This window comes from Stegostoma tigrinum, chromosome 19 (genome assembly GCF_030684315.1).
Source record: "Stegostoma tigrinum isolate sSteTig4 chromosome 19, sSteTig4.hap1, whole genome shotgun sequence".
NCBI classification, from domain to species: Eukaryota; Metazoa; Chordata; class Chondrichthyes; order Orectolobiformes; family Stegostomatidae; genus Stegostoma; species Stegostoma tigrinum.
Window position 1 is genome coordinate 6,475,176 of NC_081372.1, and position 144,179 is coordinate 6,619,354.

At 43.3% G+C, this 144,179-nt stretch overlaps 2 protein-coding genes and 1 pseudogene across 2 annotated transcripts; all 3 read right to left on the minus strand.

Moving 5' to 3' along the window:
* Nucleotides 1-4,036: 4,036 nt before the first annotated feature.
* On the minus strand, nucleotides 4,037-38,956 carry LOC125461234 (syntenin-1-like). Its single transcript, XM_048549753.2, has 9 exons — nucleotides 38,793-38,956; nucleotides 23,774-23,844; nucleotides 22,078-22,147; nucleotides 20,899-21,002; nucleotides 17,463-17,624; nucleotides 15,693-15,868; nucleotides 11,051-11,222; nucleotides 6,170-6,261; nucleotides 4,037-5,435 (listed from the first exon to the last, which is right to left on the minus strand). The coding sequence occupies exons 2-9, from the start codon at nucleotides 23,822-23,824 to the stop codon at nucleotides 5,384-5,386; spliced, it is 879 nt and encodes a 292-aa protein (XP_048405710.1). The 5' UTR covers nucleotides 23,825-23,844; nucleotides 38,793-38,956; the 3' UTR covers nucleotides 4,037-5,383.
* LOC132210766 (U6 spliceosomal RNA) lies at nucleotides 35,080-35,178 on the minus strand (annotated as a pseudogene).
* A 14,749-nt stretch (nucleotides 38,957-53,705) lies between the features above and the next one.
* Nucleotides 53,706-73,379, minus strand: LOC125461235 (peptidyl-prolyl cis-trans isomerase FKBP1A-like). The gene is made up of 5 exons (XM_048549754.2): nucleotides 73,247-73,379; nucleotides 73,026-73,073; nucleotides 58,447-58,559; nucleotides 55,196-55,336; nucleotides 53,706-55,087 (listed from the first exon to the last, which is right to left on the minus strand). The coding sequence occupies exons 1-4, from the start codon at nucleotides 73,281-73,283 to the stop codon at nucleotides 55,208-55,210; spliced, it is 327 nt and encodes a 108-aa protein (XP_048405711.1). The 5' UTR covers nucleotides 73,284-73,379; the 3' UTR covers nucleotides 53,706-55,087; nucleotides 55,196-55,207.
* Nucleotides 73,380-144,179: the final 70,800 nt, after the last annotated feature.

Sequence of the window (144,179 nt, forward strand, 5' to 3'; positions counted from 1 at the left end):
TCCCGAAAGGGCATTTGTGAACCAAATGAGTTTTCTAACAACTGTTAATGGTTTCACAGTCAGCAGTTGATTCTTAATTCCAGATTTTTTTTATTTTATTGACTTCAAATTCCATGATCTGCTGTGGTGGGATTTGAACCCAGGTTCCCTGGACATTCGCTGAGTTTCTGGATTAATAGGTCCAGTGACAATACTACCTGGCCATCACCTCCCCATTCTTTTAAGGAACTTAGTACAGTCAACATTCAGCAGATTACCTACCCTTCAAAATGGCACTAAGCTTAATTTCTTTAAAAAACCTCAAGAGGACAACTCTCCCAATATTCAGTGACCCCGTGTCTCCCACTGTCGTAGAGATCTACAGCACAGAACAATGTCCTTCAGCCCATTGTATCTGTGCTGGTCAAAAACAAACACTTAACTATGTAAAGATTAATAGAAAGAGACCCATCTTCAACCCTGTGCTAGCCTAACTGCTAAAGCAGTCACATTGTCACAAGTTTCTGGGGATAAGCAAGGAAAAGAATGAATCTATATCAGTGCTGCATGAGGTTTGAAGGATAGTTCACTCTCTGGGGTTTAGGAGGGAGGGAGTAGGTGTCATATGATCAGCTTATCTTCAACTAATTGAATGGCCCAAACTGGACCACAGTGCTGGAGAGATGTAGGGAAGGGGAGGCAGCACTGGGTCATCAGTCCTTTTATTAAAAATCTTAAATAGTAGACCATTTATTTTAAGCAAGAGAGCAAAATATCAAATCAGTCCAGAGAATGTGAATGAATTTGGGTTCATTTGGATGTGTTTAGGACCGACTATCTGTTCAGCCACAATAGACTATGTATTTTAATGCGAAAGTCATTCTGTACAAGTGAGTAGTGTTCATTGGGTGTAGAATGTTCTGAACCACTCCATTTAAATGTCAGAAGAGAGCTGTTCCTAAAAGTCAATTCATTGCTACTTCAGACAAGCAGAGAGAATGCTGGAGAAACTCAGCAGCATCTGTGGAGAAAGAAAGAGTTAATGGTTCAGGTCTAATAAAAATCTTCTTCAGAACCCTATCCAACCCCAATTCAGAATTCATGCGTTCTCAGGAAGAGTCACACTAGATTCAAAATGTTATCTCTGTTTTTGTTCACAGCTGCTGAGTTTCTTCGGAGTTCTGCATTGTTTCAGAATTCCAGCATCCACAGTATTTTGCTGTTATTTCTTTGCTATTTAAGGTAGGACAGGGGACATTTTTTATACATTTCATCTCTAGAATCTCTTAATTAATTTGTAATTCATGGGCATTGCTGTTAAAGTTAGCATTTACTGGTTATTTTCATATTACTTCACAAAGTAAAGTTTGGAGGCAGGATGCCATCTTGATGTGTTGGACATACTGATGATGATGGTGCTTGGAAATGTCACGTTGAATCCATTCATCATGAAGCAATTCTGGCACAGGCTGTATCTTGAAGGTGAGAGTGTTGTTGTTGATTTGGGATGGTTTCATTGTTCTATTTCCACACAAACCATGCCTCTCCCTCCCCTGGTGATCTGAAATTCATCATTTTCACTGGGTATCAAATCCAGGGAAGAATCATGCATTAGAGTTCAGCTGACTGACTAGAAACCTGTCAGCCCAATTACGTCTTGTGTGTGTGTTTGTGTGCGTGCGTGTGTGTGTGTATGTGTGGACACTTGCTAGGGATCACCCAAACTGCAACTGAACCCATTGGTATTTAGCAGATAATTAAAGCACTTCATTCTGTGTTCTGTTGATTTCTTGTACCACCGTTGCTGTAGCCATCAGGGTGAACTATACTTGAAATAAAACATTTAAACTCTGGGCACGTTGTGTAATCTCTGCAAGGAAAGTCGGGAACTCAAAATATTGATTGAAAATTACTAGCACTGCAAAATGTGTCTTCCAGCAAGTTAATGACTTCAGTCCCTGTCTAAACTCATACAACTACAGTAAAAATGCTGATAATTGGGCTGAGTTCTGGGCTCCACTCCCAGAATTTGCAGGTTATGATTGAACCAAACAAAGGGATTGAATTCCCAATTCTGCAGCCTCAAGGACTCAGGGTAGCCTTGGAGGCCACCATGCTGAGTGTGAAGAAACAAGAACTACACCTCACACAGGCAATTTGGACTAATTTATGGCATTACTCCCACACTAATGGGTGTGTTGGGGGAGGGGTTGATGTGGTCCTCAGCTGTGAACCCTTCATCCAAATGTAGGAAGTTGTGCCAAGCAGCTCAGACCACCAGGATGTTGTGGGCACTAATTAGCTGATGATCCCCTCAGCCTCTCCCTCCAGGAGAGCACTAAAATAAAAATGTCCTAAATGTCACATTCACATCCATGGAACGTTAGAGACCTTGCTTCCCAAATTAGGACCTCAGCCCCCAAGGTTCGTACTTTAGTCCCAGTTGGGGGGATGGGTAGAATGAGAGATATTTTTATTCCCTCCACTGTTTTGTGCTTGGGCCTTGGTATAAATTGGGTCTTGCCTCGTGAACCTCCCCACTACCTTTGGCCACGATGATGGCCATGTTTTCAGCCACCTAGACCCCAAACTTAGGAATGGCCACCCCTTAAACCTCCCACCTCACCTTCAAACCTGGTGTTTTAAGTGAAACATTGGCTCAGATCCCTGTTATTCTCTTATGTGGCTCTCTGTCGAATTTTGTTTGTGAACATTCCTGCGGCATCATTGTTGGCAAGTTTTATATTTAAAGTGCTATATAAATGCTGGTTGTTGTTGACTTCGGTTGACCACAGCTACAGTCAAAAGAAAAACTCACCTATGGTTTGTGCAGTGTGAAGCAATTTTAATGAAGGTGATTTTATCAAGTTGCATTTGAAGATCATAAGGTAATTAAAATAATGCTGAAAGATTAATGTAAATTGCAGAGAGTTAGTGTTAGAAACCCAGGACTGTGAACTTGGGGCTAAACTTGGTTTATTGCTGGAGCGAGTCACTATCAACAGAAAAAGTCATCAGAATGTAAATGAGCAATCGCTTTGCTATTGCTGCATCACTTTCCAGGTTTAATTTAACCCCACAGCTGCCTCAAATACACTCGCTCGTAACGCAGACCTGCCCGGACTCTGTTCCATTCTTCATTCCCATCATCTGTGTTCTGACAATGGCATTTCTGAGTGTTGTTTGCAGAGGTTTCCTCTTTGCCACCACCTGTCCCGAACCCCAAATTCTCTATGATTGACAGGACCCTCAACCTCTTCTGCCCTCACCCTGTGCTCTCCCTCCAGGAAGATGATAGGATTCTCCTCGTCCTCATTTTCCACTGCAATAGCCTCCATCTTCAGTGGACCATTGTCCACCATTTCTGCCACCTCCAGCAGGATGCCACCACTAAACAAATTGCCCTGTCCTCTCCCATGCTTGCACTCCAAAAGGAATTTTTTTATTTATTCATTCATGGGATAAGGGTGTCACTGACTGGGCCAAAGTTTATTGCCCAAGCCTAGTTGCCCAGACAGCAGTCAACCGTGTTACAGATAATCTGGAGTCACGTGTCGGCTAGACCAGGTAAGGAAGCCAGATTTCCTTCCCTGAAGGGCATTAGTGAACCAGATAGGTTTTTCCTTCTTGTTCCAGCAGAACCCCCACTCTTCCCCCAGTATAAAGCTCACCATATATCTCTCTCTTTAGTTCCAAAGAACAGAGTCATACTGGACTCAAAAGGTAAGTTGTTTTTCTTTCCACAGCCAGACCTGCTGAGTCTCTCCACTTTACTTTAGATCTGCAGCGTCAATACTTCACTTTTGTTCATTTTTCCCCATTGGTGTCTAGAATCTTTAGATATGATGAAACATTGGCCCCAATTCACTCATGTCTGCACTCATTTCTGCATCCTCATTTAGCCCCACAGACAGCACGTTCCTCAAGGCACAGAATAAAAACAAATAAAATTGGTTGAGCTATGTTGTGTTGCAAGAGTTACAAGTTATTCCCTCTAATTGCAGAACTGAGAGCAATGTAAAATCTAGGTGCTGTTTTTGGCGGGGGGGGGAAAGACGGCGGGGGGGGCGCGGAGATGGGATTTTACAAACTATAATCTTTGAAGAACACCTTAAACTTGCTGGAAGGATTCCATCAGAGGAAATTTAACCTATTCACACTCCCAAATGATTCTCCGATGAATTAATTCCAGCAGGGAGTGGTAGTTCACAGGAGTTCACATCTACGTATGCTTCCATCTGTCTGAATTAATGACACCAATGGAGTTTCACCTTTAACCCACGAGCATCTGCTTGATATTTACAATGGGCTGGGGGGGTATTTTAATGCTGGCATCTCCAGCTTTGTGGTGATTTGCTTCTAATTTCTCCACTTTATTCAGTTCATTCTCACTACAGAAGCCTATTTTTCCGGGACTGATCATGTTTGACATGGATCCTTACTACTAAATTTCCATTCTCATCCCCTCTCCCATTGGTCAAGAGCTGGGCTTCAGCTCATTTGACCCTGACCTATATCTGGGCTCTGGCCAATGACCCTAACCAATTGCTGGGCTCTGGCCAATGACCCTGACCAATTGCTGGGCTCTGGCCAGTGAACCTGACCAATCGCGGTACACTTGCCAGTGTGATGTGGCATGGACTGTGGATAAGATTGATGCCCAAACAGCCATAATTTATTTTACACTGAGTAGGATGCTAGGCCACTACTGTGGGTCTGGAGTTACATGTAAGCCAGACTGGGTAAGGATGGTAAATTGTTTTTCCTAAAGGAGATTAGTGAACCAAATGGGTTTTTAACCACAATTGGTATTAGTTTAATGGTCACGGTTACTGACACTAGCTTTCGACTCCAGAGTTACTCACTGAATTTAAATGCCACCAACTGCCGTGGTGGGATTTCAACCCATGTCCCTACAGCACAGCCGGGACTTCTAGATTACTAGCCTAGTGACATTAGCCATACTTGTAGCCAGCACATCATTGGTTGGAGTCTAATATGCATGCGCTTTTTGTTGCATAGAATTCCCAAAATTACTCAGAATCTTTTAAAGACTCTCAATCCATGACTTTATTCGCTAACCAGTGCCCATAGCAATGATACTATATGGAAGCGTAAAAGATTAATGATTTACAATTACATCCATCTATAGCACATTCATTAAGAGTTTAACCCAAGAATATTTTAACATGGAGCGGGAATGAGTGGGGTTATTGATAGGGACTGATATAATAAACAGAGAGTAGAATATGGAACAATGCAAACCCTGTGAGGAATTGCCAAATCAGCAAAACATACATGAGAAGAAAGCAGAGCTGGAACCCGTCTGCTTAAATGAGGCAAGATCCCAGCCTGGAGGATTCTACGTTGGATCGATATTGTAGATTATTTGGTGAATATCATCTTACACCTCTGGAGTGGAGTGATCCATCCGGGACACAAGGCCCGAAGACATCCTGCAGGAAGATCAAAGGTGGGATCAGGCCAGACCAACATTACAATAACTTACATTTATATAGCACCATCAAAAGGTAGTAAAATGTTTTGAGGTACTTCACAGGAGTGGAAATCAGACAAAAACTGACACCATGCCACAAGAGAAAAGAGATTAAGACAGATGACCAAGCAACAAAGTCAGGTTTTACTAGAGTAGAAGATAAGCGTAAGCTAATTTGAGTCAGGAATTCCAGAATTTAGGGTCCAGGCAGTTAAAGACAATTCTGGCCTCTCGTCAATCTTCACTTACTGCACCAGTGGTGGTGGAGGCAGGTACAGTTACAACATTTAAAAGGCATCTGGGTAGGTATATGAATAGAAAGCGTTTACAGGGATATGGGCCAAATTCTGGCAAATGGGACTAAGTCAGATTGGGATGTCTGGTCAGCATGGATGAGTTGGAATGAAGGGTCTGTTTCCATGCTCTGTGATTCTAGCATTTTTTAATTCCAAGTTTCTATTGAATTTAAATGTCACCATCTGCCATGGTGGGATTTGAATCCAGGTCCCCAGCACATTAGCCTGGAGTTCTGGTTTATTAGTCCAGTGACATTACCATTCCACCATCCTCCCCTGCAGCAGATTGAAGGCCAATGTAGGTCAGTTAGCACTGGTGATTGCCATCATTATAACTGTCTGAATGCTGCCACTACACCACATTTTTGCACCAGATGCTCCTTATTTGCTTACTAACCTCTTCACCATGTGCTCATAGATGATACTCGGCATGACAGTAACAGTGACTGCACTCCCAGCAGCGGCTAGGATATCTCCAACCTGCGAGTCCTGTAAATGGAGAAATAACTGTGACCACGAAGGCTCAGGTGTAATAAATATTCAAGGTACCTCTTCACTTTATAAAATTACAGGTACTGATAGGATACAGGTATAGAAATCAGAATGATTGTGGGGATGGAGCGATCATGAGGAACAATTGAATGAACATCTTCTCACTAAAAGAGAAGGTGGAGGTTAATAGGATTGCCGCATAATTCCGGGGATAGACCTTCAGACCTGGTCCAGAACTGTCGAACCAGAGAACACAACTTACATTTGAACAGGATAAATTCAAAACTAAGCTTTTGGAAATAGTACATCAGTGAGTAACTGGTCAATCTTTGTTGGGTTTGGCCTGAAAAGTGCTAACTGATGTTCATATCACACAAATGCTAGGCAATGGTCATCTGCAACAAAACAGAATCTAACCATTGTCCCTTGACATTCAATGGCATTGCCATCACTGAATCCCCCACTGCAGGTTTCCGTTGACCAGAAACTCAACTGAACTTATCATATAAATACTGTGGCTACAAAAGCTGGTCAGAGGCTAGAAATACACTGCAAATAACAAGCCTCTCACGATATTGAGGTGAAAATATATCGCTGTTTATTCTATTAAAATCCTGGAGCTCCCTCCTAAAATCAAGCTTACCATCCACCCAGCCATTTTGACACTGTCTGTCACTACCAAAGATTTGTTCACCTTTTCCATGTTAAATCATTACTTATGATCATTACTTCTCAGTTCAGATCACCATACCCAAGTAGTTATTAATTAACCAAGTAGTCCCTTCTATCAGTGTTGAAAAGGGACTTTAGTCATTTGTTTGGCTTAGATATTCAAACATGGACACCTTGAGTACAACTCCTGAATTCCACATGATCAGAGATAATGGGAACTGCAGATGCTGGAGAATCCGAGATAACAAAGTGTGGAGCTGGATGAACACAGCAGGCCAAGCAGCATCTTAGGAGCACAAAAGCTGACCATCGCCTGGACCATCTCCAACACATCCCTCACCATCCTGGGCCTCTCTGTCTCCATCTCAGGCAATCACCTACAAACCAATGTCCATTTCAAGCCCACAGCTACCTAGAATACACCTCCTCCCACCCACCTGACTGCAAAAATTCCATTCCCTATTCCCAATTCCTTCACCTCCGCCGCATCTGCTCCCAGGATGAGGCATTTCACTCCTGTACATCCCAGATGTCCTCGTTCTTCACGGACAGCAACATCCCCCCCAGAGTGGTTGAGAATGCCCTCGACCGCGTCTCCCACATTTCCTGCAACACATCCCTCACACCCCGCCCCCGCAATAACCGCCAAAAGAGAATCCCCCTCGTCCTCACGTACCACCCCACCAACCTCCGGATACAACACATCATTCTCCGACACTTCCGCCATCTACAGTCCGATCCCACCACCCAAGACATTTTTCCATCCCCACCCCCGTCTGCTTTGCGGAGAGACCACTCTCTCCGTGACTCCCTTGTTCGCTCCACACTCCCCTCCAACCCCACCACACCCGGCACCTTCCCCTGCAACCACAGGAAGTGCTACACTTGCCCCCACACCTCCTCCCTCACCCCCATCCCAGCCCCCAAGATGACTTTCCACATCAAGCAGATGTTCACCTGCACATCTGCCAATGGGGTATACTGTATCCACTGTACTCGGTGTGGCTTCCTCTACATTGGGGAAATCAAGCGGAGGCTTGGGGACCGCTTTGCAGAACACCTCCGCTCAGTTCGCAATAAACAACTGCACCTCCCAGTCATGAACCATTTTAAGTCCCCCTCCCATTCCTTGGATGACATGTCCATCCTGGGCCTCCTGCAGTGCCATAATGATGCCATCTGAAGGTTGCAGGAACAGCAACTCATATTCCGCTTGGGAACCCTGCAGCCCAAGGGTATCAATGTGGACTTCACCAGCTTCAAAATGTCCCCTCCCCCCACTGCATCCCAGAACCAGCCCAGCTCATCCCCACCTCCCTAACCTGTTCTTCCTCTCACATATCCCCTCCTCCCACCTCAAGTCGAACCTCCATTCCCTCCCTACTAACCTCATTCCCCCCCCCCCCCCCCCTTGACCTGTCCATCCTCCCTGGACTGACCTATCCCCTCCCTACCTCCCCACCTATACTCTCCTCTCCACCTATCTTCTCCTCTGTCCATCTTCGGTCCACCTCCCCCTCTCTCCTTACTTATTTCAGAATCCTCTCCCCCTCCCCTTTTTCTGATGAAGGGTCTAGGTCCAAAACATCAGCTTTTGTGCTCCTGAGATGCTGCTTGGCCTGCTGTGTTCATCCAGATCCACACTTTGTTAACCTGAATTCCACGTCATTGGCCCCTTCTATTTAAACCTGCATTGATCCTTTTAGAAATCATTCTCAGAACATGGCTCAGCAGTCCTTCCGGTGACATAGGAAATATTATTCAGTGACAAAACAGGATATATGAGTCATTGGTATATGTTGACTGAAAGATCCAGTCAGGCTACATGCTAGAGCAGAGTCAAAGGGGAAACAGCAGTCATGTTGGTGTATCACAGCACAACCTAGTGAAAGAAGCAGAAAGTACGAGTGAAACAGCAACAACAGTGACTCAAGGGCAGAGTTGCCAAATCAGTGAGTTGCAAACGGTAATACAAGTTTCCTATTACTGTTGTTGCAGGCAATGGTTTAGCCAAGGAAAACTGTGGTTATTTACAGGAACAGAATCATAATATTGAAGATACAGGAAATTTTAACTTAAAGATAAGGTTAAATAAAAACCAAAAGAACTACGGATGCTGTAAATCAGGAACAGGAACGGAGGTCCCTGGAAAAGCTCAACAGGTCTGGCGGCATCTGTGAAGAAAAGTCAGAGTTAATGTTTTAGTTCCGATGACCTTTCCTCAGTTCCTTAGCAACTTCTGTTTTTGTTAAAGATAGGGCTACTATGACAGTTAACAGACTCAAAGAAGTCATTCTGAGTTGGCAAGTTACACAAGCACTGTTTTACATCATCATCGCTTGTGTGTGACATGCTGTCATTTGTTAAATTTTATTTAATCTGTAATTACCGTAGAATTTGGCACTTTGTGCTGTGTATGACTGTTTCTGTGTAAGCTGTGGACTTGGGCATCTCAGCTGAGCTTAGAAGCTTAGAAAAATGCAGCTTGACAGAAACACAGAGTATAAAATGTGTCAGGCCAAGTAGCAATGAAAGTTGTAAATACAGGGATTTATCTCCATTGAGAAGCATTGAAAAATTGTCCACTGCTTATTGTTAAGATGGCAAAAGAGAACTCTTTGGTTTCTGGGGATGCACAATATTTTCAGAATTTTATTTGATAAGTCCAGCTTTTTGGTGTTTGACAAAATGCAACAAATCACAACACACACCAAAGGAAAGGAGAAAAATCTCTAACAGTAGATCATTTTGGAGGCAACAAAACAGAGTTGAGGGACAGAACTACCCCATACCATCACACTCTCCCTCAAATTCCTTAGCAACTACACCTAGAGCAGGGTGGGAGGGGCTTGCGGAAGAGAAGGCGAGAAGGAGACAGCATCTTTGATTCTGAGCAGTGGTCAGTAAAATGGAGCAAAATTATCCTCAACAATGAGCGAAAACCCTGTCAACATCTCATTGACTTCATCCCATTTCAGCCAGGAATGCGTTGACACAATCCAAGGTGAATTCTTAAAAGGAACAGAAATTCCAACTTGAAAACAATTATCAGTATCTGAAGGCAGACATGGCCACTTTAATTTTAATTATTCTTTTGTGGTTGTGAAAAAATCAGCTTTATTTTTTTTCTGTTGTTTTTCATCTGCATTTTGTGGATGTGCCTCGATTGGATGAGAATGACAAAATGATATTGTGGAATGGCCTAAAAAAAATAATAAAACTTACAAAAGGCATTATATTAGATAGCAATATTTGAAACTCAACTACTTTTGGAGATGACCAGAAGTTGGGTCAAAGAGATTTTGAGAGGTTTTAAAGGGAAAGTGATGGAGAGAGATGCATGGGTTTTGTTTCAGAGATCTAGATACCTAGTTGGGTGCAAGTAGAGTGACAAATTGTTGGGGATTAAAATCATGAAAAATGATCTGGTGAGGATTCAAATAGTGCAGAGATTTCAGAGGGTTGTGCAGGTAGAGTAATTATAGAGGTCACGAGAGGCGAGGTGATGCTAGCTTGGCTTGGATAAGGCTCTCTGCAGCAGTTGAACTGAGGTAGGGACCAAATGAGATGATGGTATGGGGCTGAAAGTAGGTCACCTTATTGATGGCGTGGAAAACTGATCAGAATTTATCACAGGGTCAAATACGATGTCAAAGTGACAGACAGTCTGAAAGGGAGAAAGAGGAGAGGCATTATGAAATAAATGGTAAAAATTTAAATGAGTTTTAGGAACAGAGGGGTCTAGAAACATAAATAGTCAAATTTTTGCTGTGATTTGCACTGCTTCACAGGCCTGACTTTAAAATGGAGACTTGCTTCTATCTGTATGACCCAACTCAAATTATTCCCTGTCCTTCATCAGAATACTACATCTGGGTTAGAGTTCTCATGGGCAACACTGTGGGAAATTGGCTCATCAAATGTTATATTATTGGAATGACTACAGAGTCAGGCTATGTTATTAAGGTTCCGAAAGATTTTGGAAATATTACAATTCTTGAAATTACTACAGACTGTAAACCGTTGTAGTTTTTAGGTGAACTGTGACTATTACAGGTTATGAGTAAAATTAGTGATGAGTGAAACTATTCAAGTTCTGTAGATTGTATCTTACCTTCAGTCCAATGATGTTCTGGCCATTGATCTCACAGACATAGTGATCAGTTAATAATCCATTCCTGGCTGCAGAACTGTCTTTCACGATGGAAGTGATTTTCCCACGTTTGTAGATGAAACCGACATGTCCAGTGCTGTCCTTGTGCATGGTGATCGTTCTCTGGAATGGCCTTGGGAAGGAAATAAACACAATCATTAAAAAGCTAACAAGGATTTACGTATGGCATGGTAAAAAAAAATCACTAGTCGTATAAAGGCCGTGGATTGAAATGTTCACAGTATAGATGCTGTTAAACTTGAAAGAGAGCTGAAATAATTTATAAGGATATTGCCAGCACTGAGGGGTTTGCGTTATAGGGAAGGCCTGAGTAGGCTGGACTCTGCTTCCCTGGAGCATTGGAGGCTGAAGGCTGACCTTATAGAGGTTTATAAAATCACGAGGGGCATAGGTAAGGTGAATAGCAAACGTCTTTTCCCTAGGGTAAGGAAGTTCAAAACTGGGGGGCATATTTTTAAGGCGACAGGGGAAAAGCTTAAAAAGAACCTGTGGGGCAAAATTTTCACACAGAGGGTGGTTTTTATGTGGAATGGGCTGCCAGAGGAAGTGCTGGAGGCTGGTACAATTACAACATTGAAAAGACATTTGGATGGGCACATGAATAGGAAATGTTTAGAGGGATATGTGCCAAATGCAGGCAAGTGGGACTAGTTTTAGTTTGGGAAACTTGGTTGGCATGGACTAAAGATCTGTTTCTGTGCTGCATGTACCTATAACTCTGTAACTGGTTTCCATCAATTTGTCTACAACAGACAGGAGGAGAGGAAAATTTTATGGTGGAGAACCTTTGGAACAATTGGTCCTAAGTCACCTTTTTGTTTTAATCGCATTATCCTTGGAGGATACAAGGTGGGAATGCAGCTCTTGGAGTTGAATTCTAGGTTTTGCAGAGCTGAAGATGTTTGGGGATAGAATTTCACAGCTAATGGTCTAAAACAGATGAAAGCTGAAGCCACGGTGACCAACTGTGTGAAATAAAGTTGAAGGAAGCAGGACATAGCGACAGAGGTGTTACAGCCCAATCAGATGCCATTTGGCTCACTGAGTCAATACTAACTCTTTGTTTAGCAATCCATACACCGGGATGGGGGGAATGCAGAGCTGTCAGGCAACTGTAGGCTTGAGGAGGTGAGGGATACAAGTGTTGTTAAATGGTTTGGAGGTGGCAAGACCACGAAGTGGTTGCTGACCTGGGGCTGTAGATCAGTGAGCACAGAATCTTAGATAACTTAGACTTGGTGTGAGCTAGGACATTGGCAACTTTAGGATGAGTTGAGGTTGGCCAGGATAGCATTGGAATGGATGAGTCTGGAGGTAATGCAAACATGGAAGAGACATTTTGCTATGATCCCAGCTGATGTTATTATTACTGGACAAATCAGACGAAATTTGGCTTGATAAATCATAGTTCCGGTTTTAAAGAGGTGGTGTCTCACTGAAACATGAGCGTACAATGTTGCAAAATCGGTTTTAACAATAAAATAGAAGTTTATTTCACAAAAGAAATAAAGATAAAATAGAATAAACCCAAACTATTTACATATACGATAACAAGAGCTGCATGAACCCAGCAGGCCAAGCAGCCTGGGGCGGCACAGTGGCTCAGTGGTTTGCACTGCTGCCTCACAGCACCAGGGACCTGGGTTTGATTCTAGCCTCAGGTGACTGTCTGTGTGGAGTTTGCACTTTCTCCCTGTGTGTCTGAGTGGGTTTCCTCTGGGTGCTACGGTTTCCTCCCACAGTCCAAAGATGTGCAGGCTAGTGGATCAGCCATGCTAACTTGCCCGTAGTGTTCAGGGGTGTATGGGATGCATCAAGGGGCGGTGTGGACTTGTTGGGCTGAAGGGCCTGTTCCCACACTGTAGGGAATCTAATCTAGCATCAGAGGAGCAGGAAAGCTGATGTTTGAGGTCGAGACCCTTCTTCGGAAATGGGGGAGGGGAAGGGGATTCTGAAATAAATGGGGAGATAGGGTAGGCAGATAGAAGATGGCTAAAGGAGAAGATAGGTGGAGAGGAGACAGACAGGTCAAAGATACGGGGCTAGAGCCAGTGAAGGTGAATGTAGGTGGGGAGTTAGGGAGGGGATAGGTCAGTCCAGAGAGGACAGACAGGTCAAGGAGGCAGAATGAGGTTAGTGGGTAGGAGATGGAGGTGGGGACGAGCTGGGTTGGTATTGGGATGCGGTCGGGGGATGGGATATTTTGACGCTTGTGAAGTCCACATTGATACCATTGGGCTGCAGGGTTTCCAAGTGAAATATGAGATGCTGTTCCTGCAGCTTTCGGGTGGCGTCATCATGGCACTGCAGGAGGCCCAGGATGGACATGTCGTCCGAGGAGTGGGACAGGGAGTCGAAATGGTTCGTGACTGGGAGGTGTAGTTGTTTGTTGCGAACCGACGGTAGGTGTTCCACAAAGCAGTCCCCAATGCCTCTGCTTTGTCTTCCTGATGCCGAGGCGGCCACAACGGGAACAGCGGATACAGTATACCACATTAGCAGATGTGCAGTTGAAGACTGGTGGTATACTGTATCCGCTGTTCCCGTTGTGGCCTCCCCTACATCGGGGAAACCCATTGGGGACCACCTGGCCTGCTGTGTTCATCCAGCTCCACACCTTGTTATCTCAGATTCTCCAGCATCGGCAGTTCCTACTATCTCTGTTTACATATAACACAAGTTTAGAGATTTTGAAACACACTATAATAGATTCAATCAATAATCCCCAAAACATCAGCCTGTACAGTACAGAAAAAGGACTCCTTGTATAGCATTCAGAAGAATCCCTTCTCTAACACATCAATGGGTTTAAAGTAACTGTAACTTCATCTCCCAGTTTATAAAAATTGATAGCCTCTATACACCCAAGTTTAAACATTTTCAGCTAAAAATAGTCCCTTCTTCGTTTTATTCAAACATTTCTGGTCTGGCAGTATTAGTAAATCCTTGTTCCAAGGCAATCTATTTTTTACTGTGTTCACCGTTTCTCAGGAACAGTCATTAAACACCCATCTTCATCCAGGGAATTCTTCAGAAATGTCCTGGTTGAAGCTTAAAATAACTGCATCACATACACTTTATGGATGTTTCCCCTAACTGTTTCAGACTGGAACAGTTATATGTTCAGACGCACAGAAAAGCCCATGCATCGCTAATTCAAAATTTGTTAAATGATATTAAACATAAATATAAAATCTCACAGTCTATAATCATATTTTCAAAAGCAGAAGGACTGAGGAAGGACTGATGATAGGAGGATATTACAAAGGTGAAAGTAAGCATTTTTGTATGGTGAAGACGACATTTGGTATTAAGTTGAGGGCAGGGCAATATTGACGCATCTAGCGATCAGGAATATTATCATTTACTGACAGGGATATAAAAGAGAAATTTGGCACAATTGTATAAGGTAATGATGAGACCACATCTGGAGTACCATATACAGTTTTATATATATTATATCTGTGTGTGTGTGCATGCGAGAGAGAATATGTGTGGTGTGTGTGGGTCGTTATACATGCACACAGAGACATATAAAATCGTATTAAAAACAGCTCGTAAAAGGCTCATTTGACTCTGTCCTGAGAAGAAGGGATCATCTTGTAAGAACAAGTTGCACAAGATGGGTGTTTGTCCAATCATGTTTAGAAGAATAAGATACAAAATTATTGAAACATATCAGATCCTGAACGGACATGACAGGGCGGATTCTGAAAAGATGTTTCTCCTTGTGAGAGAGACTAGTACCAGCAGTCACAGTTAAAAGTAAAGTATATCTTAGTTAAGACAAAGGTGGGAAGAAGGGCTTTCTCTCAGTGGGTCATTAGTGTGTGGACTGGTCTTCCCCAGAGAGCAGTGGAGGTAGAGTCCCTGACTATTATAAGGCAGAGTTAAATTGACTCCAGTGTTAGAAGGGAATCTAAAAGGTATATGGAGCAGTCAAGAAAGTGCAGTTAAGCTCCCAATCAGGTTGGCCACTATCCTATCAAATAATGGAGCAGGCTGGAGCAGCAAATGGCTTACTCATAGATTCACATGTTCAAATGTAACACTGCAGTGGGAGAGGTTTCAACGACGGATCTGACATTGGACAAATCTTCCCCGAGACTTCGTCCAACATTGAGAAGCCTGCATGTAAATCTCAAAATGAAATAACCAATTATTTCAAATCATAATCCTTGAGGAGCAGGAAAGCTGACATTTCAGGCCTAGACTCTTCTCTAGGCCCGATACGTCAGCCTTCCTGCTCCTCTGATGCTGCTTGGCCTGCTGTGATCATCCAGCTCTACACCTCGTTATCTCTTGTTTTCTTTATTTCTCTTTTCTTTACACACTCCCTATCTGCACTCACCTACCACCATCCCACCTACCTTCTCCAGCCTGACCCCCCCATTTATTTCAGAGCCCCCTTCCCCCTCCTCATTTCTGAAGAAGGATCCCGACCTGAAACATCAGCCTTCCTGCTTCTCTGATGCTGCCTGGCCTGCTGTGTTCCTCAACTCCATACTGTGTTATCTTGGTATTATTAGAGGAATTGGCTCACAGTCCAACCACAGCCAGTTGAATTGAGAGAGCTACGTACCGGTCCCGGACGATGATGGAGATCCTGTCCTGTGGTGCCTGTTTTAGTGCCTTATGTGCTTTGTCAGTGCTCCAGCCTGCACAGGTCTGGCCGTTCAGTTGCAGGATCTGGTCCCCAAAACGCAGCCCAACAAGAGAAGCGGGGGAGTTGGCCTGCACCAACTGCACAAAGATCCCCTAGGGGAAAGGAATAGAAGGAAATGGGTGAAAAGACTGTGTAAAGAAAAGAGAAATAAAGAAAACAAGAGATAACACAGTGTAGAGCTGGATGCACACAGCTGGCCAAGCAGCATCAGAGCAGCAGGAAGGCTGACATATCGAGCCTAGAGAAGAGTCTAGGCCTGAAACATCAGCTTTCCTGCTCCTCTGATGCTGCTTGATCTGCTGTGTTCATCCAGCTCTACACCTTGTTATCTCAGATTCTCCAGCATCTGCAATTCCTGCCATCTCTAAAGAAAACAATCACTTTTCACGGACTTCAGAATCATTTTTACTGGCAATTAAATACATTTTGAAGTGATGCACAGAAACATCTTACTGTGAATTAGGGCCAAGCAAAATGTGACAATAAATTCATTTTATATCAGATTCTACAATTCAATATCTATTTTGATTGATGTTGTTCAAGAGATAAGAAGTGACCATCAGTCCAGGGGAACTCCACACAGTGTCTGACTTTTATAAAAAGGGTATACAGGGATTCAGCTAGGCGTTTCATGGAAGAGACGGCGTATCTGACAGTGTAGCACTCCCACAGTGCTGCCTATCAGCAACAAAAGCTTAGTCAGTCAAGGACAAGTGCAATTAATATGGTTAATACCAGATTAATTCTGCAGCCTCTCCAGAGGAGAATCAAGAGGTGAAGAGACAAGCCAACCTGACAGACCAAAAGATCCATCCCCGGCCTCATTCCTATGACCAACCCACCCTCTCATCCTCGCCTCCTTGACCTGACACAACCTGTCCATCCCTCCCACCTCATTGACCAATCCTCACCACTCCCTATCTGCACTCACCCACCACCATCCCACCTACCTTCTCCAGCCTGACCGCCCCCATTTATTTCAGACCCCCCTTCCCCCTCCTCATTTCTAAAGAAGGATCCCGACCTGAAACAACAGCCTTCCTGCTTCTCTGATGCTGCCTGGCCTGCTGTGTTCCTCAACTCCATACTGTGTTATCTAGGAAAATACCGTTGGGCAAGTGAATCAATGAACTTCAACCCATCCAGGGTAGTGAATGCCATAATAAATTTTTAGGGTGGACTCGTTTATCGAAAATTAGGAATGGATTATTTCACTGACACTGGAATGCTTATCAACAATCACTGAATCACAGCCATCTACAGCGCAGAAAAATGCCCTTCAGCTGAGCCAGTCAAAAACAACCATCTAACTACCCTAATCCCACTTTCTAGCATTTGGCCCACAGCCTTGGCATCGCAAGTGAACATCTAAATACCTTTAGATGTTACTAGGGTTTCTGCCTCTCCCACCTCTACAGGCAGTGAGTTTCAGATTCCCAACTCAGTGAAAAGAATTTCTCTTCATAATCCCAGTAAACCTCCAGCCATTTCCATTAAGTCTATGCACTTACATCTAGGTGCCACAGGAATTGACTCAAGGAAGTTCTTACCTTGGGACAGGAGTAGCACTAGATAAACCTCTATTTCAAAAATCTGGCCCAGGCACAATGGAGAAGACGATGACCTTGTTGTGCTGTACAGTTATACGATGGGACCTTTAGGTGTATTTGCATGTTATTTACTTACCTTGTCAACCGCACGCAGACGCAGCCCAACCTTTCCATCTTGGTCCTTACAGAGGATCACTTCCCGCACTCCAGCTTTGATCTCCGCTCGGTGGAGCCCCAGACTGTTTCCGGTCAATGGGGCCACCATGTTATTCATGGCTGACTGATTACTGTCAGCTTGCTAGACAGTGAAGCACAAAAATAGAAAGAGTGAGGAATCCAAGGGGAAATGGATAAGCAGTCATCAACAAATTCTCTCTGAACCCCAAACTGGAAGGTTCTTAAGCTGGTAACACCGACAAAATGAATACACCCTAGGAGCTTTTATGCAAAAATCACTGGGAACTCCTAGTTGGTCGCTTAGTACCTCAGAAATCCCAGTGTTATCATTATTGTGCTTTTTGAAACTAGCCAAAGTACGAAGTGATTTCTTTTGGCGGATTTCACTTGGCTGAAGAGATACACATTTTACAGAAGATCAGGAGTAGGCCATTCAGCCCCTTGAGCCAGTTCGGTCAGTCAAGTAATTCATACAGTAGTGAAATCCCCTAAAGGCTGCATAGAGATCGCTGAAACATTTAGCTCGTGAACTTGTGGATAAGGAAGAAAAGGAGGGTTTTAACAGATACAAAGAGAGCAAATCAACAGTGAAGTATCAATTGTGCTTGAGGAAACCTAAAGCAATTAGGAAACCAAATGGGGGCACGAAATATGAGGGAGAATCCCAAGATATTCTATAAGTATATCAAGGGGGTGAGGATAATGAGGGAAAGAATATGGCCCATTAGGGACAGGTGGTGTAATCTGTGTGAAGAGCCTGAGGACATTGGTCGGGTATTAAATGAGTATTTCACATGTCTTCACTTGCAGGAGGAGGATTTGGGTTCAGAATTCAAGACGATGACAGACTGTGAGGTTCTTGAGCAGTTTGATATAGGAAGTGAGGAGGTATTTGGCAGGAATTGTATCCTAGGCTACTGTGGGAGATGAAGGTGGAAATTGCAGGGGCCCAAATTTTTAATTCCATTCTGGCCACAGAAGGGTACCAGAGGACTGGAAGAAAGCTAACGTGGTTCCACTTTTCAAGAAGGGTGGTCAACATAAACCAGGGCTTTACAGTCAGAGTTGGTGTAGTTTATATGGATTTCAGCAAAGACTTTAACAAGGTCCCACATGGAAGACTGAAAAAGAACATAAATGCATGTGAGATCTAAGTAATTTAGCAAGTTGAATCCAAAATAGGTTTAGTGACAGGGGACAGAGGGCGGTGGTATAAAGCTGTTTGTGTGACTGGAGCCCAGTGCTCAGTGGTGTACCACTGGGATCAGTGATGGATCTCTTACTGTTTATGATATACATAAACAATATTGAATAAAATATTGGGAGGGAGAGCAGAGGGAAGATGATAAGTGTGCAGATGTAACCAAGATTGGCTGGATGGTTGACAGTGAGGAAGGAGGTCACAGTTGAAGGAGAATATAGTGGATTGCTCACATGGGCAGATCAATAGAATTTAACCCTGATAAATGTGAGTTGATCTACTTTGGAAGAAGTAACAATGGAGTACTCAATGAAACTCAAGAATAGAGGGATCTTGGATCGCTTGATCACAGATTCCTGAAGGCAACGGGGTAGCTAAGGTGGCATAGCAGACACTCGCCTTTATCAGTCGTGGCAATCATTATGACGGCAGGAAAGTCACATTGAAGTTGTACAGGACATTGGTTATGTTACAGCTAGAGTACTGCATGCAGTTCTGTTCACCACTCTATAGGAGGGATGCAATTGCACTGCAGGGGATGCAGGAGAGACTCACCAGAATGTTGCCTGGAATGGACCACTTCATAGATGAAGAGAGGCTGGGTAAGCTTGGGTTGTTTTTGTGAGAGCAGAGAAGGCTGAGAGGGGTCCTGATTGAGGTGTGTAAGATTATGAGGGGCATGGACAGTGTGAATAGAAACTAGCTGTTTCCCCTGAACTGCAGGGGCACAGTGGCTCAGTGGTTAGCACTGCAGCCTCCCTTAACTCTCCTCCCTTACACCCTATTCATTATCCACAAACCTCCTGAAAGGCGTTTCATGATTTAGATGAGGGCACTAAATGTAATATCTCTAAGTTTGCAGACAACACAAAGCTAGATTGGGGGGTGGGGGGGCAGTGGTGAACTGTGAGCAGAATGCAGAAATGCCACAGTGTGATTTGGACAAGTTTAGTGAATGGGCAAATATGAGGCAAATAAAGTATAATGTGGATAACTGAGAGGTTAGCCACTTCTGTTGCAAAAACAGGAAGGCAGATTATTATCTGCATGTGATAGATCGGGAAAGGCGGAGGAGCAATAGGACCCGGTGACCTTGTATATCAGTCACTGAAGGTAAGTGCGCTGCTGCAGCAGGTCGTGAAGGCAAATAGTATGTTGGCCTTCATGGTGAGATGCTTTAAGTACTGGAGCAGGGATGTCTTCTGCAATTGGACAGGGCCTTGGTGTGACTGCACCTGGAATATTGTGTGTAGTTTTGGTCTCCTTACCTGAGGAAGGATGTTCTGGCTTTGGAGGGAGTGTAGTGAAGCTTTACCAGACTGATTTCTGGGCTGACAGGATTGACGGGATCAATTGGGACTACGTCAATGGAGTTTAGAAAAATGAGGGGCTATTTCATTAACGCCTAAACAATCCTAACAGATCTAGTCAGGGTAAAACAGGACAGATATTCTCAATGAACAGGGAGTCTAGAACAGTCACAGTTAAAGGACACAGGGTGGGCCATTTAGGATTGAGATGAGGAGAAATGTCTTCACCCAGAGAGCAGAGAGCCTGTGGAATTCTCTGACACAGCAGTTAAGGCTGAAACATTGAATGTTTTCAAGAAGGAGTTACATATAGTTCTTGGGGCTAATTGAATCAAAAGCTACGGGACAAAAAGCGGGAGCAAGGTACTGAGTCGGATGATCATCCATGATCTTATTGAATGGAGAAGCAGGCTCAAAGGGCTGAATGGCCTTATACTGTATGTTTCTTTGATCTGATTGAAATGTAAGAGATTCTTACAGGGCTGGACAAACTAGATGCAGAGAGTATGTTTTCCTTGGTCAGGGTGTCTAGAATCAGGGGTTTCATCCTAAAGACTGAGAGTTCAGCATGTCCCTTCAACCCTACCCTGCCCACCCACACCCACACCCCTACCTCCCCCTCCTCGTTCAGGCTGACACTCCCTGTGCCGTACCAAGTCCTCCAATATCTGAAATGGAACTTAAACACTCTAACAGCTTCCTACTGAGCTACAACTGACATCGCAATTAAAGACAGGTATAATTAATATCAAAAGGCTAGAATTAATGTTTTATCTTAATGTTACTAAAAAAGAGAAACGCCTTTCAGGAGGTTTGTGGATAATGAACTGGGCGTAAGGGAGGAGAGTTTTCATTGTAGTCGCCCAATTCCTTCAGATGCTTACTCCAGCTTCTGCAGCTGGCACTACGGCCATGTTCTGCCTCAGATCCTCGCTGTTCAGATCCAGTCCCATATAGTCTCCCAGTTCCTGCAGGTCTGGATATAAACCTGAAGCAGAAGAGAAACAAATCAGAGGTTTTTAAAGAAAGTATCAGAGTGGAACCACAGTGACGTGCGCATTGGCAGAGATCTGGTTAGGGATACAGGACGAGGACGTGACTGTTCAATGCCATGGACCTGTTCCAACATTCAGTTAGAACCTCCATTCCATTTGCCTTTCATATTTCTTCAATACCTGTACCCAATAAAAATTTATCAATTTCAGTCTTCAAGAGTTCCAGTGTCCTCCAGCATCTGAGACACTTGCGAGAGAAAATATCAGATTCCCCGGAAGACTTTACAGGAGAAAGTGTTACTAACTTCCCTCTGGATTGGCTGCCTTTAAGTGCATGCCCATTTGTCCAGGATTCTCCCAACAGGAAATAGTTTCTCTGAATACTTTAAAGAATTTAAACTCCTTGACTAGATCATCCATCAACTTTCTAGACTTAAGGGTATACAATTCAGGCTAGTACAGGCTGGCCTTAGAAGTTAATCATTGTCATTCTGACAAACCTGGACCACCTCTGCAAGTCACCCTGAGATGTGGAATATCTATATGGAAATGACAGCAGAGTCAGAGTGGGGCAAGGGCGATGTAAGGCTTGAGAGGCAGACAAATTTAGGGAGAGAATTCCAGAGCTCAGAGCTTTGACAGTTGGCGGCACTGCCACCACTAGTCGAACAATGGAAGATTGAAAATTGCATACGAGTAATTAACATCAAGTGTTAACGATCCCTCTGTAGCCCAATTGTTAAGGAGGGGAGGAAGCCCCTATCTGTCTCATTTCCCCTTCAATCTGCTCCATTCAAAACCAGAGCATGCAGCTGAGCCAGGCCATGGGACTGCCATTCTGCCTGAACAAGACTGCCTTGAAATTCTACACGTTATGGCCCCTGTGCCAGGATCATGACCTTCTCAGGATTGAGACGTTACCGCAATAATACTAGGCAAGGACATGGAGGAAAGTGGAGATATTAGCACAAGCAGGAGTCATGCTGGAGATGTTGAGAGTGGAGGTTGAAGAACAATGTGGAAAACTGACATTAAAATAAGGGCATAACACAAGCTGCAACGACTCACCACTTCCAGCACTGGGGGTCTCAGCTTCGATCGCTGGTGGGACCATCTTGGCTGCAATAGTGGCCTGAGCCTAAAGTAAACAAACACTTAAATCTAATATCCAGTTATATAATAATTATTTTCTAATGATAATAAACAAAGTCATCAGGTCATTCTGGAACACAGGCAAGATATTATTCCTTCATGGTTCCTGTCTTAGTTTTGTTTTGACACTATTTCATCCCATTTGCTGGGTTTGAGCCACTAGTTTTGCATTCCTTTAGTCCTTTAAGTCTTCTATTAATATCATTACAACCAACAGGTAATCCGGCCCTTTTCCTTCATTTTCTTTTCTGCCCTTGTTGCCCCCATCACACTCCCCACCGCCCACCAGGAAAAGACCTTGTCTTTCATCTTATACATGTCCCTCGTGATTTTATAAGCCTCTATAAGGTCACTCCTTGGCTTCCTGTGCTTCAGTGAACAAAGTCCCAACCTTTCCAGTCTATTCTTTATCGCTCAAACCCTCTATTCCTGGCAACATCCTGGTAAATCTTTTCTGAACCTTCTCTGCTTTAATAGTATCTTTCTTATAACAGGGAGACCAGAACAACACACAGTGCTCCAGAAGAGGTCTCACCAATGTCCTGAACAACTTAAACATGATGTCCCAACTCCTAGATTTGCTCTCACATTTTCATCTATATCAGGAAGACATTTAAAACCTGTAAAAACACATTGGTAGTCTTTTAGGAACTGTTCAGCAGTCAATGACTTAGTGACCACTACAAATCTTTTCTGACACTTGTCAGATTATGAGTCTAAGCATTAGGCTTATTTAAGTTGTGTTGAGTAGATTTTGCTTAAAGTTTGTCATCTGGAACTCCAATTCTTCATCCTCACCATTGCTTTGGTGTTTCCGCTTAATATTTCCTTTCAGCTTGAGTACTGTTCCATCATTTAGTATCAACTTTACTTTTAAGGTCTTCATTATCAGATCATCATCTTGAACCATTAAACACATCTGAGAAGCATGTAATTATGCACACAGCATTGATGTCTATCTGACGCTTCACATTCACATCACTCTCTTCTGTAGTCTCAAGCCACAAATAACCTTTAGACCTGCCAATGCCAATCTGTTGTATGGTGTAAAAATATTTGTCACTATCAATGGATGACACCTCTTCAGCAGCCATCTTCGTCAGCTTGCTTTGTTTCTTTCTAGATAAATATTTGCACACAAAGTGATTCAGTATTTTGCAGTTGGAGCCCATTGGATATGCTTCCTTTTATGTAATGTTCGGTTCCATGTTCACAATATCTCCTCTTGCCTTGATCTTTTGGCTGGTATTTCTGCAAACATGTATTCCTCGTTCCCAACCTGTTGTTCCTATTGGTGTACAATGTTTATTGGTACATCGCTAAGCCTTGTTCCATTAATACAATCCACTTGATGACTGACAATATCAGAGCTTCTGAACACTGACAACTTAGTTCCAATGTTCAGAATCACATTTTGATTAACTAAGGTTATTTAGTCCACCTTGCCTGGTTTTAGCCATTAGTTTTGTACTCTTTTATGCAAACAGCAAGGAAAAAAAAACACTTTTATCCTGCTAGACTAGCCCGAATTCACCAAAATTTAAACAATTGAGCAATCATCATCAACCCCTTAAACAATGTAGAAACTGTCTTAAAAACCATTTAAACTGACCTCAAGTACTTTGGAAACCTTCAGATCCTCCAGTGACGGATACAGAGACATTGTATGTTTCAACCTGGACACTGGAATGGATAGAGTTGTTAGTTATACATATATTCAATGCTTTGTTTAATTTCAACTATTTATTACTGCATGGACCTTTCCAGAGAAGCAATGCCCAGCCCACTGTGAAGTCAGCAATTTGACCCATCAAAACTCATCCTTCTTACACCTTGAATGAAAGCATTAAAATGCTCGATAGATAAAGCAGCTCAGGAGGCCCAAAGAGAAAGTGTGGCTGGTGTTCCAGAGACCTGATCAGGGAGTACATCTCTGAATTCTGCAACCCTTTTAGTGCGGTATTTTGAGATGATAGCTATGAAATAAGAATAAATGAAACAAATGATAAGTATTTCAAAGAACAGTGATTACTTTTGAATTCACATTTTTTTTAAAGTAAATTGTTCAAGTGATGTGGACATGACTGACCAGGCTAGCTATTATTGCCCATTTCAAATTGCCCTCAAGAAGGTGGTGAGCTGTCTTTGTGCACTGCAGTGGTCCATGGGATGTAGGGACACCCACAATACTGTTAGGAAGGGATTTCCAGGATTTTGACCCAGTGACAGTGAGGAACAGCAATACATTTCCAAACCAGGATGGCGAGTGGCTTGGAGGGGAACTTCCAGGTGCTGGTATTCCCAATTTCTGCTGCCCTTGTCCTTCTAGGAGGTGGATTTGCAAATATGGAAATTCTACCATCAGAGGAGCCTGAATGAGTTATTACAGTGCATCTTGTGGATAATACACAGTGCTGCTACTCTGCGTCAGTGATGAAGGGAGTGAATGTTGAAGGTGGTGGATGTGTGGCTAATCAAATTGGCTGTTTTGTCCTGGATAGTGTCAAGCTTCTTGAGTGTTATTGGAGCTGCACTATCCAAGTAATTGGAAAATATTCTATGCTACTTGTGACTTGTACCTTGTAGATGATGGACAGGCTTTGGAGAGTCAGAAGGTGAGTTATTAGCCTCTTGCTGAGGATCCCTGCAGGGGACCTTTGGAGGAGGCCAAAATGGATCATCCACTTGGTACTTCTGGCTGAAAAGTTGTCCATCAGCATTCATGACTAGACGTGGCAGGACGGTAGAGCTTTGATCTTATCCGTTGGTTGTAGGATCATTTACCTGTGTCTACTGCTTGCTGCTGGCTGGATGATAAATGGTACAGTGTGGAATATGCCAGGTCACAGATTGTGGTTGAGTACAATTCTGGCACTTATGTCCCACAGCACCTCATGGATGCCTAGTCGAGTTACTATTGGGAGATCTGCCCGATTTAGCACAGTGATCTTGCCACACAACACAACAAGGGTATCCTCAATGTGAAGAAGGGATTTCGTCAGCACAAGCACTGTGCAGTGGTCACTTCTCCTAATCATGGATGGATGCATCAGCAGCAGACAGATTGGCGAGGAGGAGGTCACAAAGATTTCCCCCTCTTGCTGGTATCCTTGCCACTTATTATGGATCCAGTAAAACAGCCATATCCATGAGGACTCAGCCACTTCAATCAGTAGCAGTTCTGCCAAGGCACTCTTGGTGATGGACATTTAAATCTTCCACTCAGAGTGCAACTTGTTCCCTGACCACCCTCAGAGTTATCTCCAGGTGGCATTCACAGGCATTCAGCATCAAGGAGCAATGATTCATCAGATGAGGGGCAGTGTGTGGTAATCAGTAGAATATTTCCTTGTTTGCGTTTGAACTTGATACTGTAAGATTTCATGAGGTGTGGAGCAAACATTGCGAAATCCCAGAACAATTCCTTCTAGATTTGTGCCACTGTGCTACCACCCTGGTAGGATCATCCTGCCAGTGGGACAGGACGTAACCAGGCATGTGGATACTCATACTCATGGAAACATACTTCACAGATGCATGATGTCCTAAACCCCAAGCAAGGCTGTGGGTTAATTAGTTTGCGCGTCACTTCTCCCAATTTTGTCAAGATCCCAGTTGTTAAGAAAGATCAGTGTCATCAGGCCTGTGGTTGTCCTTGCCTTTCCCAGTGCCCAGGTTGAGAACTGGGTGGTCTATCTGAATTGTAACCTTTCTCTGGACTTTGTAGAAGTTTTGACTCAACCGAGTAGCTTGTTCGGTCATTTCAGAGGGCAGTGTGAGACAACCACATTGCAGTGGTCAGTAATCACATGCAGGCCAGATCATCCTAGGAAGGCAGATTTCCTTCCTCAAAGAATACTGGAGAACCACATATTGTAATAGTTGAGTGATTATGAATTGGTGAAAATTGAACCTATGTCTCTAGAACACTTGCTCTTGCGCCCTCTCTCCCCACCTCCGCCTCAATCTCGTGCCCCCTCGACCTCTCCCCCTCACCCTCTCTTCCCCCGCACCACTCTCGCGCCCTCTCTTCCCCCCGCCACTCTCACGTCCCCCTTCCCCCCACCTCGCTCACCTTGCTCTGACACACACACACACACACACACACACACACGTGAATCTATAGGGTGAATTTGTATTTGCAGATACATTTCATTTCGTTCCGAAATCACACTATTTATAGACAGTTCGTCAAGATGGTGGTTTACAAATTCCTACGTTAGAAAACCCAGTCTGACTCCAAACTAAAACACAAACAGATTTTGAACAAGGTCTCACACCTATTATGTATTGTCTGACCTATAATGTCACCTCTTCTTTACACTCATAAAACCTTTAGTTCTCTCAGGTCTGTGGCTTTAAAGGAATTTGGGGATTTACACAAACATATTAATCAATTAAAACCTTCAAACTTATTAAATATTTAACAGCATCTTAGATTTTTTTAGTTCATCCTCGTAAATGGTGTGACCCTTTGATCCTTTACTTATAAATTGTGCCTGATACTACCTCTCTCACCAACATCTGACAAAGCACTGAAGCAAGAAAGCTGTGTTTTCAAATAAACCAGTTAGACTGTAACCTGGTCTCATGTGATTTCTGACCAAGTTAACAGGCCTCCTGCTGCTCTTAAAGTTCTAGTTTCTGACTAAGCAATTCTGGTCATTTTAAATTTCCAATCACTTTCTCTTCCAGAAACAAATGATGCAATTTGAATATGAAAGATAACGGGAACTGCAGATGCTGGAGAATCCAAGATAACAAGGTGTGGAGCTGGATAAACACAGTAGACCAAGCATCATCTTAGGAGCAGGAAGGCTGACATTTCGGGCCTAGACCCTTTCTGATGAAGGATCTAGGCCCAAAAAGTCAGCTTTCCTGCTCCTCTGATGCTGCTTGGCCTGCTGTGTTCATCCAGCTCTACACCTTGTTATCTCCAATTTGAATATGAACCTATTTTTGTCCTATGGAGTAGAGGTTGGTATATGAACTTTGTAGTGATGCACTGAATATCTTAACAATGCAAATGACACATTGCCACCAACTAATCTGATGTGTATTTTAATGAGTTTCCTGTTTCTGATGAAGGCTGAGCAGGAGTCATCCATTCCTGCTCCTAGTTCTTATGTTCCTGTATTCATCACAGCCTTTGACTCTGCTCTCTCTCTCTCAGTCAGACATTATAGTCCCTCCCCAGTTTGCTCATACATGACATCCTGGACTCAGCAACTGCTGGTGAGGATGAGGACACAGTACTGGCTTTTATTATAATAATATGCTTTAATTTTGTTGTTGACTCTGTACATCTTCAATTGTAAGCTTGATCTATTCTTAACTGTGTCATGAATGGTATCTTCACAGATAACATGTAGTCCTGTGATCTCCTCAATGGCCTTCGAGCCAAATAGAAGACAAGGCTATGGGCCCATTGCTGGATAATGGGACTAAAATAGATAGGTGTTTGACGACTGGCACAGTGACAATGGGCCGACGGGCCTCTTTCTGTGCTGTATGACTATGACTCAACAATCTGTTACACCAGAGGGAGAAAACAGAAAAAAAGCAAATCAGGAGAACTGAATGTTGAAGATACTGATTAACCTGGAGGTCCATTTTTAGTCATACAAGGTAAGTCAGACTGGCTTGTGTCTTTTCCAGCTGTTATTGTTTCTCTCCCTCACTCAAGTTATTGCCAATTCTCTCAAAAGAAATCAGACCAGGCCCATTCCCTCTCTCTAGCCCTACAATTATACAACTTTATTTTCCCCAACGACCTATACAAATGTCTTCTGAAATCATTAGTCATTTTGGCTTCTACAAACTTTGTGGGTGGCTGTGTGGTCATTCAAAGCAAGCTTGAAAAAAAAGTTTCCAAATAATTACGCTCACATTGCTGATTCATATAGCTGTAGGTGGAATAGGATTACACACATTTTTCATTATCTGCCCTTGGGTTTTTCTTGGATATTTTACCACTGTTGGAAGGTTGCTCGGTTGTGGGTAATGGTTTGTGGAGGGTGAGGGGAGCAAAGGTGGGTGGCTGGAAATGATTAGGTTGCTTCAGTTCCAAGTGTGAGGTAGGACAGATAGTCCAGCTAAACTTCCTCTGCCAGTCATTTTCAGATGGTCTGCACAGTAATGGAACAGTTCAAAATGCACTTCCATTACTGCCATTTTCTGCTTCCTATCTCCCTCCCAAGAGCCCACAAAGAGCTCTTAGAGTTCCCACCCCTCAGGATCTGATTGGGTCCTCCAGAAATTGAAGGTAATCTCTCAGTTATAGCTAATCTGTAGGTGACATCTGTGTGCAAACCCGGTGAAAAATCATTGGAACACTTAACGTTTTTTTGCCACTTTTGTGTGAACATTATTTTTATATCTGGTAAGGAGACATGAAAATTGGGGGGGGGGGGGGGGGGGGGGGGGGGGGGTGGTGAGGAGGCCCTTTGGTTGATCACCAAACATCATTCAATTCAGTAATGAGTCTTTTGCTTTCTAAAATGGCATGGGACAGCAACACCTTGCACGGCAGATCTATTTAATGACTAATTGCTGCAATCTTGGAACAGATCACATGATGAAATCTTCAGGAATATATCTCAACAGAGTTGACAACCCAACAGCTCTTTCTAGGGTCAACACAGATTCAAAACAGCTACGTCACATCCTCATAATTGAACCATGAAACAAAGCAGCAGCTTTGGACCCCCTTACCTTTTAAAAACTTGATCAATAACAAATAAATGGTTGACTCTTAAAAAGGGAGTAACACATTTTACAATTTGCCATTGTTGTCTCCTGAGATACAAACATCTCCCAGTGAACAAATTGCAATTTAATGCCCCAGGGCCACAGCACCCTAATGACTACACAAACAACTCCTTTGTAACTCATTCCAAACTCTATCCGGAATTAACTCACTGAACATCACAAGATTCAGTAATCATTAGATCACAGATAATGGAGAGAGATAATAGGAACTGCAGATGCTGGAGAATCCAAGATAATAAAATGTGAGGCTGGATGAACACAGCAGGCCAAGCAGCATCTCAGGAGCACAAAAGCTGACGTTTCGGGCCTAGACCCTTCATGATCACAGTTGCTTTTCTGATCAAAGACAAATAAAATGATTTGATACTCCAGCCTTGAAACACCTCATTCAGCTAAACTTTTAAAATTTACTTCTAGAACTTGACTTTCTTGTCTCTATTTTCACAATGAATAAGATGCATATAATCTCAACCCAGTGATTAGTTATCTCAGAGATAGTAGGAAACTGCAGATGCTGGAGAATCTGAGAAAACAAGGTGTAGAGCTGGATGAACACAGCAGGCCAAGCAGCATCAGAGAAGCAGGAAGGCTGACATTTCGGGCCTAGACCCTTCTTCAGAAAATCTTCTTCTGAAAGAGGGTCTTTGCCAGAAACATCAGCCTTCCTGCTTGGCCTGATTAGTTAGCTCAGCTGGCTGGATGGCTGGTTTGTGATGCAGAATAGTGCCAACAGCGTGGGTTCTATGCCTACATTTGCTGAAGTTACCATGAAGGACTGTCCTTCTCAACTTTTTCCGCTCACCTCAGGCGTGGTGACCCTCAGGTTAACTGAGTCCAATTTGTCTCTCCAATAACAGAGCAACCCTGTGATCCAATAGGGGGAATGGTGGCATTTTTTTTAGAAACATTTCCAACTCCACTTTTATAACTGCTGAACTTTCTTATCTAAGTGAACTCTCTTAATTTTGTATTGTCTACAAACTGACTTCTGGAATGGGGGTAAGGGTGGAGAGGGTTTTTCTAAGTCCACTTGTAGCTACATTGGTTTGTTTCCCATCCATTGGCATGTCCATCAATGTCATCTGACTCCAGAACAATGGTCATGACAGTCTCCCAAATTTCTACTCTTGCCTCTGCAGGGTAAATGCTCTCTTTGCCAAGGATTTATTTGATCTGAGTCCATTTAACCTGTCTCATACTCTCACTTAATACTCTGTCAACCTAGTCTTTGATTACACCTTGATCCAGATGATTGCACTAACTATGGTTCACACGTTTAATGTATAACTTTTACATTGTCCATCTCTAATTCTTCACTTTCTGGCATTCCTCTGTGTAACTTTGGGATGCGCTATTCATTGGTATTTATTATAAACCCACTGACTGGGCTCCTCTATGGTGTGAATGATCAGATTACAGTGATTATGGGATCGTAACTACAACAAATGGAAGAATAGTTAGGCTATCATGTCTCATTAGGCTTAAGGAAATTGATCATTTTAATTAATCTAACATATGTCTAATTGGTTTGTTCATTAGCCTAACTTTAGGTCAGAGGTCATACATATCACTAATGTGCATTTGTGCAGCCTAGAGAGTCAGTTGATGCTTTTTGTGTACAAGACCAAACACAGTAATTTAACATCTCACCACAAGATCAGCTATTTTGTTATTGTACCTCAATTATTACACCATCTGGTGACACTAGAAAATTTAATTGCCAGAAATGTGGAAAGAGACTCATCCATAGCATCCTTTATCCTTTCCAAGTTCTGTTCCACAATTTGATCAATAAGTTCTCAGATAGCTTTTCAGTGGAATACTGAGGGAGCAATGAACTGTCAGATGGATGTCAAATATGCCTCAACTATCATTTTTTGTTATCTATGGAACCTTGTTGTGCAGAGATTGAAACGTAAATGTGACAATTAATGTGTTTAATGCTAATGTGGCATTTGCATCCTCGCACCCCAACCCCAACAACTTATTGCTCAGTGCTTTGGTACTGAGGTCTAAAGGGAATTGCTACTCTTCTACCTCACCCAAATCCCACTTCAAGTCATGTCTAGATGAGTCATACACTAGACTAAATGACACTACCAAAACCTGTTCCTAATAATGATGTCAAATTTTCTGGTCTATAGCTTGGCTCTACTTCACAGCATCCAGTTAATCCCTTACTAACCTTTAGGAACCTCAATGGAATTTAGTGAATCACAAAAATATCAATTCAGGCTTCATAATTTCTGCCCCATCTCATGAGTTCAAACTGGTTGAACAAGCTGCTTTTTTTCTATTTAATCTTGCTTATTTAATAGCGGCTTAAAAAAATTCATGGGCTGTTGCCTATCCCTAAGGGAGCTTGTGAGGGTGGTGGCGAGCTGCCTTCTCGGACTGCTGTCCTTCTGGTATCTATAGTAACTTGACACAATTGGGTGACTTGCTGGGCCATTTCAGAGGCAAGTTAAAATTAAATGTGGGGTCACATGAGCCAGACAAGGTAAGCATGGCAGATATACTTCCATAAAGGATAGCAGTGAACCAGGTGGATTTTTAAGACAATGTATATGATCATCATCACCAAACCTTGCTCATAGCTCTAGATTTATCCATCAAATTCAAATTTCACCAGCTGTCATAGTGGCATCTGAACCCATGTTCTCAGACCATTAGCCCAGGCCATTGGATTACTAGTCTGGTGTCGCAGTCTTCCCTGCTACCATCCTGTCAATTTGGATTAATTACATTCATTGGCATCAGAGGTACAAATCTCCCACCTGCTCAAAGCATGTAACCTCGACCGACCATTCAGTGCAGTATTCAGGATATTCTGCATTGTTGACACTGCTTTTCCAACAACACATTAATCTAAACTCTTGTTAGCTCCAGGTGAATGCATTCACCCCTCAATCAATATTGCCTGAAACACATTTATAGGTTAAGGGTCCCTGCTGTCTGTAACTTGGCTCTGGATCTATGTGCTTGTGTAACAGTAGCAAGTACACTTTGGAAGTAATTTATTGATTGCAAAAGCCTTCTTAAAATAAAGTAGATTTAGTTGTTCTTTTCTGAAACTCAGAAAAGAGACATCTGTCCTCCGCTACTGGAGTAAGAAATAAAGCTAAGGGCTGATGGTTCCTTGTGGAGTGATTTTTTTTCAAATCAGGGACTTGCTGCCTCAGAGTGCATTGTAATGGATTCAAACAACAAGGAGGAGGAATGTGACATACTTGGAAAATTAAAAGTTGCAGAGCTTTGGGAAAAGAGTTCAAGTATAGAACTAATTGGATACCTCTTCCAAAGAGTTACAAAGGACAGAACTGTCACTTGTGCTGTATTATCCCATAATTTGTAACTCACTGATCATCCCTGAGTTTTGAAAAAAACTACAACAAAGACTCACAAGATTATTCTTCAGGGAATCAAATCTAAACAGTTGGGAATGCAACTCAAATGCAGTGTGATGTTAAGTAGAAATTACTAACTAGGTTCATATTCCCTGCAATGTGAAAGATTGAAGAATGGCTTGGTATAATTTTTTAAAGTTATTTTTAAATAAAGGAATTAATGGGCTGGACAGAGGGAAACATTTACCGGTGGGGCGGTGGTCTGGAATGGAGGGACATAATATTAAAATTAGACACTGACCATTTGAAAGAGAAACTTTTCTTCACACAAAGAACGACAGAAGTGTAGATGCTAGCTGAATCGGCCATAAAATCCGAGGTAGATTTGTGCCAGACAAGGCACAAGGAATCACAGGATTCTCGTGGTGGTGATACTGCCCCTATCTCTCAGCCAGGTGGCTGCCTTCAAGTCACACCTGCTGCACAGGTATTTAATAACATCTCTGAATAGGTTGATTTGATTTAAAAAATTACAAATGCTGCTATAAAAACCCAGTGAGTCTTTTGCTATTGGATAAAAGAGAAAGAATAAAAGGAAACACAGGGCTCTCATGGTGCAGTGGTAGTGCAGATGCCTCTCGTCTGGGGGGGACCAGATTCAATTCTCACCTGCTCCTGACATCTCTGAACGGGTTGATTAGATAAAAACTCTGAAAGAAAATGGAGGCAGGCAGTTGGAACAGGCTGTCAGGAATTAATTTTTTTAAAGGGAATGGATACCCAAAAAGCACAATCCGCCTTTACCTCCACGACAGACCACTAAACACACTAGTCACCCTACAGTACATCAGAGACATATAAGATGACCACAAGACTACTCAAACCCCTAGGTATCAGGGTAGCCCACAAACCAACACTGCAACAGCTACTGACAAATGTGAAGGATCCCATACCCACAACCAATAAAACTAACATAATGCAGAAAATACCATGCAAGGGCTGTGAGAAACATTGCAAAGGCCAAACTGGAAGAAAACTGACAAGAAGAATACGAATACCAACAAACCACCAAGAAACACAAACAATTTTCACTGGTCTGAATACACACGGACAATGAAGGACACAAATTCAACTGGAACAACACATCCATAATCGCACAAACCAAACAGACATGCCAGGGAATTCCTGGAGACCTGGCATTCCAACTAGAACTTCATCAACACACACATTGATCTGGACCCAATACATAAATCACTGAAAAACAAAACCATAAGTGATGCCAACCACCCCAGGAAAATGAGGCATATAAATTACAAGCAGGACAAAAGCACCAATGCTTCACTGGAAGCACACTGACGATGTTACCTAGCAGGGTGACAAAATGTCTGCAATCAAACACATAGGCTTAGCGAGTAAGGCTACAACCTCAAATCCCATTGACTTCAGCCATTTTGATATTACAAGCAACGTCAGTATGGTGTCTTCACCACTCAGTTCAAATGCTGTCGAAACCCACATTCTGATTTTGCTGCAGCTGACTATTCTAACACACTCCTAGCTGGTTTGTTACCTTGCACCCTAATTTCATTTGAGGTCAATCAAAACTCTGCCAACCAAATCCAAAACCAAGACTGAATCCACTACTTCTCTGTATGACTCAAATTAACAAATCTTCACGAAAAAATTATCTTCATCCATTCCAAATTTCTCTCTGGCACCAGCCCACACTACCTTTTTAACGTTTCTTGGCCTACAACACTCCAAGAATACTGTCAGCAGTTCTAGCCTCTTGCACATTCCTGGTTCTCAATACTCCGTTACTGGCAGTAATGCCATTAGTTGTCTGGGTCCCAAGCCCTGGAATTCTCACCCTGGAGTCTCACTCTTTCATCCTTTAAAATTCTTTGACTAAATTGTTCTTCAGTGATAATTTTATTTGATGTGGTGGCAAATTCTGTTTGTACAATTTTTGTGCAGCACTTCAAGAGGTAAAATTGAATTAAAGGCACCGTAAAAACACGAACAGTTTTTATTTCACTTTAATAGGAATCCAGATCCAGAATTGCCAGTAATGAAATAATCTTGTTCCTGGAGTTAATAGCTTTCTAGCCAATAGCTTATTTTGTTGTGGAAATGCAGATGTCAACCAAAAGTCAAAAACATCTCTCCAACAATCCTAAATCAGATTTCAAAGTTGTTCCTTTTCAAACCTAAAAGAAACACTTCCATTACTTTAAAAGACAACCCTGTGTTTACTTAGTGACAGGGTGTCCTATATGTGCAAATCATTGAAAACTTCCACTAGGAAGATATGATATTGAATTGCATTTGTCTTCCTGACAATGTAAAACCAACTTTTAGGTTCTGGAGTTTAGAAGAATGAGAGGTGATCTCATTGAAACATATAGGATTCTTAAGGGGTTTCACAAGGCGAATTCTGAAAGAATACTCCCCTCATGGAAGAGTTTAGAGCTAGAGGGCAGAGGGCATTGTCTCAGAATAAAGAGGTGCTAATTTAAGACTGAGACAATGAGGAATTTCTTCTGAGAGCGTTCAATGACTGTGGAACTCCTTCCAACAGACAGCAGCAGATGCAGAGTACTTCTACACATTTAAGACAATGATAGATTCTTGATCAAGGGGGCAAATCATCATCTTGTTCCTTTAATTAATTTAACCCATTTGTCTAATGAACCTGTTCAGGGGTGTTGTTAAACACCTCTGGAGCAGGTGCGACTTCAACGTGGCCTGCTGGTCCAAAGGTAGGGGTATTACCACTGCACCACAACAGGGCTCCCTTGAAAATATGGAAGGCTTCACAAATTTGTGTGCCGTCTTTGTACGGGGCTAATTTTCTCTGTATCATTCCAATTTTAGTATATGTGCTGCCAAACAGAACTTCCTTTAGGATATGGTGACTCGAAAACGTGCACACAGTATAGCCGTGACCTTCTGTTTAAGCATCACTGCACAATCTTACGTGAAATACAAAAGATGGCACCAATTCATCTTAACTTGAAAAATAGATTGAAACTTTCCAATATTCCAGTTCTGGAATTGTGAACCCATGAAATGCAGAGTTTGACAAAGGAATGTGGCTGCACCAGGCAAACAATGTGTCCTTTCTTAACCATGTGTCTAACCTAACAGTGGTGAAACATACCAATATAAGAGCAAGTCTGAAATGTGGGTGGGGGGGTGCGATTACAAGACAATGGGCTTAATTTGTCAGAATTGGTGCACCAAAGGAGCTCGTATGTTGTTGCAAGTCTCGACATTCTGGTAAATTTACAAGGATTGCTCCTGCATGGGTCAACTAGAATCTGACTGAGGGACACTGGAAAGCAAGAGGTGGAAGTGACTCTTCACCAGCCTCCTGGCTGCCATTTATAGTAATAATAATAATAAAAGATGTATTTAGTTCCCCATTTCCACTGTAGGAATTCTTCGATTTTGTTTTATGATTTATTTGTTGTGTCATCACTGGGTTTTCCTTGTAACTTTCAAACCTAAGGAACCAACTAACTGTCAAATAAACCTATTCATTTCTTCTACATAAAAACAGAAAAAAATTAGGAGAGGAGGATCTTTTTTAAAAAAGAGGGTTACAATTGCAATAACCACAGTTAATGATAAAACAAACTAACTGCGCTAAAATAGAAGATCAGGCTTGACTGGCAGTTATAGGAATGGGAAACAAATAAGTAATTGGCTGTTTTTCCACACTGAAGGATTAGGTTAGATTCCCTACAGTATGGAAACGGGCCCTTCGGCCCAACAAGTCCACACTGCCCCTTGGAGCATCCCACCCAGACCCATCCTCCTATAACCCACACAACCCTGAACACTATGGGCAACTTAGCTATGGCCGATCCACCTAGCCTGCACATCATTGGACTGTGGGAGGAAACTGGAGCACCCAGAGGAAACCGATGCAGACACGGGGAGAACTTGCAAACTCCTACACAGACAGTTACCCCAGGCTGGAATCGAACCCGGGTCCCTGGTGCTATGAGGCTGCAGTGCTAACCACTGAACCACCATGCCGCCCATAAAGTGTAAAGTGTTTTATTTAAAAAGTATTCTTCAGGAGATATTCTAGTCAGTGGCCAGGTCATCTTTTGTGTTCCAGAAGGATGACTGGCTTTTGGTTATTGGAACACAACACAAAATTGCAAAGTATGCCAATGATACCAAACTGGAAAGTGTGGCAAATGCAAAGCATGATCAATTAAAACAAAAATGGGGCAAACGGAACTTAATACAGAGAAATACCAAGTGATAGATTTTGACAGATGAGTGTGGGAGAGGCAATATATAATCTTTGACATAGTTCGAAATATTGTGCAGGAAGTGGGATCTGGAGTGCCTGTGCTTCGTGCTTTGAAGATATTAGAACATATTGATAGATCAATTAGCAAAGCATATCGGAACTTGAGCTACATAAAGAGAGAGAGGAAAGCAGAAAGGTCACATTGAAGCTCCAAAAATTCCTGGGTAGGCCACAGATAGAGAGCTGCATCCAATTCTGGTGGCCACATTTTAAGATGATTGAGAAGTTCCCTAGAAGCACTGAGGAAATTTACTACAGTGGTACCAAGAATGGGGGTGTTTTAGTTATCAGTTCAGGTTGAACAAACAGGGGTTGCTCTCCTTGGAACACACAATACTTGACGGAGATTTGAAAGCTCCATACAAGAGAGTATGTCAGCTTGGATAAAGTAGACAAAGAGACAGTGTTTTCATTAGGTGATCTTACAAAGACTGAGGGTCACTGATTAAGCTTTTTGGGAGAAGATATGGGGAGGATATAAAAGGAAGAAGTTTTATTGTACAGCAAATTTTATTGGTTTGAAACTGTATGCCCTCAAAGGCTGCATAAGCTGACATGGTCTACAAGAAATCTGGAAGGCTCTTGAAGGAAATAAAATTTCAGGGCCACTGGGATTGAGTGGAGAAATACTTCTGACTGGGTTGCTCTGCAGATAGCTGGCATAGACTCAATAAACCAAGTGATTTCAGTCTGTTCCATAAATATGCCTCTCAAACAAAAAATGGAAATTGACACCTACAGTACATCTCAAAAGGTGTCCATTAGAATATGAAAAAATATACTCAAAAAGAGTTTGCAGATACCACTCCTAGCAGTTGAAGATTTAATAAGACAGAAAAAAAGTCCTTTCTACAAAGCATCAGGATCCTGATTCTACTCATTGGGAGATTTGCAACCATCACTTATTATTAGGATCACTGGAGTAATACACATAAGATATTTGGGTACATGTTTAAGTTTTCACAGGATGGGAAACATTAAAAAAGGAGAACTGCCGAAGAGTCTGTCTTCATACAGAAATTCAGGCTTGTAGTTATCTGAATGCACAAACAGTTCCAATTCCTGACCACTCTAAACAATAGCCTAGGCCTGCTCCCATTTTCCTATTAGCAGTAGTAGACTTTTTCCCCCCTTTATTCACTGATGGGATGAGGGTGTCACTGGCTAGGCAGCCCATCCCTAATTGTCCAGAGGGCAGCTGTCTATTGCTGTGGGTCTGGAGTGACGTGTAGCCCAGACCAGGTAAGGATGGCAGTTTACTTCCCCAAAGGACATTAGTGAACAAGATGGGTTTTTCCCAACAATCGACAATGGATTCATGGTCATCATTAGATTCTTAATTCCAGATATTTACTGAATTCAAATTCCACCACCTGCCATGGCAGGATTCAAACCCGAGTCCCCAGATTGTTAGCTGGGTGTATGGATTAACAGTCCATTACATCCCCATAACCTCCCTGTAAATATACCACCTAAACCAGGAAGTATCACGGCGAGATCCCCCACATGAAGCGGGCGTAATGACAAAGGGCCTCTGTTGCAATTGACTTCATTGAACACTTGACCGTGTAAAACCAGACTGGCTTCCCACTCCTGTTGCTGCGCCCCTGCCTAATAAATAAATAGAAGCTGTTAATGCTGGTGTGTGTTAGACATCTTGTGGGGCTTAGGGCGGGAATCAGCTTCACAGCACCGCTTAATTTCGATTAATCAGCTACTTGTATACTGGAATAAAAAGGTCGATGGGGTTTAAACTGGGGACAGACTGTCACTGAGCCTGCATTGAAACATTTACGGACCTATATGACGAGGGGCCATATTATGATGTCAAGACTTTTGCAAAGTACCCAAACGTTTCTAAATTAATTGTTTAATTAACTGACTTATAGGAGTTCAAACCTTGGAGAATTTGCAGCCAGATTCTCTGCAGCTGCTAATTTTCATCTGAGGGTCATAGGTAGCTTCGTACCATGAACTGGTTGGTCACAGCTAGTCAGTCACTCTAAATATTATTCTTATGGGTTAAAGAGCAGAGGTTTTAGTTTGACGCCCAGGACGGCACGGAGAAACCGGGGGAGAATTCATCAAGAGAAGGAAACTAAACCCTCAACCAGAACGAGACGGATTTAAAACAGAAACAATCTTGGCCAAAGAGACGGGGGGAAAAAAAGTTAACTCACCTCAGAAGAATTTAGCTTTGTTTTAAGAAAAATGAAAGTCACTTTAATTCGATTTTTTCCCCCCTCCGACTTTGAACGCAGGAATAATGCCTAGAAATGTCGTGCAGAGCAGGCGGATCCCACCGACAAAAGTGCGAGGAGGAAGCCGGAAGAGAGCAATTGGAAAACAGATTCTGCTATTGGCTAGGAGAGAGAGATAATGGGAACTGCAGATGCTGGAGATTCCAAGATAATAAAATGTGAGGCTGGATGAACACAGCAGGTCAAGCAGCATCTCAGGAGCACAAAAGCTGACGTTTCGGGCCTAGACCCTTCATCAGAGATTCTTTACTCTCCATCCTCGGTCCGCCTCCCCCTCTCTCCCCATCCACTCCAGTTCCCTCTCCCCATCCCCCTCTCCGATGAAGGGTCCAGGCCCGAAACGTCAGCCCCCGTGCTCCTGGGATGCTGCTATTGGCTAGGTTGGCTTCCCCACTACTCATGCATTCGGAATGTGTCTATAAAACTCAAAAAGGAGTCTTCGAACCTCCATCAGAGTGGGTTACGGAAGGAGGGGAGCATTTAAAACTCGTAAGTCAGTTACAGAGACGCTTACTTCCCTCTTTGAATCGTATGTAAAAAGAACTCTCTCTCTCTCTCTCTCTGCCTCAACAAGGAGAGCTTTTTCGCACTGGAATCGCCTGGGTCTCACGTTTCGGCTGCTTCCCAGGGTATCCCGTCACCTAACCTCACCAAATCAGGCAACCACTTTACCCTAACTCGCCAGATTTTTAATCCTCATAAACAAGTGTTGAAAACAAGGGAGGGTAAACATGTCTTTTTTTTGGAAAACAAACATTTTGTTTGTCTCCCCCAGTTTTTTTAATTTAAAACCAATTTTCTGTAAACGGGAAGTACCGCCAATTAAGAAAAATAACAGGATGCTGGAAATCAGATTCCAGCGTGGACCCCCGAAACGTTGACCCTGCTTTCTCTCCACAGATGCTGCCAAGCCTGCTGAGTTTTTGCAGCTATGTCATCATTTGTTGCCCTTGAACAAAAGAGATAGGAGCGGGAGTGGGTCATTTGGCTCCTCAGTTTGCCCCACCGTCAGTAAGATAATGGGGTATTTGATCATGCCCTAAGTTCATACATTCTCTCCCCCGCCTTTGAATTCCCTTGAAAAATCTCCTTAGCTCAGCCTAAAATATACTCAATAACTCAGCCACTTCCCTCTTCACTGCCCCCCCCCCCCCCCCCCGCGCTTGTTGGGTAGAAGAATTTCAAAGATTAATGACCCTTTCGGGGAAGAAATTCCTCCTCTTCTTAAATGGAAGAGAGCCTTTATTTTGAAATTAGGTTTTTTCCGTTTGAGATGAAACATCCTCCTACCATTGACGATTTTGAGTCCCCAAGTCTCAAACGGATTCACTCATTCTTCGAGGTTCTAACTTGTATCACTGTATCCTGCTCAATGTTCCATCATTTAACATCCCTTCGTCCCAGTTATCAACCCCCAAACCCCTCGACTTTCTTTCATTGCTCAAAAAATATTTTATTCATAAGAAAATCTTTACCTATGTTCACAGATACCAAAGCAGTTCTGTACAGTCTTTGCATATCAAGAAAAACAAACATTGAAATTTGATATTTGCAAAAATCAAAGGCATTTCTTACTACGTAAGTCACTGTTTACATTTGAGGCAACGAGACAGTCTGGTAACTGAACAGGCTCTCATTATATTTTGGTAAAAATGCCTTAGATATTGGCCTTTCCCCACTGTGCCTTGGGGGCTGCTGTCCCGAGCTGTGGTGTATCCTTGGAATTTGGAATGTTATTCCAGCCCAAAGAGTTGTCCAACATGTTTTGAGCAGACCAAAGAGAATCTTTCACCAAGTTGATAGTTCTCCAGGCACCGTTGATGTTTGTTTCAGTGTGCACCCCAGAGAACAACCTGTGGAGCACAGAGTCCTGGATCACAGAGCTGCTAAAAGACAAACCTTGGCAAAAACCATTGCATCTCTCTGTAGACTTCCTTTGCAAAGGGACATTTGAGAAGGAGATGAGTGACAGTCTCTTTGCCAGTGCAGCTGCTTTTGAGGGTAGTGTTTGATGGTGCATAGAGACCTCTCAGCTTTTCTTTAAATTTGTAAACTACACTTTATTCATAAAATATCTTTATATTCAAATATATATTACACTAAAGCAATTCAGTTCTGTAAACCCCTCCAGCTGCCTTCAGGATAAGTCTATTTCTCCCAGATTTAGGAGATCAAAATTATATGCTGGATTTTGGATGCAGACTCACCAATACCCTGTACTGTTGTAACAAATTCAAAACAAGTAAAGAAAAACATGTTTTTTAATGCTTGTGATTTTTCTCACGTTGTTTTCTTTTAAGTTCCACCTTCTTGCAATAAAGCCCATCATTCGATATGCTTTCCCAACAACTCGCTGAAGCTGTCTGCTAACTATTTGTGATCTATGTATGATGACATCCAGGCTATTAGGACAGATGATGGCCTAGTGGTATTATTGCTGGTCTGTTGATCCAGAGACCCAGGTAATATCCTGGGGTCAAAAACAGAAATTGCTGGAAAAGCTCAGGCAGCATCTCTGGAGAGAAATCACAGTTAATGTTTCGGGTCGAATGATCTCAGAACTGAAGAAGGGTCGCTCGACCTGAAACATTAATTGCAATTTTTCTCCAGAGATGCTGCCAGACTGGCTTAGCTTTTCTAGCAGCTTCTGTTTTTGTTTCTGATTTTCAGCACTTGCAGTTTTTTTTGGTTTTTATTTAATGCCCTGGGGACCAGGGTTCAAATTCTGCGATCGCAGATGGTGGAATTTGAATTCAATAAAAATCTGGAAATAAGAATCTAGCAATGAATGAATGTGAAACCATTGCCAATTGTCAGGAAAAAGCCATCTGGTTTGCCAATGTCCTTTAGGAAAGGAAACTGCCATCCTTACCTGCTCTGGCCTATATGTGACTCCAGACTCAAAGCAACGTGGCTGACTCTTAATTCTGGGCAATTAGGGTTGAACAATAAATGCTGTCCTAGCTGGTGATGCCCTCACCCTGAGTGAATTACAAAGAGGCCCCCCCACAGCATTCTAAGTCTGTCTCCAGTTAAGTAATGTTCCATTTTCTATTCTTCCTGGTGAAATGGATGTCTTTATTATTTTATATCCATTTGCCAAATTTTATCCACTTACCTAACTTATCTGTACATGTTTGCAAATTCTTTGTTTGCTTTACAGCTTGTTTTTCTACCTATCTTTTTCCCTTTGTAGCAAATTTGTCTGTAACAACATGCTTGATTCTTTCTTACTGTGATGTGAAAGACAACAACTAAAGAGCTTTAATTATTGAAATATAATGAATCTGTAGAAAAGCTGAAGTGGATTTATGGACCCATGTTAGCTGTAGTAGAAACCATAAGATATAGGAGCGGTATTAGGCAATTCAGCAGTTGAGTCTGCTTTGCCATTCAATCTTAGCTGACATGTTCCTCAATGCCATTGTCCTGATTTCTCCCCAAAACCTTGATCCCCTTACTAATCAACAACATATCTATCTTAAATACAGTCAATAACTTGAACTCCATAGTCTTCTGTGGCAATGAGTTCATACATTCACCATCCTCTGGCAGAAGAAATTCCTCCTCATATCAGTTCTAAAGAGTCATCCCTTCACTCTAGGGCTGTGCCCTTGTCCTAGTCTGACCTAATATTGGAAACATCATCTTCGAATGAAACATCTTTTTAGAGAAAATGCATCCATTCTATTTCCAGGCCCCTCAGTATTCTGAAAGTTCCAATCAGATCTCCCCTCGTCCTTCTAAACTCCATTATGTATAGACCCAGCAGCCCCAACTGCTCATCATATGACAAACCCTTCATTCTTGTAAATTTGCCCTGGACTCTGTTCAACACCTGCACATCTTTCCTTAGATATGGGGCCCAAAACTGCGCTCAGTTTTCCAAATATGGTCTGAACAGAGCCATTTCAATTTCAGCAGTTCATCTCTCTGCTCTTGTATTGTAGCCCTCCTGAAATGAATGCTAACATTGCATTTGACTTCCTAGCTCTCCTTTGTCTAACTTGTTTGTTACCTCCTCAAAGACTTCTAACAGATTTGTCAGGCATGACCTCCATTTGACGAAGCAGGGCTGACTCAGCCCTATTTTACCGTGCACTTTGCAGTAAAGAACTTTGTAATCTTATCCTTAACAATGGACTCTGAAATCTTACCAATGACTGAGGTAAGGCTAAATGGCCTATAGTTTCCCGTCTCCTCCTAACCTCCCTTATTAAACAGGGGTGTTACATTGTCCATTTTCCAGTCCTCTGGACCCTTCCCGACTCCAGAATTCTTTTAAGATCACCACCAATACCACTACAATCTCCTCTGCTAACTGCTTCAGAGCTCTGGAGTATTGTCCATCAGGTGTTTGATTTATCCACATTCAGACCTTTCAGATTCCCCAGCACCATCTCGTTAGTGATGGCCACTGCACAAACCTTTGCCCTCTGGCTGTTTTGAAGTTCTGGTATGTTGCTAGTGTTGTCCACTGTGAAAACTGATGCAAATACCCATTAAATTCCTCTGCCATCTTTATTGTTCCCTATTACTATTTCTCCAGCCTCATTTTCCTGCAGTCCAATGTCCACTCTTGCGCCTCTCTTATCTTTTAGATATCTAAATAAACTCTTGTAATTTTCTTTTAAATTACTAGCAAGATTACTCTCCTATTCCATCTTCTCCCCCTCTTATTGCTTTTTTACTTATCCTCTGCTGGCTTCCCACTAATATTCATTTAATTGTATGCTTTCCTTTTTTCTTTTATCCTGACTCCTATTGTCATTCACGGTTGACTCATCTTCGCCTAACTATGCTTTCTCTTCCTTGGGTTGAATTTCTGCTGTACCTCCTGAATTACCCTCAGAAACTTTTTCATTGCTGCTCCATTGCTTTCCCTGCTCAGTTCCCCTTTCAATCAACTCTGGCCAGCTCCTCCCCCCTTCTGAAGAAGGGTCCTGACCCAAAACATCAACTTTCCTGCTCCTCTGATTTGCCTGGCCTGTTGTGTTCTTCCAGCTCCACACTGTGTTATCACTGAATCCAGAATTACTACTTCCCTAGTGGGCAGTACCACAGGCTGCTCCAAAACAATTCTCAGATATTCCACAAATTCCTTTCCTTGGGATCCAATAGCAATCTGATGTTCACAGTTCACATGCACGTTGAAGTCCCCCATGATGATTGTAATAATGTTTTTCTTACATGGCTTTCCTATCTCCTGATTTATTTTCCTCCCCACATCCTGACTAATGGAATGTGGCCTGTACACACATCCTATCAGAGTCTGGAGCTGGATGACCACAGCAGGCCTAGGAGCATGAAAGCTGATGTTTCAGGCCGAGACCCTTAATCAAGAAAAGGCCTAGGCCCAGAACGTCAGCTTTTGTGCTCCTGAGATGCTGCTGGGCCTGTTGCATTCATCCAGCTCCACTCTTTGTTATCTCAGATTCTCCAGCATCTGCAGTTCCCATTATCTCCTATCAGAGTCTTTTATCTTTTGCAGTTTTTCAACTCCACACACACATTCTCTGCCTTCTGCCTCTGTATCACTCCTTGCTATTGATATAATCTTATTTCTTACTAGCAAGGCAACTCCACCACCAACCCCCCCACCTCTGAGTCTCCTTTCAATAGGTCATGTTTTCTTGGATATTTAGTTCCAAGCCCTGATCCCTTTGTAGCCATGTCCCTATATAGTACCTGCCAATTTTAATCGATGCTACAAACTCACTTGTCCATGCCTGTCCTCCTACCTCTGCAATCCCTCCAATGCCCTCCACCATAGTGACAATTTCTAGTTCCCTGGTTCTAACTGCCTCCTGTTCACATTGAATGTCCAATCTCTCTATACTTTCATTCCCCATCAGGGTGATTTGAGAGCTCTCAGCTTCTTCCTTGACCAGAGGCCTGAACAATTCCCATCCATCACTACTCACCTCTGCTTGGCTGAACTTATTTTCTCACTGAACAATTTTTCCTTTAATTCATCTCTCTCCTGCCAAGTCAAAGGAGTGGCTATGGGCAGCCACATAGATCCCAGTGATGCTTGCCTCTTTATAGGGCATGTGGAACAATCTTTGTTCCAGTCCTACACTGGCCCCCCTCCCACAAGTCTTTTCTCAGGACATCGACTGCTTCAAAGCCTCTTCATACTCCTGCTTGGACCTTGAAAAATTTGTTCATTTGCCTCCAATTTCCACCTCTTTATAACTTTCACATCATCCATTTCTGACACTTTCCTTCCTTCCCTTGACTTCTCTGCCTCCATTTCTAAGAATAAACTGTCCAATGCCATCTACTATAAAGCTATTGACTCTCATAGCTACTTTCACTATAGCTCTTCACACCCCATGTCCTGCAAAGAATCCATCCCATTCTCCCACTTCCTTTGCCCGCATCATATCTTTTTGGATGGTACCACCTTTTGAAAACAGTGCTGAGATGATTTGCTTCTTTAGTTTCCCCACCCCCACCATCACATCTGACCTATCAGCTGTGCTTCTGTCCTTGCCCCTTCCCATCACACAACAGTGTGATTGGGTCACTATTGTCCTCACCTTTCATCCCACCAGCCTCTATATTCAAAGAATCATTCTCTGCCATTTCAGCAGAACGCCACCACTAAACACAACTTCCCCTGTTTGCATTTCACAGGGACTGTTCCCTCCGGGACACCTTAGTCCATTCATTGACCACTAACTCCAACCCCTTCCCATAGCGCCCTCCCATTTAAGCACTGAGGTGCAACACCTGCTCCTTCACCTCCTAAGGGCCTAACAATTTTTCCAGGTGAAGCAGCATTTCACCTGTACCTTTTTCCAATCATGTGTGTTGTATTTGCTGCACCCAATGTGTCTCATTCTAAATTAGATTAGATTCCCTACAGTGTGGAAATAGGCCCTTTGGCCCAACAAGTCCACACCACCCCTTGAAGTGTCCCACTCGGAGCCATCCCCCTATAACCCTCACACCCCTGAACACTACGGGCAATTTAGCACAGCCAATCCACCTAGCCTGCACATCTTTGGACTGTGGGAGGAAACCGGAGCACCCGGAGGAAACCCATGCAGAAACAGGGAGAATTGGAGGAAACCCACGCAGAAACAGGGAGAATGTGCAGACTCCACACAGACAGTTTCCCGAGGCTGGAATCGAACCCGGGTCCCTGGCGCTGTGAGGCTGCAGTGCTAACCACTGAGCCACAGTGCTGCCCCTATTGGAGAGACCAAACACAGACTGGGTGACTACTTGCAGAACACCTCCGGTCTGTGCACAAGTATGACCCTGACCTTCCCATAGCTGGTCATTTTAGCACAACATCCTGCTTGCATGCCCACATGTCTGTCTTTGGCATGCTGCAGTGTTCCAGTGAATCACAGTGCAAACTGGAAGAACAACATCTCATCTTCACACTATGGACTTTACAACCTTCTGGACTAATATTGAGATCAACGCTTTCAAATTGTAAACCAACTCCCATTCTTTTTCACCCTAACAACTTCTCTTTTGCTTCCTCCCACTTCCTACAGACAAATGAAGTGGCCGTGGGTACCCGCATAGGCCCAAGCTATGCCTGCCTCTTTGTAGGTTACATGGAATAGTCCCTCTTCCGCACCTACACAGGCCCCAAACCCCACCTCTTCCTCCGGTACATTGATGACTGTATCGGTGCCACCTCGTGCTCCCAAGAGGAGCTCAAACAGTTCATCCACTTCACCAACACCTTCCACCCCAACCTCAAGTTCACCTGGGCCATCTCCAGCACATCCCTCACCTTCCTGGACCTCTGTCTCCATCTCAGGTAACCAGCTAGAAACTGATGTATATTTCAAGCCCACAGACCCCCACAGCTACCTAGAATTCACCACCTCCCACCCACCCTCCTGCACAAATTCCATCCCCTATTCCCAATGCCTATGCCTCCGCCTCCCAGGATGAGGCATTCCACTCCCGCACATCCCAGATGTCCACATTCTTCAAGGACCCCCCCCCCCCCTCCACGCCCGCAGTGGTCGAGAACGCACTTGACCGTTTCCCGCAACACATCCCTCACACTTCCCCCTGCAACAACCGCCCAAAGAGGATCCACCACATTCTCTCACATCACCCCACCAACCTCCGGATACAACGCATCATCCTCCGACACTTCCGCCATCTACAATCCGACCCCACCACCCAAGACATTTTTCCATCCCCACCCTTGTCTGCTTTCCGGAGAGACCGCTCTCTCAGGGACTTCCTTGTCTGCTCCACACTCCCCTCCAACCCCACCACACCCGGCACCTTCTCCTGCAACTGCAGGAAGTGTTACACTTGCCCCCACACCTCCTCCCTCACCCCCATCCCAGGCCCCAGGATGACCTTCCATGTCAAACAGATGTTCACCTGCACATCTGCCAATGAGGTACTGTATCCATTGTACCCGGTGTGGCTTCCTCTACATTGGGGAAACCAAGTGGAGGCTTGGGGACCGCTTTGCAGAACACCTCCGCTCGGTTCGCAATAAACAACTGCACCTCCCAGTCGCAAACCATTTTAACTCCCCCTCCCATTCCTCAGACGACATGCCCATCATGGGCCTCCTGCAGTGCCACAATGATGCCACCTGCAGGTTGCAGGAACAGCAACTCCTATTCCGCTTGGGAACCCTGCAGCCCAATGGTATCAATGTGGATTTCACAAGCTTCAAAATCTCCCCTCCCCCCACTGCCTCCCAAAACCAGCCCAGCTTCTTCCTGCCTCCCTAACCTGTTCTTCCTCTCACCTATTCTCTCCTCCCACCTCAGGCCGTACCTCCATTTCCTATCTACTAACCTCATCCCGCCTCCTTGACCTGTCCATCCTCTCTGGACTGACCTATCCCCTCCCTATCTCCCCACCTATACTCTCCTCTCCTATCTTCTTTCCTCTCCATCTTCGGTCTTGCGCCCCCCCCCCCCCCCCCCACCTTCCCTATTTATTTCAGAACCCTCACCCCATCCCCCTCTCTGAAGGGTCTAGGCCCAAAACGTCAGCTTTTGTGTTCCTGAGATGCTGCTTGGCCTACTGTGTTCATCCAGCTCTACATTTTGTTATCTCTTAGCTGAAGCTCAACTGGATTTCAAACTGGCCCTACACTTGGCTTTTTCAAAATGTGGCAAGTGGAACGTACAAGTTACAGGGTATTCAGATGGAAATGGACACCCCAGTGAGTCAGACTGAGCTTAGGGAACATCACTTGAGTGCAGACAATTGCATAGCCTCAATCAAGAAATACTCTGATCAGAAGCACTCTCGGTTCGTCCACAGCAAAACCCCTAAATAAAATCAAGCCTCAGCCAAAGAGTTAAAATCTTCTTCAGGGATCTTGACTATTGTAAGCCATTGTAGTTGTGGCTGGTATGTAGACTTAAGACAATAAAAGAATTATCCTAATTCTAAACTGAGAAAGAGAACTCATCGGCTGGTATTCAGGAGAGTTCATATCCCAGAAGTCCACCTCCATCTGATTTGGAACAGTTAAATTGATTAGCAACATCCAAATCAAACAAAACATACACCTGGTTAAATGGTCATCTGTTTTAAGGAGGTTGATACTGCATAGCCATATCAGTAATGGCAGAACCAGTTTGGATCAGAAATTGACTTGCTGAAAGAAGACAGAGGGTGGTAGTTGATGGGAAATGTTCATCCTGGAGACCAGTTACTAGTGGTGTACCGCAAGGGTCGGTGTTGGGTCCACTGCTGTTTGTCATTTTCATAAATGACCTAGATGAGGGCGTAGAAGGATGGGTTAGTGACGAAGGATGCTGTAGGTTGCAGAGAGACATAGGTAAGCTGCAGAGCTGGGCTGAGAGGTGGTAAATGGAGCTTAATGCAGACAAGTGTGAGGTGATGCACTTTGCTAGGAGTAACTGGAAGGCAAAGTACTGGGCTAATGGTAAGATTCTTAGCAGTGTAGATGAGCAGAGAGATCTCGGTGTCCATGTACACAGATCCTTGAAAGTTGCCACCCAGGTTGACAGGGCTGTTAAAGCAGCATACAGTGTTCTAGCTTTTATTAATAGAGGGATTGAGTTCCGGAACCAAGAGGTTATGGTGAAGCTGTACAAAACTCTGGTGCGGCTGCACTTGGAGTATTGTGTACAGTTCTGGTCACTGCATTATAAGGATGTGGAAGCTTTGGAAAGGGTGCAGAGGAGATTTACTAGGATGTTGCCTGGTATGGAGGGAAGGTCTTATGAGGAAAGGCTGAGGGACTTGAGGCTGTTTTCATGAGAGAAAAAGGTTGAGAGGTGACTTAATTGAAACATATAAAATAATCAGAGGGTTAGATAGGGTGGATAGGGAGAGCCTCTTTCCTAGGATGGTGATGGCGAGCACGAGGGGGCATAGCTTTAAATTGAGGGGTGAAAGATATAGGACAGATGTCAGAGGTAGTTTCTTTACTCAGAGAGTAGTAAGGGAATGGAACGCTTTGCCTGCAATGGTAGTAGATTCGCCAACTTTAGGTACATTTAAGTCGTCATTGGACAAGCGTATGGATGTACATGGAATAGTGTAGGTTAAGATGGGCTTGAGATCGGTATGACAGGTCGGCACAACATTGAGGGCCGAAGGGCCTGTGCTGTGCTGTAATGTTCTATGTTCTATGTAATAAAATTTGTTTCAGACTTAGGAGGAACTGCAGATGCTGGAGAATCTGAGATAACAAGGTATAGAGCTGAATGAACACAGCAGGCCAAGCAGCATCGTAGGAGCAGGAAAGCTTTCTGAAGAAGGGTCGAAACGTCAGCTTTCCTGCTGCTATGATGCTGCTTGGCCTGCTGTGTTCATCCAGCTCTACACCTTGTTACCTGTAATATAATTTTTTCCGACTCCATCCTTAAATTTTAGCAAGGCCTCAGCTGGGCTGAGGACCTACATTGGGTAACCTTTACAGATTATCTGTACAACTTCAGTTCTAGTCTCTTAGAAAAGTGGCTGGTTCAGTTATCAGTGATTGAAGTAAGAGGCCTGGGTCCAAGCTTAATGGGGTGAAATTGGTTGTGAGAGATTCACTTTGATTGGCTCAACAATTTTCAATTAGAAAATGGCTGTCTGAGTGAAGTCCTAACTAAATACCCAGAAGCCTTCCAGTACAGTTTACAGACTATCAGTGGAGCCGAGGAAACGTTGACCAGGAAATAATTTTGCAAGGGCTGCTCATTGCCATTTACCTTATGGACAAAAGTAGAGGAAGAAATCAGGCTAAACTGTGAAGGAATCATCAAACCAGTCCAATTTGCAGAATGGGCAGCACTGATTGTACCTATTTTGATGCCCAAAGTGTCAGTTTGCCTTTGTGGGGACTTTTAAAAAAAGGGCTTCCCACTTGTTTAGAGCTGGATAAATACCCAATCCCTCAGAAAGCTGGCAGGTGTTCACAAAGGTGGATGTGAGCTCTACTTACCTGCAAATGCATTCACACCAGGATTCCTAGAAATATGCTATAATTAATACACCCTATAAGCACTTAGATGAGACTGCCATTTGGGGTGTCATCAGCCTATTCAATTTTTCAGCAGATGACCGAGCACTTTTCAACATTCACCCATTTACCTAGATGACATCCTTCTAATAAAATTAGAAGCGCTAAAAACGGTAATGGAAAGTTGTTAGCAAAGAGGATTAAGAAGAATCCCAAGGTTTTTTTATATGTATAAATCAAGAGGGTAGCCAGGGAAATGGTTGGCCCACTCAAGGGTAAAGGAGGGAATGTGTGTGTGAAACCAGAGGAAGTAGGTGAGGTCCTAAATAAATAGTGTGTCGGTATTCACCAGAGAAGGAATTGATGGAGGATGATCTCTGGGAAGGCGGTGTCAAGTTTCTAAGTCATGTTGCTCTTAAAAAGGAAGAGATGTTGTACATCTTTAAAAGTATTAAGGTAGATACGTCTCCTAGTTTTGATTGGATCTATCCCAGGTTATTGAGCGAAGCAAGAAAACAAATTGCTGGATCATTGACCGACATCTTTGTAAGTTCTCTTGACACAGGTGAGGCCCGAGAGGACTGGAGAATAGCCAGTGTTGTCCCATTGTTTAAGAAATCTAATGGATAACCCTGGAAACCACAGACCTGAGAGTCTCACGTCAGTGATGGGTAAGTTATTGGAAAAGATTCTTGGGAGCAAGATCTATATGCATTTAGAAGCAATTGAACTGATTAGTGATAAACAGCATGGTTTTGTGCAGGGAGGTTGTGCCTTGCTAACTTGATCAAGATTTTTTTTTGAGGAGGTGAGGAAGATGGAGGGAAGAACAGTTGATATTGTCTACCTGGACTTCAGTAAAGCCTTTGACAAGATCCCTCGTGGCAGACTGGTATAAAAGGTGAGGTCGCATGGTATCAGGAGTGAGCAGTCAAGATGGATACAGAACCAGCTTAGACATAGGAGACAGGGTAGCAGTGGAAGGATGCTTTTCAAAATGGATGGTTGTGACAAGTGTTTTTCCACAGGGATCAGTGCTGGGACCTCTACTGGTCATGATCTACATAAATGACTTGGAAGAAAATGGAACTGGGTCTATTTAGTAAGTTTGTGGCGGATACAAAGATCAGTAGAAATGCTGAAAGCGAGGAGGATTGTCAAAAGATTCAGCACAATATAAACCAGTTGGAGGCATGGGCAGAAAAATGGCAGAGTTTAATCCAACCAAGTACAGGTGGAAATTATACAGTGAATGGCAGGACCCTTATGAGTATTGATATGCAGAGGGATTTGGGTGCGCAGGTCCACAGAATGTGGCAGCACAAGTAGAAAAAATGATAAAAGAAAGACACTTGGCATGCTTGCCTTCGCTGGAGGGGCACAGTGTAAAGACAGACAAGTTATGCTGTGGCCTTATTGAACTTTAGTTGGGCCACACTTGGAATATTATGTACAGTTGTGGTCACCACACTACCAGAAAGATGTAGATGCTTTGGAGTGGGTACAGAAAAGGTTTCAGTATATTGCCTGGTATGGACAATTCAAACAATGAAGAAAGTTTTGGATATGCTGCGTTTTCTTCACTGGAACGCAGGAGGTTGAGGGGGGAGCCTGATAGCTTAAAAGATTGCGAATGGCATGGATAGAGTGAAAGAGGTTCCTCCCTCTCTTCTTCTCTTCCCCACCCCCCCTGCCGGTGACGGGATCAACTATAAGGGGACACAGGTTCAAGGAGTAAGGCGGGGGTGGGGTGGTGGGTGGTGAAGTTTGAAATGTGCAAGGGAAGCTCTTCCACACAAAGGATGCTGAGAACCTGGAATGCTTTGCCAGAGGTGGAGGAGGAAATGGGCACAATAGCAGCATTCAAGAAGCACCTGGATGAATATGTGACTAGGAGAATAGAAGGAAACAGATCCTGTAAGTGAAGACAGTTTTAGTATGGACAGGCCTGTTCTTATGCTGTGAGGTACTTTGTTCTTCTAGAAGAAAACCTGGTAAGAAACACTTAGAGAACTTGGATGTAGTCCCATAGTATTTTTCCAACAGTCATTTGCCTAAAGAGGGAAGAATGGGTGTTCCAACCCCTCCAAGTGACCTACTTGGATGACAGACTCAACAAGACCAGGGTACACCCATTGGAAGACAAAGGGAGTGTTATTAAAAGTACTCCAGCTCCCACATTTGTCCAGGAGCTTAGGTAATTTCTTGGTCTGGTAAATTATGAAAAGTTCATACGTAACCGGGCCTCCATTGTGGCACCTTTGTATCAGCTCAGAAAAGGGGGTCAGCCTTGGGAATGGTCTCATAGACAAGCCCTAACTTTACTTCATTAAAGAAGCAGATATCATCCTGAAAGGTATTGATCCCAAGATTAGTATTGACATGAGATTCCTCCCTGTATGGCATCAGGGTCATATTAGCTCATAGGTGGCTCAATGGTTTATGCATTCCAGGACTTTGGCTAATGTAGAGTGTAAACATGCCCAAATAGGGAAAAGAGGATTGGTGGTCATATTTGGAATTAGGTTCCACTAATACCTCCATGGATGAAAGTTCATGATCATCACAAATCATAAACCCTTAACTGGTCTCCTTAAATAGGACAACATGGTGCTACCCCTAGCTTTGGGCCACATTCAGCTCTAAGTTAGAACACTGTGTCCGAGAGGCTGAATAGTGAATGTGGATGCATTGAGCCATTAGCAGATACACAACCAGTAGCACCCCCACATATTCCTAGTCACAGCTAACAATCAGATTCTTTGCATGGAAAATTAGTCCTTTCCAAACTAAAAATTATTAATTGTGGAAACTAAAGGGCTATCACAACTAAATTAAAATCTTTGTGGATCTACAGAGGCCAGCTTACAGTACAGGACAGCAGATTGTTAATGGGAGCAAGAATGATTGCCCCAAGCAAATGCTGCTGTCAAGTACTGGCTGAAGTGACTTCCTGATGAAGGAGCAGTGCTCTGAAAATGTGTGGCTTTAAGAATATCTGTTGGACTATAACCTGGTGTCATGTGACTTTCACCAGAATGAGGAGGAGTTTGGATAAAGAATGCACAGCAAAGACAGGTTTTCCTCAGTGTGTAGGCTTAAGGTGATTGGTAAGAAGGATTAGAGAAGGCAAGATTAAATATTTTTACTCGGTGCAGTGGGAATCTGGAATTTGTTACCCAGTTTGCTGCTGATACATAAACCTCAGCTCATTCAAAAAAACTGCATGTGCACCTGAAGTATTGTAACATGCAAGGATATGGACAAGGTTCTGGAAAGTGAAATTAGAATGGATGAATTGTTTATTCAACTGCTGCAGACAAGAGCTGGCCTTTGTGTGCTTTATTTTTCCTATGGTTTTAATGTCTGAAAATAAATCATAACCACACCAAAAATTGGCAGAAAGCATTTTATTGTAAAAGCAATGAATTCCAAAATGAATTGCTGATCAGAGCTAAAGGCAGTTAAAAGTATCATAAGCCACACTGAATTGATGGAGATGGGATGGCAGCAGTGATGATCAACATTTTCTGCTTACAAATGTGTTGCTAGCACATACTTAACTTGTTACAAAGAAGGTCACACTAACTAATCCTCAAAGAATGGCTGAGGCAAGGATAACTCCAGAGGAAGAAGTGTCTAGCCTAATGTGTACTCTGCAATAACTCTAGAACAGGTACTGTACATCCATTCCACTGGTATGAGGTTGGGCCTCTGCCAGTGCTAACAGTGCAACTTACACATTTATGGTCCCTACATTAATTCAGTGCCACTGAGTTTACCAGCCTCCATGATTCTGCTGCCTTTTGATTCCCAACTGAAGTAAAAACATCACTGGATGCTCTACAGATGAGGTGAGAAATTGTCCATTAGCAAATGATGATTTTTGAAAGTGTATTAATCAACACATCCTCTGTTCCAAAATAAAAGATGAAAATCAACATCAATTCCTACCCAGCACCAGGTTTTAAACATTCAGGGGAACAATGACCATTTTGTCCCAAGTTAATGGCATTTAAGAACACATCCTGTCAAGATACTTACATGTAGAATCAAATATTTTGAAAAGGTCTTGATAAACACAACATGCAAAGTTAAAATTTGGCAACTGGGCCTGTATGCTACCAGAGAAAAACACTGGTTGTTTAAAAACACAAGCAAGAATTGACAAAAGGTAAACTGATCCCCCTTTCACTCCTATCTCCCCAAATAGACCTTAGTTGGATGGGTCTTAGATGGATCAATTTTACTGAGTTTTGGATAATCCCCAATGATAAGTTTGTGTTGACACTATTTGGCATTAGGATTTATACAGTATAAACAGACTACAATAGCACAACTTCTATTCAAAATGGGCAAGTTTAAAAGACTGCAATCTGTATAGCCACATTAACACTTTTTTTCAGCTTATGATGTTTTAATGTACCAAGTCAATTTGAAACTATTAACATTAAATTTTTAAAGCATAAAATTAGTAGTGTCATAAATCATCAGCTTTCTTTTAGACTTGACAGGAACCTTGACATTAATACTTTATCACATGCAATTTAAGATTATCAGAAAGCAAAGCACAATTTGAAAAGTAAAACACTGTTTAGGATTAACATTAGATTAAGTTACAGATCAAAAGAAACAGGAGAGAAGCAGATGTGTTGCTGACATACTGCAGATTGCAGATGGAGAAAGTAAATGTAGTGTGATTATAACCAAGTCCTGCACATTGAATGGACAAAATCTTCAAACTCTAATGTGTATGTGCCAAAAGCAGGAAACAAACCTGTCAAAATAAAAAAAAAGTTACTATTCTGCATTCCAAACTTGTCATGTTAAAGATAACAAAATCTAACCTGATAAAACCTCTCAGCCACGTTGCAATTCCACCTACCAAACAATGCTTTCACTCAAGTCTCAAGAGCTCTACATCAAAGATCAAAGTAGCATTGGGTGGGATGACACCAGGGTGGCCAGAATCTCCATAAGCATAGTCAGAAGTGCAGGTCAGTTTTGCTCTCTGTCCAACACTCATCTAAAATCGAAAAGTAACACATTTGAGTGTAAATCTACAATGGCTTCTTAAAAAACTTTAAAGCAGTGAAATCAAGAGTTAAATAACAATGACCCCTGCTTTATTATAATGAACAGTAGGATGTACACAAGCCAAAGAGGATGTTCTAAGCTCTGATTCTACGAAAAGCAAAAAACTTCCCAGCTTCACTTCAGAACTGTTTTTAAACAAATCTATAATCCAAATCAGACAAAAGATCTACCCAAAGAGTCTAATGCAAAATTGTGCAGAGAGAGGATATATTGTTTAAAAATCTTAACATCTCAGGTATGTATGTGCCATAGGTGCTAGAATTATTCCCTAAAAAGATTTTTATAATTTTATTAGAAGTAATGAAGACAGACTGATTTTATTGATTAGACCCAAAGTGATTGCTCACTATGTCTTCTTATATCCACTAGACAGATTTCTCTGAATGAGGAATTCTACAAATCGCTAGCATAGATCATTCCTAATTCAATTACATGTTGGCTGATCCATACGTTAACCTCATTTACTTGTTTTTGTCTCATATCCATTTAAACCCAAACAAAACAACTGGACAAGATTTCAATTCATTCAATATTCATGGCCTATTGGGAAAAATGTGCAATTTCTGCCATTTGTATGAAAAATGCTTCCCAACATCAATCCTGAAATTTAGAGTTTGGTCATTTAAGAGCAATATCAGGGAGGAAGATCAAAACTCTGAAAGCAAGTCAGTTTCTTTTCATTATTTCAAGGCAGGGTGGGGGTGGGGGGGCACAAGCGTACCCTACGTGCATGAATAAATACATTTTAACCTGTAAAAAGAGTTTGTTTTATGTGAAGCACTTCTACTATTGAATTAAATGCAGGAATCCTACTGAATTCTTAATAATTAAGATAATTCTTAATGCCAAACAATAACCCCTCTATAAAACAGAAACAAAACAACTTGCTTAAGTAGGACTAGTTTTTCCGTCAGTTCGACACTGTTTGAAAATGGCCAAACCCTAAATTCACAACAGCTACAGGATGACCAATCGTGTATCTGTTAGTCCAATTCAGATGCATTTAACCAAAACATACAGGGATATGGTGCACAAATGATTTTAGGACAATTGCAACCCAGTGTTCAGTACAGGAAATGACATCAACCCAAGGAAACCTAAACAGATAAATAGAAAGCAGGACATAACACCAGCGCTTCACTAGAGGCTCACTGATGTTACCTAGAATGGTGTCAAAACGTCTGAAAACTAACCTTCCAGCTCAGCGAGCAAACTCACCTCCAGAAACAACCCGAGCTACAAATCTTCTCAAGAACTTGCTAACTTTGAACAGGCTCTGCAACTCAAGCTTAGTTTCTTTCTTTCTTAGTATGAAAACCACTGCCCTGCCTCCCCACATGTCAACAATCTCTACTTGTTAAGAAATATAACAAGTCATGCACATTCCAGACTCCAGTGTTGTTATGCAGAAGAGTGGAAGGAAGGGGTAATGTTTCAGGACAATAACTTTCCACTTAAAATGCAAAAATAATTGTTTATTTTCACACTATTGTGGGAGCACCATGAAACTGCATTTTATACAAAAATATTGGTTTAGAATTTGATGTTTGGTTTGAAAATCCTTTCTAAAAACACATTCTTGCTGGGATACAATTCACAGTTAGCAGTTTAGCACCTCATCCATGTGAGCAGATCATATGCCAGGATAGACAGTGATATCAGCAGATTATTTGGGCAGAAGGGTAGACAGACTTTCATCAAGCCTGAATCTAATTTTATTCAATGCCTACACTGTTTTGGTAAAACACAGCCAGACAATTTCTCTCAGTATTTATCATTTTTGAAAACACTAAAGGAGAAGTATGTCGCACTAAACTGATCGGTCTATCACCTTCCATATGTTTTGAACTTTTCATTGGACACAGTGAGGAGGCAGACATTTTACGTGAGTGTCCTGATATGACATTGTTAGATTACATTGTTTCTCTATAAAGTGCTTTCTAGCGAGTAAAATAATTCCAACCAAACCACCTTTGTGGGCAAATGTGTTCTGGTTGCATACATTTAACTACTTTGTAAATAATAATTCAAGAGTAAGATGACCAAATTGTGAGAAGCTGACAAAATAACAAAGAACAAAGAAAATTACAGCACAGGAACGGGCCCTTCGGCCCTCCAAGCCTGCCCCGATCAAGATCCTCTGTCTAACCTGTCATCTATTATCTAACGGTCTGTGTCCATTTGCTCCCTGCCCATCCATGCACCTGTCCAAATATATCTTAAGACGCCAACATGTCTGTGTCTACCACCTCTGCTGGCAACACGTTCCAGGCACCCACCACCCTGTGTAAAGAGCTTTCCACGTATATCTCCCCTAAACTTCCTCCTCTCACTTTGAACTCATGACCCCTAACTTTCCTCTGTAGCTTAGTTCAGAATTTAACAGGAAGAAAACAGATGATGCTGTTCATCGTATGATAAGGCTTTCAATTTATGGTGTCTTTAACACAATGAAACTTGCAAAGGGGTGTTTCATACTTCACACCTTCATTGTAAAGCAGCACAACACCATATCATATGTAGATGTTGTGAAATGATCGTCAAAAATCATTACAAAGTTTGACGAAAGAGGTTATTTTAAGGAAAGTCTTAAAGGATGAATAGTACAAAGGTATAAAGCCACAATTTGGAGAATCTCGAGATCTCAGGGCTTGAGTAAATTACAGAGTAGGAAGAAATGAGGCCATTGGGAAATCCTAAAACAAAGATGAAAATTTTAAAATCAAGACATTACTTGACTGGCAGCCAAAGTCAATGAGCACAGAGACAACTGGGAACATAAGGACTTGCTACAAGTTATAATCATTAACCAGTAACTCTTGTTGGAAAAGAAAACATACATATATTTAGTGAAGACCTGAAGGAACTCTGGCATGTTGCTCCACAGTGCAATTGCTTACAGCACTCACTATGTTCTTTCCCATGGAGTACTCAAGCAACAATTCATGAAAATGAGCACAACCTCTGCAAATGTGATCCAGTAAGAGTCAGAACCTTGAGGGTATGGTGGCATAAAGATAAAATTCTAAGTAGTTTTACCTGAGCTAATCCTTCGTCCCAGCCCCTGATGACCTCATTTCGACCAATTTTAAATTTAAACGGCTTAGATCGATCCCGGGAAGAATCAAACTTTGTTCCATCCTTCAGTGATCCTGTTAGGAATGGTAACCAGTAAAATAGAGCAAGTCCAGTTAGTAAATTATCTGGTCAATCAAAACAACAGCAATTTAATATAATTTGGTTCAATTCAGAGGAGTGCCATGTGTCACATCTTTTTAATTTGCCCATCGGTTATGGCTAAAGATTTAGTGCTGAGTAGAATTTATCACAGCTGTAACCTTTAGTCATTCACAGAACTAGCTGATGAAAGAACCAAGTCAAAATGAGGTAGTAGAATTAAAATTGCTCAGCTGTAAAAGTGAATCCCAAATAAGATAATGTCATATTGTGCTTGATCTTCGTTCCCTTTTCCCCCCAGAACTTTTAAAATTTTGCCTAAATTTATAGCTATGTAGAGAGACCCGATTTCAGACTGGTTACTTATGGTTGTATCTGAAGAAAGGGTCTGATGTGGTCATTCTCAGAATATAGTTTCCCAAATCTTTTCAGTCCAATTAATATTTTTGGTTATTTCTGAGTAGATTCAATACCAACTAGCTCTCTCTAAAAACATCCAGCACTCTTACAATGTGAATCATAAACACTTCTTTGGAGGACAACAAAATTATACAGACTATAACTCAATACCCAGGATAATGAAATGTGAGGCTGGATGAACACAGCAGGCCCAGCAGCATCTCAGGAGCACAAAAGCTGACGTTTCAGGCCTAGACCCTTCATCAGAGAGGGGGATGGGGTGAGGGTTCTGGAATAAATAGGGAGAGGGGGAAGGCGGACCAAAGATGGAGAGAAAAGATGATGATAGGTGGAGAGGAGAGTATAGGTGGGGAGGTAGGGAGGGGATAGACCAGTCCAGGGAAGACGGACAGGTCAAGGAGGTGGGATGAGGTTCGTAGGTAGGAGATGGAGGTGCGGCTTGGGGTGGGAGGAAGGGATGGGTGAGAGGAAGAACAGGTTAGGATGGCAGAGACAGGTTGGACTGGTTTTGGGATGCAGTGGGTGCAGGGGAAGAGCTGGGCTGGTTGTGTGGTGCAGTGGGGGGAGGGGACAGTCACCCACTCCAACCTCTCCCCTGCAGAATGGGCAGCCCTCCACACCAACCCCAACCTCACCATCAAACCCGCAGACAAGGGTGGCACAGTGGTAGTATGGCACACTGACCTCTACATCGCCAAGGCCAAACGCCAACTCTCCGACACCACCACCTACCGCCCCCTCGATCATGACCCCACACCCAAGCACCAAACCATCACCTCCAACACCATTCATGACCTCATCACCTCAGGGGACCTCCCACCCACAGCCTCCAACCTCATTGTTCCCCAACCCCGCAGGGCCCGTTTCTATCTCCTTCCCAAAATCCACAAACCTGCCTGCCCTGGTCGACCCATCGTCTCAACCTGCTCCTGCCCCACTGAACTCATCTCCACCTATCTGGACTCCATTTTCTCCCCTTTGGTCCAGGAACTCCCTACTACGTCCGTGACACCACCCACGCCCTCCAGGACTTCCAATTCCCTGGCCCGCAACACCTCATTTTCACCATGGACGTCCAGTCCCTATACACCTGTATTCCACATGCAGATGGCCTCAAGGCCCTCCGCTTCTTCCTGTCCCGCAAGCCCGACCAGTCCCCCACCACCGTCACCTTCATCCACCTAGCCGAACTCGTCCTCACCCTCAACAACTTCTCTTTTGAGTTCTCCCACTTCCTACAGACTAAGGGGGTTGCCACGGGCACCCGCATGGGCCCCAGCTATGCCTGCCTCTTTGTAGGTTACTTGGAACAGTCCCTCTTCCGCACCTACACAGGCCCCAAACCCCACCTCTTCCTCCGTTTCAGTCAATGTATTGGCGCCACCTCTTGCTCCCCAGAGGAGCTCGAACAGTTCATCCACTTCACCAACACCTTCTACCCCAACCTTCAGTTCACCTGGGCCATCTCCAGCACATCCCTCACCTTCCTGGACCCCTCAGTCTCCATCTCAGGCAACCAGCTTGAAACGGATATCCATTTCAAGCCCACCGACTCCCACAGCTACCTAGAATACACCTCCTCCCACCCACCCTCCTGCAAAAATTCCATCCCCTATTCCCAATTCCTCCGCCTCAGCCACATCTGCTCCCACGACGAGGCATTCCACTTCCGCACATCCCAGGTGTCCAAGTTCTTCAAGGACCGCAACTTTCCCCCCACAGTGGTCAAGAATGCCCTTGACTGCATCTCCCGCAACACATCCCTCACACCCCGCCCCCGCCACAACCGCCCAAAGAGGATCCCCCTCGTTCTCTCACACCACCCCACCAACCTCCGGATACAACGCATCATCCTCCGACACTTCCGCCATCTACAATCCGACCCCACCACCCAAGACATTTTTCCATCCCCACCTGTGTCTGCTTTCCGGAGAGACCACTCTCTCCATGACTCCCTTGTTCGCTCCACACTGCCCTCCAACCCCACCACACCCGGCACCTTCCCCTGCAACCGCAGGTAATGCTACACTTGCCCTCACACCACCTCCCTCACCCCTATTCCAGGCCCCAAGATGACTTTCCATATTAAGCAGAGGTTCACCCGCACATCTGCCAATGTGGTATACTGCACCCACTGTACACAGTGTGGCTTCCTCTACATTGGGGAAACCAAGCGGAGGCTTGGGGACCACTTTGCAGAACACCTCCGCTCGGTTTGCAATAAACAACTGCACCTCCCAGTCGCAAACCATTTCCACTCCCCCTCCCATTCTTTAGATGACATGTCCATCATGGGCCTCCTGCAGTGCCACAATGATGCCACCCGAAGGTTGCAGGAACAGCAACTCATTCTGCCTGGGAACCCTGCAGCCCAATGGTATCAATGTGGACTTCACCAGCTTCAAAATCTCCCCTTCCCCACTGCATCCCAAAACCAGCCCAGTTCGTCCCCTCCCCCCACTGCACCACACAACCAGCCCAGCTCTTCCCCTCCATCCACTGCATCCCAAAACCAGTCCAACCTGTCTCTGCCTCCCTAACCTGTTCTTCCTCTCACCCATCCCTTCCTCCCACCCCAAGCCGCACCTCCATCTCCTACCTACTAACCTCATCCCACCTCCTTGGACTGACCTATCCCCTCCCTACCTCCCCACCTATCCGCTCCTCTCCACCTATCTTCTTTTCTCGCCATCTTCAGTCCGCCTCCCCCTCTCCCTATTTATTCCAGAACCCTCTCCCCATCCCCCTCTCTGATGAAGGGTCTAGGCCTGAAACGTCAGCTTTTGTGCTCCTGAGCCTGCTGTGTTCATCCAGCCTCACATTTCATTATCTTGGATTCTCCAGCATCTGCAGTTCCCATTATCACTACAACTCAATACCCACACAGTTTAAATTCTATTTACGAAAAGAGAATCACAGAAACACCACTACTTCTATGGCAAATTCTGGTACACAGTCATACAAGACATCATAGAACCACAGTACAGAAGAGTCCCTTCAGCTCACAGAGTCTGAGCCAACAAACAAAAAACCTACTAATCACATTTTCCAGCACTTTGCCTGTAGCGTCGAAGTGTTATGACAGCACACTGGTTTAAAATCTTTTTCGTCAAAACTTACTGCTTTTTTCAGTCATTCAGCATGGAAGCAGACACTTCAGTCCAACTCGTGTGTGCCTACCAATCATCCCAATTTGACCTTGTTCCATTTGCTAGCATTTGGCCCATATCTCAATCTTTCCTATTCATGTAACAACCTGGATTCTTTTAACATGTCGTATTTGTATCCACTTCCTCTAGGCAGCTTGTTTCATACGTGCACCACCCTCTGCAGGAAAAAGTTACCTCAGGTCCTTTAAAAGTCTTTTCCCTCTCACCTTAAACTTTTGCTCTCTAGTTTCTCCCATGTTGGGAAGACGACCTTGGCTATTCAACCTATCCATGCCCTTTATGATTTTATAAACCTTGAAGGTCAGCCCTCAGCCATTGATATGCCCCCTACATATTGACCTATTCAGCTAAGGGGAACAGCTACTTTCTTATCTTCCTGTCCATGCCTGTCAAATTTATACACCTCAATTAAGTCCCCCCTCAGCCTTCACAGCTCTAAAGAAAACAACCCAATCTTATCCAGCTCATCTTCATAGATAAACTTGTTCAGAGATCATAGAATCCCTTCAATGCAGAAGCAGGCCATTAAGCTAGTTGGGTCCACACTGAAGAAGATCCCACATAGACCCCCATCCTATCCTAGTAACCCTTCATATCCCATGGCTAATCTACCTAACCTTCACATCTGGTGACCTGTGGGAGAAAACTGGAGCATGTGGAGGAAACCCATGCAGGGACAAGGAGAACGTGCAAACTCCACATAGACAGTCACCTGAGGGTGAAACTGAACCTGGATCCCCAGCACTGAGAGGCAGCAGTGCAAAGCACCGTCCATACCAGGCAACCTCCCAGTATGCTCCAATAGATGGATAAATCCATTTCTCTCCCCCATATCAAGATTAAGATGCCAGAATCTAGCCAAAAAACTGACACTAATTGAGTTATTCACATCTTACAACTGATGGAGGAGGAGGAGGAAGAGACAGAACCATCTAGCTCACTGATGTCATTTAGAGAAGGAAACTGCCATTCTTACTGGAGATAACATGGTGTAGAGCTGGATGAACACAGCGGGCCAAGCAGTATCAAAGGAGCAGGAAGGCTGACGTTTCGGGCCTAGACCCTTCAGTCTAGGCCTGAAGCGTCAGCTTTCCTGCTCCTCCGATGCTCCTTGACCTGCTGTGTTCATCTAGCTCTACACCATGTTATCTCAGATTCTTCAGCACCTGCAGTTCATACTACCACTACCATCCTTACCTGGTCTGGCCTACATGTGACTCCAGACTCTCTAGCACTGCTGCCTCTCAGCGCCAGGGACCCGGGTTCAAATCCATCCTCAGACAACTGTCTGTGGGGGTTTCCTCTGGGTGCTCCAGTTCCTCCCACAGTCCAAAGATGTGCAGGGTAGATGGATTGGCCATGTTAAATTGCCCAGTGTCCAGGAATGTTTAGGTTAGGTGGGTGAGACATGGGAAATACAGGGGAATGGGTCTGGGTGGGATGCTCTTTAGAGGGGCGGTGTGGACTTGAGCCTGTTTCCACACTGTAGGGATTCTATGATTCTACAACTCTCAACCTACCTCTGGGCATTAGGCAGGGGCAATAAGTGTTGCCTAGCCAGCAACGCGCTCATCCCCTTAATGAAGAAAGAAAAAAAAAATCACTGATACAAAAGCACAGCCAAAATTCCATTACAAAGATGGTTTCAATTTTACAATTCCACTATAATTAGCTCTAAGCTTAATAGCCAGTCTGAAAAACCCTTCAAACAGGACAAAATTAAGCAGAGAAGTAAAGTCAGAGTCATAAAGCACTGAAACAGACCCACTGGTCCAACTCATCTGTGCTGATGATTTTTCCCAAACTAAAAAAAACTAGTGTAATATTTTCCTGCATTGACCCACATCCCTCTACCTTGTTCCCATTTGTGTACCTATACGAATGTCTTAAAATGGTGCAACAGTACCTACATCTACTTCCTTGGGTAGTTCATTCCACACATGAACCAACTGTGAGAAAGATCTGCCCCTCAGGATGCTTTTTAGAAACTTCTCATCTCACCTTTAAAAATTTGCCTTCTGGTTTTGAACTGACCAGGGCCTTTGCATTTCCAAATTTGCCTCAGCCTTTGCATTTAACTTATCTATATTCAGGACTTTAAACCACTACACAAGAGCACCTATCAAACTCCTGTGCTCCAGTGAAAAAGTCCCAATCTACCCAGCATTAACATTACAACTACATAGCTCTTCCTTAAGGTTTCTCCCTGCCTGCCTAATGCTCTAAGTGGATTCTAGGTAATCCAAGATGGAGGGCTGGAAAAAGTTGTGGCTGTAACAGCTGCTCTTTGAGGTATTTTCAGTGTTGGAACTGATTTTTATCACATTCTAGGACAAATAATTAAATAAGCTTGTGCATTGTTTTGCAACTTTTGAGGGGCAGGAATTCAAAACAGCACTTTAAAATGGAGGAAGACAGACAAAGGCAGTAACCATATGGGAAGTGAATCAAACAGAAAAATAAATCAGTGCTGCTGTCTGACCCAGCAGTGAATATGCACAGCTGACTTATAAAATCATGAAGGACATGGATAGGGTAAATTGACAAGGTCTCTTCCCAAGGAGGGGGAGTCCAAAACTAAAGGGCATAGGCTTAAGTTGAGACCGGAAAAATTTACAAGGGATTTAAGGGGCAACTTTTTCATACATTGGGATAGCACATGTATGGAATTAGCTGCCAGAGGAAGTGGAGGAGGATGGTACAATTACAACATTTAAAAGGCATCTGGATAGGTATATGAATAGGAAGGTTTGAGGGGGATATGGGCCAAATGGGACTAGATTTATTTAGGATATGTGGCTGGTGTGGACAAGTTGGATCAAAGTCTGTTTCCGTGCTATATATCTCTAACGACAAAGCCGCAAAAGAGAATCTATTATATTTAAGCTGCCGAAATCTACATTCACAGTGACAACCCAGAAATATTTTATCACAGCAGACACATTCCATAATATTTAAACAAAATAGACCACAAAAGGAAAAAGTTAATTTGCCCAATATCTCTATGTTAATAGATGAATTAAAAAAAATAAAATCCAGCTCCATATCTTTGCCAAAATCAAATTAGCTTTCTTAGGTGATACACTGTGTATACCACATTTCACTGAAATTGATCTGAATTTTTTCAGAAATAAGGCGTACAACCAAACAGACTGAAACAGAGACAAGAACATCACTTCCTCCCAGTATCGAAGACAGATAGGACAAATCCTTAAGATGCTGGAATTGGAAGGATATATCTGCTCAAAACAGAACCATTATATCGTAAGGTCAGAGTGAGGACATTCACTGATGATTCCAATGATCAACAGCACTATAAGAGTTCACAGATAAGGAACAGTCCACGTCCATAGACCTGGACAAGAACGAAGTTTGGGCTAACAAGTGGCAAGTGATGTTCATGCCATACAAAAACCAGGAATTCAGCGATACCGTCAACCATTGCAGAAGTCATCAAGATCCTCAATTATCTCCTCCCTGTGGCTGAGGAACTTATCCTGGAATCACAGCGTGGGTCCTGCCATGATTTTCACCTCATGACAGCTGCTGGAGACATGCAGAGAAAAGAACCCTGTATGTGCCCTTCTTCAATCCTAAAGGCATTTAATACTGTCAACCAGGAAGTGTTATGGAGCATCCTTCTCTGCTTAACCTGCACCACAAAGTCTGTTAATATCCTTCACCTGGACCATGAGTACACAGAAGTCATGGTAATGACAAATGGCTCCACCAGTAATCCTTTGCCCGTTTGGGCATGTGAAAGCAAGCGTCTCACCCTGACGATGTGCAAGACAAAGGTCCTCCACAACCTGGTCCTGCATTGTGGAGCAAACCCCCGATCATCAAGGCACATGGGGAAGCCTTAGAGAAAATTGGCCACTTCTGATATCCGAGTGTCCTGTTGTCCAAAGCAGTGAAGAGATCCAGTACCACCTCCAGTGGCTACCCGTCTTTGAGGACAACATCAGATCCAACACCAAACTCATGGCACACAAAATAGTGGTAGTTCCTGTCCTCTTAAGTGGCTGCAAGATATGAACTGTCTACAGCTGACACCTCAAGGCATTGGGATCAGCAATGCTGCCTGTTCAAGATCTTGCGACTTTGTTGGGAAGAAAGACACTCCAACACCAGCATCCTCAACCAGGCCAACATCCCCAGCATCAAGGCACTGACCATCCTTGATCGGCTGTGATAGAACATAGAACATTACAGCACAGTACAGGCCCTTCGGCCATCGATGTTGTGCCGACCTGTCATACCAATCTCAAGCCCATCTAACCTACACTATTCCATGTACGTCCATATGCTTGTCCAATGACGACTTAAATGTACCTAAAGTTGGCGAATCTACTACCGTTGCAGGCAAAGCATTCCATACCCTTAGTCCTCTGAGTAAAGAAACTCCCTCGGACATCTGTCCTATATCTTTCACCCCTCAATTTAAAGCTAGGCCCCTCGTGCTCGCCATCACCATCCTAGGAAAAACGCTCTCCCTATCCACCGTATCTAGCCCTTTGATTATCTTCTATGTCTCAATTAAGTCACCTCTCAACCTCCTCCTCTCTACTGGAAACAGCCTCAAGTCCCTCAGCCTTTCCTTGTAAGGCCTTCCCTCCATACCAGGCAACATCCTAGTAAATCTCCTCTGCACCTTTCCAAAGCTTCCACGTCCTTCTTATAATGCGGTGACCAGAACTGTACGCAATACTCCAAGTGCAGCCACACCAGAGTTTTGTACAGCTGCAGCGTAACCTCTTGGTTCCAGAACTCGATCCCTCATTAATAAAAGCTAAAACACTGTGTGACTTCTTAGCAGCCCCGTCAACCTGGGTGGCAACTTTCAAGGATCTGTGTACAAGGACACAAAGATCTCTCGGCTCATCTACATCACCAAGAGTCTTACCATTAGCTCAGTACTTTGCCTTCCGGTTACTCCTACCAAAGTGCATCACCTCACACTTGTCTGCATTAAACTCCATTTGCCAGCTCTCGGCCCAGCTCTGCAGCTTATCTATGTCTCTCTGCAACCTACAGCATTCTTCGTCACTATCCACAACTCCACCGACCTTAGTGTCGTCCACAAATTTACTAACCCATCCTTCTACGCTCTCATCCAGGTAGTTTATAAAAATGACAAACAGCAGTGGACCCAACACCGACCCTTGCGGTACACCACTAGTAACTGGACTCCAGGATGATCATTTTCCATCAACCACCACCCTCTGTCTTCTTTCAGCAAGCCAATTTCTGATCCAAACTACTATATCTCCCACAATCCCATTCCTCCGCATTTTGTACAATAGCCTATTGTGGGGAACCTTATCGAACGCCTCGCTGAAATCCATATACACCACATCAGCCGGTTTACTCTCATCTACCTGTTTGGTCACCTTCTCAAAGATGTGTGGGCATGTCTTCTGCACGACCGACAAGACACTCCCCAAGCAGGAGCTCTATGCCCTGCTCCAAAACAGCAGCTGAGCCTCAGATGGATAAAGAAAGCATTTCAGGGATATCCTTAAGACCTCACTGGCGAAGTTTGATGTTCCTACCAACACTCCGGAATCACTGGCTCAAGACCATCCAAAGTGGAGAAGCAGCATCTGGGAAGGCATCGAGCAGAAGCTAGGCAAAAACAGTTCACAGCCTCAACAATGCCCAACTCATTCCCTCCTACAACCACTTGTACAGCCACCTAAGGACTCTCATTTGCAAGGGGCCACCAATGAATCATACTGCTCAAATCAATAAGGAATCTAACCATTGCAATCAATGGCATAACCATCACTGAATACCACACTATAAACCACCTAGGGGTGCCACTGTGAAGAAACTGAACTGAACAACCTATATAAATGCTATTGTCAGAAGCTAGGAATCTTGCAGCAAAAGCTCACCTTCTGGCTTTCCAGAGCCTGTCTGACATTTACAGATAATTCAGGAGTGCAATGCAATCCTACCTACTGCCTGGATAACTGCAGCTCTCTCAAATCAAGAAGCTTGACACCATGCAGGAGAAAGAGGAACATTTGATTGTGGAAGTAATGCTTATTATTCCCTCCATCACTTAGAAGCAGCAAGATCACTGTAGGAAATCACCAAGGCTCCTTAGACATCACTTCCAAAACCCCCACACACTCCCATTTAGGAAGAACGAGGGTAGCACTATCACCTGCAAGTTTCTCACCAAGCCATTCACCACTCTCCAAAATGTATCACCATTCCTTCAATGGTATTGTTGGCCTACCTATACCTCCTGTAGCAGTTCAAGTTGGCAGGTTTTCAAGGGCAACAAATGCTAGCTCAATCAAAGGTGTTTACATCCAATTGAGAAACTTTTTAAAAATCATATGACATATATACATGGGCCACATATTTACAGTACAAGATCAAGAAAACAGAGTATTAAGAGAATGGATGATCATCTTGCAACAGAAACAGCATAAGAGCTGTGAGCCTGCAAACACACTAAAAAGAAATGCTCTTGAACAGAAAAAAGTACCAAACAACATTGAAATAAAAAAGTTAAACATCTTAAATGAATATGTTCCTACTCTGAATTGCACAGCAGGTTCAGGCCCGCACCTGAAGCAAAAGAATGTAAACTACAGAACACAAAATAAATTTACTTTTCAAAGAGAGAAGACTTAAGTAATACAACATTTAGGATTAATTTGTATTCTCTGATCCATTTGTACCAATCAATAATGAAATCACTAATGTTTTAAGTACTTGCTGTTTGTATTTAATTACAACCTTTGATTGTTGGGGATTCCATTTCTGTTGATTCTTCCTAACATTTTCTTTGCCATGCTATCCATTTTTCTGATGTGACTTGTTAATGCCAAAGACACTTTGCAACATTAAACATATGCAGTAAATACCATTTGTCAGTTGCTCACTGTCGAGCATCATTCAGATTAACATTAATTTGTAGTGAACTTCCATTTTATTTGATCCAAACAAGTCACCAGCATAGATGCTGTAAAAATGGGAAATGCTTCAGTTCAAAAGGAATTATGATATATGAACTTTTTGTAACAAGATTTATTGAGAAAATAGAGAAACAGGGGAGCACAGTTAACTTTGGATATAGAAGAAAGAGGCAAAATGTAACAGAAAATAAACAACTTTTGCCAGCCACACCCTGAGGAAGTAACAAAACTGATACTAATCCTGTGGTGGAAAGGAAATCAAGTTCTGGTTTCAGGAAAAAGAACATGACCCTTTCTCACAATATCATATTATCAAAGGAAACCATGTCACATGGGCTCCACCCTTTGACTGTAAAATGGTTGCCCAGTTTTCGAACCATTTAACTAATCTGCTCTGCTGAATCCTACACAGACGAATTAACTCTTTAAATCTTAGATACTTTGAATGTTAGTGTTGTTTTCCTAAAGGCAATGTTCAAATGGTATATGACTTAGTGTCTTGTTTGACTTAGGAAAATACTTGTTCAAATGCTTACTCCAACAAAGTGATAATCCACTAATGTTTCTCAAAAAAGAAAAACACAGTATCAAAATCAGTAACAGAAAAATGTTAGCATTTTAGCAGCTGAAACTTCACAAACGTAGGAAACAATCACGGCAACGTTTAATTTGTGCAGGATCAGGATCTGATATCCGATATCCAGATATCTTGCCCATTTCTGAGCTTGCTCTGTCAGCTTCTAACATTTATCCCAGTTGACAGCAGGAAGCAGCTGTCAATTCACAAATCGGCCTGTGTGGCATAATCTAAGTAAGAACAAGACTCTGCAATCCAAGTGAATTTGAGTTCCAATGAAATGTTTTACTAAATAACCTGTTTTCTGTTTTTCAGATTGCTATAGTGCACTTACCATGCCCTACTCTTCAAAGGCAGTGAATTTACAATTATTTGAATAACAGTCCGTGTTAAGCGATGGAATTTCATAGCACAAATGGGGGCCTTTCAGTCCATATTTGTTTTGGATCCCAAAGATATTCACTCAATCCAATTTCTCATACCCATTCAATGTTTTTCTTGTCTTAACAGACTTTGAATAGGTACTATGGATTCCAGAACAGTTCCTAACTTCTCCCTTTGATCTTTGAATAATTATATTAATGTTTGCCCTTTTAAAAGGATAGTGCCTTTAACATTATAGCATAAACAGACAAAAATCTGCCACCAGGCCACATATGAAGATATTATAACAGGTCATTAGAAGACATGATGGCAACGAGTTTTAGGAGAAAGGCCACAGCCTGTGCAAATGAAGGCAATGTGATAGAGAGATCCGGAGACTTGCAAGACCAAAGTTATAAGAATGCTCATGTTCTCAAAAAGGCATTGGGTCAAAGAAGCACTTGCCCAACAGCAAGTTTCTCTTCACAACAAAAGCTCCACCCCTCGAATGAAATGTTAGATTTTTTGACTAATCATTGCAGTCCCCCCAATACACATCCTGGCAAGCAAGTTATCACCAAAAAACGTCAGCTGTCATGTTTAACCACTTAAAAAACCTAATTTTATAAAATGTGTCCCCCAAAAATGTACAGTAGGTATTTTGATTTGCTACAATTGCACCAGACATTTGAAAAACCACTTGAGGCACAGCAAAGTCTTACCACATTAACTCCATTAAGGCTGCTTATGAGAAACTTTTGGGCCTATGCCCTCTGGAGTTGAAGCATCACTGGAACTTTAACAAATATGATTCTGAAAGGCTTGACAGGGTAAACTTCTGAGTGTTGTTTCTCCTGGCTCAGGAATCTAAAACAGACCATACACTCAGGATAAGGGCTGACCATTTAAGGCTGAGATGAGGAGAGATTTTCCAGGGTCCTTGGGAACCCTTCATGTCATCTCAAAACCAGTCTCCCCAACCTGCTTCAGGCTGCACCCAATCTCAGCTGTGCAGTACAGCCAGTAGGCTCCACACAACTGCAGGTATAGTCAGCCTATCTCAAACCAGCAACCTTAACAACCTTCGGCCCCTCTACGAATTAACTCATACCAACATCCCACAGAGCTCACCAAGTCCTAATCTCAACCACAGTATACCACTCAGCCCCACACCCTTCAGAGATTCACAGTCAGACTCAAAAAGCAACCACAACAGCTCAGTGTCTACCAGGTAGTGACACACTCCAACAGCAGCACCCTCCCCACAGAAACTCGCTTCCACAGGGGGAAACCCCTCCAATAGGGAAGATCATGAGATCCACTAAATCTGTTCTGCCATTCAATACACATCATGGCTGATCTCCAGCTTCATCTCCACTTTCTTGCTTCTCCCCAGATCACTCAATTAGCTGAGGAATCAAAATTGTCGGTTTCAGCTTAAAAGTATTCAATGATAGGGACTCAATCCTCCAAGTGGAGAAGGATGAAGTTCTTAGTCCCAGAAGAAAAAATCGTCTTATGCTAAAACGGCACTCCTGTGTTTTGGATTCCTTGAACATCAGTGACCTTACCCCTCAGAGCCTTGAATCATTAGATCAATGGGCAGCATGGTGGCTCGGTGATTAGCAGAGCAGCCTCACAGCACCAGGGACCCGGGTTTGATTCCAGCCTGTGCAGAGTTTGCACATTCTCCCTGTGTGTCTGTGTGGGGTTTCCTCCCACAGTCCAAAGACGTGCAGGCTAGGTGGATTGGCCATGCTAAATTGCCCATAGTGTTCAGGAGTGTGTGGGTTATACAGGGATGGGTCTGGGTGGTGATGCTCCAAGGGGTGGTGTGGGCTTGTTGGGCCGAGGGGCCTATTTCCACATTGTAGGGAATCTAATCTTCTATATGTCACAGAACTTAAACCCAGTTTGTTCAGCCACTCATCATACAGCAACCCTTTAATCACAGGGACTAATGGAGTGAACCTTCACTGTACTTCCTATGTGGGCACACCTTTTCATTAACACTACTGTAGGTATGGCTACAGCATACCTGTACAATTTTAACAAGGATTCTTTTTCCCTATTCATGACTCCAACTTGGAATCAAATCCAACATGCCTCCCCAGCAGTGATCCCCTTTCAGCACCATCCTCAAGTTTCTACAGTACTTCACCTCCCAAGAGGAATCCATGCTTATAGCCGTGCCACAGAAATCTACCCAGTCCTATTTGCCCCTGTCTAATATCTACTCTTGCAGTCCCCCACTAACAAGTCTTTCACCAAAGATTCAAACTCAATACGCTCAGGGTCCCCAATTACTGACATTCCCCACAGGGATCCTTACTGCAGACTCTCACAGACAAGGACCCACAGCCAAACGCCACCACAGAACGGGTTCCACTAGCACCCAGGCATTACAGTGGCTCAGTGGTTAGCACTGCTGCCTCACAGCGCCACAACCCAGGTTCGATTCCAGCCTCGAGCGACTGTCTGTGTGGAGTTTGCACATTCTCCCTGTGTCCGAGTGGGTTTCCACTGCTTGCTCTGGTTTCCTCACATAGTCCAAAGATGTGCAGGTTAGGCGGATTCGCCATGCTAAATTGCCCAGTGTTCAGGGAGATGTAGATTTAGGTGGGTTACGGCGGGGGGGGGCTAGCTGGGATGCTCTGAGGTTCGGTATGGATTTGTTGGGCCGAAGGGCCTGCTTCTATACTGTAGGCATTCTTTATCTATCAGCATCCTCTTCCTTCATTCCCTCCAGCCTTCCTCCACCTCCTCGGCAGGGAGTCACACCCCCACCCGGGGGAAAGAATAAGGATCCACAATCCCAGCTCCTGTAGCGGTCGCTTTCGCCCGCCACAGCCATCCCCGGCCCCGGCAACCGCGGGGACCCACCTTCGCGCAGCACCTACCTCCCCGCCCTAACACCTACACGCCATGATCCCGCACCGAGTTGAGACGACTGTGGGATCCTTTTCTACTCACCCGTATAATGAACAACGCAGGTCTGCCCAGCCTTGGGGAAGGTTTGCCCTGAGAGAGGAAAGACGCAGATTAGACTCGGCGACTGCTGCATTAAAAACAACAGCCCGACCGCAAATAAAAACACTCTCCCTCCCCCGAAACGCAGTAGACCAGGCCTCTCATCCATGCCCCTGCCCAGGGTGAAGTTATCGCCATGGGGAAATTGCTTGGTAACGCCATACCATCTCCGGGGGTGATAGTCTCCACTTGCACTCCCATGGCTTCGCTCAACAACGAGCCTGACGATCAGCCTCCTCCTCCCTCACGCCGAGGACTCAGAGGGGCGGAGCGCGCGGGCTGCTACGCGGAGCAATCAGAGCTCTGCTTCTGACTGACTTTCGCCAATTAGGAGCGAAAGGCTGACCACCAGCGCCTAATATGGGCAAAGGGTAGGCGGGATCCCGCTTCACCAAACGCCCGGATGAGGAGTCGTTGGACGGGGATTTCGAATCGGATTGGTTGGCCGGCATGCGCCGCCGCAGTGGGCTCTCCTGGAACATTCTGGAAACCTGAGGCTAGATTTTGCGGTTGTTAGTCCTTCGTTGCAGGTTTTGTCTGTAAAGTCCAACTGCGTTTTAGTCCGAGACGTTTCTATCGATGAGGTTTCGATATTTTCTGTTGAAGTAAGGCAGGTAAAGTGAAAGACCCAAACATGAAATAAAAAGAGAGTAAAACATAGAACTGCGGGTTTTGGAGATCTGAAACAAACAAACAAAAACCTGAAAAGAATCTTTACAGGAGCCCCGCAGATCTGTGGAGGGAAAGTATATAATATTTCGAGTCCAGTGATACTTGTTCCGAGATAAACGAATGCAGTTTCTGTTTTCAATTATTCTGTGCGAAACTCAGCAGCATCTGCAGAGAGAAGCATTAATGATTCGACTGTGGTATGAATAAGAGCTGGAAAATACAAGTTGAAATGCATGTTCTGATTAAACAGAGGGAATGGACTGAGTGGCTGAAGTTGTTACTCCACAATTGTGTTTCAGTTTACTAATGTATGTGAATAGCCTCAACAGTGAAGCCCAATGCAAATTGGAGGAATTTGGAATAGGGCAGTTTGTAACTTTCTGGACTCAGCATTGTGTTGAAGCAACTTATCGCATGAACTTTATCCTCCATTTGATACCCCATTACAACTGATCTTTTGATGTTTTTGTTTTCTACTGTTATTGGTTGCTCAATGAGTTACCTTTAATATGTACCTTCACGTTGTAAAACAAATATTAGGTTAAAAATGTGTAAGCTAGAAAATGCATGTTTACATTTTGTACAAACATTGCTGCTTTTATTAAAAACAATACATGCACTATTATTTACAGCTGCAGTTTACCCAAAAACCATAGAACACACTGTCAAGAAAATTATCGCTCATGAACAGAAAATATGTTCTGGTTTGGTCAGTTTAACTCTAGTGGAGGGGAAGCTCCTTGAAACAATTATCTGGCTTACAATTAGTCACATGGAAATAGTTGCGTTCATTTGTAAGAGTCAGCATGGATTTCTGAAGGGGAAGACATGTTAGACTAGCACACTGGAATTGTTTTAAGGTAATAGGTTTGATGAGTCCAATGTGGTTGATGTGATGAACATGACTTCCAGAAGGTATTTGATGCAGCACCTCACAACAGACTTTACCATGATTATTAGCCATAGGAGAAAAAGGACTGGCAATCATGGATACTAAATTGATTGCATGATTGGAAACAAGGTGTAATAGTAAAAGAAGGCAAAAAACTGCAGATATCGTAAGAATTGCAGATGCTGGAGTCAGAGATAATGGTGTGCGGCTGGAGGAACACAGCAAGCCAGGCAACATCAGAGGAGCAGGAAAGTTGATGTTTCGGGTTGGGACCCTTCTTCAGAAAAACCCAAGCCAAAACCACCACCTCTGATGTTGCCTGGCTTGCTGTGTTCCTCCAGCTCCTCATCAAAGAACTGCAGATGCAGGATATCAGAAACAAGGACAGAAACTGCTGGAAAAAATTCAGCAGGCCTGACAGCAACTGTGGAGAGTTGATGTTTTAGGTCCAGTGACTCTTCAGAATTGACTGTAATTGTCCGTGGATATGTTTGAGGTTGTAGACATGTCACTGAGCAGATGGGTTTGGTTGCAAATGTTTTGTTACCCTGCTAGGTAACATTGTCGGAGTGCCTCCGGTGAAGCATCGGTGTTCTGTCCTGCTTGTTATCTATATGCTTCGGTTTGCTGGGGTGGTTGATTTTACTTTTTGTTTCTCAGTGAATTAGATCCTGTGTACAAACCAATGTGTTTGTGACTGGAATACCAGGGTTCCAAAAATTCCCTGGTGTGTCTGTTTGGCTTGTGCAATTTTCGATGTGTTGTCCCTGTTGAATTCATATCCCTCCGTGTTTGTGTCGCGTGACCAGTGAGAGTTGGTCAGTTTTCTTCTGGTTTGGCCCATGTAGTGTTTATTACAGTCCTTGCATAGTATTTTATATATCACCTCAGTTTTGCTGGTTTTGGGTATGGGATCTTTTACGTTCGTCAGTAGCTGTCATAGGTGGTTGTCCATTTGTAGGCTAGTCTGATACCTAGGGGTCTGAGTAGTCTTGTGTTCATCCTTGAAATATTCTTGATGTATGGTAGGGTGATTAGTGATTCTGGCCATGTGGTTTTTTTTAAAGATTTAGAATTCGAATCCCTACAGTGTGGAAACAGGCCCTTCGGCCCAACAAGTCCACACAGAACCTTGGAGCATCCAACCCGGACCCATCGTACGCCTCCCTGAACACTACGGGCAATTTGGCATGGCCAGTCCACCGAACCTGCACATGTTTGGACTGTTGGAGGAAACCGGAGCACCTGGAGGAATCCCACACAGACAGTCGCCCGAGGCTGGAATTGAACCCGGGTCCTTGGTGCTGTGAGGCAGCAATGCTAACTACTGTGCCACCGCGCTGCCCCGAATCTTGTTGTGGCCTGCCTCAGAGGTAACAGCGGATTGTGCTTATTGCGTATTCATTTCTTTTGAAGGCTCTGTGTAAGTGTTCCTGTTCTGCTTTGCATAGTTCTGACACGCTGCAAAGTCTTGTGGCTCATTTAAATAGTGGCCTGATGCAGCTCCGATTATGGGTGTTGGGGTGGTTGCTAGTGTAATTGAATATTTGGTCCATATGTGTGGTCTTGCTATATACACGAGCCTGGAGTTCCCTGTAGTTTTTGCATTCTACGATTATGCCCAGGTAGGGTAGTCAGTTGTTTGTGAATTTTATCCCGGTAAGGATGTTGTTTATTGGTGCGTTTCTTCTTTGTGTGTTTGATGATCACAAATGTGTCATTTACATATCAGACCCAAAGTTTGGATTGTATAGTGGAGAGTGCTGTCCAATCAGTCCTGATATTGGGGATCCCTTTGGTCTTCCATTGATTTGTTCATGTATGCTGTTGTTGAAGGTAAAGTGGGTTGTGAGGCACAGCTATAGTAGTTTCATGGTGGTGTCCTTATTGATGTTGGTGTGTTGGGTTGCTGGCTTGCTTGATTCGTCCAGCAGTGTGGCAATTCTTTCTTTGGCTAGATCAATGTTTATGGATGTAAATAGTGCTGTTACGTCAAAGGATATCATCATCGCATTCTCTTCTATCCTGGTGTTCTTGATGATGTTGAGGAATCCTTGAGATGAGTGGATGGAGTGGGTGGTATTGTCCACTAAGTATTTTAATTTTTGGTGTAGTTCTTTGGCAAGTCTATATGTTGGTCTACCTGGCAGTGAGACAGCATGTCTGAGGGAGTCCTTAGGGCGATCCTGGGGAATCCGTAGAATCGGGATGTGTTGGATCCCTCTGGCTTCCTCTTTTTTTTTTGGTAGCCTGTCTTGCTGATGTCTCCTGAGTTGCGTAATTTCTTCAGGGTCATTGCAATCCGCTTTCCTAACTTGGTGTTGGATATATTGCCATCTGTTGGCAGGTGTTAGTATATTCTACTAGACCATTAGCTTTCTCAATGTTTTGAGCTTTGTTGAGGATTACTGGCATGCATCTTTTGCCTGCCGGTAAGTTCACAATGTTACTGTCTTTCTTGAGTCTTTGCAGGGCTTTCTTCTCTTCTGTGTTGAATGTGTTCCATCTTCCTTTTGATCTTTGATTTTCCTGATATATATATCAATGATCTAGATTTTTGTGTGCAGGAGACAGTTTCAAAATTTGCAGAGACATGAAACTCAGGAGTATTGTAAGCTGAGGATGGTAGTTTAGAACTCGAAGTAAACAAATTGGTGAAGTGGACAGATAGGTGTAGATGACGTTCAATATAGAGAAGTGTGAGTTGATACATTTTGACAGGAGGAGCATTGGAAGACAAGAAAATAGAGGGTACAAGTCTAAAGAAGGTGCAGGTACAGAAGAACTTGAATGTATATGTGCACAGATCATTGAAGGTGGCAAGGTAGGTGCAGAGACCAATTGATAATGCACATGGTCTTCTGGGCTTCACTAATTGTGGTTTGGAGTACACTAGTTAGTGTTAGAGATAATGTTGAACTTGTATATGATGCATTTTAGGCCTCACGTGGAGAATTGTGTATAGTTGTGGGTGCCACATTACAGGAAGGATGACAAACTTCAGTTATGAGGATAAACTGAAGAAATTGGGATTCTTTGTTCTCTTTGGAATGATGAAGAGATCTGATAGAGGTCTGCAAAATTAAGAATATACTGTAGACAGTGGAGGAGAAATTGTTCCCACTTCTAAAAGGAACAAGAACTAGAAGACATAGATGTAAAGTGTTTGCAAAATGAACAATATGATGTGAGAAAAGTGTTTATACGTGGTGAGTACAGTATTTGGGAAATGGCATGTACTGCCTAGAAGTGGGATGCAAGCAGGTTTAATTGAAACATTCAAGAGGGCATTCAATGACCAAATAGATAGAAATACATAGGGACAGAAAAAAAGCAGGAGATTGGCATTAGGTAATAATGCCCAATTGACCATTAGTATAGACACCATCGGCTGAAAGGCCCCCTGTGCTATAACCCCTCCTTGTGATTCTGTGGTTTGTCCTATAGCCTACTGTCCCTAAAATGCATGCTGCATACATAATCTTTAAAGGTCATTTAATGGTGAAAGTTGTTGGTTCTTCGTTCTGTATCTTTTCCCCATTTCTTCACTAACAAATATTGTTGTCATAGCGACGATTGCAGCAGCAGTAATTGTTGTTGATATGTTGCTTTTGTTGGGGAATTCTGGAATTGATGTTCATTCTGTTCCTTGTGCATTTGGTGACATCATCACCAGCTGTCTTTTGGAAAGGAGTAGCCTCTCCAATTGTACATCTGTATCTTCTGTTGCAACATTTCATGTAGTCACTAACTGTGGATAAAATGTAATTAGTTAATTTCTGTTCTGGCACAGGAGTCAATTGTGAGGTTTTCCTGAATGAAAGTGTGTTTATTATATGCTCTAACCTAAGGAAAGAAAACAAAGATGCAGCAGTAAGTATTTAAATGCAGAAGTGCAAGGTTAAGAAGGGATTGTACGCATGTAAAGAAACATGAAATGAATATCCAGTTTAAAGTCCTTAATGTGTCCTTGAGTTGTAAATTGAATTTTAACCTTGGACTGTGGTTGTTTAAATGGAATTTAGGATCATCACTAAAAGCCAGCAAACTGGAGATGGGTGAGTCTGACATCAGTAGTGTGAAATTTTTCTAGGGGATTCTGAGGGACAGTATCTGCATGCATTTGGAAAGGCAAGTAATGGTCATCATGGCTTTGTGTGTGGAAATTGTGTTTCACTAACTTGATTGAGTTTTTTGAAGAAGTGACAAGATTGACGAGGGCACAGTAGCAGATGTTATCTACACAGACTCCTTCAAGGTGTTCGACAAGATTCTGTTTTGTAGCTGGTTAGCCAGGTTAGATCACGTGGAATCCAAGGAGAGCTAGCCATTTGGATACAAAATTGACTTGAAGGGAAAAGACAGAGGGTGTGGTAAAGGATTATTTTTTGGACTGGAGGCCCGTGACCACCAGTGTGCCACAAGGATTGGTGCTGGATCCACTGCTTTTTGATTTGCATGTGAATACAGGAGGAATGGTTAGTAAGTTTGCAGACAACACCAAAATTAGTGGTGTAGTGGACAGTGAAGAAGGTTATCTCCGAGTACAACGGGACCTTAATCAGATGGGCAAAGGAGTAGCAGATGGAGTTTAGTTTAGATAAATGTGAGGTGTTTCATTTTGATGAGGCAAATTCAGGCTGGACTTGTACACCTACCAGTCAGGCCCAGGGGAGTTTTGCTGAACAAAGAGACCTTGGGGTGCAGGTTCATAGTTGTTTGAAGGTAGAATCATGAGTAGACAGGGTAGTGAAGAAGGCGCTTGCCTTTATTGGTCAGCGCATTGAGTATAGGGGTTGGGATGCTATGTTACAGGCATGCAGGACATTAGTTAGGCCACTTTTGAAATACTGTGTTTGTTTCTAGTCTCTCTGTTTTAGGAAAAGTTTTGTTAAATTTAAAAGGGTTCAGAAACGATTTACAAGAATGTTGCCAGGTTTGTAGGATTTGAGCTATAGGGCGGGGCTGAACAATTGGAACTGTTTTCTCTGGAGTGTCGGACGCTAAGGGCTGACCTTACAAAAGTTTATAAAATCATGAGGGGCATGGATGGGGTGAACAGCCAAGCTATTTTTCCCAGCTTAGGGGAGCCCAAAACAAGAGGGCATACGTTTAAGATGAAAGGGAAAAGATATAAAAGGGACCTAGGGGTAATTTCTTCAAACAGAAGGTGGTGCATGTATGGAATGACTGGCCAGAGAAAGTGTTAGAGGCTGGTACAGTTACAACATTTAAAAGGTATCTGGATGGGTTTAGAGGGATATCGGCTAAATACTGGGAGGTAGGACTAGATTAAGTTAGGATACCTGGTTAGCATGGAAAAATTGGACCAATGGGTCTGTTTCCATGCTGTACAACTCTGTATGAACGGTTCACTTGTCCTTTGTACTCTCATTGCTCATGTTACATTTAAACTGTCTTGTCAGTGGGCACTTTCTCTCCTTGACAGACAGAAGGAGCAAGAGAGAGACCTTTCTCCACCTTAAATTCTGCAGTCACAAATTCATCTCCTCTCTTCTGCTATAAGCAGCTCCTTGAAATAAAAGTTTTATTGTTGTGAATTCCATTTGTGGAAGTTCTTTTTAGCCTTGCTATTGCACTGGAATGTGCTCGACTTGCTTTCACAGTCATAAACCTCTTGTACTTTTGTCTTTGATTTATGAATGCATTGTAGGGAGAACCAAGTGTGCTTAATGCCTGGACTCCTGTCTGTCACAGAGGTGAAAGTTGTGACAATAACCATGAAAGGCACTTCCTTCAGGATTTATGTGGCCAGTTAAAGTCGTCTGTGTCAAAGACTGGAAATAAGGAATGTATCAGGATGTATTTTCTGAGAAGTGGCAATTGCACAAAGATTGCCACTCCATTCTTTTGTTGTCAAACAGGTGATCTTGATTTCTGGCATAGAGTGATGGAGCATGGTGGTTTACTTAATTCCAGTGGAATCCTGTGATTTAAATGGCTATTTTTAGAGGATTCCAGGCATAGGGAAACTACCCAGCACAATTTTTGATTTCCTCAGCAAATCTTCAGAGCCTGCCACAGTGGAGATACCATCAGCTTCAAAAATAGTTGTCTGGCCATTCAAAAAGCTGGATGATCATGTATGGCATGGAAATAGGCCATTTTTCAAGTTGACCCAGACCTTTTTAATCTTGTTGAGAATCTTATTTTCCTGATCAAGCCAGCTTTTTTCCAATTGGCTTCCCCTTTTTTTTCAGGAGGTGGGAAAGTTTAATGTTACTTGTCTTCATGAATGGAATCTAATGTGTTTTGGATGATGGCATAGAAGGCATCCTTCTATGAGATGTAGATGAGAAATAGAAACCATACTGTCATCACCTGAAAGTGGTCCCAGTAAAATGATCACTTGATATTAATTGTTCTTTGTAAGCAGTTGCATTTCGTCCAACTAACTGAAATTTCACAGTTGTTTTTAGATCAGCTAGTGCTCTATCAGTTCCTAAAAAGTTTTATATTGTACTTTCTTACAATTTGTCCATGTGTTTCACCTGTTAAAAATGATGAGTTATGAGTATAATATTCCGAGTACTTATTCTGATTTCACTTTAGCTCTGGCCGCTGCTGAACTGGCCTTGTCTGATCTTCGTATTGTGTTCTTATTTGCCTGAGCTAATTAAATCAATCTCAATGGACCTTGTGTAAAGATGCAATTAAGAATGATACCTGAGTGATAAAACAACTATCCATCACCTAGGCTTGTATATTAACATTGGTCAGTGGAGTGAGTTATTGGTTGAGAGATGAGAGTTTGCAGCACCAGACTACAACATAATATGCTTCTCAGCAGAAGGTGGTGAGGGGTGGTATGAATAAAAACTGCGAGAGATAAACAACCTTGAGATGCCAAGATGATATATACATGCTAGCACAAGGTGCCGCTCCTTCCCCATAAACCAACTGAGAAGTAGTCAACACAACAGTAATCAAAGTCCAGTAAGACCTGAAGAAATAACATGCTCTTAATAGATAAATTTGAGTTATGTTACAGCCTGAAAATATAACAATACTTTTATATTTGCAGCATTTTTTAATTGATTCAGTAAGTTACAGTATGATCTTGCTGCAGAAGTGTTAGAGACACAATTTGGATTTATGTAGCACCTTTTAATATACTAAAAATGTGCTCTGAAGTTACAAAGTGATCAACAAGCAACTGAATGCATATGCTCAGGAGAGCTATGAACACAGTTTTCTGTGAACAAAAATTTACTCAGTATCATTGACCTTTGTAGAAATCTTGCTTTTGCAAGTTGAAGAGGAAGCCATCTTTCCTGATTTGAGTGTGTACTTTTGTGTCAAGGTCTTTTAAGTGCATACTGGAGCTTGGCCAAGAAGTACATGGCAAATAGCTGGATCCTTGTGTGGTATCACTGGTAACAAGGAAAGCATCTGGTGATTGGAACTTGTGGAACATGGGCAAGGCTGGCTGGCCAGCCGGCCAACATCTATTACCTGTCTGTAGCTGCTCTTAAAGGTGGTGGTGGATTGCTGTCTTGAACTGCAGTTCATATACAATAGGTTGACCCACAATGCTGTTAGGGAGGGAATTCAGGATCTTGACCAAGGAACAGCATTATATTTCCAAGTTAAGATGGTGAGTAGCTTGGAGGGGAGCTTGCAGCTGATAGTGTTCCCACGTTTCTGCTGCTCTTGTCCTTCTACAACCTAAACACATCTGTGTCAATAGCCTACATGGCAAACATCCTGCATGTTTATTCAACCAAATGGGTTGGGAGGGTTTGGGTCTGGTCCTTAGTCTAGGCAAGAGTGGGCCACTGTCAGTGGGTCCCAGTACCATCAATTGGGCACAGTTTGTATACTATCCAGTAGCTTGGCCCCGGTCAGTCATCTGCTTGGGCTTGTCACAGTCTGAGCATATGAACAGCTACGTTCAATGGAGTAGGCAGTGAGGAGTTCTGCAGGGCAGCTACAAACGGGGATTACATATTGTCCGTTAGAGAGCTACAAACGCAGCAGTTGGGTCTGGTTAGTCATGTGTCGGTGCTAATTGTTGAAGTCATCCAAGTCCATCTACTGCTTATTGAGGGCCTGCAAGTATGTTCTATGTGAATAGTAGGGGATCTTTGCCAAAATGGTTTTGGAAATTGATGCCGGGCCAGGGATAGAGGAAGCAAGAAGACAGAGACATTTTTAAAGATGTAGACAAGGATGGTAACAGTAAGCTCAAGGGGTGAGAGGATTTGAGTGTAGGCAGAACAGCATAGTAGTCTACAGTGGGGTGTGCTCTTGGCAGTGAGCACCACTGATGAACAATGGAGAAGCAATGTAGAGGACCAGGATGGGCATCATTTATGATGAAAAGCTTATGTTTGGAATTGACCAATTGCTTACCAGTATGTTGTGTCCCTGGTGGACGGTGACAAGATCTGGCCGTCCGGGGGCAGTGGGGACAGGGTGATGGTGACTCAGAGAAGCTGTTTAGATGGGATGTGTCTAAGGGGAGATAAATCGTGACCCTCATAAATAAACAGTGATTAAGATGAGAGAATGGATTGTAAGTGTGAGGGATTGTGAGCCATGTCAGCTATGTGCCATTAAATTGACCCTGAATGGCAACATTGAGCACCTGACTGAGCATTAGCAATGGCTTTTAAAAGACAGTACGAATGCAAGGCATGCCAATCTTTTGGCAGATATCCATTGAGTGATGAGTTTGGTAAAATGGTCCTAGAATCAGGCAAGAGATTTGAGGGAAGTAGTTAATATGGCGTGTTTGGTGAGTAACAGCAAGAAATCTTGCTAGGGTTTACAGCAAAATACCCTCCAAAAACCTGCGCAATTCGCATTTGGTCAAAAAAAGGTAAGATTCAGTCTGATGTTAATATTCCATGCAAACGCACACTGTTAAGTATACTGATTAATCTAAATCTTTTGTGTTTTTAAAAAAAAGAAGTGGATGTGGTGGCCATAATTACAGAAAAGTGTTTTCCGCCTTATTTCCTGCATCACAAAGTTCCCCAAAACGTATATAATGCACAGACAGATGTGAACTTTCATTGTGAATGTTGTCTTCCGGATCTTTGTATCAAATTCTTCCATAGACTTTGACTTTCTTAGGTCTTGTTGAATACAGATTAGAGTCATGCTGTTTCATGGGTTATATTGTACTACTAGACATGTACATTGAGTGCCTGAGGGAGCTTTCAAAGTCTCTGCTCTTATATCACTGGGATTATTATGAAGGCCACATGATCCAGGACTTATTTTTGAAATTTTGTGCTTTCTCATGACTATCTAATTAGATCTAGAAACCCTGTTTTTTATTATCAACGTGTCTTATTAGTATAGTTTACTGCTTTAGCTGTTTGGAGTTTTCTATTTTACTACCAAACTTTGATAGAATTTAGTATTCTGAAAAACAAGATACTTAGCAAGGGCTTGTTAGTGGCTAATTGTGATGTAATGAGGTTGATCATTCCCCAGCACTTCTCTACTGTCATAACACGGTGTGAAGCTGGATGAACACAGCGGGCCAAGCAGCATCAGAGGAGCAGGAAAGCTTGACGTTTCGGGTCGGGACCCTTCTTCAGGAATGGGGGTGGGGAATGGGATTCTGAAATAAATAGGGAGACAGGGGAGACGGATAACGGAGAAGATAGGGTGAGAGGAGACAGACAGGCCAAAGAGGCGGGGTTAGAGTCAGTGAAGGTGAATGTAATTGGTGGGGGGGTGGGGGGGGAATAGGTCAGTCCTGGGAGGACGGACAGGTCAGGGGGTTGGGCTGAGGTTAGTGGGTAGGGGATGGGTCTAACCCTGCCTCTTTGACCAGTCTGTCTCCTCTCACCCTATCTTCTCCTTCATCCGCCTTCTATCCGCCTTCCCCCCCCGCCTCCCTATTTATTTCAGAATCCCCTTCCCCTCCCCCATTTCTGAAGAAGGGTCCTGACCCAAAACGTCAAGCTTTCCTGCTCCTCTGCTGCTTGGCCTGCTGTGTTCATCCAGCTTCACACCGTGTTATCTCAGATTCTCCAGCATCGGCATTTCCTACTTCTCTACTGTCAACCAGCTTGATGGATCCCTTGCAAAAGTTTATTCTTATCCATCTCATTATATTTATGAATCAGTGACAATAACTTTTCCAACTCCTACACTGATCTCTGCTGCCCTCCCAAACATCTATCATCAACCGCCTCCTATCTCATCTATATGCTGTCCCTCAGCCAAATTGCCCAACAACTCATAATCGGTTTTAATAGGCATGTTGTAGGCATCAGGCTCCACTTCACCTCCACCTCACTTGATTGTTGCTGAAATACCTTATTTATTTGACATCTAGCCTTGGACGAGCAATCATTTCCTCTGTTTAAATATTGGTAGGAATGAAGGCATTATAATCAGTCCAGAATTCCACTTCCACAATATGAAATCCAATCTTCTCCATGGCAATTATTTGAGATTGTCAGTCTGTTCAAACTCTGTGTTATGTTTGATACTGCTCTAATTTCATATGCCATTTCACTGCTGTCTCTTTGAACTCAATAACATTGCCTGGCTTCTCCACTGTCAAAGCTTATATGCTGAAATCCTTATGCTTTTCCTGTGTCTGTACTCAACTGTTGCTTGTTTGCAATTACCATTCGATTTCAAATAGTAAGTATAAGTGTCCTCCAGGCAGATTTCTTCTCCAGGAGGACCCCAGCATCTTGGATACCATTCTTTAGCCACTTTGCTTTACTCCACATGATATCAAGAAATGACTGTGGTTGCTGGATACTGCAAAGGCAATGGCCCCTGACTATTTCCAGCAGTAGCCTGAAGATTCGTGGTCCAGGTGACTTAACAACACTGACATCGACTTGGCGATGTGGAAATGCCCTGTACACAAAAAGCAGAGTAAATCCACCCAGCCACTTACAGCTCCATCAATCTGCCCTTGAGCATCAATAAAGTGATAAAGGGGGTCATCAAAAGTGTAATCAAGCAGCACTTATTTAACAATAATTTTCTCACTGACATTTAGGATGGGTTTTACCAGGGCCATTCAGTTCCTGACTGTATTACAGGTTTGGCTCAGACATAGGCAGAAGAGCTAAATCCAATGTATAACATGAGACTGACTCCTCTTGACATTAAAGTTGCCTTGTCTGCCACAACTGTCAGGTTATCTTCCCTGGTGATTATAATTTCAGTAAGTTCTTCACTCCTATCCACTTTCTGACTTATTTACTATTAGAGGCCATCTATCTAAGACATCTGTATTTAGGATAATGTTGAAGTCAGTTATAATGGGTGTAATAGCAAAACATTTGGAAATACATCATATAACTAAGCAGAGTTAGCACGGCTTCATGACAAATTTATCAGAAATTTTCGAGGAGTTGGCAAGCAAGATAGGTAAAGAGGAACCAATGGATGTAATATAGGCAATGGCCTAGTGGTGCTATCGATTAGATAGTGTTCCGGGAACTGGGGTTCGAATCCCACCATGGCAGATGGTGGAATTTGAATTCAATAAAATATCTGGAATTAAGAATCTAATGATGACCATGAATCTATTGTCAATTGTTGGAAAAAAAACATCTGATTCACTAATGTCCTTTTAGGGAAGGAAACTGCCATCCTTTCCTGGCCTGGCCTACATATGACTCCAGACCCACAGCAATGTGGTTGACTCTGAACTGCTTTCTGGGCAGTTAGGGATGGGTAATAAATGCTGCCTAGCCAGCAATGCCCACATCCTATTATTGAATTAAAAAGAAATTGAATTTCCAAAGGGGGACAGGTTCAACGAGGTACTGCATGTAAGGATACTTAAAAGATGAGAGACTATGGCAATGCGAGTCATCTGTTAGCATGAACAGAGAATTGGTGACAGAGAATTGGAATAAGGGAGGCGTTTTCTGGATGGCAGCCAGTACCTTGTGGAGTATCTTAGGAATCAGTGCTTGGCCAATTATTATTTGCAACAAGTATTGATAACTTGGATTAGCAAAGTGCACATACTGTTGCAAAGTTTGTGATGACACAGAAACAATGTTTTAATGAAGGTTGTGGTTGGAGTTGTTTTTTAGTTCTTAATGGCAGACAAAGGCTTGCTTGATGGTTGTAATGAACAAATTGGACTAAGTTGATAAAGCTCAAAAACTATTTGTAGGTACCAGCACTCTCCACCAGAGGGAGGCAGACCCACACCACAGTTAGGAAACTGAACCACCTATACATTAAAGAAATTACAACAGGCGGGCTAAATAACAAGAATATACTTCTTGAAAACGAAATCCAATAGTCAAACACCCTCCAATTCTATGGACTCCCCAAAGTACACAAACCTGACATCCCCCTCACACCCATATTGTCCCTCCTGGACCCACTGACAGGCTAGCCAAGGAGTTACAACAGAGACTAAAACACCTCACCAACACCCACTCCATACACTCAGCACAGAAATTCCTGGATAACATCAGGAACAAGAATCAACAAGCAGGAAATGGTGCCCTTTGACATTAAAGTACAATTCATCTCTATCGACATGATACTAGCAAAAGGATACTGACCATGTTACTGGACAATTGGAAAACACAAGCCTCCAGTGAAACCATCAGCAAGGACAACATGCTAAGATGACCAGACTTATGCCTTACCACACACTGACATCAATGGCAAGGTATACGAACAAATGAATGGAGCACCCATGGTTTCATCCATCTCAGGACTCCTAGCAGAAGCCGTTATGCAAAGTCTGGAACACACAGCCCTTCTCCAGATCCAGCCTAAACAATGGAATAAATATGTGGATGATACCCTCATGATCGTTAAGCAAAGTTAGAAGAAACACACCACCTTATTAACAGCATATTCTTCAGGGAGGAGGAGAACAACAATCAAATCCCGCTTCTAGACGTAATGATGGAACAAATGAACAATGGGGAGTTCCTTACCAGCAGATACAGAAAGACCACACACATACCAAAATCCTGTACTATTACAGTAACTACCCCAGCATCCACAAGCAGAGCTGTATCAAGCCTCTGTTTAAACCTGTGATAACTCACTGCAACCCCCTGGAGTTGCACAAAGATGAAGAGGAACACCTCCACAGAGTCTTTGCAAACAGTAGTTGTTCAACAGCTTCATCTGCCAATGATTGGCAAACAAACAACACCAGGAAAACACTGTATGCCCCAGTACATTGGGTAGGGTGGTCACTGTTAGAAACACAGCAGAACTGACTGCAGTGTCCTCACGACCTCTTGGAACAAGCACAGCATACAAACCAACAGTCACACTTTGCTAGTTACTCTCAAAGATGAAAGACCCCATACCCACAATGAGCAGGACAAATGTGATATCTAAAATACCATGCAACAACTGCAAGAAACTCAGCATAGGACTGATGGACAGGGAACTTGCCACCTGGATACATGAACATCAACTCGCAACAAAATAGCATGACCAGTCCTCCCTCATTTCAAAACACTCTGACATAGGACATCAATTTGACCAGGACAAAAAAGACAAAGACAAGCCTGAGAATTCCTGGAGGCCTGGTTTTCAACCACTGAAGCTATTAAGAAATACATTGAAATAGACCCCGTCTATATACCACGACAGTACCAAACCAGAAACAAGACTGTCCACAATGACACACAAGACCATATAAATTCAGAGCTGGACAGAACAACAACGCTTCAACTGAGGCTACACAGCACTGACTATGTCATCTAGAAGAGAGATGAAATGTTTGCATGAAAACCAGTCAGCTCAGCAAATCAATCAACAACTCCAGACACAAAAATAGTTAGTTATGAGGGTAGCTGGTGAGGGTGACCACACAAAATCTATAGTGTGATACAGGTTAAGTGAGTGGGCAAAATTTGGCAGATGACTGTTACCCTGTTTACCAATTGCTTGGCTTTCATTCTGCTCTCTAGAAGGAAAACTAAATCATTCTCTGGCAAAAGAATTTGAGTAGTTCCTTTGAATCTTAATATAGTTGCGTTAATACGCCTGTATTGTTTGAGGAAAAGTGGCGTTATCCACTCTTTATTCAAAAACTCTTAACACTTAGCTTATTCATTTCTCCTACAGTCAACATCATTTATGTCTGGATCTGCAATTGTAGCAAAAGCTACAATTTGATCTGTGTTGTTTTCTGTTTGCGTTTCCTTTTTAGATTCACACTTAGAAACCATAATGAGACCTAAAGGCTTTAATTTACCTTGTAGCATTCTGACCAAATATGTCTCATTTTTGGTGGCAGTCCCAGTTGTCAGCATTCAACAAGGTACCACTCAAAAAGTCTGCTATAAAAGACAAGATAAGAATGCATGGCATTACAGGTAATATATTTGCATGTGTACAAAATCCATTAACAAGCAAAGAGTGGGGATAACTGAGTGTTTTTCTGGTTGGCGATTGGTAGCTAGTAGTGTGCCTCAGGTATCTGTGTTGGGACCGCAATTTACATAGATGATTTAGACTTGGGGACCAAGTGTAGTGTGTCAAAGTTTGCAGGTGACACTGAAATGCGTGGTAGTGCAAAGTGTGCAGAGGACACAAAGTCTTCAGAGGCATATAGATAGATTAAGTGAGTGGGCAAGGGTGTGGAAGATGGGGTACAATGTTGGTAAAAGTGAGGTCATCCATTTGATAGGAATAACAGCAAAATGGACTATTATTTAAATGATGAAAAATTGCACCCTGCTGCTGTGCACGGGGATCTGGGTGTCCTTGTGCATGAATCATAGAAAGTTGGTTTGCCGGTGCAGCAGGCAATTAAGGCGAATGAACTGTTGCCTTTCATTGCTCGAGGGATAAAGTTTAAAAATGGGAAGGTTATGCTGCAGTACATAGGGTGCTGGTGAGGTCACACCTGGAATACAGTGTACAGTTTAGGTCTCCTTTCTTGAGAAAAGATGTACTACCACTGGAAGAGGAGATTTGCTAGGTTGATTCAGAATGTTGGGTTGGGTTATGAGGAGAAATTGAGTAGACCAGAACTCTACACATGGGAATTTAGAAGAATGAGAGGGGATCTTATAAAATTATGAAGGGACTAGAAAGGATAGAAGCAGGACAGTTGTTTACACTGGTAGGTGAAACTAGAACTAGAGGGCATAGTCTCAAAATAAGCGGAAGCAGACTTAGGACAGAGTTGAGAAGGAACTTCACCCAAAGGGTTGTGAGTCTGTGGAATTCCCTACCCGGTGTAGCAGTTAAGGCTACCTCGAATATTTTTAAGGCAAAGATAGATTTTTGAAGAGTAAAGGAATTAAGGGCTATGGTGAGCAGGGTGGGTAAGTGGAGCTGAGTCCACAAAAAGAACAGCTGTGATCTTATTGAATGGTGGAACAGGGTCAAATGGCCTACACCTGCTTCTATTTCTTGTATTCTTATGTCCTTTCTTTACTCCAGTTACTTGCCTTATTTTCACTCTCCCATTCTGTATTATTCTTGAGTTTATGGAAGTGATCGAAAGTAGTTTTTTGCATCAGCACGTAGTTGTCAGCTGTTGCTGCCACCTGTCCCTCCGGTCTTCAACGTGTGTTCTTAGTTCAAAAGCGAATGAGTGCTTAAGTTCTTCTAGGTAGACAATCTCTTCAAGAGGTTTACACCTGTTTGCAATTCCTAATACTCATATCCACCTATTAAAATTACATTGCATTACTTGAAATTTAGTGTGAGTTTTCACTCGTCAGGAAGGAGGGATCGTATTCAGAATGAGGCACTGCCGGAGTGAGTATATATCTCTGGGAGTTTGGAGCAGGGTAGGATTAGAATGGGTAAATATTTATTTTCTTTCTCCTTTTTAAAAGTTTTGAGTTCTGTAATTTACTTAGAAGATTAATAAGGTAGTTGACAGAGGAACAGTTACCAATCATCTAAAGCCTAAATAGGGCCTCAGTGGGTGTTGATTACTATAGAAACCTAACTAATGTAAGCCATCTGAGCTTAACTCTGTTCTGCCTAAGAGATGGTCTGTTTAGAGTGCATGATCAGTAATCTTTGGTGATCAGGAAGAAAAGACCATGACCAAAGTGAGGCACAGCCCAAGAGAGTTTTTTTTTTCAAACACAAGCCGAGAGTTTTTTTTTAAACTCGTGAGATGTAGGCGTTACTCGATAGCGTTTATCATGTATCCCTCATTGTCCTTGAGATGGTGGGTGAGCTGCCGCCTTGAACCCCTGCAGTTCAGCTGCTGAGGATCGACCCACAATGCCCTTAGTGAGGGAAGTCCAAGATTTTGACCCAGCAGCAATGAAGGAATGGCGATGTATTTCCAAACCAGGCTGGTGAGTGACTTGAGGGGAACTTGCAGGTGGTGTTCCCATGGATCTGCTGTCCTTGTCCTTCTAGATGGAAGTGGTTGTGGGTTTGGCCATTGCTATGTAAGGATCTCCGATCAATTTCTGTAGTGCATCTTGTAGACTGTTCACCATTGCTACTGAGTGTCAGTGGTGGGAGAGTGGATGCTTGTGGATATGATGCCCATCAAATGGGCAGCATTGTCCATGATAGTGTTGAGTTTCTTGAGTATTGCTAGAACTGCTGCCATCCAGGTAATTGGCAAGCATTCCATCACACTCCTGACTTTTTCTTTGCAGATGGTACAGGCTTTGGGGAGTCGGGAGGTATTTTACTCACTGAAAGATTCCTAAACTCTAACCTGCTGTTGTAGCCACTCTGTTTATATGGTGAGTCCAGTTGAGTTTCTGGTCAATGGTAACTCCCAGGATATTGGTAGTGGGGGATTCAGTGATGGTAAGGATTAGATAGGGTGGACAGTGAGAGTCTTTTTCCGAGGATGATGACTTCAGCTTGTACAAGGGGGCATAGCTACAAATTGAGGGGTGATAGATTTAAGACAGATGTCAGAGGCGGGTTCTTTACTCGGAGAGTGGTAAGGGCATGGAACGCCCTGCCTGCCAATGTAGTGAACTCAGCCACATGAGGGGCATTTAAACAGTCCTTGGATAAACATATGGGTGATGATGGGTTATTGTAGGGGGAGGGGCTTAGATTAGTTCACAGGTCGGCGCAACATTGAGGGCCGAAGGGCCTGTTCTTTGCTGTATTGTTCTATGTTCTATAGAGCATCCTCAACCACCTCAGCACACCCGAAAATTCTTGAAATTCAATTCAGCATTTTCTTTTTTAGAAAGTGTAGCCACTGTTGTAATATGGCATGAGATTTCACAGGGAGCTGGTGGCCCAATCCATCAGATTGAAAGTTGAGGGTAATCCTACCTCTTTTGGTCATAGAGCCCTTCGCCAAATTTTACATTAGCATGGAGTTATTTGTATTTAGCCATGGGGTCTGCTCCTCTGAAAAAGAGTGTGGACCTTTTCGAAGAGCTGCCAAGTAACCATAGGACTAGCAATGTACCCATATCTATCCGCAGTAGGCCAGCTACCAGGTTATGTCAGGCAGTCTGCCCGTATTTGGCTGATGGTAAAATAGAAGTACTGGTATGAAAGGTTTTTAAGTGGCCGTCGGTTGATCCATTGAACAATCCTGCCTTCACTTTGTATACTTCTGATTCTTCCTTGTCTTCACCATTTCTATTCTGAGGATTAACTGTCCACTATAAGCCCACCGATTCTCACAGTTACTTTGACTATATCTGTTCACATCCTGTTTGCTCTAAAGATTATCCCTTATCCCAATTTCTCCCTTTCCGCACATTCATTTGGATGATACCATCTTTCACTAACATATCTGTAACATGACTGCCTTTTTTCACAACTGCCAAGCCCCCTTCCCATTGTGGTTGACAGGGCCTCCAGCCGTGTCCGACCCATCTCCCGTACCTCTGTCTTCACCCTATCTGTTCCTTCACAGAGCCCGATAGGGTTCCTCTTGTCCTGCCTTTTCATCCTGCTGGTCTCTGCAGTCAAAGGGTCAGGCACCATCTTTTTAGCCACCTATATCAGAATGTCAACACCAAACATAAATACTCCTCCTCTTCACTGTCAGCATTTGACAGTCTGTTCCCTTCATGATATACTGGGCCATTCCTCCATCACCCTAGCTTTTCCTTATTCCCAAATAGCACCTTGTCATACTGCAGAAGATGCAACATTTGTCAATTTATCTCCTCCCACCTTGCTGTCTGAGGCCCCAAACACACCTCCCCGGTGAAGCAGCATTTGACTTGTACTTCTTTTAATCTAGTCTGCTGCATTCGTTGGTCACAATGTGGTTCTCCTTTTGATGAGACCAAACACGGACTATGTTGCTATTTTGCAGAAAGCCTTTGTTCTGTCCATAGGAATAACCTCTACATCGCGATTGTTTGCCACTTCAATAGACCACCTTAACCTCATGTAAATTCTCATGAGGAGGAGACAGTTCCACGAAACTATCACTGGACGATTAATCCACAAACCCAAGTTACGTTCTGGGACCCAAGTTTGAGTCCAATCATGGACAATGGTAGAATTTGAACTCAATAAAAAATATGGAATTAAGAGTCTTGAATAAAATCATTGTCAGTTAAGAGGGGAAAAACCCATCTAGTTCACTAAAGTCCTTTAGGGAAGGAAGCTGTCATCCTTACCTGGTCTTACTTACATGTGACTCCAGACCCACAGCAATGTAACTGACTCTTAACTGCCCTCTGGGATGGGCGATAAATGCTGGTCTTGTCAGTGACTCTCTCATCCTGTGAATGAATTAGAAAAAACATTTCTGCCTTGGCCTTGTTGCAATGTTTAAACATAGGACGGCATCTCGTTTCCTGTCTAGGTACTTGGGTGGCATGTTGGCTTAGTGGGTGACACTGCTGCCCCACAGCACCAGGGGCCCAAGTTCAATTCCAGCCTCAGACAATTGTCTATACAGAGTTTGCACATTCTTCCTGTCCCTGTGTGGGTTTCCTCTGGGTGCCCTGATTTCCTCCCATGTCCAGAGATGTGCAGCAGAGGTGGATTGGCCATACCAAATTGCCTGTGGTGTTTAGGGATATGTAGGCTGGGGATAATGTGGAGTTAAAGGGATAGGGTGGGGGGTTGTGAATCTAGATGGGGCGCTCTTTGGAGAGTCAGTATGGGCTTGTTGGGCTGAATGGTCTGTTTCTACACAGTAGGGATTCTGTTCTATGTTAATCCACAGCCTTGAGGTCTCAATATTGAATTCAAAAACTTAATGTCTGTCCTCTATTGCTCTTGCATTCTCTTCCCTATCCCCTTCGCAGCCATGTCAAGTTTGTATTTTGTTTACTTTGCATTTGGTAGCAGGCCCTAATTCTCTCCCTTAACTTACACCCCTTTACATATCTCTCTCTTTTTTCTGCAGTATTAACAACTCTTTTGTCTTGTGCATTGGGCGACTATATCTTCTGGTCTGTTGCTATGCCTTTACCTCTATAAAAATTTTTAAAAAATCTATTTTCCAATATTTTGCAGTTCCAAAGAAGTCAGACTAGACTTGAAATTTAATTCTGATTCTCCACAGTTGCTTGAGGACCTGGTGAATTTCTCTAGTGTCTTGTGCTAGCATCAATTGAGTTTCAGCTAATCTAAAAATGGGCAGGTTGGCATGGCAGTGGGAATGTAACAAGATCAAAATCTTCATCGTCTAGTTTTATTTACACCTTCCCTCTCTCTGGTGTTATGCCTCACTGTGTTGGTGTTCTGGAAATCAAGTCCTACTGTCGTCACAAAGATTGAACAAGTTATAGAAGTGCGTAAAATTTCCCCGTTTACACGATTTTCAGGCACAGGTTGACAAAACATTTTTAACAAGAATGACTATTTACAATAAGTGAATAGTCTTTAGGTAAAAGCAAAAAATTATGAGCTGTTAACAAAGTGTGAAGCTGGATGAACAAGGCAGGCCAAGCAGCATCTCAGGAGCACAGAAGCTGATGTTTCGGGCCTAGACCTTTCATCTGAGACCAGATGAAGGTCTCTGATGAAGGGTCTAGGCCTGACACGTCAGCTTTGTGTGCTCCTGAGATGCTGCTTGGCCTGCCGTGTTTGTAATCTTGGATTCTCCAGCATCTGCAGTTCCCATTATCTCTGATCAGAATTATGAGCTGTTGGTGTATAAATCTACCAGTTAAAACTAACGCCCTCTTAAACCCTGTCTTACACACAGGAAGAAAAACACAGGAGCTACAGATGGAGGGAAAGACTAGGAAGACAATATATTGGGGTCTGTTCACAGAATCTAATGAGATTGTCCTTATGCTGATCAGATCGCAGCTTCTTAGTTTTCCTTCTCCAGATACTTTCATTGGTTCGCAGGACTCACAAGGTGATTGATTCACACTAATAAAAGAGATCTCTTATAAGAAGTGGGAACTGCAGATGCTGGAGAATCCAAGATAATAAAATGTGAGGCTGGATGAACACAGCAGGCCCAGCAGCATCTCAGGAGCACAAAAGCTGACGTTTCGGGCCTACACCCTTCATCAGAGAGGGGGATGGGGTGAGGGTTCTGGAATAAATAGGGAGAGAGGGGGAGGCGGACCGTAGACGGAGAGAAAAGAAGATAGGTGGAGAGGAGAGTACAAGAGAGTTGCAATGGGAGAGAGATTCCCTGAGGTTGGTCCGGAGGGAGGAGGGTAACTTCTTCAGGTTAGGCATCCCTGGAAGAGGCTTCGCAGTGAGGTTAAAATTGTATCAGTGATAATGGGAACTGCAGTTGCTGGAGAATCCAAGATAATAAAATGTGAGGCTGGATGAACACAGCAGGCCCAGCAGCATCGGGCCTGCTGTGTTCATCCAGCCTCACATTTTATTATCTCTTATAAGAAGTCACAGTTTACAGTACAGCTGGAGGAAAAGAAATTAAGGCTTTAGGGAAAGTCTGTCTACTCTTCAGTGATCAGTTATATAACTTGCTTCATTGGACAAAATGATTTGCACACATATCTATCATGAAAAATAAAAGTCCATTTAAATTGAATTTTCAGCTCTCTTGTATAGGCCAAAGACCTATCATCTGTCAGTTTCAGGTTTCATTTAAATTCTTCACAATATTAAGCTTTGGTCCAATTTTGGCATGCACACAGTCAGCATTCATTTCCTGTCATGAGAATGTTGGGAAATTTTTGTCAGGTCCACATCTAGAGGACCGAGTCACAGCCTTACTCAAAAAACTTCAAAAATCTGGAGAATTAAACAAGAGAGACTTCCAAAAAATGAAACCAGATGGATCCAACACACCACGCTTCTACGTACTACCAAAAATTCACAAACCAGGAGCCCCCCCCGAGACCCATAGTCTCGCTACCTGGAACACCAACCTACAGATTAGCCAGGGAACTACAACAAAGACTAAAACACCTAGTAGAAGACTCACGCCACTCCATTCGCTCCACCCAAGAATTCCTGAATATCATCAAAGACACCAAGATAGAAGAGGATGAAATAATGTTCTCCTTTGACATAACAGCCCTGTTCACATCCATCAACATCAACCTGGCCAAAGAAACACTGACTACACTATTAGAAGAACCAAAGACACATACACCAGACACCACCAACCTCATCAGCAAGGACAACATCATCAAGATCGGAGATCCCATGGGTGTACTGTTGGTACAGACAAACCAACGGTACACCCATGGGATCTCCGATATCAGGGTTCTTAGCAGAGGCAGTAATGCAGAGACTCGAACAAACAGCTCCGCCCTTTGGGTCCGCTACGTGGATGACATCTTTGTCATCACAAAACAAAACAAATTAGAGGAAATCTTCAAGACCATCAATAATACCCTTTACTGGCATAACATTCACAAAAGAGGAGGAAAACAACAACAAACTGCCATTCCTAGATGTCACAGTAGAGCGAACAGTCAATGGGGAACTTCAAACCAGCGTCTACAGGAAAACAACACATACGGACCAAATACTGAACTACAGGAGCAACCACCCCAACACCCACAAACAAAGCTGCATTAGAACATTATTCCAACGAGACACCACACACTGCAGCACAGAGGAACTACGAAGAGCAGAAGAAAATCACCTATACAGCGTATTCAAAAAGAATGGGTACCCAATGAACACAGTCCACCGATTTCTCAGCAACAAACCCAACAAACAGACAAAACGGGCCCAGAAACCATAACCACTCTCCCCTACATCTAAGACATTTCCAAAATGACTGCCAGACTACTCGGACCTCTTGGCATCAGGGTACCCCACAAACCCACCAACACACTAAAACAGCAGCTAATGAACTTAAAAGACCCTATACAGACAACAAGCAAAACGAACGTCATCTACAAAATATCTTGCAAGAACTGTGACAAACACTACATTGGACAAACAGGCAGAAAGCTAGCCACCAGGATACATGAACATCAACTAGCCACAAAAAGACATGACCCACTATCACTAGTATCCTTACATACAGATGAGGAAGGACACCACTTTGATTGGGACAACACATCCATCCTAGGACAAGCCAAACAGAGAACACGAGAATTCCTAGAAGCATGGCATTCCAACCGGAACTCCATCAACAAACACACTGGCTCCAAATCAATCTACCATCCTCTGAGAAAAAGAACAGGAAATGACATCACCATCCCAAGGAAACCTAAACAGATAAATAGAAAGTGGGACATAACACCAGCGCTTCACCAGAGGCTCACTGATGATGTTACCTAGAATGGTGACGAAACATCTGAAAACTAACCTTCCAGCTCAGCGAGTAAACTCACACCCAGAAACTCAACCTGAGCTACAAATCTTCTCAAAACTCGCTATCTTATACACTTCTGTGAAATCCCCCCTTAATCTCCTACGCTCTAAAGAAAACTGCCCTAGCTAGTCCAATCTCTCCCTACAACTCCTCAGTCCTTTGAGTCCTGGCAGTATCCTTGTAAGTTGCTTCTGCACTCTGCCCAGTTTAATAACATCCTTCCTGTGGCAAGATGACCAAAACTGAACACAATACTCCCAAGTGCGGCCTCAGCAGTGTCCTGAACAATTGCTGTTCACTGCTCTGACTGATGAAGGCCACTGTGCCAAAAGCTGCCTTCACTGCCCTGTCTACCTCTGAATCCACTTTCAGAAAACTGTGCACCTGAACACCAAGGCCCCTCTGTTCCACTGCACTCATTAAGGCCCTACCATTCACCGTGAAATTCCTACCTTGATTTGTCTTTCCAAAATACAACACCTCACACATCTCTATTAAACTCCCTTTGCCATTTCTCGGCCCACTTTCCCAGCTGATCAAGAGCCTGCTGCAATTTCTGATAACCTTCTTCACTGTCAACGATACCACCTATTTTAGCATCATCCACAAGCATAGTAGCCATGTCTTGTACATTCTCATCCAAATCATTGATATAGGTAACAAACAGCACTGGGCCCAGTACTAGTCTCTGAGGCACCCCACTAGTCACAGGTCTCCAGTCTGACAAGCACCTTTCCACTATCACTCGGTATTTCCTACCATCAAGCCAATTGTGTATCCAATTTGCCAGCTGTCCCTGGATTTTATGCGATCTAACCTTTCAGAGCAACCTATCATGTGGAACCTTTATCAAGGGCCTTACTGAAATCCATACAGATTTTGTTTACTGCCCTACCCTCATCAACCTTCCTAGTCACTTCACCAAACAACAAATTTGTAAGGCACCATCTCCCACGCACAAAGCCATGCTGACTACTCATAATCAAACCCTGTCTTTCTAAATGTATGTATATCTTATCCCTCAGGATCTTGTCAAGTAACTTACCTACCACAGATGTTAAGTTTACTGGTCAATAATTCCCAGGTTTTTCTTTGCAGTCCTTTTTAGAATAATGGCACAACATTCTCTACCCTTCAGTCTTCCGGGACCTCACCCAAGGCTACTGATGCTGCAAATATACCAGCCAGGGTCCCTGCAATTTCTTCTCTAGTCTCTTGCATGGTTCTTGGACAGAAATATTTCCACCTTCAGACAATGTAATACTTCCAATACCACCTCTACTGTGATATGGACTGTCCCCAAGATATTGCCACTAACTTCCCTGAGTTCCCAAGTCTTCATACCTTTTTTCACGGTAAACACAGGAGAAATATTCATTGACAACCTCCCACATCTCCTGCACTTCTACCCATACACGTCCACTTTGGTCCTTCAGGGGTCCTGTTCTCTCTCGAGTTATTCTTTTTCCTTTAACATAGTTGAAGAATCTCTCTGGATTCACCCTAAACTTCTCAGCCAAAGCTTTCTCATGCCCTTTTCATCGTCCTAATTTACTTCTTCAATAAACTACTGTATTCCCTGAGCCTCCTTTTTTCGAGTCCAAGTCTCAATATCCGTTGCCACCTAGGGTTCCCTACTCCTGGCAATCTTGCCCTTCACCCTCACTAAAACATATAGACCTTGAACTCTAGCTATTACACTTTTAAAGGCCTCCCACTTGCCAGAGGTCCCTTTGCCTGCAAACAAACGACTTCAGTCAACTCCTGCAGGCTGTGGTCTAATTCCATCAAAATTCGCCTTACCCCAATTTAGAACTTGAACCAGCGGATCAGCTTTGTCCTTCTCCATAATTATTTAAAAACTAATAGAACAATGGTCACTGGTCCCAAAGTGCTACCCCACTGTCACCTGTCATAGAACATAGAACATTACAGCACAGTACAGGTCCTTCGGCCCTTGATGATGTTGTACCGACCTGTCATTGCCGATCTCAAGCCCATCTAACCTACACTATTTCATGTACGTCCATATGCTTGTCCAATGACGACTTAAATGTACCTAAAGTTGGCGAATGTGCTACCGTTGCAGGCAAAGTGTTCCATTCCCTTACTATTCTCTGAGTAAAGAAACTACCTCTGACATCTGTCCTATATCTTTCACCCCTCAATTTAAAGCTATGCCCCCTCGTGCTCACCGTCACCATCCTAGGAAAAAGGCTCTCCCTATCTACCCTATCTAACCCTCTGATTATTTTATATGTTTCAATTAAGTCACCTCTCAACCTTCTTCTCTCTAATGAAAACAGCCTCAAGTCCCTCAGCCTTTCCTCGTAAGACCTTCCCTCCATACCAGGCAACATCCTAGCAAATCTCCTCTGCACCCTTTCCAAAGCTTCCACATCCTTCTTATAATGCAGTGACCAGAACTGTACACAATACTCCAAGTGCAGCCGCACCAGAGTTTTGTACAGCTTCACCATAACCTCTTGGTTCTGGAACTCGATCCCTCTATTAATAAAAGCTAAAACACTGTGTGCCGCCTTAACAGCCCTGTCAACCTGGGTGGCAACTTTCAAGGATCTGTGTACATGGACACCGAGATCTCTCTGCTCATCTACACTGCTAAGAATCTTACCATTAGCCCTGTATTTTGCCTTCCGGTTACTCCTACCAAAGTGCATCACCTCACACTTGTCTGCATTAAACTCCATTTGCCACCTCTCAGCCCAGCTCTGCAGCTTATCTATGTCTCTCTGCAACCTACAGCATCCTTCGTCACTATCCACAACTCCACCGACCTTAGTGTTGTCTGCAAATTTACTAACCCATCTTTCTACGCCCTCATCCAGGTCATTTATAAAAATGACAAACAGCAGTGGACCCAACACCGACCCTTGCAGTACACCACTAGTAACTGGTCTCCAGGATGATCATTTCCCATCAACTACCACCCTCTGTCTTCTTTCAGCAAGTCAATTTCTGATCCAAACTGCTGTATCTCCCACAATTCCATTCCTCCGCATTTTGTACAATAGCCTATTGTCCTACCCTATTTTCAAAGAGTAAGTCAAGTTTTGCCCCTTCTTGATTAGGACCCTCTACATATTGCTTGAAGGAATTTTCCTGAACACATTTAATAAGTTCCACCCCATCTTAGCTCTTGATGCTATGGTAGCCCCAGTCTATGTAAGGAAGATTAAAATCCTCCACTGTGACAACACACTTTCTCCTGCAAGTCTCTGCAATCTCCCTGCATATTTGTTCCTTTAATTCTTGTTGACTATTTGGGGGCCTATTGCACAACCCCAATAATGTCACTACCCCCTTCTTATTTCTTAGCTCTGCCCAGAAAGCCTCACTGGATGATCAGCCAGTTATTTCATCTCTGACTACTGCTACGATATCCCCGTAATCAAAAACATCCCCTTCCCTCTTTCCTCCACCTCTGTTCTGCCTAAAGCACCTGTAACCTGGCACATTAAGCTGCCAGTCCTGTCCCCCCCATTAGCTGTGTTTCTGTAATGGCTACAATATCGCAGCCCTGTGTTCCTATCCACGCCCTACATATCAGTCCACTTGCATTGAAATAGATGCAATTTAATCCAACACGCATTCCTCACTTCCTGTCCTGTTCCAGCCTGACCTGTCTCTTGAACTTGCAATTTCTGATTACTGTATCTCCTTCCAGCCTCGCACTTGCCTCCCTGCTGTTGAGGATCCCAACTCCCTGCCAATCTAGTTTAAACCCGCCCTTACAGCACTAGCAAATCTGCCCGCCAGGATATCAGTCCCCCTCCAGTTCAGGCGCAACCCATCCATCTCGAACAAGTCACCTCTGCCCCAGAAAAGATCACAATGATCCAGGAATCTGAATCCTTGCCGCCCTGCACCAGTTCTTTAGCCACGCATTCACCTCCTGTTCTTACTCAGATTTCCCCCATGTGAGAAGAAACACATGTAATAATTTGTGTAATACTAGTTGTAAAAGCTAGGGTCATATTGTAGATCAGCTAAAATAAAAACAAAGATTTGAAACTGGAGTTTAATAATTGCTTTAGAATTTTGAAGTTTTTGGCGAAGCAATTTATACCCACTTGAACAAATTTGAATGTATGTATTTTCACGGAAGCTGTTCATTATAATCTCCTTGATCTTTGATCTTGTATTCTCTGCCCCTGTTAATAAAACCTGGGATCCTGTATCCTTTATTAACTGCTCTCTCAGCCTGTCCTGCTGTGTCCAATAAATTGTGCTCATATACATTCTAATCCTTTAGCTCCCACATCTTGTAAATATTCTTTAAATATGAGGATAATACTGTTGATGTAATATGCATAGATTTCCAGATGGCGTTTGATACAGTGCTACATAACAGACATGTGACATAGATTATAGGCCATTGTATAAAAGGGACAGTAGCACTGTGGATACAGAATTGGCTGAATGATAGGAAACACACAGCCATGGGCAATGGGTAATTTTTGGTTTGGAGGAAGGTTTATAGTGGAGTTCCCCAAGGCTCAGTATTTGTGATCTGGACCCTGTTGTGCCAGATAAAACATCAAAGTTTGCAGATGACATATAACTTGGAAGAATTGTAAATTCAGAGCAAGATAGTGTGGAACTCCAAAAGGACACTGACAAATTGGTAGAGTGGATCGTTGGGTGGCACATGAGGTTCAATGCAGAGAAAGTGAGGTAATGCACTTTGGTTGGAAGAATATTGAAATAATGCATTTATCGGTCAGATATATCTTATTCTGTAAGATATAGGACAGATATCAGAGGTGGTTTCTTTACTCAGAGTAGTAAGGGAAGGGAACGCTTTGCCTGCAACGGTAGTAGATTCACCAACTTTAGGTACATTTAAGTCGTCATTGGATAAGCACATGGATATACATGGAATAATGTAGATTTGATGGGCTTCGGATTGGTATGACAGGTCGGCACAACATCGAGGGCCGAAGGACCTGTACTTTGCTGTAATGTTCTATGTTAATACAAAATAGGGGGCGGCATGGTGGCTCATTGGTTAGCACTGCAGCCTCACAACGCCAGGGATCCGGGTTCGATTCCTGCCTTGGGTGACTGTCTGTGTGGAGTTTGCACATTCTCCCCGTGTCTGCGTGAGTTTCCTCCGGGTGCTCTGGTTTCCTCCCACAGTCCAAAGATGTGCAGGCTAGGTGGATTGGCCATGCTAAATTGCCTGTAGTGTTCAGGGGTGTGTTGGTTATAGGGGGATGGGTCTGGGTGGGATGCTTCAAGGGGCAGTGTGGACTTGTTGGGCTGAAGGGCCTGTTTCCACATTGTAGGGAATCCGATCCGATCCGATCCAGCCCAACCTAAAATGCAGTGCAGGAGCAGAAGGATGAAGGTACAAAGCACCCATTGAAAGTAGCAGGATAGGTGGAGACTGCAGTTAGTAAGCATACAATGTCCTTGGCTTTATTAATAGGGGAATAGAATACAAGGGCAAGGAGTGATTTTGAAATTGTTTAAGACTCTTTTAGACTCCACCTGGAACATTGTGTATCATTGTGGGTGCCACATTGTGGGAAAGATGTGCATATATTGCACAGAGTACAGAAGAGATTTAGCAGAATGTTCCCATGAAGGAGAAACTTCAGTTATAAGGATAGATCAAAGAAGTTGAGATTGTTTTCACAGAATCCCTGCAGTGATCACCTAATCGACACATCCCTGAACACTAAGGGCAATTTAACATGGCCAATCCACCTAATCTGCACATCTTTGGACTGAGGGAGGAAACTGAGCACCCGGAGGAAACCCACGCAGACACTGGGAGAAACTCAACACAGACAGTTGCCCAAGGGTGAATTCGAACCCGGGTCACTGGTGCTATGAGGCAGCCGTGCTAACTGCTGAGCCACTGTGTCGTCCCATACAATCACAGAGCCTGTCCAGCTTGGAAGCAGGCCGTTCAGCGCATCAAATCCATACAACTCTGAACATCAATGCAACGAGACCAAATGCCCTACCCTATTCATGTAATGCTGTATTTCCCGTGACTAGTCTACCTAGCCTGCACATCCCTGGATGCAACGGGCAAATTAGCTTGGCCAGTCCACCTAACCAGTACATCTTTGGTCGGTGGGCAGAAATCAGAGCACCTGGAGGAAGCCCAAACAGGCATGATGAGAATGTGCAAACTCCACTCAGTTTTCTTTGGGGCGAAGACAGAGGAGATTTGATAGAAGTTTTCAAAATCATGAGTTAGTTGGACAGTGTAGATAAAGTGAAACTAATTCAGCTTGTAATAGGAATGGAAATGAGAGGGCATAGATTTAAAGTTATGTGCAAAAGGATAGAGGATGATATAGGAAGAAAACATTTTCACACACCAATGAAATGCTCTGCTTGGAAGTATGGTGGAGATATGTCTAGATTGAACCTTCAAGAAGACATCAAATGATTATCTGGATAAAAATAGTGTTGAAAGGAATAGGGGAAAGAAGGAAATTGGTCAGCATACTCATTCAAAGAGTTGGTGCGATGGACTCCTTCTGCACTGTAATAATCCTGAGATTCTGAGTTCATACCAGCTCTCTGGAGAGCAGTCGAATCCGTTCCTTCCCCTACTGTATTCCCATAGCTTTCAATGTCCCTCGCCTTCCAGTTTCCTTTTGAAATAATTGATGGTCTCCACGTGTATTAGTGTGATAGCAGCTCGTTCCAGGTTGTTTCAGCTCGGGTGAAATGAAAATGTACCTTGCATCTTTTTAAGAGTTTATTTATGGTAAGTGGGTGTTGATATCTAGCCGAGTATTTTATTGTGGAGGGGGATTAGCTGAACCCCTTTGATAATTAAACTAAAACACAAGCCTCAACCTCTTCTGATGGGAGTAGGGGTTCCCCTTCTAATAATTACCTTGTGGAACACCCAGAGAAGTCTTTCCCCTCGTATTCTGATGAAAGTTGTTAAAAGAAAGACAATTCCTGATCTCCACTTTACAAATAACAAAAAAACAATTTATTTATTTAACCCCAACAATGAACAAGTTAACAGAATTGCTAACAAACCGATAATCTACCCCCTACCCCATTAACTATTTCCTAACTAAAATAAATTCTACTGGAATGCTGTTTAAATAAACACAAGTCCCACTTGTATAAACCAATCTCTCCCAAGTTTGCACAGACTGTGTCTTCTAAAAATTTCACACCTACCATTCACTCACTCACTCTGCTTACTTCGGACACTCAGAGGGCTAAGAATCATTCAGACTTTTTTTTAAAGAAACTGCTAAGTATCTGATCATGGGGTAGTTGCTGACATACCCCTGAAGTGCTTCAAACCAGTTGTATACCTTGGACAGACAATCTAACCTAATGGTTCTCAGCAGCAATATATAGCTGAGTATCTCCCTCCGCAGGTGACATGTGGATCTCGTTTCACATGTTGTATATAATTCCATCTGACAGAACTGTGACAGAAATAAGAATTTCTGTCGTTATTTGACATGATTTTATATCGTTAGGGCACATATGCATTATAAGTGTCATGAACCAGCTGTCTCTCTAAAATGTCTGTGAAATTTTCTACGCTCCTTGGCAGTTAGTCTTCAGGGGCCAGTACACGTGGCTGGGTACAGGCAAACACATGTTGCTAAATCATTTGATGTAAATGTTGGCCTGATTGTTACTTTGTACAGGTACATACTTACTAGTTTTTGTGCCATTTCTCTACAGCCCGTTTTTGCATGAATTCCGTCTGTTTAAAATGTCGCGATAGAATTAGCTGGTCGTAATTGTGCATCTCCAGTGTATAGAGTGATTAGGATGGGGTTGAATGCATGCTGTCAAGTGAGCTAGTTTAATTTTTTTCTTCGTGTTGTCAGTGCACAATCCAATATACTATACACCAAAAACATGTGTATTTCTTCAAACAATATCAAAAACTGATGGAAATAAATTCGGTCATCCCTCACTGGGTATAATCAAGCCCCTTTATTCCCAGCGTCGTTAAAAAAAATCAAAAATTTTGAAAAAATATGCAGAATTTCCTAATGTCTTTTAGATGCAGGCTGACAAAGTACAGATAGGGTTCCTGTAATTCACAAGAGTATCTATTTATTACAAGTAAGTAGATGCTAAATACAGATAAACAATTACGAACCATAAAAATAACAGGAAAAGCTAGTCCAATTTTTGACAAGATATGGATTAACCAAAGAAACACAGTGAGATGAAGGCTCAAATTTTATGTCACAAACATTCAAAGAAATAGTAAATCATTTGTGAATAAAACAATTCAGGTCCTTGTGGCATCAAATTCCAGCATTGGCAGTTCTTACTATCTTATCAAATTTTAATGACTCTGATTAGAGTTTTCTATCAAGAATGTTTTAATGATTGGGATGATGTTTGTCATTATGCATGACAAAATGTGTCCATAGAATTCAGTCCTTTGTACTGATAAATGGACATAAAGTGACATGATCCTTTAAATTAATTAAGGAGACATTTATAAACTAACGCACAGAGGTTACATCTTTGACCTGTATTTCATGTTTTTGTGAAAAAACTCAATGAGTGAGGTAGCCAAAACACATTTGAAAAATGCTCATCAAACAAGGAAAACTAAAGCAGATAAGGAATATAAACCTTGGAATTTTGTCACTGGAGACAAATGTTTTATTCACCTTAACACCAGATGCTATGCTATTTTGATCCTTACAAATAGAATAAACTTTAAAACTGCATATCAAACACCTACCAATAAATCAGCTTATTTTCCTGTAGCAGATAAAGAATTGATTCCTACACTCAGGGAAAGTTTGGGCAAGAATAACTTTCCTTTCTTACACTTAACTCTGGCACACTACTCCAAGTTGCACTCAAATGCTAAGATGTATTGTCATGAGAATGATTTTTATATTGTATGGTTGTAACCCTGAACACCACAGAAACAACAACTGATTTTTGGCATGGAATCTCTCAAAAAAAAGAGAATTGCGGTCCATACGAATAAGTCTCTTCATAGCTGTTAAGTATGTAAACTTCAAATTGATAGCTTTCCTGCTCCTCTGATGCTCTTGGCCTGCTGTGTTCATCCAACTTCATACCTTGTTATCTCAGATTCTCCAGCATCGGCAGTTCCTACTGTCTCTATAACAAGTGTTAGTTAATGAAGGTTTTAACTCCATAGACTGGTTCCCCGAACATTGGCCATCCGTATGTGTGGAATCAGTTTGGCCAGAAATGAGAAATGATGATAAAGACAAAAACCGCAAAGGGTGCAAAAAAGATTTACAAGGATTTTACCAAGACTGGAAGATTTGAGTTATAAGGAAAGGCTCGATTGGTTGAAACATTTTGCCCTGCAGTGTAGGAGTCTGATAGGTGACATTATAGAGGTTTATAAAATCATGAGGAGCACAGATAAGGAGAATAGCCAAGGTATTTTCCCTAGGGTAAGGGTGGCCAAAACTAGAGGGCATAGGTTGAGGTGAGAAGGGAAAGATTTGAAAGGGATCTGAGGGGCAACATTTTTACACGTATGTGAATATGGAATAAGTTGCCAGAGGAAGTGGTAGAGGTGAGTACAATTACAATATTTAAAAGACATTTGGACAGGTATGTGGATAGGAACAGGTGAGAGGGATGTGGGTTGAGTGCAGACAAATTGGACCAGTTCAGTTTAGGATTCCTGGTTGGCGTGACGAGTTGCACCAAAGGGCCTGTTTTCATAGCTGCATAATTCTAATAACTCAACTTAATGGTCAAGCATCACAGGTTGCCACTTTGACAACTCCTGTGAAAGGGTAATTATACAAAGTAAGTATGAAGTTGGGGTTCTGGGAGGAGAGGGTGTTGTGTGGTTGGGGGTGTAGGGTATCAGGTAAGCATGGGTTCCAGATAAGAAGGGTGGCAGGTAGGAAGGGTGATGTTTGAGTGGGGTGTCTGTTGGGTTGGATGTTAAGTGGATATGAAGTAAGGTGCTGAATGCAAATATTTAGGGTGCCAGGTAAATAGGGTACTAGTATACTAAGGTGGCAAGGGCTTGGGAAGTGATGAACTTATTTGGAGTAGGTTGGGGTAAGCAGGAGATTTTGGGTGTTGTGGGGCTGTGTATGGTCCAGTGTCAGGGCAGGTAGGATTGGTGTGGTGATGTTGAGTCCAGTGGCAGGGTGGAGAATTTTGGTCTTGGTGTGGGGGAGAGATATGTCGGGTCTGGTGGTGTGGTATGATTTGTTGAATCCTGGGTCATGTCAGGCCAACAGGCAGTTGGAGGGGTGATGTTAGGACGAGCGGCAGAAGAGTGGTTATGTCAACTGAAGCATGTTTGGGTCCCACACAGATGTGAGGACTAATTGGATCTGTTGCGATGGAAGGGAATGTATCACTTTTGGATAGGTGGACTGGAATGTTTGGGGTCCCAAATAGGGAGGAGGATGGGTCCAGCTGCTGGGCTATCTCGTGTGTGGCAGTGGAGAGGGTGTGGTGATAGCTGTTCGGAGCAGGGGAGTTGTTGGATTAAGAGAAATTAGACAAGTTTGAATGTTTTTTTTCCACAAGAGCTAATACATAAAATTGAGAATCATGGAAAGGGTGGATAGTCGGAGTCTATTTCCCAGGTTGGAAATATTAAATTCTAAGGCATAGGTTTAAGGTGAGAGAGAAGAAAGGATGGTAGGTGCCTAGAATGCACTGTGAGGGAGGTGGTAAAAGCAGGTACAAAAGCAACATTTAAGAGGCATTTAGATAGGCACATGAGCACTCAGGGAAAAGAGGGATACTCATGGTGCACAGGCAGATCGGATTGGCTCAGGATGGCTTTGCGGTTGACACAAACATGGTGGGCTGAAGGGCCTGTTCCTGTGCTCACTGTTTGATGTTCTATGGTGTCTTGTGGCTTCTCTATTCAACTACAGTCTTCTGTCATCAACTATTTGCATTGAAATTGCTTAAACACATTTCTTGAGTATTTTGCAACGATACAGAATTGAATACAGAGTTGGTTGTCCAAAGAAGACAGATGGAAAGTATAGAGCATGGATCTTGGTGACTAGTGGTGCTCTGCAGAGATCTGTTCTGGGACCTCTGCTCTTTTTCATCTTTATAAATGACTTGGATGAGGAAGTAGGGGGTGGGTTAGTAAGTTTGCCAATGACAAAGGTTAGTGGAGTTGTGGATAGTATGGAGGGCAGTTGTAGGTTGCATGGGACATTGACAAGATGCAGAGCTGGGCAAAGAAGTGGCAGATGGATTTCAACCCAGAAAACTGTGAAGTGATTCATTTTGGAAGGTCGAATTTGAATGCAGAATACAGGGCTAATGGCAGGATTCTTGGCAGTGTGGAAGAAAGAGGGATCTTGGGGTTCATGTCTGTAGATCCCTCAGAGTTGCCACACAAGTTGATAGGGTTGTAAAGAAGTCATATGGTGGGTTGGCTCTCGTTGGCAGGGGAATTGAGTTTAAGAGCCACGAGGATATGTTGCAGCTCTATACAACACAGTTGGAATATTGCACAGTTGGACTACACTTGGAATATTGTGTTCAGTTCTGGTCACATGGTTATGGGAAAGATGTGGAAGCTTTGGACAGGGTGCAGAGGAGATTTACCAGGATGCTTCCTGGACTGTAGGGCAAGTTTTATGAGGAAAGGTTGAGTGAGCTAGGGCTTTTTCATTGGAGCGAAGAAGGATGAGAGGTGACTTGATAGAGGTGTACAAAATGATGAGACGCATAGATAGAGTGAATAGCAGAGACTATTTTCCCCAGGGTGGAAATAACTATTACGAGGGGGCATAATTTTAAGGAGATTGGAGAAAGGTATAGGGGAGATGTCAGAGGTAGTTTCTTTATAAAGAGTGGTGGGTGCGTGGAAAGCTCTGCCAGCGGTGGTATTGGAGTCAGTTACTTTAGTGACGTTGAAGCGACTCTTGGATAGGCACATGGATGATAGTAAAATGTAGGGTATGCAGGGTAGTGTGATCTTAGTAGGATAATTGGTCAGCACAACATCGTGGGGCCGAAGGGTCTGTACTGTGCTGTACTGTTCTGTGAGAAAAGAGAGCTAACTTTCATCATGTCAACCTAGATTGGCTTTGAATAACAGATTTCAGATTTGAATTTCAGAAAATGAAAAGATTTAAATGATTCATTACTGAGGTTTATACTTTGCTTAAAAGTGTATACCAGACTACTGCAAACAGGTGTGAGTTATAAAACATTTCTCTTATTTATACAGGATTGATAAATCCCAGTGTCTTCCTGCAACATATTTTGTGATTTTTAAATAATGTTGTTTGAGTTATTTGACATCGGTAACCTTACTTTTCCAGCTGTGATCCAGGTCTACAGTAGTGCTATTTGACTCTGTTCTTCCCTGATAATTTATTCCATACGCCTGTTAGGCTTTACATGAATAACTTTTTCCCTGATTTTACTGTTCAGTCTGATGTCTAATTTAACTTGGTCCTTATATACGCATGAAACAGGGGTGTTTGTGACAGGCAGTTCCATAATGAATGAATTTATAATTTCCCTCCTTTCTTAAGTAACGTTTACCCTATCTTGATTTTGGATTCTGGTTGTAGGTTAATCTCCCAATAACTTTGACTCCCACCCTTGGATGTTATTCCTTCCAATTCAGCAGCGAGTTGGAGTTGGAGTGCACAAATGAGCCCTGTCTGAAATAAGACGTTCCTCGATCTCTCACATTGATAGATTTGATGATTCACCATGTTTTTCACTCCTGATACCCAGATGAAGATGAAATTTGCCCCATGTGCTGCCTGCCACTGTATAGTTTCTGATTAAAGAATTCAAATATCTGCAAACTGGAATGAAAGGCTTAAGGCTAAACACACTGCGATGAAATGTTTGCATATGAGGTTAGTAACAATGAATCTAAGCGCTGAATTCTAAAATAAAAATTAGAAATACAAAGACAGGTGACATTGTCATTTTGACTCTTCATTAACTGCATGTAAGATCAAGAGTATCCTTTATAGGCCCAATTGAAAAATGAGAAAAAAAAGACAAGGCACAAGAAACTTAAATAACTTGGTTATTTTCGCAATGACTGTGTTGTCTTGAATGCCCTATTGATTGGTGAATTTGATAATAATGATAACAATTCGTTTAAGAGGTTTTGGAAAGATAAATTGTGTTAAACATGTCTTCAACATGGAACAGAAACTACGCAGAGTGGAATTTAATCCAAGCCACTTGAGTAGGAACCAAAACAGAAGGACTATTGAATTATTGTGGATTGGAGGTTAAAGGCCGCAATCTGAGGTCTGATTTACTTGGGTGGCGGCAGGCCCTGAGGTGTTAATTCCACAAGGAAATGACAGGAAGATAACTGAGCTTTTTAGAAAGATTATTGAGTTGAATTAACCTGCTCCTGACTGGAATTAAATGCTGCGGTTGGAATTTAATAATGAATAATATCATTGGATTCCTGACCATTCAGAAATTGTGCTTTGTGGGCTACATTGCACACTCTGAGGGGAAAGTCAGCTGCTGTAGACCTGCTTTCCATTGATGTGCAGACTTGTTCTGAAAGGGGAGATGAAACCAATGAATGTGTCAAGAGGGAGGGCAGAACACAGAAGTACAGCAATAAAGTCAAAGGTATTTCAGAGGGGGCACAGTTCTGAAGGAAAAAGGCATTTCTTGGGTAGTTGAGGAGCGGAGAAGGAAACCATTCTGTGGGCACAGCTGTGAAGGAAAAGGTGAACTGAAGAATGAAGGGCCACAATTGTGAAGGAGCGAAGCAGCATCAAGAACTGAGGAGCAGTTTTGAGGAGCAACGAGTGGACATTTCATCCAGAGCAGCATTCAGTGAATGTTGTGCCATACACGACAGGACTCATTTACCCCAGTTCCGTTGGACCCATAAATCAATGGAGGAAACAAAGACAGAGAAATATCACTACTACTGCAACATGAGCAGAACGTAGAGCAGCCCACAGCTGGGCGTTGCTGCACCAGAATGTCATGGAATGGCAGCAGGAAGGAGAAAGCAAAAGTGAGTCATTTGGCATCCCTGAGTGTTTCAACTTCAGTTGGATAATCTGTAGATGTTTGTGTCATGACAAGAGAAGACTGCCAGTCAAGGGAATGCATCACTGTTTTTTAAAAATTACCTTATGGGATGTGGGTTTTGCGAGCTAGACCAGCTACTACCTGGAAAAAGTGGTAGTGAACTGCTTTTTCGAACTGCGGTAGTCTGCTACTGGAGGCAGACATACACATTACTTCTAGAGAAATAATTCCAGGATTTAGATCCAGTAACATTGAAGGAACAGGGATATATTTCAAAGCCATGATGAGTGTGCCTTGGAGGGAACTTACAGGTGGTGGTGTTCCCATATAACTGTAGGCCTCGTCCTTCTAGTGCTGAAACAAAAACAGAAGATAAACAGTTCTTAAGAAGGTTCAGTGGACTCAAAATGTTAACTTTGCTTTCTCTCCACAGAGGCTGTCTGACCTGCTGAGTCTCTCCACCAATACCTGGTTTTATTTCTGATATTCTGAATCTGCAGAATTTTGAGTGTGTTTTCGAAATTCTGTCGAATGAGAACTGTTAGCCATTACCTAATATCAGGATCATAGAATCATTGATTCCTTATGGTGTAGAAGCAGGCCATTCAGCCCATACTGACTCCTTGAAGAGCATCCTACCCAGACCTATCCCTGCATTTCCCATGACTAATCCTCCTGGTCTGCACATCCCTGGACACTATCAGCAATTTACCATGACCAATCCACCTAACCTGCACATTTTTGGATAGTCAACTTCCTGTCGTCTCTGACTGTTGAGGGGACAGGCCCCATGCCACTCACTTATTAATTGTTTGCTGTCACATAATTTGGCATATGTGGAAAGGCTTCAGAAATCTGAAGCACAAAGGGATTTAGGAGTCCTAGTTAAGGATTCTGTCAAGGTTAACAGGCAGGTTCAGTCGGCAGTTCGTAAGGCAAATACAATGTTAGCATTCATTTCAACAGGGCTAGAATACAGGAGCAGAATTGTATTGCTGAGTCTATCTCTAAGGCCCTGGTCAGGCCACGTTTGGATTATTGTGAGCAGTTTTGGGCCCCATATCTAAAGAAGGATATGCTGGCATTGGAGGGGTTCCAGAGGAGGCAGACAAGAATGAGACTGGGAATGAAGGGCTTTTCATATGAGGAGCAGTTTAAGACTCTGGGTTTTCTATATTGTTTGGAGTTTAGAAGGATTGGTGCAGGGTGAGGGAGAGAGCAGGCAGAGGGGCAGGGAAGGAGGATGGATTTCAGTTGGAACTTAGAATACTGAGAAGCCTGGATAGAGTGGATGTGGAGATCACGTTTCCAATTGTAGGAGAGACTAGAACAGGAGGGCACAACCTCTGATCCTCTAGAACTGAGATGAGGAGGAGTTTCTTCAGCCAGAGGGTATTGATGCTGTGGAACTCGTGCCACAGAAAGCTGTGGAGGTTATTTAAGTCAGATGGATAGATTACTGATTAATTGGGGTATGAGGGGTTATGGGGAGAAGGCAGGAGAATGTTGCTGAAGGGCATATCAGCTATGATTGAATGGTAAAGCATACTTGATGGGCCAAATGGCTTAATTCTACTCCTGTATTTTATGGTCGTTATGGCAAGCCATTTTTGTCTCAAGTGGCAATGCTGTTTCACTGTCAGGTATGCTGCTAGAATGCCACTAATATTAAAATCTGCCCATCATGTGAATGGGACAGTCAAGCAGAAAATTATGGAATCAGTTGATGTGTGAAATTTTGGAAGTTGAAGAATGCTGAGAAGAAAATCAGGAATTAGGTTTAATTCTGCTCTCAAAATAGAAGTCAGACTTGCAGACCGCATGTAAAATCCATGATACAGTGTTGTAGCTTCACCTGAGATTTATGCTCCTTTTGATCATGGTTTTCCTGCTGCATTGAAAACTCTAGCAACAGTCATGAGCTTTACTTTGAGTTTGTTTGAAAAATGTACAGAAGACTGCAGTTAGAAGAATTGAATTGAGAACAGATGGAATTAAATTGATGAACCATAGGATCAGAATCATATTTACAAATAGAACTGAAATGTTGAATAGAGCTATGACAAACCTATTTCTTCCCAACATGTATTTTCTGAATGTTTCCTTACTAAGGGGAGAAAGAGGAGTAAACCATTCATAAATCATGTATTAATCCTAGGTTTCAGATCATTATTTTCTGCTCTTTTGAGTTCATTGGCTGAGAAGCAACTGCAGTGAGCCAACATTGTATGTTCTGATATAAATGTATAAATGAGAGACACAGTGGGGGACTCAATTACTAGGGGTCATGAGTTAAAAAGTGAGAGGAAGAAAGTTTAAGGGAGATATGCGTGGAAAGTTCTTTACACAGAGGGTGGTGGGCGCATGGAACACGTTGCCAGCGGAGGTGGTAGACGCAGACACGTTAGCGTCTTTTAAGATATATTTGGACAGGTACATGGATGGGCAGGGAGCAAATGGACACAGACCGTTAGAAAATAGATGACAGGTTAGACAGAGGATCTTGATCGGGGCAGGCTTGGAGGGCCGAAGGGCCTGTTCCTGTGCTGTAGGTTTCTTTGTTTCTTTGAACATACAGCATAGGAGCAGAGGTGGACAATTCAGCCCTTCAAGCCTATGTCAAATTCCATTTTCCCATCTACCCTTCATGACCCTTGATTGCCCTGCCTAACAAAAATCCATCTCTGACTAAAAAGTATTTGGTGACCTCATCTCCACTGGCTTCTAAGGCAGAGATTTCCAAACATGCACAACTCTGAGAGAAAGAAAATGCTCCTCATAGCTGTCCTGAAAGGGCAACTTCTAATTTTAGAACTATTCCCTTTACTTCTAGAGTGATCTATAAGAAAAGAAATCTCACATCCAACTTGTCAATATGAGTCAGGATCTTAGCACTGAAATTAAATCACCTAGCACTCTTCTAAACTCTAGCGAAAATGAGTCCAGCCAGTCCGGATTATGCTCTTTAGGCAACCCGTTCATATCAGTTGTTAATCTCGTAAACCTCCTCTGAATCTCCTTAATTGCATTTACCTCCTTTAAACAAGGAGAGAAGAACTGCATGCAGTATTGCTGATGCCTCAGTAGTGCCCAGTGTAACTAAATCATGACATCGTTACTTTATGAACTGAAGACAATTAAAGAGATCACAGCAGGTCAGGCAGCATCCATGGAGACAAAGCAAGCTAATGTTTCAAGTCCAGATGACTGTTCACCCGAGCTGAAGTGAAGAGTGGAGGAGGTAGCTCCAGTCATTTTAACACAGCTTCCTGCTGGCGTGCCCACTTGTCTGTCCTTGGCATGCTGCAATCTTCCAGTGGATCACAGTGCAAAGTGGAGGAGCAGCATCTCATCTTTATACTAGGCACTTCGCAATCTCCTGGGCTCAGTATTGCATTCAAAGTCTTCAAATTGTGAACCTATTCCTTCCCTTTCTTTTTTGCTCGTTACATTCTTTGTCACCCCTTTTCCGCTCCCCCATCCCAGTGGGACTATCTGTTCTTTCCTGTCTGGTAGTTAGACACACATAGTTCTGCTTCTGTCACATTCCGATCACTTAATCTAAACTATCCTTTCTAGCCTTGCATTCCAACACCACTCCCCTTCTCCCTCACTATTGCACAAATGCTGCCCCCTTCCACTTCAGTTCTGATGAAGAATCACTTAGACTTGAAATGTTAGCTTGCTTTCTGTCCATGGATACTGCCTGAGCCACTATGATCTCCAGCATTTTTTCCCGTTCAGCTTCCAGCATCTGAAGTAATTTGCTTGTACCCTTTCTTTTGTGGTCAATTCTTCCTGACAAAGGCTAACATTCTATTTGTCTCCTTAATTATGTGTTGTACCTTAATATTTACCTTTTTGTGATTCATGCACCAGTGCATCAAAAACCCTTTATGTCTCAAATTATGTAATATATCTCATTTTAAGTAATACCCTGCTTTTATTTTTCCTATTAAAGTAAACTGCTTCACATTTTCCTACATTTGACTCCATCTGAGATTTTTCACCACTCAAACAGTCTATCAATATCTGTCCCAACTTCCTTGTCTTTGTGGCAGCAGGCATACACTATATTGTAAGTGCGCAGCAAAACTATTTTGTGAAATACTTGTTTAGATGAGTACAAATACAAAACATACAAAGAGCTTGACACCATCCAAGATAAAGCTGCACTGCAAAACCTTTGCTGAAGTTCCTTAGACAACATCATCCAAACCTACAACCTCTACCACTGAGAACAACAAGGACGTCAGATGCACAGGAACACCACCATCTCATGCAAGTTCTCATTCTAGTCATAAACCATTCTGACTTGAAACTACATCATCGTTTTTTCATGGTTTCTGGGTCAAAATCTCAAAGAAAAACCTGATAGAACTGTGGATGCTAGAAATCAGAAACAAAAACAGGAATGCTGGAAAATCTCCGCAGGTCTGGCAGCATCTATGGAACAAAACCAGAGTTAAATTTTCAGGTCCAGTGACTCTTTTTCAGAAGAGGGGTCACTAGACCCAAAACTCTGATTTCTCTCCATAGATGCTGCCATATCTGCTGAAACTTTCCAGAAATTGCTATTTTTGTTTCAATATCCTGCAACACTGTCTCTGTTGATTCTGTGGATATACTTACAGTGCATGAAATACAGCAGTTCAAGAAGGGATCTCACCATTGCTGTAAAGACAATGTAATTTTATTTTCTGTATTTTTGGTTGTGAATTAAAATGGAAAAACATTACTGAACCAAACCAAAGACTGTGGAATCAATTGCTGCACTTTTTTAAAAACAAGTTAATGAAATTCACTATATGCAATGTTTACAGTGCTGTTTTTTTTCAAGCAGTTTTTTAAACTCATTTGTGGGATGCAAGTGTCACAGGCAGGCCAGCATTTATTGCATGTCCTTAGTTGTCCTTGAGAAGGTTGTGGTGAGCTGCTTTCTTGAACTGCTGCAGTCCACTTTCCGTGGGTTGACTCACAGTGCCATTAGGGAGGGAATTCCAGGACTTTGACCCAGTGACATTGAAGGAACAGTGATATATTTCCACATCAGGATAGTTATTGGCTTGGAAGGGAATCTGCAGTTGGTGCTGTTCCCATGTATCTGCTGCCCTTGTACTTCTAGATAGAAGTAGGCATGGGTTTGGAATGTACTGTTTAAGGATCTTTGGTAAATTTCTGCAGTGCGTCTTGTAAATAGTACAAACTGCTGCTACTGAGCATTGGCGGTGCAGGGAGTGGATGCGTGTGAATGCAGTGCCAGTCAGTTTGGCTACTTTGTCCTGGATGGTGTCAAACTTCTTGAGTATTGTTGGAGCTGCATCCACCCAGGCAAGCGTGAATTATTCCTTCGTCCTCCTGAGTTGAGCCTTGTAGATAGTGAACAGGCTTTGGGAAGTCAAGGAGTGTTATTTGTCACAGTATTCTTACTCTCTGACCTGCTCTTGTAGCCATTGTGTTTATGTGAGTCCGCTTGAGTTTCTGACCAGTGATAAGCCCAGGACCTTGACGATGGGGTATTCAGTGATGGTGACACTATTGAATATCAACAGGCAATGGTTTGATCGTCTCTCATTGGTGATGGTCATAGCCTGGCATTTTTTGTGGCGCAGACATTACTTGCCACTTGTCAGCCCAAACCTGGATATTGTCCCGATCTTGAACATTTGAACATGGACTGCTTCAGTATTTGAAGAATTGTACTGATGCTGAACACGGTGCAATCATGGGTGAACATCCCCACTTCTGACCTTATGATGGAAGGAAGGCCGTTGATGAAACTGCTGAAGATGGTTGAGCGTAGGACACTCCCCTGAGGAAATCCTACAGTGATTTCCTGGAGCTGAGCTGACTGACCTCCAACAATGACCTTTGTCTTCTTATGTGTCAGGTATGACTCCGACCACTGGAAAGTTTGCTCCCTGATACCCAATGATTCCAGTTTTGCTAGAGCTCCTTGTTGCCACACTTCGTTGATTGTAGCCTTGATGTCAAGGGCTGACACTCTCACCTCAGCTCTGAAATTCAGCTCTTTTGTCCATGTTTGAACCAAGGCTGTAATGATTCAGGAGCTAAGTGGCGCTGACAGAACCCAAACTGGGCGCCGCTGAGCAGGTGCTGTTTGATAACACTGTTGATGACACCTTCCATCACTTTACTGGTCAGGTGGCCAGCAGCAGAAATGGCTGTGAGAATATTAAGAACTACAATCAAGCATGCTGGTAATTTTGGTCAGGCTAGTTTAAACTCTAAGCCCAGTTAAAATTATAGCCAGGGCATGCTGCTACCTGTTCTGTAAGCTGTGACCTGCAGTTTCCTGTGTTGACCAGTTAAGGCAGATTTTATAAAGACTGAAAAAACTGCAGATGCTGTAAATCAGAAACAAAAAAAGAAATTGCTGGAAAAGCTCAGCGGATCTGGCAGCATCTGTGAAGAGAAATCAGAGTTGATGTTATGGGTCCCATGACTCTTCCTCAGAGGAAGTTTGGTATGTGGCTGTTTACAGCTTAGCATAAACATTTGAGAGTTGTTTACCAGTTAAACTCCATTGGTTGGTATCGAACAATGCAATCAGGGTTTGATCAGTTCACTGACTGAGTGCCAGAGTAGTTTCTGGGAGGAGGAGAACATATTCTATGGTAAGCATTAGCAGAAAAAGGATTTCTCAAGATGTGCCTTTGAGACCAGCATTTGAGAACTGTGTGTCCTGAAGTTATCCTCACAGAAGAAAAAGAGCCATCCGGCAAGATCTACACTGAGTGCAAAGTTGGCCACTTTACTCAAACCTGGGTCAAATCATAAAGTCATATAGCGTGGAAACAGACCTTTTGGTCCAACTAGTCCATGCTGACCATATTCCCAAACTAAATTAGTCCCACTTGCCTGATATTAACCCATATTCCTCTAAACCTTTCTCTTTCAGGTACTTAACCAAATGTCATTTCAATGGTGTACCTTTCTGTATCCACCACTTCCCCAACACTTCATTCCATACATGGAACACTGTGTGTAAAAAAAGTTGTCCCTCGTGTCCTTCTTAAAACTTTCTCCTCTCACCTTAAAATAGCCCTCTAGTTTTAAACTTCCCCCAGGGAAGAAACCCTTGCTATTCACTTTATCTATACCCATCATAACTGGAGGAGTTTAAAAAGGGGTTACAGTTTAAACTAGTTGAACTGTATGTTAGAGATAATAGGAGCGGCAGATGCTGGAGAATCCGAGATAACAAGGCGTAGAGCTGGATGAACACAGCAGGCCAAGCAGTACCTTAGGAGCAGGAAGGGTGACGTTTCGGGCCTAGACCCTTCATCAGAAATCCTTTTCTGATGAATGGTCTAGGCTGAAAACGTCAACCTTCCTGCTCCTAAGATACTGCTTGGCCTGCTGTGTTCATCCAACTCTATACCTTGTTATCGTGAACTGTATGTTGATACCCCACCCTTGTCTGCCTTCCGGAGAGACTACTCCCTCCGCGACTCCTTTGTCCGCTCCACACTCCCCTCCAACCCCACCACACCCGGCACTTTCCCCGCAACTGCAGGAAGTGCTACACTTGCCCCCACACCACCTCCCTCACCCAAGATGATTTCCACATCAAGCAGATGTTCACCTGCACATCTGCCAGTGTGGTGTGCTGCGTCTGCTGTACTCAGTGTGGTTTCCTCTACATTGGGGAAACCAAGCGGAGGCTTGGGGACCGCTTTGCAGAACACCTACTATGATATGTACAGAAACAAATTTGCTAGAAAAGCTCAGCAGGTCAGGCACCATTTGTGAAGGAAAAAACAAGAGTTAACATTCTGAGGAAGTGTCATCATACATAGAACATAGAACAGTACAGCGCAGAACAGGCCCTTTGGCCCTCAATGTTGCGCCGACCTGTGAACTAATCTAAGCCCCTCCCCTTACACTATCCCATCATTATCCATGTGCTTATCCAAGGACTGTTTAAATGCCCCTAATGTGGCTGAGTTAACTACATTGGCAGGCAGGGCGTTCCATGCTCTTACCACTCTCTGAGTAAAGAACCTGCCTCTGACATCTGTCTTAAATATATCACCCCTCAATTTGTAGCTATGCCCCCTTGTATAAGCTGAAGTCATCATCCTCGGGAAAAAAACTCTCACTGTTCACCCTATCTAATCCTCTGACCCAAAACGTTAACTCTGTGTTTTTCCTTCACAGGTGATGCCAGACTTGCTGAGCTTTTCCAACAAATTTGTTTTTGTTCCTCATTTACAGCGTCTGCAGTTGTTTTGGTTTTTATTTTGCTTTATGAAATTTGCTTGAGGTAGTTGGTGGTAGTGGAAAGCTATCATACGTAAACATCCGATAAAATGTGAAGCTGGAGGAACTCAGCAGATGAGACAGCATCCGAGCAGCAGGAAAGTCAATGTTTTCGGTCGGGACCCTCTATCAGGACTGGGGATGGGGAAAGGAGCTCAGAATGGAGGATCTTAGGAGTTAGGAATTGAGCATCTGAGGAGTTATGAATTGTTTTGATCATTGTGCAGTCATTGGCAAACACTCCCACTTCTGACCTTATAGAGGAGGGCATGGCTGTTGGTGACAAGCAAAAGTTGCAGAGAGCTAAGTGCTCCCCAGGTACCAGTTAAATGCGGCAACCAGCAGTTGGAGCCCAAGGTGGTCCAGTGGGATGAGTAACTTCTTGCTCACCTGCTCTTATCTTTGGCTCTGTTCACATACATGTATTTGAAATGAGCTGGGCAGAATGTAAACACAAAGGAAAGTCAACCTTGTTCCCAAATGGGAGTTCACTTTTTTTGTTCACTTGTAGTACGTGGTCATCTCTGGCTGGGCCAGAATTTATTGTTGATCCCTTGCGGCCCATGAGAAGGCAGTGGTGAGCTGCCTTCTTGAACTGCTCCAGTCCAAATGTTGTGGGTAGATCCACACTGCCTTTAGGGAGGGAATTTGTTGATTTTGACCTTGTGACAGTAAAGGAATGGCGACATACTTTCAAGTCAGAATTCTTGCAGGTGTGGTATTCCCATGTAGCTAGTACCCTTATCCTTCTTGATGGAAATAGCCCTAGTTTTGGAGGGTGTTGCCTAAATACTCTTGGTAAATTTCTGCAGTGCATCTTGTAGATAGTACACACTGCTGCTGCTAGCATCTGTGATGGAGGGAATGGATGTTTGCTGTTGTGATGCTCATGAAGCAGGCTGCTTTATCCTAGATGGTGTCAAGCTTCTTGGGTGTTATTGGAGTTGTACCTGTCCAGGCAAGTGAGGAGTATTCTGTCACATGACTGACTTGTGTCTGGTAGGTGGTAGACAGATTTTAGGAAAGCAAGAGGCGAGTTAATCAGTGCAGTATTCCTAGCCTCTGACTTTCTATTAGCTTTGCAATTTATATGGCCAGCCCAGTTCCGGTTCTGTTAATGATAACCCCAAGTATGTTGGTAGTGGGGGATAATGCCATTGAATGTTAAGGGATGATGGTTAGATTTTCTCTTGTTGGAGATGAATGTTGCCTAGGTCTTTGTGTGACACAAATGTTACTTTTCAGTTTTAAGCCCAAATTTAGATGTAATCCAGATCTTGCTGCATTTGAAAATAGACTACTTCAGCATCTGAGGAGTTATGAATTGTTTTGAACATTGTGCAATCATTGTCAAACGTTCCCACTTCTGACCTTATAGAGGAGGGCAGGTCATTGATGGAGTAGCTGAAGATGTTTTGACCTTTGACACTGTCATAAGGAATTCCAATAGAGTTGTCCTAGAACTGAGATGACTCAGTTATTGGCTAGGTTGAATTTGTTCTGCTTTTGGTATACAGGGCATGCCCAAGCAATTTTCTAGATTGTTGAGTAAGTGCCATTGTCATTGTTGTACTGGAGCAGCTTGGCTGGGAATACGCTAAATTGTGGAGCACAACTCTTCAGTACTTTTGCTGGAATGCTGTTCAGGCCACATCCTTTATCTAGTATCTCCAGACATTTCTTTGTATCATGTGGAGTGTTTTGAATTTGCTGAAGACTGACACGTGATTCAGAGGAGCCCAAGGTGGATCATCCACTTCAAATTTCTGGCTAAAGTTTATTGTGAATCCTTTAGCTTTACCTGTTGGTCTGATTTTCTGGGCTCCTGCATTATTGAGGATGGAAATATTTGTTGAGCCACCTTCTCTAATAAGTTGCTTAATTGTCCACTCCCATTCATGTAGAACTTAGATCCAAACCATGTGTTCTGGAATCAAATAGCTCTGTCTATCACTTGCTGCTTAGGCTTTTTGATGCACAATCCGTTCAATTTTGTAGTTTCACCAGGTTGACTCTGCATTTTTTAGGTATGCCTGGTGCTGCTCTTGGACAGACCTCTCTGCACTCTTCATTGAACCAGGGTTCATATGCTGGCTTGACGGTAATGGTAGAATGGGGAATATGTTAGTTTATAAGGTCTCCTTTGAACTGCCCCAAAACTTTCAGCCTCTGGATTTTGAAACTCTATTCTTGATTATCCTGAACCAAAACAAGTTAATGGGCCTTAATATGCACTCAGCAGTTGTAAAACTACCATAGTTAAAATGACAAAGTGTGGGGCTGGATGAACACAGCAGGCCAAGCAGCATCTTAGCACAAAAGTTGACGTTTCGGACCTAGACCCTTCATCAGAAAAGGGGCATGGGTAGAGGATTCTGAAACCGACCCCACCACTAAAGACATTTTTCCAACTCCACCCTTGTCTGCCTTCCACAAAGACCACTCTCTCCGCAACTCCCTTGTCCACTCCGCACTCCCCTCCAACCCCGTCACGCACGGCACTTTCCCCTGCAACCGCAGGAAATGCTACACTTGCCCTCACACCTCCTCCCTCACCACCATCCCAGGCCCCAGGATGGCTTTTCACATCAAGCAGATGTTCACCTGCACATCCGCCAATTTGGTGTACTGCATCCGCTGTACCCAGTGTGGCTCCCTCGACATTGGGGAAACCAAGCGGAGGCTTGGGGACTGCTTTGCAGAACACCTACGCTTGGTTCGCAAAACCAACTGCACCTCCCAGTCGTGAACTGTTTTAACCCCACCTCCCATTCCTTAGACAGCATGTCCTACCTGGGCCTCCTGCACTGCCAAAATGATGCCACCCGTAGGTTGCAGGAACAGCAACTCATATTCCACTTGGGAACCCTGCAGCCCAATGGTGTCAATGTGGATTTCACCAGCTTCAAAATCTCCCCTCCCCCCACTGCATCCTAAAACCAGCCCAGCTCGTCCCCGCCTGCCTGACCTGTTCTTCCTCCCACCTATCCCCTCCTCCCACCTCAAGCCACACCTCCATTTCCGATCTACTAACCTCATCCTGCCCCCTTGACCTGTCCGTCTTCCCCAGACTGACCTATCCCCTCCCTACCTTCTCACTCATACTCTCCTCTCCGCCTATTTTCTCCTCTATCCATCTTCAGTCCGCCTCCCCCTCTCTCCCTATTTATTTCAGAATCCTCTCCCCATCCCCGTTTTCTGATGAAGGGTCTAGGCCCGAAACATCAGCTTTTGTGCACCTAAGATGCTGCTTGGCCTGTTGTGTTCATCCAGCCCCACACTTTGTTATCTTGCATTCTCCAGCATCTGCAGTTCCCATTATCTCAGATCACAATAGTTAAAATGACCTTCCATTAACAGTTCAGCTGAGTCCCTGCTTTCTGACACATATTATGTTAATTCACTGTTCCAGAAAGGCTGTTTTAACTTAAATTTTAAAAAACCCTTCAGAAAAGTAACCAATCCCATATGCCACTATTTTAGTTTCCAAACTGTAAAAATAATATTTATGTATGTATAAATCAGAAACCTTTATCATACATACGTCAGCTGAATTGCTATAGTTAGTCACTTCCACCCAGACAATGTAGGCACAAAGCCTGGAACTTTGACAGAATACATGCATTTTTACGTTTCTCCAAAATTTCATGCTTCATGCAGCAAGGGGCCACTGCTGGTGTCTATTCAGATTAAATCTTCAGACCTCAGGCTGTTTTTAAAAAGTCCTTGTGTTTTGGAGCGTGCCAAATTGGTATGGGAATGGAATGAGCCCTTTCCTTATCTTGTCGTCCTGTTTTTGACAGTTGCTAGTGAGTCACAGTTAAGCTTGAATACAGTGGGAGAAACTAATTCACATAGTAAAATGTGAGGCTGGATGAACACAGTAGGCCCAGCAGCATCTCAGGAGCACAAAAGCTGACATTTTGGGCCTAGACCCTTCATCAGAGAGGGGGATGGGATGAGGGTTCTGGAATAAATAGGGAGAGAGGGGGAGGCGGACCGAAGAAGGAGAGAAAAGAAGATAGGTGGAGAGGAGAGTATAGGTGGGGAGGTAGGGAGGGGAAAGGTCAGTCCAGGGAAGACGGACAGGTCAAGGAGGTGGGATGAGGTTAGTAGGTAGGAAATGGAGGTGCGGCTTGGGGTGGGAGGAAGGGATGGGTGAGAGGAAGAACAGGTTAGGGAGGCAGAGACAGGCTGGACTGGTTTTGTAATGCAGTGGGGGGAGGGGAAGAGCTGGGCTGGTTTTGGGATCTGGTGGGGAAAGGGGAGATTTTGAAGCTGGTGAAGTCCACATTGATTCCATTGGGCTGCAGGGTTCGCAAGCTGAATATGAGTTCCTGTTCCTGCAACCTTCGGGTGGCATCATTGTGGCACTGCAGGAGGCCCATGATGGACATGTCATCTAAAGAATGGGAGGGGGAGTGGAAATGGTTTGCGACTGGGAGGTGCAGTTGTTTATTGCGAACTGAGCAGAGGTGTTCTGCAAAGCGGTCCCCAAGCCTCCGCTTGGTTTCCCCAATGTAGAGGAAGCCACACCGGGTACAGTGGATACAGTATACCACATTGGCAGATGTGCAGGTGAACCTCTGCTTAATATGGAAAGTCATCTTGGGGCCTCGGATAGGGGTGAGGGAGGAGGTGTGAGGGCAACTGTAGCATTTCCTGCGGTTGCAGGGGAAGGTGTCGGGTGTGGTGGGGTTGGAGGGTAGTGTGGAGCGAACAAGGGAGTCACGGAGAGAGTGGTCTCTCCGGAAAGCAGACAAGGGTGGGGATGGAAAAATGCCTTGGGTGGTGGGGTCGGATTGTAGATGGCGGATGTGTCGGAGGATGATGCGTTGTATCCGGAGGTTGGTGGGGTTGTGTGTGAGAATGAGGGGGATCCTCTTTGGGCGGTTGTGGCGCGGGCGGGGTGTGAGGGAATTGTTGCGGGAAATGCGGGAGACGCGGTCAAGGGCGTTCTCGACCGCAAAAGCAGAGGTTCACCTGCACATCTGCCAATGTGGTATACTGTATCCATTGTACCCGGTGTGGCTACCTCTACATTGGAGAAACCAAGCGGAGGCTTGGGGACCGCTTTGCAGAACACCTCCGCTCGGTTCGAAATAAACAACTGCACCTCCCAGTCGCAAACCATTTCCACTCCCCCTCCCATTCTTTAGATGACATGTCCATCATGGGCCTCCTGCAGTGCCACAGTGATGCCACCCGAAGGTTGCAGGAATGACAACTCATATTCCGCTTGGGAACCCTGTAGCCCAATGGTATCAATGTGGACTTCACCAGCTTCAAAATCTCCCCTTCCCCCACCGCATCCCAAAACCAGCCCAGTTCGTCCCCTCCCCCCACTGCAGCACGCAATCTGCCCAGCTCTTCCCCTCTGCCCGCTGCATCCCAAAACCAGTCCAGCCTGCCTTTGCCTCCTTAACCTGTTCTTCCTCTCACCCATCCCTTTCTCCCACCCCAAGCCGCACGTCCATCTCCTACCTACTAACCTCATCCCACCTCCTTGACCTGTCCGTCTTCCCTGGACTGACTTATCCCCTCCCTACCTCCCCACCTATACTCTCCTCTCCACCTGTCTTCTTTTCTCTCCATCTTCGGTCCGCCTCCCCCTCTCTCCCTATTTATTCCAGAACCCTCATCCCATCCCCCTCTCTGATGAAGGGTCTAGGCCTGAAATGTCCGTTTTTGTGCTCCCGAGATGCTGCTGGGCCTGCTGTGTTCATCCAGCCTCACATTTTACTATCTTGGATTCTCTAGCATCTGCAGTTCCCATTATCACTAATTCATATAGTATTGCTCTTAGCTGTTGCTACCCTGACTGTTGATTTCCAGGTAAAGGTTGTGGCACAGCTCTCTGTTGATAACGTTGAAGATTTCTGTAAGAACAATTTCTCTTGCCTTAGGCCTTAATTGTGTGTTGTTCCTTTTGCAGTCCTTTAAATAGTATTTGTTTTTGAAGATGTGGAATTCTGTGGCTCAAGTCATTCATTTCCAATCTTAAAACCATGATAATCTTTCTCTGGAATTCATCTTTAGTAATTTACTGCACAATTCCCATGTGCAGTGACAATTTTTGGTTAGTCTAATTGCATCTTTTTCATTGCTATGACAAAACTAAAGCAAAGGTTCGTTGATCAGAGTTCACAAAAAACTTGAAATAAGAAACATATGCTGCTGTTGTTGCTATATCAAACCATAAACTGAACTTCTTTATAAAACTAATAGGCATTCACATTTGTTTTTAATTTTAAAGATTTAAAGTTTGCATAATGTTTCATTTTGTCTGTTATTTTTCTTCTTAAGTTTGCGATCACAGCCAGTAGTAATTTACCTTTAGTGTAACTGCACTGTTATTTAGGGCAGTGAATGATGTGACCTCTGCCAAGAAAACTGGAATATTTGTGTGATTGTGGGGTGCCTCAATGTTGGAAGCAACTAATTGCATTTTCCAGCACCGTTGCAGATATCAAGACGTGATTCTTGCTTTGGAGCAGAAAGGAACTGCTTATTAACAGCTGATTATTGCTCATAATCACGTTCATTAACTAAAATCTTACCTCATTAAAATGTAGCTTCCTGTTATACTGGGTACGGAGAGAAACTAGACGTCGGGATTTCTTCACATGAAAATCACAACAGCAGCCTGGTGATCCCTCTGGACCGCCATATTGGGCACCGTGGGCATGCTCCAGAGGATGCATCTAACTTCCACAGACACTGGCATCTGACACTTTCTAGCTTCCTGTGTCATCATAAAAAGCATCCTAGCCAGATGCATTGCAGGTTGGTTTGGCAAATGCTCTGCTCAAGACCACAGGAAATTAGACAGTTGTGGACACAGTCCAGTGCATCATGCAAATTAGCCTTCCTTCCATTGATTCCATCTGCACTTCCTGTGTCTCGGGAAAGCAGCCAGCATAATCGAAGGCCCTTCCCAGATAACAAGGTGTAGAGCTAGATGAACACAGCAGGCCAAGCAGCATCAGAGGAGCAGGAGGGCTGACATTTCGGGCCTAGACCCTTCTTCAGAAGGCCCTTCCCACCCTGGTTATATTCTCTTCCACCTTCTTTCATTGGGCAGAAGATATAAAAGTTTGAAAACACATACTAACAGATTCAAGAACAGCTTCTTACTCTGTTATCAGATTTATAAACAGATCGCTCACGTATTAAAGTTGATTGTTACCTGCACTTTCTCTATTGTTGTAACACTATATTCTGCATTATGCTCTATTAGCCTGATTACCCCAAAGTACTTATGTAAGGTATGATTTGTTTGGTTAGCACACAAAGCAATACTTTTCACTATTTAGATACATGTGACAATAATAAATCAAATCTGAGCACAACTCAACTGCTTATAAAATATTTCTGTACTTCAGTTCTGCACTTTTGAGACCATCAGCAACAATCACCGCAATACTGCTACCAAGACATTTGCATGCAAGAGTAGGCTTCCAACTTACATACTGTACCAGCCTATATCTCTGGGTTGCTTACTTTGTCTTAAAGACATTCCTGCTTAATGCCTAGCCAGATTCTCTCAGCATCCTTACTTTGTGCTATCCTGTTTGTGCTTTCTATCTTCAGCTGCAGTTTAAAAGCTCACATTATTGCCATATAGCCTTGCTGGCCAGCACAGACACAATGCCAAACAGCTTATCATCAATCAATGGGGTGGACATCTTGCTGTACAACCCATTCTTGCTTCAGTCTGACAGCTGCAGCATTATGAACAACTGTACAGCGCACAAACTGCATGCACTACAAACAAATGACAAAACTATGGGAAATGGTCTTCCCTGAAGTCCAGGGAGACCCTTGTTAAACGTAGAACATACAACAGTACAGCACAGAACAGGCCCTTCAGCCCACGATGTTGTGCCGACCATTGATCCTCATGCATGCACCCTCAAATTTCTGTGACCATATGCACGTCCAGCAGTCTCTTAAATGTTTCCAATGACCTTGCTTCCACAACTGCTGCTGGCAATGCATTCCATGCTCTCTCAACTCTGTGTAAAGAACCCGCCTCTGACATCCCCTCTACTTTCTTCCAACCAACTTAAAACTATGACCCCTCGTGTTAGCCATTTCTTCCCTGGGAAATAGTCTCTGGTTATCAACTCTATCTATGCCTCTCATTACCTTGTATACCTCAGTTAGGTCCCCTCTCCTCCTCCTTTTCTCCAATGAAAAGAGTCCGAGCTCAGTCAACCTCTCTTCATAAGATAAGCCCTCCAGTCCGGCAGCATCCTGGTAAACCTCCTCTGAACCCCCTCCAAAGCATCCACATCTTTCCCATAATAGGGCGACCAGAACTGGACGCAGTATTCCACGTGCGGTCTAACCAAAGTTTTATAGAGCTGCAACAAGATCTCACGACTCTTAAACTCAATCCCCCTGCTAATGAAAGCCAAAACACCATATACTTTCTTAACAACCCTGTCCACTTGGGTGGCCATTTTAAGGGATCTATGTATCTGCACACCAAGATCCCTCTGTTCCTCCACACTGCCAAGAATCCTATCCTTAATCCTGTACTCAGCTTTCAAATTCGACCTTCCAAAATGCATCACCTCGCATTTATCCAGGTTGAACTCCATCTGCCACCTCTCAGCCCATCTCTGCATCCTGTCAATGTCCCGCTGCAGGCTACGACAGCCCTCTATACTGTCAAAGACACCTCCAACTTTCGTGTCGTCTGCAAACTTGCTGGCCCATCCTTCAATCCCCTCATCCAAGTCATTAATAAAAATTACAACCAGTAGAGGCCCAAGGACAGAGCCCTGTGGAACACCACTCACCACTGACTTCCAGGCAGAATATTTTCCTTCTACTACCAATTGCTGTCTTCTGTTGGCCAGCCAATTCTGTATCCATACAGCTAAGTTCCCCTGTATCCCATTCCTCCTGACCTTCTGAATGAGCCTACCATGGGGAACCTTATCAAGTGCCTTACTGAAGTCCATATACACCACATCCACAGCTCGACCCTCATCAACTTTTCTAGTCACATCCTCAAAGAACTCTAAGGTTTGTGAGGCATGACCTGCCCCTCACAAAGCCGTGTTGACTGCATTTAATCAAGCCATGCTCTTCCAGATGGTCATAAATCCTATCCCTCATAATCCTTTCTAACACCTTGCAGACGACAGACGTGAGACTTACTGGTCTGTAATTGCCGAGGATTTCCTTATTTCCTTTCTTGAAGAGAGGAATTACATTTTCCTCTGTCCAGTCCTCAGGTACGACTCCAGTGGAGAGCGAGGATGCAAAGATCTTCGCAAGTGGCAAAGCAATTGCATTTCTCGTTTCCCAAAGCAGCCGAGGACAAATCTGGTCCGGGCCTGGCGACTTGTCAATCTTAATGTTTGACAAAATTTTCAGCACATCAGCTTCCTCTATCTCTGTCCATTCCAGCATGCACACCTGCTCTTCAAAGGTTTCATTCACTACAAAGTTTGTTTCTTTCGTAAAGACAGAAGCAAAAAACTCATTTAGGGCTTCCCCTACCTCCTCAGACTCCACACACAAGTTCCCTATGCTATCCCTGATCGGCCCTACTCTTTCTTTGACCATTCTCTTATTCCTCACATAAGTGTAAAATGCCTTTGTGTTCTCCCTAATCCGTTCTGCCAAGCCTTTCTCGTGCCCCCTCCTGGCTCTCCTCAGATCATTTTTGAGCTCCTTCCTCGCCTGCCTGTAAACCTCTAGAGCTGAGCTTGACCCTAGCTTCCTCCACCTTATGTAAGCTACCTCCTTCCTTTTGACGAGAAGCTCCACCGCTCTGGTCATCCAAGTTTCCTTCATCTTACCCCTTCTTGCCTGTCTCAGAGGGACATATTTATTCATCACTCGCACCAACTGTTCCTTAAACAGTTTCCATATGTTTATAGTGCCTTTACCATGGAACAATTGCTCCCAGTCCATGCTTCCTAACTCATGCTTAATCGCATCATAGTTTCCTCCTCCCCAATTAAATATCCTCCCATTTTGCCTAATCCTCTCTTTCTCCATAGCTATGTAGATTGTGAGGCAGTTATGGTCACTATCACCAAAATGCTCTCCCACCACAAGATCTGATACCTGCCCCAGCTCGTTTCCGAGCACCAAGTCTAGAATGGCCTCTCCCCCCTTCGGCCTGTCAACGTACTGAGTTAGGAAACCCTCCTGAACACACCTTACAAAAACAGCTACATTCGAATCTTCTGCTCGAAGGAGATTCCAATCAATATTGGGAAAGTTAAAGTCGCCCATTACAACAACCCTACTACGTCTACACTTTTCCAAAATCTGCCGACCTATGCTTTCTTCAATCTCTCTGCTGCTATTGGGGGTCTGTAATAAACCCCTAACGAGGTGACTACTCCCTTGCTGTTCCTAATTTCCACCCATACTGACTCGGTAGGCAGATCTTCCTCGACAATGGAAGCTTCTGTAGCTGTGATACCCTCTCTGATTAGTAGTGTTACACCCCCTCCTCACTTTTCCCCCTCCCTATTCTTTTTAAATGCTCTAAACCCTGGAACATCCAGCAACCATTCCTGCTCCTGAGAAGCCCATGTCTCTGTTATGGCCACAACATCATAGCACCAGGTACTGATCCATGCTCTAAGTTCATCACTTTTATTCCTGATACTCCTTGCGTTAAAGCAAACACACTTTAACTGATCCCTCAGTTCCTTCCCAGGAAAATCCTTCCCACTAGCTGGTCTACCTCTTGCTATTGCCTCACCTGCATCAACTCTCACCTCCGGTATACAGCTTGGGTTCCCACCCCCCTGTCATACTAGTTTAAACCCTCTTGAACTACTCGAGCAAACCTTCCACCCAGGACATTGGTCCCCTTCCAGTTCAGATGCAACCCGTCCTTGTACAGGTCCCACCTTCCCCAGAAGGCATCCCAATTATCTACGTATCTGAAGCTCTCCCTCCTACACCAGCTGCGCAGCCACGTGTTAAGCTGCGCCCGCTCCCTGTTCCTCGTCTCGCTATCTCGTGGCACCGGTAGTAAACTAGAGAACACTACTCTGTTCGTCCTGCTTTGCAGCTTCCATCCTAACACCCTGAAATCACTTTTTATCTCCTTAATCCTTTTTCTGGCTCTATCATTAGTGCCAATATGTAACGCGATTTCTGGCTGTTCGCCCTCCCCTTTTAGAACCTTATACACCCGATCAAAGACGTCCCGGACCCTGGCACCAGGGAGGCAACATACCTTCCGGGAATCCCGATCCTGACCTGTTAGTCGGGGAAGGAGCTTTTCCGGTACAATAAGTCAACAGAAGGCTCTGATATTAGTCAGGTACTTTGGCACTGTCGTATGGCTCTAGAAGTCTACAAGGTAACCAGGAAAGAACTGAAGAATGGACTTAGGAGAGCTAAAAGCAGGTATGGAAAAGCCTTAGTGAGTAGGATCAAGGAAAACCCCAAGGCATTCTATGCTTACGTAAGGAACAAGAGGACAGCCAGAGTGAGGATAGGGCAAATAAGGAATAGTAGAGGGAACTTGTACACAGAGAAGAGAAGGTAGGGGAGGTCCTTCATGAATACTTTGCTTCAGTATTCACAAGTGAGAGGGATCTTAATGTTTGCGTGAAACAGGCAGATATGCTTGAACAGGTTGATATTGGGAAGGAGGATGTGCTAAAAATCTTGAAAATCATGAGGAAAGCTAAGTCCCCTGGGCCAGACAGGATATACCCAAGGTTACTACGGGAATCAAGGGAAGAGATTACTGCCCTAGAGATGTTGTGAAATATTGGTAGCTCGGGTAAATTGGTTGGCTGTTGGTTTGCTCGCCGAGCTTGGCAAATGAATTGCAAACGGTTCGTCTCCAGTTGAGAAGACATCATCAGTGCGTGGGTGAGTGATTCCTCTGGTGCTCGCCTTTATATAGGTTGCCTAAGAGTAGTTAATGTTCTTGATTTTGATTGGTAGATATTTTAGTAACCTCAATCAACTGCATCAAGCACTATGTCGGTCAAACTGGAAGAAAGCAGTCTACAAGAATCCATGAACACCAGCTCGCCACCCGAAGGCACGACCGAATGTCACTGGTATCCGTCCATGAGGACCAAGAGGGACACCAGTTCGACTGGAACCAACGTGAAGCTACTGGCACAACGAAATACCAAACAAGAATGGGAATTTATCGAGGCATGGTACTCATCCGAAGAAGCAATAAACAAGCACATCGAAATCGATCCAGCCTACCAACCGTTACGGACAAGGGAACAATAAACTTGGGGGAACCGCGGAAGAGACCAAACGCCACAATCCCAAGGCGCGCAGAAACAATTCAAACAACCTCCAAACAGCCAATCAAATGGCGACTTGACAAACCATAACGCAAACTTGATTTAGGTTACTAAAATATCTACCAATCAAAATAGAGAACATTAACTACTAAAATATCTACTAATCAAAATCGATAACATTAACTACTCTTAGGCAACCTATATAAAGGCGAGCACCAGAGGAATCATCACCCACCTATGCACTGATGATGTCTTCTCAACTGGAGACGAAACGTTTGCAATTCATTTGCCAAGCTCGGTGAACAAACCAACAGCCAGATTACTGCCCCTTTCGTAATCATCTTTGCGTCCTCACGGTCCCCTGGGGTCATACTAGATGATTGGATGGTGGCAGTTGTCGTTCTCATGTTCAACAAAGGGAATAGGGATAATCCTGGAAATTACAGACCAGTCAGCCTTCCTTCTGCGCTGGGCAAATTATTGGAGCAGATTCTGAGAGATAGTATTTATGATTATTTGGAAAAGCAAAGTTTGATTTAGAAATAGTCAGCATGGCTTTGTGAGGGGCAGGTCATGCCTCACAGGCCTTATTGAATTCTTTGAGGATATGACAAAACACATTGATAAAGGCTGAGCAGTGGATGTGGCGTATATGGATTTTAGCGAGGCATTTGATAAGGCTCACTGTGGTAGACACATACAGAAAGTAAGGAAGCATGGGATTCAGGAAAATTTGGCTGTCTGGCTACAAAACTGGCTGTCCAATAGAAGACAGGGTGGTAGTAGATGGAAAGCATTCACCCTGGAGTTTGGTGACCAGTGGTGTTCCAAAGGGATCTGTTCTGGGACCTCCGCTCTTAGTGATCTTTATAAATGACTTGGATGAGGAAGGATGGCTAGTAAGTCCGCCAATGACACAAAGTTTGGTGGAGTTGTTAATAGCGTGGAGGGCTGTTGTAAGTTGCAACGGGACATTAACAGGATGCAGAGTTGGGCAAAGAAGTGGCAGATGGAATTCAACCCAGAAAAGTGTAAAGTGATTTGTTTTGGCAGGTCAAATTTGAATGCAGAATACAGGGTTAATGACAGTATTCTCAGCAGTCTGGAGGAACAGAGTGATCTTGGGGTCCACATCTATAGATCCGTCAAAGTTGCCACCCAAGTTGATAGGTTTGTAAAGAAGGCGTATGGTATGTTGGCTCTCATTGGCAGGGGAATTCAGTTTAAGAGCTGCTGCAGCTCTATAAAACTCTGGTTAGACCACACTTGGAACATTGTGTTCAGTTCTGGTCACCTCATTATAGGAAAGATATGGAACCTTTAGAGAGGTTGCAGAGGAGATTTACCAGGATGCTGCCTGGACTAGAGGGCAGGTCTTGTGAGGAAAGGTTGAGGAAGCTATTTTTTTTTCATTGGAGCAAAGAAGGATGAGAGGTGACTTGGTAGAGGTGTCCAAGGTGGTGAGAGGCATAGATGGAGTGGACTTTTTCCCAGACTAGAAATGACGGTTACAAGAGGGCATAATTTTAAGGTGATTGGAAGAAGGTATAGGGGAGATTTTAGAGGTAGTTTCTTTACACACAGAGTGGTGGGCATGTGGAATGTGCTGCCAGCAGTGGTAGTGGAGTCAGATACTTTAGAGACATTGAAGCAATTCTTGGATAGGTACATGGATGATAGTTAAATGTAGGGTATGCAGGGTAGATTAGATTAGATTCCCTTCAGTGTGGAAACAGGCCCTTCGGCCCAACAAGTCCACACCGCCTCTTGGAGCATCCCACCCAGACCCAGACCCATCCCCTGAGAACCCACACAATCCTGAACACTACGGGCAGTTTAGCATGGCCAACCCACCTAGCCTGCACATCTTTGGACTGCGGGAGGAAACCGGAGCACCCAGAGGAAACCCACACAGACACGGGGAGAATGTGCAAACTCCACACAGACAGTCGCCCAAGGCTGGAATTGAACCCGGGTCCCTGGTGCTGAGAAGCTGCAGTGCTAACCACTGAGTCACTGTGCCAGGTAGTTCGATCTTAGTAGAATAATAGGTCAGCACAACATCGTGGGGCACCACAGTTCTGCCAGCTCTGGTAATTGGGAGAATTGAATTAGCAGTGGTCATGGGGATTGTAAGAGGTAGTTAATGAGGTGAGTTAGGGTGGCAGTGGCATTGAGAAACCCTTCATGGAACTTAACAAAGTTGACACTTAGCCAAAATATTCAGCCCAACGTCTCTGTCTTGAACAATCCAAGAATGCATTTAATTGCTTCCGTTATCTCTAGGTTTGTTTATTTAATGATTTTTTAAGTGAATCCAATTTCCCTTTCAAAATATCTTTGGCAGTTTGTTCGTGACGTTTTCTGATCACTGTGCCAGGATTCGTACCTCATATCTATTTTCTGGCTTTTGTTCTATATTTGATTTTCTTTCCTAACAAAAGCAGTTTAGTTCTGAATATTTTAACTTACCAACTTGTTTGTCACTTGTAATGCAACAGCCAATGGTATAAATAGTATTTTTACAAAACAACTATCATCCCTTCATCCATTTCAAAGGACTAACTGCCAGTAGAGGGACAGCTTAAAGAATTAGAAAAAGCCATCAATGATGTCTGCATTGTGAATTGGAGTATTCTGCTCATCAGGCTTCTGAAATCTCACAGAAGAATGGAGGCCATAGTTGAATAAAAAGCCATCAACCTGAAATATTAAGGATAATAGGAGCTGCAGATGCTGGAGAATCCGAGATAACAAAGTGTGGAGCTGGATGAACACAGCAGGCCAAGCAGCATCTTAGGAGCACAAAAGCTGACATTTCGGGCCTTCACCTCCACCCACCCACCTTCCTGCAAAGATTCCATCCCCTATTCCCAATTCCTTCGCCTTCGCCACATCTGCTCCCAGGAAGAGGCATTCCACTCCCGTACATCCCAGATGCCCTCATTCTTCAAGGACTGCAACATTCCCCCCCCACCCCAGCAGTGGCTGAGAACACCCTCGACCGCGTCACCTGCATTTCCCGCACCTCATTCCTCACACCCTGCCTCTGCAATAACCGACAAAAGAGAATCCCCTTCGTCCTCACGTATCACCCCACCATCCTCCGGATGCAACGCATCATCCTCCGACACTTTCGCCATCTACAATCCGACGCCACCACTAAAGACAATTTTCCCACCCCACCCATGTCTGCCTTCCGGAGAGACCACTCCCTCCGCGACTCCCTTGTTCGCTCCGCACTCCCCTCCAACCCCATCACGCACGGCACTTGCTCCTGCAACCGCAGTAAGTGCTATACCTGCCCCCACACCTCCTCCCTCACCCCTATTCCAGGCCCCTAGATGACTTTCCATATTAAGCACAGGTTCACCTGCACATCTGCCAATGTGGTATGCCCGGTGTGGCTTCCTCTACATTGGGGAAACCAAGCGGAGGCTTGGGGACCGCTTTGCAGAACACCTATGCTCGGTTTGCAATAAACAACTGCACCTCCCAGTCGCGAACCATTTCAACCCACCCTCCCATTCCTTAGACGACACGTCCACTTGCAGTGCCACAATGATGCCACCTGAAGGTTTCAGGAACAGCAACTCATATTCCACTTGGGAACCCTGCAGCCCAATGGTATCAATGTGGATTTCACCAGCTTCAAAATCTCCCCTCCCCCGACTGCACCCAAAACCAGCCCAGCTCGCCCCTGTCCCCCTAACCTGTTCTTCCTCTCACCTATCCCCTCCTCCCACCTCAAGCCGCACCTCTATTTCCTACCTACTAACCTATTCCACTCCCTTGACCTGTCCGTCCTCCCCAGACTGACCTATCCCCTCCCGACCTCCCCACCCATTCTCCTCTCCACCTATCTTCTCCTCTATCCATCTTCAGTCCACCTCCCCCTCCCTATTTATTTCAGAATCCTCTCCCCATCCCCCTTTTCTGATAAAAGGTCTAGGCCGAACGTCAGCTTTTGTGCTCCTGAGATGCTGCTTGGCCTGTTGTGTTCATCCAGCTCCACACTTTGTTAATCTGAAATATTAACTTTGTTTCTGTCCAAGATGCAGAATAACTTGCTGATTATTTTTGTTTTCATTTCAGATTTCAGCAAAAGCAGTATTTTGTTTCTCAGCCTCATAAATCTTCTCTGCACTTACGTCAAGTACTTTGACTTGTTTTTAATAATATGACAACTCAGAATTGCTTTCAGTACTTTAAGTGGTGTAATCAGGTTTGAACCAGGTTGAACACTTCCCTACTTTTCAAGTATTATTGCTAGACTCAGACTCGGGTAATGTTCTTGGAGCTGGGTTTGAATCATGCCGTGACAGATGGTTGAATTTGACTTCAATTTAAAAAATCTGGAATTAAGAATCTAATTATGTCAAATACTGGAGAATCCCATCTGGTTCACTAATTGTCCTTTAGGGAGATAACTGCTGTCATAGAGTAATACAGCATGGAATGGGCCCTTCTGCCCAAACTGGCCCATGCTGACTATGGTGCCCACTCAGCTAGTTCCAATTGCCCGCATTTGCTCCATATCCCTCTAAACACTTCCCATCCATATACTTACCAAATTTTTTTTTTAAATGTTGCTATTGTACGTGCCTCAACCACTTTCTCCGACAGCCCATTCCATAAAAAGACCACTGTCTGTGTGAAGAAGCTGCCTCTCTGGTCCTTCTTAAAGCTTTCCCCTCTCACCTTAAAAACTGTGACCTCTAGTTTTCAGTGCATCATCCCTTGGAAGAAAGACAATATGCATTCATCCTATCTGTTCCCCTTATGATTTTATACACCTCAGTATCCTGCGTTTCAAGGAATAGAGCCCCATCCTGGCCGACCTCTCCCTATAACTCAGGCCTACTCGTCATGGCAACATCCTCAGATCTTCTTTGCACACTTTCCAGTTTAACAATGTCTTTGCTATAACAGGGTGACCAAAACTGTACACAGTACTGCAAGTTTAGCCTCACCAATGACTTATATAACTGTAACGTAAGGTCCCAATTCCAATACTCAATGCCTCGGCCATGATGGCCAGCAATCTATATGCCTTCTTCACCACCCTGTCCACCTGTGACACCATTTTCAATGAACAGTGTTCTTGTACTCCTAAGTACCTCTGTTCTACAACACTCCTCAGGTCCTTGCCACTTACTGTATAAGTCCTACCTTGGTTTGACTTTCCAAAGTGCAACACCTCACACTTATCTGTATTGAATTGCATTTCCCAGTCCTCAGTCCACTTCGCCGTCTGATCAAGATCCCCCTGTAATTTTTGATAACCTCCCTCGCTATCAATGATACCTCCTAATTTTGTATCATCTGCAAACTTACTAATTGTGCCTTATACATTCACACCTAGATCATTTATGTAAATAACAAATAACAAAGATCCACTACCCTATCCTCTTGGTTACCTCTTCTAACAATTCTAAAAGATTTGTTGGACATGACTTCCCACACACAAATCTATGCTGACTATCCCTAATCATAGTTTGACTACCCAAATGTTGGTTGATCCTGCCCTCAGTATCCTGTCTACTAACTTGCCTACCGCTTATGTCAGGCTCACTAGCCTGTAGTTCCCTGGGTTGTCTTTGCCACGTTTCTTAAACAATCGACCAACGTTAGCCACCATCCAATCTTCTGGAACTTAACCAGTAGGTAATGATGAAGCAAAGATCTCTGCAAGGGCCTCTGCAATTTCTTCCCTAACCTCCCACAATGTCTGACGTTGGACTTGATCAGGCCCAGGGGATTTATCCATCTTAATGTGATCTGAGGCTGCAAACATTCCCTCTCTGGTAGTATGTATGCAGTCCAAAACATCCCCATTTGTTTCCCTTATTTCCTCAGCATCCATGATTCTCTCCTCAGTAAACACTGAGGAGAAATATGCATTAAAAATCTCCCCCTTCTCCTGTGGCTCCACACATAGATGGCCATTCTGATCTTTAAGGGGACCTATTCTCTCCCTAGCCACCCTTTTACTCTTAATATAGCTGTCAAACCTCTTGGGTTTATTTTGACACTTATCTGCCAGATACATCTCTCAGCCTCTTTTTGATCTTCTGACTTCCCTTTTAATTGTGCTTCAGTGCTATTTGTAGTCATCTGAGGATTCATTTGATCCCGATAGCTCAACTCCAATGCATGCCTTTTTCTTTTACCTGACCAGAGCCTCAATATTCCTCGTCAGCCAGCGATCCCTGTTTCTGCCAGCTTTTACCTTCATACTAACAGGAAAATACTGTCTCTGGACTCTTGATATCACTCTTTTAAAAGTCTCCCATTTGCCAGCCTTTCCTTTTCCTTTGAACAAACCCACCGACGACTGCTAAATCCTGCCTAATGGCCCCAGTTTAGCACCTTAACCTGTGGACCTGTCCTTTTATTTTCCATAACTATATTAAAACTAAGAGAGTTATGACCACTGGACCCAAAATGCTCTCAACTGACACTTCAGTCGCTTTCCCAAGCTTGTTTCCTAAGAGGAGGTCCAGTATTGTACCCTCCCCAGTAGGGTCCTCTACATATTGATATAGGAAACATTCTTGGACACATTCCATCCAGCCTGGGCCTTTTACACTCTGCGTGACCCAATCAATATAGGGGAAATTAAAATCTCCAACCATCACTACTCTTGTATTTTTACAGGTATCTGCAATCTCTCTATACAGCTGCTCCTGTAGTACCCGCTGGCTATTAGGGAGTCTATAATACAGTCCCAACAGAGTGACTATTCCCTTCTTGTTTCTAAGTTCTCACCATATGGCCTCATTTGATGATCTCTTAAGACTATCCTCTTTAAGAACTGTTGTTATGTCCTCTCTTGTCAAAAGGGCAACTTCCCCTCCTTGCTTATTTGTACTTCTGTCACACCTGTAGCTTCTGTATCCTGGAGCATTGAGCTGCTAGTCCCACCCTTCTCTTAGTTATGCTTCTCTTTTGGCTATAATATCCCAGTCTGCAGAGCCAATCTATGCCCTGAGCTCTTCTGCTTTACCAGTCAGGCCTCATACATTGAAATAAATGCAATTTAAACCAGCAGTCTGTTCTATCCCTTTACTGTGCCCCTTGCTATCTAGAATAGTAAGCATGCTTTTGATGGCTAATGTATTTTCCTCTGACTTCTCGATGGCCCCTCTCTTATTCAGAGTCCCAACCCCCTGCTGCAGTTCCTACTATCTCCCTCCAAGGATATTGGACCCCCTCTGGTTCACATGTAATCCATCCCTCTTGTACAGGTCACCTCTACCCCAGAAGTGATTCTGATCATTCAAGAACTGAAAACCCTGCCCTGTATGCCAGCTCCTCAGCCATGCAATCATCTGGCCCATATTTCTATTTCTGTCCTTATCTGGTCTGGCCTTCATCTGACTCCAGACCCAGAGCAATGTGATTGGCTCTTAACTGCCATCAGGGCAATTATGGATGGGCAGTAAATGCTGGCCTGATGAGTGTTGCTCTCATCCTGTGGAAAAAAAATAAAAGAATCATGGCCCTATCGTGTTAATTCCTAATGCTTAGCTTGTTTCTTTTAATGACCCTGTGATGCAGCTTTTAGGTGTATTGTACTGTGTGAACTTTTTGTTGTTCTGCAGTCTTCCACATAGACTGGCACCTTCCAAGTAGTAAATGATTCCCTTATCACACACCATCCCCTCCATATTCTTCCAATCAAAATGTATTACCTCACATTTATCAGTGTTGAATTTTATTTGCTCATTCCGCAAAGATATTAATGACCTCAATATTTTTTCAGTCCCTCTTTGTAGAATCTCTACCCCCATCCCCAATTTGACATGAACCAAAATACAGAAATTATGTTTTTAATTCTAAGTTCCAGATTGTTAAAATAACAATTGTGAGCTGTGGCCAGTTCATGCTGGAACCAAACTATTTGTTTTTTTTAAGAGCTATTCTCAGCTTGTACAAGGGGGCATAGCTACAAGTTGAGGGGTGATAGGTTTAAGACATATGTCAGAGGCAGGTTCTTTACTCAGAGTGGCAAGGGCGTGGAACGCCCTGCCTGCCAATGTAGTGAACTCAGCCACATTAGGGGCATTTAAACAGTCCTTGGATAAGCATATGGATAATGATGGGTTAGTGTAGGGGGAGGGGCTTAGATTAGTTCACAGGTCAGCGCAACATTAAGGGTCGAAGGGCCTGTTCTGCGCTGTATTGTTCCATGTTCTATGTTCTGTACAAAATGCTTAAATGGAAAACGAGGTGCTGTTCTTTCAGCTTGTGTAGAGCTTCACTGGAACACTGCAACAGGACTACCACAAGATGGTTACCGTGTGAGCAAGCTGATATTTTAAAACAAAAAAGGTTGGAGTTATTGGAGCTGCACTCCATAAGACGAGAAAAGTGTTTCTTGTTTTTCAACTGGGATAAAGGATGAAATAGAACTGGGGACGTGGACAACTTTGAGCTTGTATGAGGCTGTGCTGATGGAGAGAGCGGCCAAGAGTGTGTTTGTAGCACTGCATGGCACTGTGTGTGGATCTCCATACATTGTAAGAACAGCAGTCTGAGGAATGTTCTGTTTCTCAGAGATACCTGTGATTCTGGGTGCATGTGAAACATGAGAATGGAACCTCAAATGGAATAGATGGGGGTAAGTAGCAACTTGAAGCAGTCAGTGTTGAAGGACATGCGGCTGTGAAAGTGAATTTTGGCAAACGCCTTATTAAACACCAGAAGGGTGTAGAAAGCAATGCAGGTGTTAGGGGGCTAACGAGGTGTAGAGCTGGATGAACACAGCAGCCCAAGCAGTATCAGAGGAGCAGGAAAGATGATGTTTCGGGCCTAGACCCTTCTTCAGAAATTGGGGAGGTGTTTTATGAATAGGGTTTCCTTCAAAACTCATGACTAAATGTTCTGATGTAGACATCTGGGGTTGTTTTTGAACAGTGACTAGATAGAGATAAAGTGTATGTGCTTGAGTGTGTATGCATGTATGCTTGTATGTTACATATGGTTCATGCTGGAACCAAACTATTTGTTTTTTTTAAGAGCTATTCTCAGCTTGTACAAGGGGGCATAGCTACAAGTTGAGGGATGATAGATTTAGGACATATGTCAGAGGCAGGTTCTTTACTCAGAGTGGCAAGGGCGTGGAATGCCCTGCCTGCCAATGTAGTGAACTCAGCCACATTAGGGGCATTTAAACAGTCCTTGGATAAGCATATGGATAATGATGGGTTAGTGTAGGGGGAGGGGCTTAGATTAGCGCACAGGTCAGCGCAACATTGAGGGTGAAACCTGGGTGGAAAGATCTTTTATTTCTGAAGCCTGATATAGTCTACTCACCAGTCATGGTCTTAACATTTTCCTCATTCAAATGACTGTTCTATATAAATTAACTGGCAGGAATTTCTACAGCTCGTCTAAGATTACCCTGTGCCTAAGCTTGGAATTTGCATAGTTTGCTTCTTGCCCTCTGCTCATGTCCTCCCTCAACTCACCTACTCCATGATATCTACCTCCTGCTCCATTAGTCCTGTTTCACTAAAATGCTGACCACCCAGACTCCTTTACTGCTAGCTCCCCTATTGGCTGGTATTGTGAACAGTTGCATCAATTCAGAAATCTTTTCTTTGTTAGATTTGAGATATCATTCCCGCTACCAGGGGGAGGTGATGGCCTAGTGGTGTTATCGCTGGACTGTTATTCCAGAGACTCGGAGAACGCCTGAGGACCTTGGTTTGAATCCTGCCACAGCAGATGGTGGAATTTGAATTCAACAAATACATTGAATCAATTGCCAGGAAAAACCCATTTAGCTCATTAATGTCCTTTAAGGAAGGAAACTGCCATCCTTACCCGATCTGGCCTATGTGTGACTCCAGACCCATAGCAAACTCTTAACTGCCCTCTGGAGCAATAAATGCTGGCCTACCCAGTGACACCCTCATCTTGTGAACAAATAAAGAAAACAAAAAGGAGGCAGTCATATCTCTTATTACAGGGTATTCTAATATAGACAGTATGTGGGACAGTATAGTATGACTTTTGAGTGTGGCAGGTAGGAAGACCCAGAGATTCAACAGACTTGAGATACTTTTGGTTTGTTTGAATTAGAATGGGGACTGCCCGGTGGATGAACTAACTAACCATGGCGCTATTACAGTAATTACAGAATAAATGCATTTCATAAAGTAAGAAAAGTTTCCAAGATGGACTCAGCATAGACTGTGGCAAATTAGAAATGTTAAAAATGGAGCCAAACTTAAAGCAAAAAAGCACCTAATGGTGCAATCACAGGTGGCAGGTCTGAAGACTGAGCGAAGTATAAACAGCAAAGAATGACAAAAACAATGATGGGGGAGACAGTATGACAGTAAGTTAAGCAGAAATACAAAATAGTTAAAGTTTCTATGAATATTTAAAGCAGAAATACAAAAAAGGTTGGTCATAAAGAAAGTGAGTTTAGAGAATTAATAATAGAAAATAAGTACATGACAGATGAATTGAACAGTATTTTGCATCAGTCTCAACTATAAGGCATACAAGTAAAATTTTGGAAGCAACAATAAATCAGGAAATGGAAAGGAGACAGGAACTCAGAAAAATCACAATCACTGGAAAAGTGGTACAGAGTTAATTATTGAAGGTGCAGGCTGACAAGTGTTTGGGTCCTGATGAGCTTCATCCCAGCATCTTAAAAGAAGCAGCTAGTGAAATAGTTTACTCATCAGTTTTAATTTTCCTAAACTCTCTAATTCAGAGGGGGGTCCTATTTGAGCGGACACAGAGAATAGAACTATAAAATTACAAATTTTTAAAAAATATATAAACTTCAAGTCAGTAAGCTTACCATCTATTATGCGGATACTGTTAGAAACTGTCATTTAATAAGTTATAGCATGGGCACTTGGTTAAAATCAGGGTAATCTGACAGTCAGTATGATTTTATGAAAGGGTAATTATGTTTAGTCGATCTATTGGAGTTCTTTCAGTAAATAGCTTGTGCTGTGGGTAGACGGGAGTGGGTTGATGAACTGTATTTAGATGTCCAGAAGACACTTGTTAAAGCACCATATCTAGGTTTATTGTGGAATATAAAATTCGTGATGTAGTCTGTGTAGCATAATGCAGAATTATTGGCACGAATAGAAAATTGGGTAGCTGACAGGAAGTAGACCATAGGCATTAATGAGTCATTTTCAGGTTGACAATGTGAAAAAAAGTGGTATGCCGTGGGATTAATACTGGGTCTTCTGTTTACATTTTACATATTCTGGTCGCCCTATTATAGGAAAGATGTGGATGCTTTGGAGAGGGTTCAGAGGAGGTTTACCAGGATGCTGCCTGGACTGGAGGGCTTATCTTATGAAGAGAGGTTGACTGAGCTCAGACTTTTTTCATTGGTGAAAAGCAGGAGGAGAGGGGACCTAACTGAGCTATACAAGATAATGAGAGGCATAGATAGAGTTGATAGCCAGAGACTATTTCCCAGGGCAGAAAAGGCTAACACGAGGCGTCATAGTTTTAAGCTGGTTGGAGGAAAGTATAGAGGGGATGTCAGAGGCTGGTTCTTTACACAGAGAGTTGTGAGAGCATGGAATGCGTTGCCAGCAGCAGTTGTGGAAGCAAGGTCATTGGGGACATTTAAGAGACTGCTGGACATGCATATGGTCACAGAAATTTGAGGATGCATACATGAGGATCAATGGTCGGCACAACATCGTGGGCTGAAGGGCCTGTTCTGTGCTGTACTGTTCTATTTTCTATAAATAACTCGCATTGCCAAATTTGCTGATGCCTCAAAGATTGGTAGTAAAGTAGGTTGTGAAGAAGACATATGGAAACTACTAAAACATACAGGTAGGTTTACTGAGTGTCCAAAGATGTGGGAAAATCAAATTTTTCATTTTGGCAATGCGTGAAAAGGCAGTTGAGTCCCCAAATGGTGAGAAATTGCAGAGCTCAGATGAAGATGCACATGAATGTTCTGTTGTATGCGTTACAAAAGGCTCATAAGCAAGGACAGTAACTAATTAGGTAAGCTAGGTAAGTCATTTACTGCAAGGGGAGTTACATAGAGCGGTGAAGAAGTTATGTTTCAGTTATACAGAGTACATGAAGTCACATCTGGAGTACATACCATCAATTGAATCATTCAGAGAAGGTTAAAAGGACGAATTTATATTAATACATGAAAAGGACAAGTTTTTTTTAATGAGGAAGGGTTGGGCAAGCTAAGCTTATATCTGTTGAAGTTTAGAAGAGTAAGAAGTGACGATTTAAATGTATAAACTTCTGAAGGGACTTGGCAGGATAGATATGGAGTTGATGCCTCTTGT

Bases quoted from the DNA above. Each gene is read 5' to 3' on its own strand.
- LOC125461234 (XM_048549753.2), bottom strand. From the start codon at position 23,824: ATGTCTCTGTATCCGTCACTGGAGGATCTGAAGGTTTCCAAAGTACTT. The intron at 17,625-20,898 runs GTAAGCATCTGA...TTCACTGTCTAG, and splicing joins TGCCAGCTGCAGAAGCTGGA to CAAGCTGACAGTAATCAGTC. The intron at 15,869-17,462 runs GTAAGTAAATAA...CCTTTCCCCTAG, and splicing joins GTCTGCGTGCGGTTGACAAG to GGGATCTTTGTGCAGTTGGT.
- LOC125461235 (XM_048549754.2), bottom strand. From the start codon at position 73,283: ATGGGAGTGCAAGTGGAGACTATCACCCCCGGAGATG. The intron at 73,074-73,246 runs GTATGGCGTTAC...TTCCTCTCTCAG, and splicing joins GACTATCACCCCCGGAGATG to GGCAAACCTTCCCCAAGGCT. The intron at 58,560-73,025 runs GTGAGTAGAAAA...CATTCCTAACAG, and splicing joins CTGCGTTGTTCATTATACGG to GATCACTGAAGGATGGAACA.